At 38.4% G+C, this 109,155-nt stretch overlaps 8 protein-coding genes and 1 non-coding gene across 15 annotated transcripts; 4 read left to right on the top strand and 5 right to left on the bottom strand.

Annotated features, from left to right (window-relative positions):
• Nucleotides 1-2,842: 2,842 nt before the first annotated feature.
• casp20 (caspase 20, apoptosis-related cysteine peptidase) lies at nucleotides 2,843-9,561 on the bottom strand. Its single transcript, XM_059571432.1, has 4 exons — nucleotides 8,844-9,561; nucleotides 4,499-4,604; nucleotides 3,249-3,747; nucleotides 2,843-3,106 (listed from the first exon to the last, which is right to left on the bottom strand). The coding sequence occupies exons 1-4, from the start codon at nucleotides 8,979-8,981 to the stop codon at nucleotides 2,980-2,982; spliced, it is 870 nt and encodes a 289-aa protein (XP_059427415.1). The 5' UTR covers nucleotides 8,982-9,561; the 3' UTR covers nucleotides 2,843-2,979.
• A 284-nt stretch (nucleotides 9,562-9,845) lies between these two features.
• Nucleotides 9,846-15,024, top strand: dytn (dystrotelin). Its single transcript, XM_059571434.1, has 14 exons — nucleotides 9,846-10,219; nucleotides 10,496-10,567; nucleotides 10,681-10,882; nucleotides 10,969-11,054; nucleotides 11,159-11,259; nucleotides 11,339-11,410; nucleotides 11,678-11,841; nucleotides 12,595-12,706; nucleotides 12,915-13,045; nucleotides 13,123-13,261; nucleotides 13,371-13,444; nucleotides 13,541-13,691; nucleotides 14,232-14,721; nucleotides 14,888-15,024. Exons 1-14 carry the CDS (start codon nucleotides 10,201-10,203, stop codon nucleotides 14,989-14,991), a joined length of 1,917 nt encoding a protein of 638 aa, XP_059427417.1. The 5' UTR covers nucleotides 9,846-10,200; the 3' UTR covers nucleotides 14,992-15,024.
• Nucleotides 15,025-16,966: 1,942 nt separating this feature from the next.
• Nucleotides 16,967-40,097, bottom strand: adam23a (ADAM metallopeptidase domain 23a). Of its 5 annotated transcripts, XR_009438150.1 has the most exons (28): nucleotides 39,765-40,097; nucleotides 38,826-39,049; nucleotides 38,226-38,302; nucleotides 36,544-36,607; nucleotides 36,379-36,461; nucleotides 35,973-36,036; nucleotides 35,822-35,894; nucleotides 35,644-35,729; nucleotides 35,462-35,527; nucleotides 35,145-35,213; nucleotides 34,883-35,049; nucleotides 32,011-32,095; nucleotides 31,775-31,862; nucleotides 31,626-31,677; nucleotides 31,405-31,504; nucleotides 29,713-29,784; nucleotides 29,513-29,599; nucleotides 29,312-29,392; nucleotides 28,521-28,571; nucleotides 28,365-28,428; nucleotides 28,088-28,193; nucleotides 25,137-25,256; nucleotides 24,889-25,057; nucleotides 23,751-23,862; nucleotides 23,384-23,474; nucleotides 22,399-22,489; nucleotides 18,139-18,330; nucleotides 16,967-17,532 (listed from the first exon to the last, which is right to left on the bottom strand). XR_009438150.1 is itself a non-coding variant. In XM_059571429.1 (26 exons), exons 1-26 carry the CDS (start codon nucleotides 39,841-39,843, stop codon nucleotides 17,487-17,489), a joined length of 2,376 nt encoding a protein of 791 aa, XP_059427412.1. In that variant the 5' UTR covers nucleotides 39,844-40,097; the 3' UTR covers nucleotides 16,967-17,486. The 5 variants fall into 5 exon arrangements, 3 of the variants coding, with proteins under 3 accessions (XP_059427412.1, XP_059427411.1, XP_059427413.1); XR_009438149.1 differs by lacking the exon at nucleotides 23,384-23,474 and having other exon boundaries at nucleotides 39,765-40,096; XM_059571429.1 differs by lacking the exons at nucleotides 18,139-18,330; nucleotides 22,399-22,489.
• An 841-nt stretch (nucleotides 40,098-40,938) lies between these two features.
• zdbf2 (zinc finger, DBF-type containing 2) lies at nucleotides 40,939-59,664 on the bottom strand. Of its 3 annotated transcripts, none has more exons than XM_059571424.1 (7): nucleotides 59,236-59,664; nucleotides 58,825-58,915; nucleotides 56,125-56,169; nucleotides 54,390-54,417; nucleotides 54,181-54,277; nucleotides 53,550-53,677; nucleotides 40,939-43,809 (listed from the first exon to the last, which is right to left on the bottom strand). In XM_059571424.1, the coding sequence occupies exons 3-7, from the start codon at nucleotides 56,159-56,161 to the stop codon at nucleotides 41,370-41,372; spliced, it is 2,730 nt and encodes a 909-aa protein (XP_059427407.1). In that variant the 5' UTR covers nucleotides 56,162-56,169; nucleotides 58,825-58,915; nucleotides 59,236-59,664; the 3' UTR covers nucleotides 40,939-41,369. The 3 variants fall into 3 exon arrangements, with proteins under 3 accessions (XP_059427407.1, XP_059427408.1, XP_059427409.1); XM_059571425.1 differs by having other exon boundaries at nucleotides 58,829-58,915; XM_059571426.1 differs by lacking the exon at nucleotides 56,125-56,169.
• Nucleotides 59,665-59,904: 240 nt separating this feature from the next.
• On the bottom strand, nucleotides 59,905-62,231 carry eef1b2 (eukaryotic translation elongation factor 1 beta 2). Its single transcript, XM_059571433.1, has 6 exons — nucleotides 62,075-62,231; nucleotides 61,564-61,686; nucleotides 61,241-61,370; nucleotides 60,989-61,052; nucleotides 60,194-60,319; nucleotides 59,905-60,106 (listed from the first exon to the last, which is right to left on the bottom strand). Exons 1-6 carry the CDS (start codon nucleotides 62,152-62,154, stop codon nucleotides 59,952-59,954), a joined length of 678 nt encoding a protein of 225 aa, XP_059427416.1. The 5' UTR covers nucleotides 62,155-62,231; the 3' UTR covers nucleotides 59,905-59,951.
• A 251-nt stretch (nucleotides 62,232-62,482) lies between these two features.
• On the top strand, nucleotides 62,483-70,212 carry ndufs1 (NADH:ubiquinone oxidoreductase core subunit S1). The gene is made up of 20 exons (XM_059571431.1): nucleotides 62,483-62,500; nucleotides 62,636-62,746; nucleotides 63,359-63,441; nucleotides 63,559-63,650; nucleotides 63,738-63,845; nucleotides 63,965-64,041; nucleotides 64,133-64,214; nucleotides 64,347-64,477; nucleotides 65,228-65,413; nucleotides 65,559-65,693; nucleotides 65,791-65,905; nucleotides 65,992-66,137; nucleotides 68,073-68,201; nucleotides 68,302-68,431; nucleotides 68,535-68,692; nucleotides 68,796-68,950; nucleotides 69,119-69,294; nucleotides 69,417-69,551; nucleotides 69,631-69,703; nucleotides 69,825-70,212. Exons 3-20 carry the CDS (start codon nucleotides 63,363-63,365, stop codon nucleotides 69,914-69,916), a joined length of 2,199 nt encoding a protein of 732 aa, XP_059427414.1. The 5' UTR covers nucleotides 62,483-62,500; nucleotides 62,636-62,746; nucleotides 63,359-63,362; the 3' UTR covers nucleotides 69,917-70,212.
• Nucleotides 70,213-70,681: 469 nt separating this feature from the next.
• ino80db (INO80 complex subunit Db) lies at nucleotides 70,682-81,432 on the top strand. The gene is made up of 10 exons (XM_059571427.1): nucleotides 70,682-71,457; nucleotides 73,119-73,365; nucleotides 73,454-74,190; nucleotides 74,277-74,376; nucleotides 75,636-75,848; nucleotides 77,611-77,717; nucleotides 77,927-78,060; nucleotides 78,146-78,378; nucleotides 78,445-78,602; nucleotides 79,357-81,432. Exons 2-10 carry the CDS (start codon nucleotides 73,148-73,150, stop codon nucleotides 80,073-80,075), a joined length of 2,619 nt encoding a protein of 872 aa, XP_059427410.1. The 5' UTR covers nucleotides 70,682-71,457; nucleotides 73,119-73,147; the 3' UTR covers nucleotides 80,076-81,432.
• A 14,026-nt stretch (nucleotides 81,433-95,458) lies between these two features.
• On the top strand, nucleotides 95,459-95,570 carry LOC132091072 (U6 spliceosomal RNA). Its single transcript, XR_009422115.1, has one exon. It is a non-coding gene; the product is annotated as a U6 spliceosomal RNA (small nuclear RNA).
• A 1,203-nt stretch (nucleotides 95,571-96,773) lies between these two features.
• Nucleotides 96,774-105,962, bottom strand: kcnj3b (potassium inwardly rectifying channel subfamily J member 3b). The gene is made up of 3 exons (XM_059571423.1): nucleotides 104,445-105,962; nucleotides 103,825-104,041; nucleotides 96,774-97,656 (listed from the first exon to the last, which is right to left on the bottom strand). Exons 1-3 carry the CDS (start codon nucleotides 105,120-105,122, stop codon nucleotides 96,932-96,934), a joined length of 1,620 nt encoding a protein of 539 aa, XP_059427406.1. The 5' UTR covers nucleotides 105,123-105,962; the 3' UTR covers nucleotides 96,774-96,931.
• Between the last annotated feature and the right edge of the window lie 3,193 nt (nucleotides 105,963-109,155).

The raw sequence follows: 109,155 nt of genomic DNA, 5'->3' as shown, positions 1-109,155 counted from the left end.
AATAAAAATCTTGAATCTTGAGGAGGGGGTTTGTGTATAATAATAGAGGAAGTAAGTTTTTTCCTTAAAGGCAGGGTAGGTAAAAAAAAATTATAAAAAACTTTTTTTCCAAATTTGTTTAAACTTTATTTATATATCAATACATAATTAAAATGTAAGTACTCTGAAAAAGAAAGTATAAAAATCGAGTGACTGTAGACCTCTCACGACTATTTTAAAGACAGCTCATTATTTCCATTCACTCTACCCCCTCCCTTCTGGGCTCCTTCCAAAGCCTCTAACTACGGCTCGCTAAGTAATGTTATGTTAGCTATATTACGCAGCTACGTGTGCTAATGACACATGCTTCATGAAAAAAATATGTATGATCAAAATACAAAAAGAAAGATTTACCTGTCAGTCCAGCAGAAATAAAGGCCCTAGCCCGACCCGTGTCCGACAGCTCATCAGAATTATCAGCCCAAGTCCGACACGAGCCCGTGTTTTTTTTATTACACAGCGGAAGCCTGCCCTATTTGCAACAATTAAAAAAGGGGTCAGTTTTGTGTTATGTTTCTTTTCATTTCTTTATCAACTTAATTTAGAAAAATGTTTGGAGCATTTTTTTTAAATGAAGATTTACGTTAATCAGCCGAGCCGACAGCGAGTAGCCTAAAACATATTTAATCAATTAAGCCTCTCACATTAACGCTATACTTTACTTGGCTACAATAAAATCCATAGATATAAAACACTTCAAGCATATCATACAGACAGTTAGTTTAATATATGTTTATTTATTAAACCACAGTGAGTAAAATAAAAAAAAATTCAAATACTGAGGCAGGCTCGCAACAGCGCTCGCAAACGAAATGAGAAATAGCCTACAATCTAAACAAATTAAATTAATTAAAAACAAACTTGCAGGTTATCTTACCTCAAAAATGCACCACAGAACATGTCCATTCTTTTTCCATTAGTGTCCAACAGTTAAACGAAAATAAAGTCCAGTCAAATGAAAAGTTAGAGCAGTCTCTTACAGAGCATCGTGGAGAAAAAGAAATAGCATCCAGAGTGGAAGGTTTTAACCCAGTCCTCCTCTCTTCTATCACTCTTCCCGCTGCACTGAAGACACGTTCGCTGCTGCTGCTGGCGGGACACTAAACACAGAGCGAGCCAGTCTTGACAGTTGCGGTAGCAGGGTCTCGTGCTGTTTCCACCATAGCAGCACATCTCGTCCATCACCTTGCATGTTGTGATTGAGGCGCATGTATTGTTGTACTTCATCGTCGTCATCCTCGTCCTGCTCCACAATGTTTTCAAACTCCGCCAGCGCTCTCTTCTTTGCTGCGTGGCCCGCAACAACAGGGGCAGACACAGACATGCTCGCCGCTGCATGAATCATCATTTTATAATTATTAGTTGGCCAACTAGGCTATGATTAATACATTAATTTAGAGGCCTATAATAACTACTACTACAATAAGTGGATATAAGTGAAGTATAATCGTGGGTCGCGCTGACGGAAAAGCGTGCGTAAGTGCGTGCGTGAGACTGTCATGTCAGTATGTCAGTATAATTATAACGGGTTGAATTATCAGATTATGAAAGTTATGAGGTTATGAAATGTCTATGTTTGTTTTTCTATCATCGACGTCAACTTCTCTTTTTTTTTTTATTAATGACTAAAAATATAAATAGAAGGATAACCCAAAAAAGGCCCGAGGCCCGGCCCGCATGTGAGCTATAACGTGAAAATTGGCCCGAAGCCCGGCCCAAGGGGCTGAAATGCAGGGCTTTAAATGTCAATAATTGTTCTAGTGGTGTTAATGTTGAAAGCTGTTCTGTGAAAGAGTTGGTTGGTTATCTTGCTTCTGACTTGTGGCACTAGGAATTGATTTACAACATCCTGTTGCCTTTCTGAGGAATTCGGCTCCTCATGTTTCAATGCTCCTGATCGACTCTTTAATTTGTCTGGTTTGGGTCTGATACGCTACAGATCAATTTCACTCAAAAAGAGCAATTCTAGCCAAAGGAGTATTTTACAACTAATTAAAATCTAACATTTGTAGTCACTATAGACATTCCTTTTTAAGATCTAATTAATGCCTGAGAATTACAATTTTAAAAGGTCCTAATATTCATATTTTGGTTATGATAACATCAAAATTGGCATATATATATATATATATATATATATATACATATCCATTTCTGAATGATAAAGCTGTTTTTTTTATGTTACAATTAGTGTGTAATTTCAGTGCTTAGTAGAAAACTGTTCCCTGTGAAATAAGTTTGGATAAAACCAGAAGGGTTTGTGTCTTACTGCAACGTTAAAGCACCATAACAATAGCACACTATGACAAAAAGAAATGGTTAATTTGAATGTTTTATTCTTATATTACTATTTAGCATAAATTAAAAGATTATTATTGCAGTTACAGGAAGAGGAGGATACTGATCTTGAGGAGGAAGTACTGCCACAACAGAATTATTCCAGTTGATGGCACGTCTTAACACATCTACAGTATGTACAGTAGAGAATTTGAATTAGGTTCATGTTATCTTGTTTAATTCATGCATTAGTCACAAACTAGTTTGTAGAAATAACAGCTCTTTTGTTAAATCTACATTTGATAGATACATTTTCTGTTCTCCTACAGTACATTTATGCATATGTGTTGCATTGCAGATGACAGAGTAATATAATATCAAAATGCATTCTATTCTAAATGTATTAAATAACCATATTTAAAGATTATCTAATTGTAAAATACCTGGATCTGTGTATATGAATTGGATACAGATAGAACATTAAAATGACAGTAAAATGACATGCAAAAATGAAGTAATCTTCATCTCAAATGGCTCATGATTCCCTTCAAGTAACCAGTGCCGTTCCTGATTTAAAAACAAACTTTAAGAACATTATAAATGATTCTATAAAACCATAATTCATATCAAGCAATGCCGTATGCTGTAGGATCTTTCAGTGGTTCACGCTGGCAGCAGGACCAGCTTCTTCCTCATGGCGACTTCTTGGACGGGCATCTGTTTGCTCCTGAATCCCTGACTACTAACCTCATTATTCACACGAAGCAGGATGGTCTGGATGTCTATAGCCCTGGAAATATAAAAATGAATAAAAATTACTTTTTTAATAGTACATATAGATTTGGTGCATGTAATCCTTTATCATTTTCTCTAATTTGCCTACTCTAAATGATCATAATGAAAAAAACAACAACTGCATGTTACAAACTTACATTGGACAAAGCTCCTGTAGATTTCGGCAAAGTGACTGAATAAACCAGGAGCCCTCTTTTGGACTTCTATAAGAAAGGTGACCATCAATGGTTGACCTGGCAATAAGGAAATCCGTGTCAGCTGGGATTGTGATATCAAAATTATCACCATCCTCCTCCATCTCTGACTCTCCATCATCTGGAGCATCCGCTTGGACATGCACACGTTGCTGATTTCTTTTCCCACGACATGCTTGTATGAAAAACAGCTTGGGCTTGTTAGCTAGCCTCTGGCAGTTATTGCCAATGAAAGGCTCTCGTATTTCATCGACAGAAATAACAGAACCATCGGTTCCACAGACTCCTTTCTCTATGCCATGGGAGAGGATGCAGCACACAAAGCAGTCTCCATCTACTGTCTTCCCCACGTCCTTGAGGAGATTCTTCATCTCAGCTGCAGTTTTATTTCTGTGCTCCACCACCTCAAACCCCAGCCAGTGGAACACTTCGGCAAGACACTCTGGGGTTTAAAAGAAAGAATAAGAGCAACTCCATCAATCCAGCCGAATAAATCATTCTAAATAAATAACCTTTATTAATTATTACTAATATTATAATTAATAATTGAATAAAAATGTTAATTATTCTTAAAACTACTTCTAAAAGTATAAATAAACTGATAATTAGATTTATTCAAGCAAATACAATTATTTAAAGTTTTCCCCTTACACACAATGACTAAAAGTAAATACGGAATATTTCACCCCAAAAAGAAAATTTGCTGAAATCTACCCACTTTTAGGCCATCCAAGGTGTAGATTAGTTTGTTTTTTTGTATCGGAACAGATTTGGAGAAATTAAAAAAATGGTTTACCAGTGGATGCTCTACAGTGAATGAGTGTCATCAGAAAGAGAGTTGTTGATAAAAAAACAGCTGATAAAAACATAACAATAATCCACACAACTCCAGTCTGTCAATTAACATCTTGTGAAAGCTAAAAGCTGTTTTTAATAAATTATTGTGGTGTTTTTATCATCTGTTCGAACTCTCATTCCAACGGCATCCATTTACTACAAAGGATCCACTGGTGCACAAGTGATGTAATGCTTAATTTCTCCAAATATGTTTCCAAATCAGGAATGAACTCATGAATATCTTAGAATACTTGAGGGTGTGTAAAATATCAGCAAACTTTCATTTGTGGATGAACTACTCCTTTAAAGTATCTTATACTAAATAACTAAATACATCAAAAAAAAAAAAAACTAACTTTGGTCCTCATCTGATCCCCTTCTTTCATCCATGGTTGCAAAATCCACATTATTGATGATTACGCAGATACCACGTGGAATTTGTTCTATTTTGTATTGAGAGACCTGAAATAAAAGCACATATGCACTTCAATGGAACAGAATAAACTTGATTGCCGCATTTACAGTAGGCTGAATATTTGTCAATGTCAATGTCACCTTTATTTATATAGCGCTTTAAACAAAATACATTGCATCAAAGCAACTGAACAACATTCATTAGGAAAACAGTGTCAATAATGCAAAAATGAGAGTTATAGGCAATTCATCATTGGTTTCAGTTATGTCATCTCTGTTCAGTTAATTAGTGTCTGTGCATTTATTTGCAATCAAGTCAACGATATCGCTGTAGATGAAGTGTCCCCAACTAAGCAAGCCAGAGGCGACAGCGGCAAGGAACCGAAACTCCATCGGTGACAGAATGGAGAAAAAAACCTTGGGAGAAACCAGGCTCAGTTGGGGGGCCAGTTCTCCTCTGACCAGACGAAACCAGTAGTTCAATTCCAGGCTGCAGCAAAGTCAGATTGTGCAGAAGAATCATCTGTTTCCTGTGGTCTTGTCCTGGTGGTCCTCTGAGACAAGGTCTTTACAGGGGATCTGTATCTGGGGCTCTAGTTGTCCTGGTCTCCGCTGTCTTTCAGGGATGTAGAGGTCCTTTCTAGGTGCTGATCCACCATCTGGTCTGGATACGTACTGGATCCGGGTGACTGCAGTGACCCTCTGATCTGGACACAGACTGGATCTGGTGGCCACGGTGACCTCGGAACAAGAGAGAAACAGACAAATATTAGCGTAGATGCCATTCTTCTAATGATGTAGCAAGTACATAGGTTGTTATGGGAAGTGTTTCCGGTTCCGGTTTACCTAATTAATGCAGCCTAAAAATCCTTTAACGGATTTGGATAATAAAAGCATATTAGTATGTTATGTGTATGCCAGGTTAAAGAGATGGGTCTTTATTCTAGATTTAAACTGCAAGAGTGTGTCTGCCTCCCGAACAATGTTAGGTAGGTTATTCCAGAGTTTGGGCGCCAAATAGGAAAAGGATCTGCCGCGTGCAGTTGATTTTGATATTCTAGGTATTATCAAATTGCCTGAGTTTTGAGAACGTAGCGGACGTAGAGGATTATAATGTAAAAGGAGCTCATTCAAATACTGAGGTGCTAAACCATTCAGGGCTTTATAAGTAATAAGCAATATTTTAAAATCTATGGGATGCTTGATAGGGAGCCAGTGCAGTGTTGACAGGACCGGGCTAATATGGTCATACTTCCTGGTTCTAGTAAGAACTCTTGCTGCTGCATTTTGGACTAGCTGTAGTTTGTTTACTAAGCGTGCAGAACAACCACCCAATAAAGCATTACAATAATCTAACCTTGAGGTCATAAATGCATGGATTAACATTTCTGCATTTGACATTGAGAGCATAGGCCGTAATTTAGATATATTTTTGAGATGGAAATATGCAGTTTTACAAATGCTAGAAACGTGGCTTTCTAAGGAAAGATTGCGATCAAGTAGCACCCCTAGGTTCCTAACTGATGATGAAGAATTGACAGAGCAACCATCAAGTCTTAGACAGTGTTCCAGGTTATTACAAGCAGAGTTTTTAGGTCCTATAATTAACACCTCTGTTTTTTCAGAATTTAGCAGTAAGAAATTACTCGTCATCCAGTTTTTTATATCGACTATGCAATCCATTAGTTTTTCAAATTGGTATGTTTCACCGGGCTGCGAAGAAATATAGAGCTGAGTATCATCAGCATAACAGTGAAAGCTAACACCATGTTTCCTGATGATATCTCCCAAGGGTAACATATAAAGCGTGAAGAGTAGCGGCCCTAGTACTGAGCCTTGAGGTACTCCATACTGCACTTGTGATCGATAGGATACATCTTCATTCACTGCTACGAACTGATGGTGGTCATATAAGTACGATTTAAACTATGCTAATGCACTTCCACTGATGACAGTATTCAAGTCTATGCAAAAGAATGTTGTGGTCAATTGTGTCAAACGCAGCACTAAGATCCAATAAAACTAATAGAGAGATACACCCACGATCAGATGATAAGAGCAGATCATTTGTAACTCTAAGAAGAGCAGTCTCAGTACTATGATACGGTCTAAATCCTGACTGGAAATCCTCACATATACCATTTTTCTCTAAGAAGGAATATAATTGTGTGGATACCAACTTTTCTAGTATCTTGGACAGAAAAGGGAGATTCGAGATTGGTCTATAATTAACTAGTTCTTTGGGGTCAAGTTGTGGTTTTTTGATGAGAGGCTTAATAACAGCCAGTTTGAAGGTTTTGGGGACATGTCCTAATGACAATGAGGAATTAATAATAGTCAGAAGAGGATCTATGACTTCTGGAAGCACCTCTTTCAGGAGCTTAGATGGTATAGGGTCTAACATACATGTTGTTGGTTTAGATGATTTAACAAGTTTATACAATTCTTCCTCTCCTATAGTAGAGAATGAGTGGAACTGTTCCTCAGGGGATCTATAGTGCACTGTCTGATGTGATACTGTAGCTGACGGCTGAATGGTTGCAATTTTATCTCTAATAGTATTGATTTTAGAAGTAAAGTAGTTCATAAAGTCATTACTGCTGTGGTGTTGGGAAATGTCAACACTTGTTGAGGCTTTATTTTTCGTTAATTTAGCCACTGTATTGAATAAATACCTGGGGTTATGTTTGTTTTCTTCTAAAAGAGAAGAAAAGTAATCGGATCTAGCAGTTTTTAATGCTTTTCTGTAGGATATGTTACTTTCCCGCCAAGCAATACGAAATACCTCTAGTTTTGTTTTCCTCCAGCTGCGCTCCATTTTTCGGGCTGCTCTCTTTAGGGTGCGAGTATGCTCATTATACCATGGTGTCAAACTGTTTTCCTTAACCTTCCTTAAGCGTAAAGGAGCAACTTTATTTAAAGTGCTAGAAAAGAGAGAGTCCATAGTTTCTGTTACATCATCAAGTTGTTCTGAGGTTTTGGATATGCTAAGGAATTTGGATACATCAGGAAGATAACTTAAAAAGCAGTCTTTTGTGTTAGAAGTGATGGTTCTTCCATACTTGTAACAAGAAGTAGAATTTACAATTTTGGCTATATGAATTTTGCAAAGAACTAAATAATGATCTGAGATATCATCACTTGGCTGAATAATTTCAACACCATCAACATCAATTTCATGTGACAGTATTAAATCTAGAGTATGATTTCGACAATGAGTAGGTCCTGAAACGTGTTGTCTAACACCAATAGAGTTCAGGATGTCTATAAATGCTGATCCCAATGCATCGTTTTCATTATCAACATGGATATTAAAATCACCAACTATTAAAACTTTATCTGCAGCCAGAACTAACTCGGATGTAAAATCACCAAACTCTTTAATAAAGTCTGTATGGTGCCCTGGTGGCCTGTATACAGTAGCCAGTACAAACATAACAGGGGATTTATCATTAACATTTGTTTCTTTGGATAATGTTATATGAAGTACCATTACTTCAAATGAGTTATACTTGTAGCCTGCCCTCTGAGAAATCCTGAAAACGTTGTTATAAATTGAAGCAACACCTCCACCTTTGCCTTTTAGACGTGGCTCATGTTTATAACAGTAATCTTGGGGGGTGGACTCATTTAAAATAATGTAATCATCAGGTTTTAGCCAGGTTTCTGTCAAACAGAGTACATCTATATTATGATCAGTGATCATATTATTTACAAAAAGTGTTTTCGTAGAAAGGGATCTGATATTCAATAAGCCAAGCTTTATCATTTGTTTATCCATATTGCTTCTGTTTTTTATTTGTTGAACCTCAATTAAATTGTTAATCTTAACTTGGTTTGGACGTTTTTTGTATTTTCTAGTTCGGGGAACAGACACAGTCTCTATAGTGTGATATCTAGGTGAAAAAGTCTCTATGTGCTGAGAATTAACTGACCTCTGTGACGGGAGGCAGCTAGCAGACGGTCGGTTTAGCCAGTCTGTCTGCTTCCTGACCTGGGCCCCAGTTAGTCAAGTATAAACACTAAGACTATTTGCCATATTTCTAGAGAGAAGAGTGGCGCCACCCCAGGAGGGATGAAGACCATCTCTTTTAAACAGGTCAGGTCTGCCCCAAAAGCTCGTCCAATTGTCTATGAAACCTATGTTATTCTGTGGGCACCACTTAGACATCCAGCCATTGAGTGATGACAATCTGCTATGCATCTCATCACCACGGTAAGCAGGGAGGGGACCAGAGCATATTACAAATTTGAATTTCAAATTTTTATTTCAAATATGAATGTCACCTCCTGCACTGGAGAGCTGTGTGGCATGGCTGGAAGAGCAGTAACGGCATGATCCTTTAATTTTGGACACATTTCCAATATAAAGTCTTGTCTTAAAAGGTCTATGAACTGGTGACAAGTTTCCTCCCCCTTTCCCATGAGTTTGTCAAGTAGTTTGGTGACTTTCTCCTCTCTTTTTTTAATATCTGAGAGGTTCCTGTAGTCACGGAGGGTAATAAGTTTAGCCTCCTGCACATGCTGCTAGATGATATCGGGATCTTCAGATAAAGTCTCCAAGAGGAAAGTTTTATTTTGGAGAATTCTGTTAAATGATTCTTTTTCGCACATAGTTTAAAATCTGCCTGAGGAAAAAAATAAGAAGAGAGAGGTTAGTCTTTGTAAGATAATAATTGTACACAAAGCATCTTCAGTGCAGTAAATTGTTCTTATTCACCTCAAAGCAAAGATGCATGCTATACAATTATATACTAAGCAGTCAATAAACTAATAACCAATAGTAGGCTACTGACATGGACTAAGTGAAACAAAAGCTCTGCTCATACATTATTAACACCAAGTAATACAAACCAGCCAAGTAGCAGCTTGTGCACGCGAGTTTGTAAGTTGCACAAGGCTTGATGTTCACAAAAGAAACATTTCATGTTACAGCGTTCAGGTGAGCCACAAGTTCACTATTATGTTTTAAATCGATTTATTAATAGTTCGACATATTATTGAATGCTTACTTGACAATGTACTATTATGTGTTTATGACTTAAGAATTAAATAGATCGGTTTACGATTCTCTGACGAACCGGATAAAAGAAAATGTAGTTTCTCAACTATTTTTTTGCATTCGCTTAGATTAGTGGTATTAGACCACCTTGTATTGTATTTAACTTATTTTCACTACTTAAATCACAATTATACATATCGAAGACTATCTAATGTACAGTAATAGTAGCATAGACGCTTTTAGATATTTTGTGGTTAATGAAGACTTTGTTACATTTACAATTTTACATGCAAATAACCCACCGTTTTATCAGATGATGTTTTCCCTCGAAAATCGCGTGACCGCGCCTAGATCAATAAGTGTGGGGTTGCCAGATATTCAAGGTTGCCAAGTCTTCTGTTGGCTCGACCGCTGTAAATAGTCAATGAAACAGTAATTGATAATAATTTAACTTAAAAAATACAAATAAAAAATACTTTATTTATAGGAATTGTAAACAGTATTTACAACAAAATGTTAATAAAAGTGTAATAAATATCATTTGGCCTACAATAACTCTAAAATGTAAATTAAAGTGTACTACTTATTTATTTTCCCAGTTGTCTAGAAATAAACTAGTCGCTTAATGAGCAGTGGACTGTTATGGATTTGGATAGCACTGGTAAGTTTGATCCCTCTTTGCATTAATAAAAGACTGAAAATGGCTGCTGGAGAGGATAATAGATAATAAGATATATATTAATTGAGTGTGTGTTCACAATGAAATTAGCACAATTTCAGATCAACGCAACTATATTTTTATTTTATAAATAGCCTACAATTATCAAAATAGATCCCATCAGTTTATTGAAACAAGTTGTGTTTTGCACTGAATGCGAATATTGTTTGTCTTCTCTTTTGGGGTCTTTTCATGTTTCATTTATTTCTCCCATAAAAGGTCCAAATGAAGTTCGTTCCGCAGTGTATCGAGCTGCTCTAAAGCTTCGCACGTTACAAAAACTATGTCAGAGTGAGTTTTTCCATGTTTAATGTGAAATACAGCTGGATGCATTAGTATTATATTATATATCTCACCCACCTGCGATTTTCATCTCATAGTGAGTCTTTCATTTCAACCTCCAGTGCATCTGGTGTCACTGCAGGATTTGCGCCCAGTGCTAAATACTTTAAACAGTTCTGGGGGACCAGTGATTAGTCTTGCTCAAGAAGATGTACAGCAGTATCTAGAAGATCTATTCCAGAGCATTTCACATGAACTTCCTGATGAGATGGTCCCTGAAGCCACAAATCAAACCACCAGGGTTCTCTTTAAACTGTTTGACAGGTGAAAGATAACTCTGTTGATTCGACATTGTATAGTCTGTTTTGGTATTTATGCATGTGCACTTTAAACTTTCTGGTTTCTTTTAGAGAGCAAACTGGTGTTATTCTGCTCAGGTCGGTGGAGGCCGCGCTGATCGCCCTCTGTGGAGACACTCTCTCAGCTAAACAGAGAGGTCTGTTCCACATTCACTTAATCTCCTCTTCAGATTAAATCTATCTTTCAGGATGAAATAATGTTGCTAGGTTGGTAGATTGTCTGTGTTTGTCTCTTTTGCAGCTCTGTTCCGACTGGCTGAGAGCTACGGTGGGAATCAGGAGAGTGACAGGGGCTCTGTCAGTCGAAGTGCACTCAAAATTCTGCTGGAAGACCTCAGCCAGGTGAGAGAAACAATCCAATGAATTAGACCAACCTCTAACAAATACCAGCATATTTCTAACTACAAATGATCTGGTTAAGGTTCCAGCAGTTGTTCAGGAAAACCACGTTTTTGGTCAAGCTGAAGCTGCAGTGTGCTCTTGCTTTAATGGGGTATAGTATATTTTCCCAATAACTAATTACTGTTTTTACTGATGAAAATAAATGCAGCCTTGGCGAGCATAAGATACTTCTTCTAAAACATAAATTAACTCAATTATTCCAACCTTCTAAATGAATTATTAATTAATTATTAATTACCTTCTAAATGATTTATTCATTTTAGAAAGTATGTCACTCACAAGAGGACCATCCTATTTTGTGGAAAAAAACGTTTGAAAATCCCTGATTTAGCAGAATATTTTATTCACTTTCTCTCAGGTGAATAGTGCACGTGTGACTGAAGAGCATTTTATTAGCTGGCTGCAGTCAGAACCCCGGTTGCTGTTATGGCTGTCCACTCTCTACAGGATTTCAGTGAGTGAAGCTGTACAGCACAGAGTCCGCTGCCATGCCTGTAAAGCCTTTCCTATCACTGGCCTCAGGTATGATTTTTCATAGTATTACCATACTTGATAGGGTTTTAATCTGGTCCACTTAAATCGATTTATTAATAGTTCGACATATTATTGAATGCTTACTTGACAATGTACTATTATGTGTTTATGACTTAAGAATTAAATAGATCGGTTTACGATTCTCTGACGAACCGGATAAAAGAAAATGTAGTTTCTCAACTATTTTTTTGCATTCGCTTAGATTAGTGGTATTAGACCACCTTGTATTGTATTTAACTTATTTTCACTACTTAAATCACAATTATACATATCGAAGACTATCTAATGTACAGTAATAGTAGCATAGACGCTTTTAGATATTTTGTGGTTAATGAAGACTTTGTTACATTTACAATTTTACATGCAAATAACCCACCGTTTTATCAGATGATGTTTTCCCTCGAAAATCGCGTGACCGCGCCTAGATCAATAAGTGTGGGGTTGCCAGATATTCAAGGTTGCCAAGTCTTCTGGCCCACAGCTGTGTACACAGTGTTTAGAAAAGTGTTTGTAATATGTATGTTTCGGGGTTATTACTGTTTGCTAAAAACAAAGTTAAAATGGAAACAATGAATAAAAGAAACATAAATGATAAAAAAATAAAATAAAACATAATTACTGAAAATAAATCTAAAATGAAAACATAATATTATAACATAAAATAATACTGTTACTGCATGTATGTATTGGGATTGACATGTATGCTGTCTGGAAGATGATAACGGTATGACCTGTTCATAGGTATCGCTGTTTGAAATGCCTGAACGTACACCTGTGCCAAAGCTGCTTTCTGACTGAGAGACGCAGCAGGAAACACAAGCCCTCTCATCCTGTACTGGAATATTGCACTCAGGTGTGCAAACAAGCATATGATGTTTTAGATATATTAACTAGGGTTTTTAGTTCAACGCCTAAACCTAGTGTTTGTTTGTTTATTCATTTAGAAATAGTATAGAATTTGAAATATTAGACATTCAGCAGCTTTTCATTAGACCAGGAGTTTTAATAACATAAGTACATGTATATATATAATATGGTGATATACATTATTCTATGTTCAGCCATCCTGGAAGGAGTCAATGACATTCCTGGCCTCTAGTGCTCGACACGCTTTGGTACCTCGTCACACTCAGAGAGAAGCAGAGAGGAAGAGAGCCCTGAGAGCAGGCTCTAGTGCAGAGCTGCAATACAGGTACACATTTTACATGTATACCATGTGTTTTTCATTGATGAAATACAGCATATAGGTGATTTCATGTGCCTTTGTAGTGCCCCTTCTCCAGCGCTGCAGTCTATAGCAGGTCCAGACATGCATAACGCTCCTGAAATAAGTCTGACTGCCACCCCTGCTGCGGTTCCAGTAGAGTCTAAAGGCCTGCAAACAGAGGAGACTCATGAGATTCCTCAGGTTACTTACCAGCAATGTTTCATGTTACAGTGTGCAACAAGGGGTTCATAATAAATACATAATAAATTATCCCCCTTGATTTTTTTTTTTTACCTTTATGGTGTTATAGAGAGAAACAGCTATTCTCCAAAAAGACCTCAGTGTTACTCAGAGGGCCATGAGGGATCTGCAGAGAGATAAATGGTGGGCCCCAAAATAAATCTTTTGAGTATTGTGTACCATGTTTTTGTAATTGTATTCTTGTATTGGTCCTCGGTGTGTTTGTGATGTTATGGTAAGGCTCTTGGAGAAAGAGTTTCAAGTGTGGAGAGTTGCAGCCCAGTCAGAACATGATTCACTGGAGGACAAGTGTACTGAGCTGAAGACCATGATGGAGACGATAAACCAACATAACCAGCATCTGGAAGAAGAACTGGACAGAGTCAGACATGTAAGAGGGGTCAGTCCAAAAATATCTGGGCCTAAATCGAAGATATTTGCATCAGATTTAACATGAGCTAAGAAACTAAATGTAATGCATATTTGTAAGTTATACATAAAGAAACAAATGAGAAAGAGGTAAGATTTCTATAACTCTAATAATAAACACGCACAATAACTGGGTTTAATATAAACATTTTCACAAACAATTTTCATCAAAAGGCTAGGCTAACATCCAGTTTGTTTCAATCTCATTTCCCATTTTAACTAATTACAAATTACTTGTTCCACAGCTAGCCATACTTTATGTTAACCATTTTAACTGAATAAATTCATGCACATTTATGCTGAATTTAATATAATTTTGTAATATAAATGTAATTGTAATAATCTTATAAATGTAAATAGGTAATAATAAACTATGCCATGATTGCCAAGTGCATTTAATTTAAATATGACAAATATAACATTATGTTAAAACTGATTCAAGAGATGCCAAGGAACATATAATGGATTCTTTAATAGTTTTTTTTTTCATTGTCACATGCAGATGTTATGTGTGAGGGACAGCGATCAGTTCAGAGGTGACTTTCGTTCCCATTCAGAGCTTCAACCAGAACACGATGACAGCATTAGTGAAAATGACTGGACTCAACCTGGGTGTTTAAAACCTCAAGACAGCTCCAGTGAAGAAGAGCAGGTTCAGGAGGGGAGAGAAGCATACCAGGAAGAAAGAATAGAAGTGGATGAGGAGACTCTTTATGAGGTATCAGAAGACATCTCCACAAATCTGGATGATGAAGACGAGGATGTCCATACAGCTTCAGGGCAGCAAGAGGAAGTTGAGGAGGAGGGGCTACAGGAAGAAGAGGAGGAGCTGCTGCATAACAGACTAGATCTTTCTTTACTTCATCAATCCATGTCTGATTTAGCTCTGGAAGAGCACTCAGAGTCAGGTGACTCTGAGGTGGATGAGGAAGAGGAACTTTGTGAGCTTGTACAGCGACTTCGAAATCAGCTTTCTCTATATAAAGCCACAGGTTTGTGCTGTCATTTTTATAATACTTTGTAGCATTGTCTAGAATAAGTTACATATCCAAAATGCATCAAATTCTTTTAAATATTTTAAATTATTTTAAATATTCAGTAATAATAATATAAAATAAATATATGTTTTTGTGGCCCATTTTTTTTTCTCTCCATCAGGGTCAGTCGGTCTGAAGAAAGAAAAGCTAATGACGGCAGCAGAGGGAGTCAGAGATTCTGTTTCTCATCTCGTCACTTCTGTGAGAACCACCAGTTTGGCATGAGGGCAGCCAAAAGAACTTTCCATAACCTGCAAACAATGCAAGCCCATTTCCATCTCTCATTCCATCACAAGGTTAATCATAACAGCAGATGCTCACAGTGGACTGATGGTCACACTCACAATTTAATGAAATCTAAAAATAAATAGGTTCCAAGATTTATTTCACTATTTATATGAAATGAGACACTGGTTAATATTAGAGGGGCACTGATACTGACATTCAGATGATACAGAAAAGGCAATAATTACATTCTTGTTGCTATGAAAATATTTGAATTGGTCAGTTGTGACATTCAATAGTCAAATTATTTGCTGTTCAGGACAAGAGTGTGTTTGCTTTGATTTGGATCTTTCTGGGTTTAGTTTGAGATAATGACCAGGTGACCCGTATTTATAGCCCATACCAATAACTTACCAATATAAAAGACCATTGCAGCTTTGTCTAAAAATATCAAATGACAGTAAAACTAAGGAAAAAGCCACAACATATAGCAAATAAATAAATAAATAGGCCCAGTGTTTGATTAGATTATTCTTGACAAAAATATAAATACTAAGAGAACAGAACTATAGTCTATGGATTATATGGATAATATTTATATTTAAGAGAGTTTCTGAAACAGAGTTATATAGAATACACATACTACAACTATGAACATTTGTAACCCTGAGATAAGCAGAAAAAAAACAAAAACAAAAAAACATTTCAGCATTTCATATGTGCATCTAAGTTGAAAGACATGGTGTAGGGAAAACTAATATAAGCAGAAGTCAATATTGGACACTGATACCATTACAATTAAATTAAGAAAATCTAATATCGAGTGATAAATGATATCATTCATGCCTAGTTAATGATTTCTATTGGGATATTAGTGATTTTATAGCAAATTTATATGCTTTTTTATAGATTTTTTTTTAAAATTCCAGACATCTCATTATTTTATAACAGTCTGTTGGACAATAAATAAACATTAATATTTTATTATGAGTTCTGAAAAAAATGTGAATATGGAATGTTTTAAAATTTCAGTGTGTATGCAAAGTCTACCAAATAAAAAGGAAAAACTGAAAGTACTAAACGGGAGACTTCTGAACTGATGACATGTTTGATGAAATTTTTTGTCAAGTTCTTTATTATCATTATTTGTAGTTTTGGCAATGTTTCCATGGGAACATGAGATGGCTGTAAAAGGGCTCAGGGTTTAGAAGATGAGTTCAAAAACCTGATGGTGTAGATCAATGATGGTGTAGAAAACACCCTTTCTTTCTGCTCTTATTCCAGTGGCTCCCTCTATTGAAACAGCCCAATTCTATTAATAATATCATTTTAATATCACAAGTGCCTCAATTATACTGTCCCACACAGATGACAATGACATTTTCATTTTCAGAAGCTGAGATTTTCATAGAAACATTCATTTTACCTTATCAGAAGCTTATTATAATGTCAAACATAGATGGCCGAGCATATAAAAGACTGCCTTATTAATAATCAGCTAGCTTGAGATCGATTTCATTGTTAATCTCAGTTGAGAATTCTTTACCAAACCGTAAGGTTTGTGCAATGTTTCCCTTTGCATAGTAAGTAAATGAAAACTGTTTTTCCTTTGACATGCAGATACCTTGAAAAGCGCAGCAGGGTGTGTGGGCTCCGCCCCCAGTGCAGTTACATCATGCAGCTCTCTGATTGGCCAGTGATGACATTCAGGTCAGGGCAGACCTACAAGGCCAAGCCAGATAAAAAATTTTTTTTCTTTTCTTTTTTTTTCAAGGGGAACAGTAATTGACCTCATTAGGCATATATATATATATATATATATATATATATATATATATATATATATATATATATATATATATATATAAAACAGTGGTGATTTCATCATGCAGCAGTATACGCTGCTGGCCAATTGGATTGATTATTTTTTTTGCTTGGGTTTATTTGTTTCATTAATACTACAGAAAATGTCTGCAATTATAACATGCTGAAATAACTAAAAACGTTAAAGTTATGCCTTGAAATGTCATTTAGCCCATTGAAACACATGGATGTGTTACCAACCTACTGGAACTTAAATCATTCTTCTTTTTTTAATTAACAATATGTTTGTCTTGCATTGGTGTCCCTCCTCTGCCATGCGAGGTCCACAGCTGAAGTTGGTCATGCCTGGATCGGAACTGGAGGTCGGGTCGTGTAAACTTAAAGTCATGTCCCGATGAGTGGTACCATCCACTACCAGTTATCAGGGTTGCTAAATGGCCTCAGTGTGGATGCAAAGGAACGGGTGCAGCGCTAGAGAAGCAGTTCTATGTGACTTCAGATGAAAAATGTTCGACTGTTCTGTCCCTTTCTTCTGTTGCTTTCTGTCCTTTTATATTCAAGTAACGCCAACACTGTCGACAGCGGCGTCAGCAGCAGGAGAGGGTACAGTCCGGCGGGTTCTGACTGAACCCAGGGGCACACTAGGCAAGGATGCAGTTCTCTTAGCCTCTTTAGATGGCACTGGCGTTAGGGTCATATCGTCTTTTCTTGACATTTCTTGGTGATGAGGACAAACAGGACAAAACAAACAAGACGGGGTTAGTGCAGGCAATGCCAGAGACATCAACATACAATTCGCTGCCCATCTTACCGCCTTAACCCGCAGCAACCACGTGGTAGTTGTTTCTTTAACTTCTTGATCAATTCAAATTATTTATCTAGCTATCCATAATATTAAGTCGCTGTCGGGTTGCGGCGGGTAAAAACAGCAGTTCTTCGCAGCGACAAGGAGAAACAGTGTAGGGGTGTGGAACAACGAGGGGTGTGGAAAAAGAACATTACCTCCTGGGAGAAAACATGGACATAGACATAGAAAACAGCAAGAAAGAGTGTACAACATCGAGGGTCAGAAAAGGATGTCACATCCACAACATGAACAACGACGATACCACCAGGAACAACAAGAAAGGCAACAAGAACTGCAACAACACCAACAACACCAGGGGTTTGACACAACCTCCCCGTAGCGTGGCTTGATGTGGGGCATCCCAGCAGTTTAACATGCACCTGTCCATAGAGAGGTAAGGTGGGAGACGCCACTATCGCTGTGTAGGGGGGTGACTGGGGTAGCATGCAGGTGCAGTGCAGCGCGTGTGTCTGTACCAGGTCTCTGTGAAGCAGGCAGTAAAGGCAGCGGTGCCGGGCGAGTCCGGGTGGGGGGTGAGGGCTCTTGCTCTGTTCTAGGATTTCAGGGTGGCCCAGGGCCTTCCGGGAGATAAGAGGGTGTGGCAGCCAGCCATGGCACAAAGGCTGCCTACGACACAACCTCCACCCCTCTCCGTTCAAACTCTCACCCTTTCAGACAACGGAGGGGGGATTGAGAGAGAGATCACGGCGAGGAGAGTGGGTCAGAAAGTTGTCATCTCTGATCACCCTGTCCCTCCCAAACAACCCACCCCACTTCTCAAAGCAAGGAAAACAACAAACAAATTCCCTCCCTTCCCTTGAGGTGAGCCCAGCCTTTGTGCGATGCTCTGATAGCACTCCGCTTTAGCTCTGGCTTGGTGCCAGTCCGCATGCAAACTCTAAATGGGCTCAGTCAAGATGCTATGTGCAAACGTGCATGCTGCAGTGAGCTAAGTCCTCTCGGGTGATCTCCATATCTCAAAGCTAACTTTAGAACTTGCTCATAGTTGGGTCTAAGCTGGCCATTAGACAGTTTTTACATGTGCTTAGACAAACAGTTGCTAATCTACATTTAGATACTGTTTTTTAACCAAATGCATCGTCTGTCAACATGTTTGATGTTACAAACATTTACTGGAATCTTTAAAGCTACACTATGTAACTTTCTGCCCTCTAGCTGTTGAAGCAAAACAAAGGTTACTTCTGGTGGACATTTTTTTGGTGAGTTGTGCTTTGGTTCTGCTGTTCTGCACAAATGAAATTGATGGGTTATGGCACTTCCACAAAATAAACCAGAATAAGAAATTTAATAAATATGGATATCTGAAAATACGTCTTATGAGCAGGTAAGTAGCTTATTTGCAAATAGTTGTTTTAAATGGAACCCTGGGTATTAAGACTTGTATGGCTTGATATAACGTAAATAGTGTTTCTTACTGAAATATGTGGTACAAAATCCATTAAAGATTTACATTATTTAAGAAGTCCACATTGTTTTATACACATTTTAGACTGTGGGGAGTACCATTATTTTGATGATGTGAAATTCAACAGAACTAGGAATATAAAATTTGGAAAATAAAATACAGATATGATCAGTGTTTGGAATAACGGCGTTTAAAAGAACGGCGTTAGGTAACAACGTTATTTTTTCAGTAACGGGGTAATCTAGCTAATTACTTTTCCCGTCGTTACAACGCCGTTAACGTTACTGAACGTTAAATGTGGTGCGTTACTATGCATTGATTTAATATGCAATCCGAACGCACCCCTGGCTCACACAGCGAGTGAGCAGGTGGGTTAATAACGAGATAAGCGATTATGATTGGCTAAGGCAGAGTCATGTGTTTCATGGTAGCCAATCAGAGCCAGTGTTTTTACACACACGCGCCAGCGGCGCCAAACACACACAGTCACACACACGCAACAGCTACACAGAGATTCACAGCAGCAGCAGAAATGGCGAGTCAGGAGCAATCCGATGAAAAGTTGGCATTTTCAAGGTGGAGATATAAGCACCACTTCAAATTCATTGTAGTCAAAGGCAAGAACGTGCATGTAATGTGTGACACACGCATCTACAAAGCTAGTGGCCAAAAACACTTTTCTTACAAAGAGTGCAGGATAAAACTCTTGCTGTCTGTTGACGTGCAATACATCTCGAAAGTTATGTACGAACACCTGTCTGTTCTACTTATTTCAACTGCCTTGTGAAAACTGCTAAAAAAAACAAATTCTTTGACATATAGCAACTTTTTTTTTTTTTTTACAGTAACGCAAATAGTTACTTTCCCTGGTAACGAGTTACTTTTATTATAGAGTAATTTAGTTACTAAATCAGTTACTTTTTGGAACAAGTAGTGAGTAACTATAACTAATTACTTTTTTAAAATAACGTTCCCAACAGTGCGGCTTTTCGTTGTAATTTTCAGGGCAACAAGAGAAACAATGTAAGTCTTCAACTGCTTTACTAGTGATAAGAAGAGGAGAAAACAATGGGAAGATGGCTGTGGACAAATAAAACTTCCTAAAGGCCCATGTCTTTGTTTTCTCCAGTGGTCTATTAACAGCATCAAAGGCATCAGAGATAAAGTTTAGAGTACAAAGATACGGCTCTTTATTAAATTTCATTCCTCAAAAGCCATCTTCCTGTTGTCTTAAACTGAAACTTACAACAAAAAGCAGCAACAATGTGGCATTTAACAGCATTTTATTTTCCAAGTTACAACCATTTGACGTCATCGAAGTAACGGCGCCCCCATAGCCCAAAATATGTATAAAATTTAGATTTTTTTAAGTAACCAATCTTGAAATGTTTTTATTTTTATTTTATTACACTTTTTAGTATTTTTTACTACATAAATTATCTGGCTCGGCTCGGTGTTCATCTTCAGTTCTCTCTTCACAGCAGTTCAGTCAGTGTACTGTTTGAGTAAATGAATAACTCCGGGATATTGGTTTGTTTTAACTCAGAGGGAGTGTCAGCCACATTAAAAAAGTTTACAGCTTAAGTCATTTGTGGATTAATGTGTATTGGAGACGTGAAACGTTTAAAACGATTCAGTTCGATTTGGTGAACTAGTTCAAAAAGATCCGGTTACATCGAATGATTCGTTCGCGAACCTGGATATCACAAACTGCTTTGTTTTGAACTCTCACAACAGACAGGGAAGAGAAGACAATGCTGAAAAGTCGTAGTTTTTGCTATTTTTGGACCAAAATGTATTTTCGATGCCTCAAAATATTCTAACTGACCCTCTGATGTCACATGGACTACTTTGATGATGTTTTTCTTACCTTTCTGGACATGGACAGTATACCGTACACACAGTTTCAATGGAGGGACTGAGAGCTCTCGGACTAAATCTAAAATATCTTAAACTGTGTTCCGAAGATAAACGGAGGTCTCACTGGTTTGCAACGACATGAGGGTGAGTTATTAATGACATAATTTTTATTTTTGGGTGAACTATCCCTTTAAGCCATACAAATCTTAATACTTGGGGTTCCCTTTAAACTAAGATTACAAAAAGATTGGTAATGCTGACATTAGACAATAATTGGTATTCAAATCAGATAAGGCAAAACAGTGGCTAGCTGACTAGTATGCTATCTAAAAGATCAAAGTAGTAACTGGTTTAGACCCTGGCATTGTTAGCAACATAAATATTGTTTTGTGAATCTAGTCAATGCACAGTAAATGCGCAAACTAAACCTATATGTGGATTGCTAAGCAAGTGTTGATTTGTTTTTAGTGTGGACACTGTCGCTTTCATTTTTAATCACAAACTCCTTTCAGTACAAGGTTCCTTTGTTGTGGTCTGACCTTTTTTGTTTTATTTATACGGATACAATGTATACACGCACAGATGAATGACTGAATAATACATTTTCCCGTGAAATCTGTCACGACCGTTTACAATACAGTGATTCAAAGTACGGCAAAGTATAGTTTGGAAGATGGATTTATGCTGCAATTGAAAAAAAAAAGTTACATAGTGTAGTTTTAAGCATACAATGATACTTTTTCCAAATGTTCCCACCTTACTACATAAAACTGGTCATGGCATTACTAATATCATAGTCTATATGTTTTAAATGCTAGCATGTAGTTAGCAAAAAAGGCTACACATTATTCTCTTTGAAACTGATGTTAATTCATAACTGTCATTAAACATCTTGCTCAGTATCCATTTTACCATTTTGCTCGCATGCATGTCAAGCGATGGGCCAGACTGCAAGAGGTTCTGCTACAGTCTACAGAGTGCTAAACCAACTGGGTTATATAACTAGACCTAGACTAAATCTGGAATTCTGTGTTTTAGAGATGTTGCCAGATCATATTAGTGGTCAGTTTTTCAACTACTAAACATCTAGCTAGAATGTGCTAATTAGCTAAACTACCATCTGCTGTCGCCTATAAAGAACGAATTAGCATACTTAAGAAAAAGTTACATATAAGAATACAGAAGAAAAAAAAAATACAAATTGCACATATCGTCCCTCAGCATTCTATCATGGGATGTAGCTCAGAATTTGGCACTTTAAATGATGACCTAGTTTTGGAATCTGTTGTCTGTAGCAGAAGCCCAGGCCCTTGTGTATGTGTGAAGGTGAGTGTGCAGTAGTAAGTGTTGTATGCATGTATGCAAATATGTATAAGAGTGTGTATGTTTAAGTGTGAGTGAGCCTGTTCCAGGCTGGCAGGCAATAGGAAGCATGCGGTGCAGCTCTTACTTAAATCCCCATCCCGTCCCCCCCAGCACTATGGCTGCCATCAGGATGGCCCCTGCGATGGAGCCTATGATAAGGTTGGTGGCGCTAGGACCTGTAGAAGGGCATGATGGGAGAGAAACATGATGTAAGCTGCTGGGGCACCTGCACAGCATGCAGGGTTTACACATCAAATGCTGGACTTCACTTATGTTATACACTCTTTCAGTCATGTGTTTACTTAGGATGGGAATCCGTAGGGTAGATTATGCACAACTTACCCTTGATAGCATAGTGTGTGTGTGGGATGTTATTTGACATGGGTGTGGAGAATTCAGGGGCTGTAGATTTTGGCACAGGTGAGTAATCAAAGATGGGTAAATTCTTAAAGCACCAAGGTGTTTTGAGCTACGCTACCTATAGAGGACTTACGGAAAAAAATGTACAGACGAGCGCACACACAACACACAAAGAAACGTTTAACCCACAAACACACTTGCAGTGAACTTTCACCCACTCACATACACATGTCGGGCCTAGTTAGAGTGGAATATTTAGCTCAGCTCAGAAAGTGGGCCAGTTCTGAAGGGATTTTGTGTCCATTAAAAGACACTATGGCATCTTATGTCATTGTCAATCCAAGTCATCTCATGTTTTTCCACCCTCCTCGTCATGTTCTTGATCCTCTTTTCTCGCTTTGAATCTTTTGTTCTGTGTTAATACCCCACATGGACCAGAAAAGGAAGCACCGCAACACTCCATTAACACAGGGTGATAATAAAAATATCCATGATAATAGCAGCCAAGGGAGAGGAGAAAATAAGAGATATACCAATCAATCAGTCCAATTACACAACAAAAATTACAAGGCACCATCACATTCAACACAACGGACAAAGCCACTGGGAAAAGATGTACACACAACCAAACATACACGCGCACACACAGGGGATCACATGATCTCCCTCTTGCTGGGGGAGTGGCATTAAGAGGGTTAAGAGGTGCTTACTCTATTCCCCACCCTGTGCCTCCAAAAATCACCCCCAGGGCCAGAATGGTCCCTGCCACTGCCCCTATCAGCCTGTTTGTGGCCACGCTCACTGTGCAGAGGAAATAGGGGTGATTCAGCAGAGAAAATGTCACTCAAGGCCCCATTAAAAAATAAAAAAAACCTACTAGTGTTTGTAAAAGTCTTGTGGGTGGGAAAAGTCACAATATCAAAATGGACACCTACAAAAAGCAGTGATCTTTGAAAGTGGCTTTGCAGTGGATTGGAGTTAAGGTGTGTATGCATTTGAGGATTAGGCTGTAAGTTCTTGTATATGTCATACATAAGTTTTTTTTTTAGGTTTAAAGACTTAAGAGAGGTCACACACCCTTGGGACCTGGGTCCTCGATGACGGGCGGCTCTTTTGGGGGGTCGTGCATGCTGCAGTCAGTTCCTGCCCATGTAGCATCACAGGTGCAGGTTGCTTCATTATTACACACCTGAAAGAGTTGGAAAAAAACTCATGTGTGATGATGTGAAACACAGTGATGATAAAGGCAAGCCTGTAAGCCTCCGCTTAATATTTACAGAATACCCACTTTAAGTAAAAAAGTTTTTCTAAATTTTATGAGCTGAAAATCATTTTATGATTTATATCTGAATTTAATTCCAAATGTTTCTCTTTAGGTTTTATGAATACAATGATGTTCAATAATATTTTAGAATATCACACTTACAATTTATGATTGATAAGAATTTTTTATAAGAACTCAAGAAACATTTATTATTATTAATGTTGAAAGCAGTTGTGCTTCTTAATACAGTAGTGGAAACTGTGATACTTTTTTCCCTTTTTTTTTAATACATGATTCTAAAGGATGAATAGAAAGTTCAAAACAACACAATTTATTTAATATCTTTGAGAAATATTGTGTAAAACTATTAAAGCCTTTACTGTCACCTTTGATAAATGTTACACACCTTTGCCAAATAAAACTATTAATTTCTTACTGACCCCAAACTTCTGAACATTTGTGTAGCTGTCTTTATATATATATATATATATATATATATATATATATATATATATATATATATATTGAATAGTGTGAAAACCCCATGCAATTTCAGCAGTTTTTCACCAATTTCAATACCCACTCTTCAAAACTCATCTCAAAAAACAACATGCCTGCAAATCACAAAACAGAAAATGGTCCACAGTCAGACAGTGTGTCTGATTGGCTAGTTTACTGACTGACAATGTGTGCTGTCCTTAAAAACAAAAATCGGTCCACTTCTTATGATTATTGGATACCCATGACAATGTGTTATTTTCAATTGCTATGGAATAGATTGTCATTCCTCTGGATATAAATGGAATGCCGGGGAGGAATTCAATCCCTGACGTTAAAAGTCTGAATAAAAAGATTAATGTTGTAAGTGGGTTTTAGTGGGTTGGAAAACAAGACTGACTGTGGTGTGAGATTCATCTAAGCAGCAGAGAGTGTCAGATGGTGCTCACTCACACCGTGAGAAGAGCAGACTCGGCCACCTGGGCCAGAAGGACAGGCTGTGAGGTTCAGTGAGGAGATGGGTAGACATTTCCGTTCAAGGCACATCATCGAGGGGCCACACGGCGTACCATCTTCAACATACCCTAGATCAGTGTCATCATCCAACAGCACATGTCCCCCACTATGGTAAAAGAATAAAATATTTTAAGAGTTTTGTTCAAGTATAATGGGAGAATATTTGCAGAGATCCAGGAACAGACCTGCAATCCACCAGTCGCCCCTGATGGTTAAATGTGGTGGGAGTGACGTCGCCTTTCAGGGTCCCGATCCTTGGGATTCTCCCAATGTTAGAGCACAGCAGGTACCCGCAGAACACATCGCTGTAAACCCACAGGATTTGGAAAGTGTTAGAGATGGTTATGTGATCATGTCTAGACTGTTACCTTCGTTCTGCAAATTCCATGTGGTATTCACATATAGAGTTTTACAGCATTTAGCAAGCATTCATTGGTTCTTCTAAGTTCCTTACACCCACAGAGATCAAGTTGTTTCCAATATTATCTGTAACTTCTGATAAACACATCATGATAGTAGATCATGCCAATAAAACAAGGCTCTTAACACAAATTAATACCCATTCACATCACTGGTAGTGGTAAAGATAGGGTTTATTAACTGGAGGGTTCCAAAATGGGGGTTTGTGAACCCCTGGGGGTTCATACGAGAACTGCAAGAGGTTTGGTTGATATAAAGCTATTAATTAACCTAATCTAATGTTAAATTCAAATAAATGGGGATGCATAATTAATCAAAATATTAATCAATAATAAAACAAGTAGAGACTGTTGTGCTGCATGTTTCAGAGTGAAGACCGGCACTGTGCTTTACCTGCGAAACAACTTTGATATGGGATTTCAGTGTCTCAGAGTTTGCTCAGCTGATAGTGAATGCTAATGCTGCTAAAATTGCCATATTTGGCAAAATATTTTTTGGTGAAGCTTAAAATTTCAGATAAAAAATTTACATCTAAGGGGTTTGATCAACCTAGCAATGGTCAAATCTCATTTGATTGGATCCTGTACCCACTAAATTACTGAAAGAGTTGTTACCTGTAGCCGAAGAACCGATTCTGAATATTATTAACTCGTCGTTATCTTTAGGTCACATCCCAAAACCATTTAAGCTGGTGGATATTAAGACTCTTATTAAAAAACCACAACTAGATCCTAGTGAACTGACAAATTATAGGCCTATTTCAAACCTTCCATTTATGTCTAAAATTTCAGAAAAAGTTGTGTCTGCTCAATTGTGCTCAATCAGTCAGGTTTCAGGCCCCACCATAGCACAGAAACTGCACTTTTTAAAATAACAAATGACTTGCTTCTTGCGTTCGACACCATAGATCATGACATACTCATAGATCGATTACAAAAATATACAGGTATTCAAGGGCAGGCTCTAAGATGGTTTAGATCCTACCTGTCCAAATGCTACCATTTTGTTTATTTAAATGGGGAGTCATCTCATTTATCACCAGTAAAATATGGAGTGCCACAAGGATCTGTCCTAGGTCCTCTTCTATTTTCAATATACTGTACACGTTGCCCCTTGGTAATATTATTAGAAAATACAGGATTAGTTTCCACTGTTATGCTGATGATACTCAGCTATATATATATCTCAACAAGACCAGATGAAACTTCTAAATTATCTAAGCTAACAGAGTGTGTTAAAAATGTAAAAGATTGGATGACCAATAATTTTCTCCTATTAAATTCGGATAAGACAGAGAAATTAATTATTGGACAAAAAAACAGTACACAAAATCTAGTAAACTACAGTTTGCAACTAGACGTATGCACTGTTACTTCCTCTACAGTCAAAAATCTGGGTGTTATATTAGACAGCAACTTGTCTTTTGAAAACCATATTTCCCATGTTACAAAAACTGCATTCTTCCATCTTAGAAACATTGCCAAGTTACGAAACATGTTACCTGTTTCTGATGCAGAAAAGCTAGTTCATGCATTCATGACCTCTAGACTGGACTATAGTTTAGATCCTGCGTACCTAACTAGCCTTAAACCACGTTACAATCCATCACGCTCCCTAAGGTCACAAAACACTGGACTTTTGGTAGTTACTAGGATAGCCAAGTCCACTAAAGGAGGTAGAGCTTTTTCGCATTTGGCTCACAAACTCTGGAATAGCTTTCCTGATAATGTTTGGGGTTCAGACACACTCTCTCTGTTTAAATCTAGATTAAAAACACATCTCTTTCACCAAGCATTCGAATAATGCATTCTTTATCTTTGGTTAAACTAATTAATTTTACTTTGTTGGAACAGCAGCTATGCTAATGATGTCTGTATTTGTTTCTCTGTTTTGCCACGGTGGTAACTAGGATTTACACAAGCTCCAGTTTGGATCCAGAACACCTGAGAAGAGATGATGTCACACCTCAGAGGACCTCAGATGATGCTAACCTTGAATCAACAAACAGAACTAACAAATATTGCTACATGTATGATTGCATCATATAATAATTGCTGTTAATAATGTCCATCGTCTGGTTGACTACGTCTTGTATTATTTTTTCTGAAAAATCCTGTTATATGCACATAAACTGACAGTCACCACTTTTAAGCTACTACTAAATATTGTAGAAACTTAATTTTCTGTAAAATCGCTTTGTAATGATTTGTATCATAAAAAGCGCTATACAAAACTTGAATTGAATTTGCACAAGAACATTCTATGTCTCTATATTTCCTAACAAAAAAATGCACAGGAAATTAAATGTAATAAATGTAAATACCCTTACATTTCACATGTATCTTTTCAATTTCTTGGCATTTAGGTCTGCACAAATGACAGTACTTCCCTTGTTATTTTATTTTACTTGTTGAGCAATGATGAAAGTTAAATTCTTCCATGCAAAGTCTGCAAATGACTGTGATTAGGTTCAGCTTCTAAATTAATATTCAGTTGAGAAACCCTAATTCTAACATTACCTCGTGTACCTACAGAAAACATAAAAGGACACAACGTTTTCCATCATTTTCGACAGTAACAATCACATGCAAAGCTCATGCCCAAGAAATTTGCAAAACAAGAGCTGCAATCTAGACCTGACCTGGTTCTGTACCATATTAATGTTTCATGGTGCTGTATATTCCTGTTTTCCAAATAATTGGGGGAACTGACTCACTGTTTGCTGCAGGGCACCCATTTGTCTCCATCTCTCCCACAGTTCCCTTTTTCTGTCCCCTCTGTGTTTAACTTCTCATAACAGTACTTTTCTGACCCTCCAGCCTCTGAGAGAAGAGAAACAGACAGAAATAATGAAGGGATTTAGACAGAGAAAAGAAAAAGAGGAAACACAAGCAAGCATTTATTGAAAGACAGAGTGAGTGGATTGCAGTTATTTAAGGTGGTTTCTTTGGCAAGAACAGCTGAAGCATTCTGAAGGAATCAGCATCACTCACTTGGACCCCAGATGTATTTGCACTGACTGTCCCGGGTCTTACATTCACCACTGTAACAGCGACCCTGAAATAGTGGTAAACAATTTGTAGAGGGATTGATCAAAAATAGTCTAAATGTTGGTCTTCCATGTATTTAAATATATTTATATCTCTGACCTGATTGAGCTGACAAGAGTAGCCATCTTGCTTATGAAGATTAGGGGGGCACTGTAAGAAAAACAAAGATATTTACAAAGTATTTCTGATTCAATGTTAAAAAAAATCAATTAAATAAAACATTTTTTTTTACTATTTAGATCAGCATTATTTATGTTTCAGTATTTTTTAATGATATTTATTGAGATTTACTTTAGCTACTGGATTGCAGCTGACAACTGGATTTTTGGTATTCAAGTTTTTAGAAGTGTTAAAACTGCAGGCAGGCTGTCATTTAGTGAATAACATGCCTTCTGTTACTGCAGAATTGTCATGTAGAAACTATAGCATCTACTGCATAAATTAATTAGTGGCCTATTGTTTGAAAATGGTGCCAGTTGTGCCCTATTGTTTAGCCATGACTAACTACAAATATTATTTACAGGAAGAATCAGATAATGGACATTTCATCAAATTAACTCTCACTTCAATTTGTGTAATGCAAGGAAAAAAAACAACAACATTCCTTTAATTTGCAATGTTTGTTTTTCAAGGGAATGTCAGAAAATGTGCATATGAATCACCATTAAATTTTAATGGGCTGTAAAATGTGGGATAATTCTACCCAAATTTTGCTTTTGCTGAAGTATACTTTCACTATGTGGTTCTGTGGAAATGCTTTTCTTTCTGTTCAACCATTTATACCGTTAAATTTCCTCTTTAAAAATATTTTAATATTTCTAATGTCACATTTAAATTGCTGATATAAAAAAAGAGAAAAAACTGAATAGAATTGAAAGAAATAGCAAGACCTGTCCCGAATCTCCTGAACAAGTCTCTGATATGTCACAATCATTCACAGCATATCGACAGCTGTATCCGCGTGGGTAGAACTGGAAAAGGTGCAGGGACAGGGATTTAGAGAAACCACTGTTCAGTTCATTATAAGATACTCAGTAGTTGAGGATGGGGGAGGTTATGATGAATAGTGAGGCAAAAGCAAAGTGTCTTACCAGGCATGTGTTGTTGCAGCAGGGGCCGTCACTGCAGTGCGCTCCATTAGACAAAGAACATTTTTTACAGCAGTCTTTATAGCACTCCTGCAGAACCAGATAAAATATGTGCACACAGACCAAAAAAGGTTAGAAAAATATTATGTGTTGCTATTGTCTGTATGGAAATATGATTTATGTAAAAAAAAAAAAGTGCTTACCATTCGGGCCCCACAGTCACACTCCTCTCCCACTTCTACATAACCATTCCCACATTCTGTAGCCTCAAAGAGCTGCCAACACAAAGCACAAGGTTATCCAGGATCATGTATAATATATGATGACTGTAAGTACTTGATTTTTGTTTGATGTCAATGACAGTCAGTCACAATACACGTGAGAACTGGTGACATTTGATGTCACTGACATCAAACCTGCTTCAGTGTTTCAGTCTCAGCTTTCTGTTGAAGACCCTTGTTTTTTTGTGGGTTGCAGGTACATGAACAGAACAATAAGAAAGGCACGTAGATCCAAAAATAGATTAGTTGGAGTGTAAGATCCCAAAATAGCACAAAAACACCCCAAGAGGATCTGGCTGCAAACTTGTAATTGCATTCTCAGACTGGCACTTGATTCCAAGTGACGTTGAAGGTAGCGGAGTGTACAAATGTCGACTGCAAGTGACACTGTAATTTAGTTTATTTTTTCTTGTTTTCATCACCTGGCTACAGTTGTAAAATGTTTATAGAGATAAAAAAAAAATCAATAAATAGAACAAAATAAAAACAAATAAAGACTGCAAGTAACATCACTTGCAGAAACGCATGCCTGAGAGTGCAAGTGCAAGTCTGCAGCCAGACCCTTCTCCAAGAACGTAGCAGACATTAATAAACAGATGTGCACACCAAGAAAGCAGAATTTATAAGAGCAACATTTGCGATAGACGTGATAAACGTGACACGCCCCATTTTGAAACCGATCACCCAAAATTTTACATTTGCTTAAAATGTACTCACCCTCAGGCCCTCCAAGATTTAGACAGATTTGGAGAAATGTAGCATTACATTATTTCCTCACCAATGGATCCTCTGCAGTGAATGGGTGGCGTCAGAATAAGAGTTCAAACAGCAGATGAAAACATCACAATAATCCACAAGAACTCCACACACCTCCAGTCCATCATTTAACATCTTGTGAAATGAAATGCTGCATGTTTGAATAAGAAACAAATCCAACATTTAGAGATTTTAACCATCACTTCTGGCCAAAATGAGTTTATAATCCATAATAAAGTATCTTCCAGTAAAACAAGTCCATGGCCTGTTGTCCTTTAACATCAACATTTACTGATATATTTGTTTAGAACTTTTGTACTGTTTTTGCTTGTCAATGGGGCTTGATTTGTGCATATTTCTCTCCTGTTTCAGGCGAGGCGACTTTTTCAATGGTGAAAGCAATGTTATGGATAGATGGCTCGTTTGATTTTAAAAACATCTTAATGATAGATTTACTACAAACATGCAGCTTTTTGCTTAATTAATGGATTATTGGACTATTGTATGAATTACTTGTAGATTACTTTAATCAGATGTTTGGACTGACGGCACCCATTCACTGCAAAGGCTCTACTGGTGAGCAAGTGATGTAATTCTAAATTTCTCCAAAAATAAGAATAATAAGAAAGAAATTTCGTACATCTTGGATGGCCGGACGGTGAGTAAATTTTCAAGAAAAAACAACAACAAAAAACACTTATTTACATTTGCTTATTTATTAGCTGAAAAAATAGAGGTGGTTTTTGTTAAGCTCCAAAAAGCACATATTTGTGAAAAACATGATGTTGTTATCCACTGCACATGTATGCAGGTGACAATATTGAGTATTTTTTTTTTTTGTCTATTCTTCAAGCCTACCTTGTTGGGTTTGTTAAACAGACATGAAGCACCACCTCTTAGAAGAAAGTTCCTGTAGTCAGTAATGCTGCATTTGGAAAACCTGCGCGGGTGTTGCACTCTGCGGAGAACAGAGAAAAACAAACCTACGCAAATCAAGAGATATGACAGGAAACTAGGAGCTAAAATGCCCGGCAGGTAGTCAGGAGAAGCTATAGAATAATGTGTGTGTTTAACGATACCCAGTGTCTTCCATTATACATCCCACCCATGATTCCATGCAGCCGCACTCCTCTGAGAGAACACAAGAGTGAGTGAGAGAGCCTAAACTCTTAACAGTAAAAAAGTAAGAAATCCAGTAGTTTGACAGCAGGAGGTGAAACAAACTTACTCCTCCTGGTCAGAGGATCCCATTGGATACCCAGATTCTGTGCTAAGCTCTGAGAGAGAGAGGCAGCCATTGTCCATGTGCTACCAAACTGAAAGGCACAGGAACAGAAACAGCAGTGCATCATCACAGCAGAGGTAAGATCACACTTGACTTGTCATTTAGACTGACTGTAAGGTAAGCTTTTAAAGCAAACTGCCTAGTCTGTATACCCAGAATGCTGCTTGTGTAAACCTTACCTCATTAACACCAATTCCTCTTTCTTTGGAACACACACCACCAATATACGCAACACCGCTCCGACCGTAATGAAATGTCACATTCCTGCAAGCAGAAAGAGATCTTTATCATTTTCACTATCTCCCATTTTTTTGTAACTATATTACCAAACAATGGTATTCAGCTTCATTCTTAGGAATCTGTGTCCTCTGCGCCAAAGTGTTCAGGTTTTCTTCTTTATTACTAACCATAGGATTAACACTAATGTGCTTTATTTCTTTTTAACCATGTCACAGTAAGTTAGAAATGTATTTATTTGTCATTTGAATAGGTAAATTCTGGCAGCCTTATAAACCACACACACTGTAATAAAAATATATTGATTAATAAGCTATGAATCATATTTTACTTTAAAAACATGCTTTGCATCAACCGTGTTACAGTTCAAATGTTTTAGATTATAATCACTCACTATGATTTTTCCAAAACAGATGCACTAACGATTGACCCAGTTTAAACTTAAAAAGACTGTAAAAGAAACTCTTGTTTGAATCACACACATTATATATATATAATTTATTTGTTTATTTACAGTGTTGGGGAGTAACTAGTTACATGTAACGGCGTTACGTAATTTAATTACAAAATAAATGTAACAGTAATCAGTTACAGTTACTAAAAGAAAAAGAGTAATTAAATTACAGTTACTTATGAAAATTGTAACGATTACAAAGAGGATTACATTTGAATATTTACACACATCCACATACAGCTTATTTCTTTCCCAAATTGCACTAAGACATATGGCCCATAATCTCCGAGACGCGGAAAACACATTCGTTGAATCCAGTCATAAAAATGGAATTCAGCCTATAACGCGGACGCAATATGCAACATTTTGGACGAATAAATCAAAAGTAGGTCAGTACACTTGAATCAAAACCCGATATGGACTGATGTCTGTGAATATTAAGCCGCAAAAAGACTGAAAATGAATCCTGCACGTTCTGCGTGTCTGTGGAAATCAGGCGCTGACTGGACATCGGGAGAACCGGGACTATTCCCGGTGGCCTGGCAGACGATTTGGCCTTCTACTTTAATATTGTTATTGTATAATTGCAGGCAGAAATATACTAAAGCGATTATTTCCGAATCCGCCATTCGATAATTAAATTTCTAATAAATCATGAATCGGTTAGTCGTGACTGGCAATGGTTGGGCTCGCGCGCTCTCCGCGCCTCCGCCGAACGGTTTGGATCAGACTCCGAGTAATCAATGCGAGAGAGAGAGAGACCGGAGTGAACTGTGGAAGAACACAGCTGGAGCAGAGAAGCGACACTTCTGTTCAGGGTTTCAGGTGCAGGTCAGTTTCATCTATAAATATACTAATGTAGTTTTGTCTTTGTTTACTTAGTCAAGCAGCAGCAGCACATTGCTCGCAAACACTCAAAATACTGTATAAACGACGTCATTATTATCTATTGTAATGTTACAGTAGTAAGTTAGCAGACAAATCATCATATTTTATCATAGGTTTAGGGGGAGCTAGTGGATACAAAAACACAACCCTTAGGAAAATTAATATAGCCTATGGTATGGCACTAACCGTGGTTTAATTATGGAATTTGTAGTAAAAATAAATACAAGTGGTAATTCATTTGCCAAAAAAACAAAATTGCACTTACAAAACATGGTAAAAGTCAAATAAAAATCTTCAGTATTAAAGTCATGAGAGAGATGGGTGGATAATGGAAGTGAAGGTGCAGTTCAGGAGAGAACTCTTAATGACGTTGCAAGTCCCCCAACCTAAGGATTCAAATATTTTTCATGTCAGGTCCAAAAAAAAAATAGGGTTGTCCATGTTTCAGAATGGGTTGTGGGTGTATGAGTGTGAGATTTCCCAGCCTATTTTTTCCCCCAGTCCGCTCCTCATGGAAATTAATCGCTAGAACAGTCACTTCATGAGCATTTTTAACTTATTTTGAGAAACTATCATCATATCATATACAAAGAGACAGCAGTGTTTCAAAAAGACACCAATGTTTCAGGAGTTTAGTACACAAAATAGGACACATGCTTATTAGATAACCGTATTTGAGTTGATGTATATGCTTTTATTTTTTTATTAACTATTTTTCCCCAAACCATTGTTAGATGCAGTTAGATGCCTGTAGTTATGCAAAGATTTGGTTTCAAAAACAGTATCTATAAACTATTTCTTTTGATTTTAAATCTGCTTTGAACTTCAGATCAATCTCTAAGTAAAGTCTGATTGTGGGGTGGATGTGTTCAAATGTGATCATCTTAATTTAAGTGATGAAGGATGGTGAAAGTCTGACAGTATTGAGCACTACTGTAAGGTTAAACCTGCATGGTGTAAAATGGTTGAAGATGATTTACAGTTGCAAAAAACATTCATTAGAAATTTATAAAAGTAATCAAAATGTACTCAATTAGTTACATTACTTTATTAAAGTAATTAAAAAAGTTACACTACTATTACATTTTAAATAGGGTAACTTGTAATCTGTAACCTATTACATTTCCAAAGTAACCTTCCCAACACTGTTTATTTATTTAGATGTAACTCTAATGCTGATGAATAAGGATATGCAAATTGGCTGATATTCCAGTCATAAAAAAAAAAATATTTTTAAAGTTGCATTAAATTGTGCATTATACACTAATCATTGTTAAATGACATACTGTTATGTTAGTCCGGCATTATCTTAGCACACACATTTCCTGAGAATGACCCACACATATTCAGAATTATAAAGTTTCTCAGTTACTCTTCCACATCCACAACTGAACCAAATCTTTTCTGTTCTTGGGTAACATCTTTAACCACCAAGCTACCAGAACTTGTACATTCAAGAGAATGCGACTCACGTGAAGAGGTGCACGGCATCAGCGTTCATGTTAATGTTCTGTTGTCTATACTTTGAAAAATCTCTTAACATTTCCAATGGTTTCACGCTCAGCGGAATCCGGTCCCTGTCAGTCCAAATCTCCACAGCAACTAATACCACACGTGTATTCAGCTGCTCCTTAAAAATCTAAAGAGAATATCGTTTGAATTTTAGATTAAGATGAATGTAAATTGGGCGACTATTAGGGAAATATTATTGCAGCGATAAATTTATGAACTTACAGCATCTACAAAGTTGACAACTGATTTGGCAAAGTTCCTGGTATGCTTTTTACTCTTATGCCTTTTAAACTGCAAAAACAAAAGATGAAAATACAAATAAGTTTCAAGGAGTTTTCTGAACATTTTTGGTTCTGCAGTATGTAAAATATTTAAAAACAATTGTATTCAGTGCCCTCTAGTGGATCATTTCAACAGTTCACTTACAACAATTTCAGTGTTTTATATTCAGAAATGTAAAAGAATGATTAAAAGGCATTTGCAGAATAAGCTAATTTATACAGGAAGCTTGTACAGTAATGTGTTGTGGATGAACCAACCGTTTTGTGGTCAGCGACAATCATTATTTCCAGATACTTCATTTCCTCAAAAATGTTACGCGGCATCTTGGAAAATAATAAAATCTAAATTATACATTTCAGAAAGCATAATGTTTAAGTACGAGGTAGCATTTCTGTTGAAACAACAGAGCACATGGAAAAGGTTGAGAGTCATTTCTTACAGCTCTTTTCCTCCTTCTCTTTAGCCAAGGCATGCTAGCAACAATACGTTTCACCTCTTCTTTTTCCTCAAATGGGTCATCAGCAGCTGAGGAAAACAGACATAAGGTAACCATGGATATAAGGGTGTGAATAAAATATCTCACCATATTTCTATTACCAAGACCTTGGCACACTTACCCCAGTCACCTGGGAGAGAGGTCACATGGAGCGAAGATGTTCGGCGCAAAGTGTGGGGTCGTGCTTCTGTTTCCTAAAAGGTACAAATTTAGTGACATTTGCAGACGAGCTATCAATTCAAAAAGGATAAGCTATAATGATGTAATCTTACCATGGTGTGAGTCTGTTTCAGAGGCTCGATGAGATAGACAAAATCACCATCATCAAACATCCCACTGGAAGAGTGAAGCACAAGAAGGGGGTTGGGAAAAGATAGTCAGGGATGGCAATCGGAAAAAGGATACAGGAACAAGGACAGAAAAAAACGCAATGAGTCGAGTCACTTGTCAAGTGACAAGACAGAAACCACAAGCGTGCTTTACTAACCGAACAAACGCTCTATTCTCTCCCTTGGTTGCTCTCTGTGACACTCAAACACATGCTAACATGATGACATTCAAATCTTTTGATGTGTACCAACTGCCATCTGGCCTCACAGTAGGTCTCCAGGTCAGATTTTCTCTCTTATGCTCTCTTTATCTCGCATATGCACATTTAAACAAAGCAAAGTTTCTTACTGAAGCCCGTCGCAGGTGGATAAAGCTACACGGGAGTCTTCTTTTCCTCTTACGCGGCCATGGTAATAGCAGTGTTCCCCACCCTAAACAAACACACATTCATCACTGCTATGTAGTAGTTATTTTCAGGGGTCTGTTTGATATTTTCTGCTCTTTGTGTCTTACCCTGGAGAGAACGGGCTTGTCTTTCTCATAGTGGATTTCCATATAATCTGAAGAGAGCAGATCACTAAAATCAAAGTGAAAGACAGAATTCAAAGGGGAAATCTTGCATTAATTATCTAACAACACAACAATAAAGCTAAAGCCCTGGATCCCAAGCACCTATGTGCTTAATAAGCATGCATTGGGAGAATACTGTCTTCTGTATCAGCTGTTCTAGTTATGGGACCTCCAGGCTGCTAGTGGATCAGTAATTCTACCACATGGGTTTGTTAAAGCATAGTTAACATACATAAAATGCATTAAATGTGCATTTGAAATAGCAAATTGTGGCTATATGAATGTTGTTTGAGAAATGTATTTACAACAGCATCACTAGCTGAATTCACCATCAAATGTTCCAAAACATTTTTTTGAAGAAAACAGAAAAAGAAAACTCCTTTAATCTCATGATCACACACACGTCTACTGTTACAGATGATCCTATTTTTATAACTGTCACAAGCTGACAATTAATCAACCTAAATGCATTTTACCTTGCAAAAATGGACACATATAATTTGCATATAATTCATCTCACAAAAAGAAAGAAGACAGCAATAATAATTCTTATTTATGACTTAAATGTGTTTAAGTATATCTAAACAACTAAGTGAAATGATATGTACATTAAATGAGATAAAACATTGGACCATCTTGCATTTCATTTTATGGACTAAAAACCCTAAGATATTTAAAAAATATATGTTCTTTTGTGTTCCACAGGAGAGAAAAAAATTATGTATTTAATTCTTTTAAACAGTTAAAATCTCTGGTATTGTCTATTCCTGGTTATATGATGTGGAATCTGATATATATTTGTGTTTATCTGAATTTTGAAAAGAGCAGATGATTTCCGCAAGCACTTAAGCACTTCCACAACCAAAGCACTTACTACAAAAAATACTTTCTCTAGCTTGTTTCCTAGCTTTCTACTAAACCTGTTATTTCATACTGAGAGTATTGTTGGCTATAAGACAAACGGCTTGTAATATTTCTCATTTGAAATTGCTTTGGATAAAAGCATCTGCTAAATAAATATTCGTAACAATGCATTTGCAAGTAATAAAAAAATTACTTTTGAATGTTCTCTGAACCATCTGAAACTAATGAATATTAATGTTTAAAAATAGTTTGACGCACAAACGGTTAAAATGTTTCAGAAAAACGTTCCATTAGCGATGAATAAATAATGTTGCTGTGCTAACATTTTGAGAATATTGTTTAAGACCAGATAACTTTGAACAAATATTATATTAAGGTAACTGGAAGAATGTTTGTTGATAACGTCGAGAACCTTGCCAAAATGTTAGCCAAAGTTGTGAGAATGTTCTCTGTTAGCTGAAATGCCATAGGTTAATGCTGTAAATTAATGCAGCATTGACAGTTTTAACACAGCACAATGTTTAAACCACATGTTCTTTGCTTTTCAACAAATACTTTGAATGTAAAGGTGCTGTCAGGGAGGAGATGACTAAATAGAATAATGAAATTTAGCAAGATTAGAAATCCCCATGCACCTATTAATGCAAAAGAGAAAAATATATATCTATTATCTTTTTTTTTCTTTTTTACTAAACAACAGAGCAAATTCATGTTTTTGGAACCAAATATGTATTTTACTACTAAGACACACAAACACTTACCTGTTCAAAGTAAGGTCCAAAGTGAATGTGGTGCCAAAGGCGTCCAGCTGGATACTTGCTTGGGCCAGGTGGACAACCTGTGGTCAGGGAAACAAACAGGGGCTCATTAACACTTCACAAAACAAACATATGTTACTATATCCAACCTGCCATATCCAAAGCCTGCAAATGTTATTCAAAAAATATTTTTGTGAAAATTTCATTTCTTCAGACACATTAAATCACACTCTCAGCGAACAGATCTCTCTAAGAGCACCTATAGTTAAAACATCTGCTCTAGAGCATAATAAATCACACAGCTGTGCTGTTTTACAGCAAAAATACTGCACTGGCAAAAGTAAAGTGAAAGTGTGTGCACAATGCAATCCCACAACGGCTGTTCAGTACAGAGAGTGGGGGGAGTGAAAACTGCTTCTTTTGCGAAAAGCGTGTTAGATTTGTGAGGGAGGGCCGGTCAACCTGGATCAGCTCTGAGAATTTGAATATACTGCACCATTCCCAGCAGCTCCTAGCGGGTTGAGTGTTGAAGATCTGATTTTGGTGGGGGTTCAAATATGCAGTGCTGTGGATCTATACACTGCAAGACAGCCCATGTCTCACCTGTCCATCACCGGCCTGGTTCCTCGCCCGAGTGTCCAGGTCATGATCCGTGCTCTCCGACTCCTCATTCAAGAAGTAGATGAGCCGGGAGGGATATGTGACGGTGACCTCATAGTCTACGGTTTCTCTTCCCGTGGAATTGCCCGGTGCTGCTGCTGTCGCTTCTCGCCGGGTCTCAGACATGTGCTGACCCCTGAGATCGTCATTATGTACGGGGCTGGAAACTGCAGGACAGGAAGAAGCTGTTTACTGCTTTACAGTCTCCATCTCAGAGAGCGATCCCGTCAATTATATATGAACGTGTGCCAGCAGTTGCAGCCCTGTGATGCTGCAGAGAAGCTGCGCACAGATCTCCCTTATGCAGATCTCAGAGTATCGAACAGAGGCACTACGGCTGATAACCAAATAAAACACTGAAATCTGATTACACATTCAAGACAAGAGGGCGAGACATGATATGAGTAAAGGCAGAAGAGAAATAATAGACACATTGGCAAAACAACCATATCAGTTTATTTTTCTCTCAACTTTATCAGCTGCATCTTTGGACATCTGATATCTGAATTGTAAAAGCTTTAGACACGCATCATGTCAGATAATAATAATAATCTATTGCCATGGTAATCGAATTAAGATTCAGCGCGCCTCACTAAGTCCTTACCATGTTCCCATACGGCACCACACTAATGGGGCTGTCAACCCATACAGAGGCCTTCAAAAGCTTTTACCCCCCTCTGCATAGATTGACACGTATAAACCACCGTAAATCAAATCAAAGCCTACACAGGGAAACTGCGTGTTTAGCTGGGATTTCCTACTGCAACAAAAGGCGCTGGAAAAACCCCTTGCACAAATACCAACATAACGTATAACAAATATCCAATAAAGACGCTGCATTATGTAAATAATAAAGTTACGCAAGATCAACATTGTACTTACCCGTTGAGGCTGAGGCGATAGAAGATGGCACGGAAATAAATATGGTAGCGAGCAGACACAGATGGAATATCAGACGCATGATTCATATTTGAAGTCTAAATAAAATGTCATTAGAGTGTCAATTTACAGCGAGCGTCGCAGTCCATTATTATGAGAGCGATTTTGGTGCGTATCCCGCGGGAAGAGGGGGAAATCCTTCATGCAGCATCGGAGACTGAGGGGTGGGTAGCACGGTTGGGATGCTGAGGGGTGGGGAGGACTGGGAAGACGGCGAAGGGGTGGCAGCTCGGAAGGATGGAAGGCGGAGGCTAAGCAGCTCATATCGTACGGGAAGCTAATGCGATTGCGCAGTGCATCTTCTGCTGTGCTGACGCGTCAACCATCCTCACTTTGTGCACTCGCCAACACACTTATCATAGCTAATTGGAGATTTACCATTTGCTTCTTAATGAGTAAGACAACTAGAATTAGTGTACACTAGCCCACAAGATCTGAAATAAATGCTTTGGTCTTTTAGGTAAAGAAATAAATTGATTACAGCTGATTAAAACTATATCTATGTCAATCCATGGACAGACCGACTAAATATTTGTTACGAAATAATTAAGTTTAAACTTTTTGCTATTTGCATACGTATTATATAGATTTAAAATTCTATATTATATAAGCTCATTGCTGCCTTACATTTAAATTTGGTCTTCTATTGCGTTTATATTTTTCTTTTAAAAAAATGTCCAACTCATACCACTTGAATTTTAAGCTAGGGTTATAAGCTGCTATTTACTGCTGCTTTTCAACATTATTTGTACATCAACCCTAATACTTTTTTTGTGTGTTTTGTTCTCTGTGAAGTGTTTTATTACGTGTTTATTGACATATGAAGTGTTGGCCTTGTAAAATCCTTTTATATTCATGCTTCCACAGTCACTCAAGAAACATATTTGTATGTAATTTCTTCTCCAGCCACATAGGAGGGAAAAGTCAATGAATCAATTTCACTATATTTTTATAAGCAATGTTGTAGCTTCTACCCAATTTAATGGAAGATCGCAAACCTTCACAATGTCTGCTGTTCTTTAGATGCTTAGATCTCAACAACCATAAGACAAAGTGTTAGTGCAATAATATATGCACAAAAAAGATTTAACATTAATCCACATTTAAACTACAGTGGAAAAGGCCTAAAAGGCATTTTTATTGTGTGTTTGTGAGAGAATGAATGGTGGAATCCCAAAGACCACATTAGCTAATTTTGTAGGCTGTGCATTGCTGACTTGAGCAATTTATGCATTTGAAGGTTTGCTATATTTACAGTTTAATTATGCCAAAACCCATTGTGAAAAATGCTCGAATATATCACAATCAAGGACAAAAATATTCATTATAAATTTAATTTACAACCATCAACCTTTGAGAAAATACCCATTATAAACTTAAAAAATATACTCATTACAAGTTAAAAAATGCATATGACAAATAAACAAACATATAGAGACAAAAATGAACTTCAACTAGAAACAGTCAGCCGAAATTCAACTGTGCAAAACTATACAGCATTTGAAGAACAGAAGACAGCTTATGCTCATGGCTGGTGTCTAATAACGCTCATTCTGCTATATGTACAGTGGAAGTCCTCCCCCTCACTCTCTTCTGCTGACTGGCACTGAGCATTGTATTTATTTGTTTAGAAGAGGATGTAATAACCGGCTGAATCGCCAGTTTAGAGGAAGCCGACGATCTAAGTGAGGACCTAGCAGGGCTCTTGTTTCTGGGAGATGTCCTACATTCTGCAGATATACGGGAGCCAACAGTTTGCTGGAGATTGCCTTGTGATTTTGCTTTGCGCTGTGGCTTGGGTGACTTCCTTTTGGACTTGTAAGGGGGCACTGGTGGTCTCTTGGCTGGAGTCAGAGGTCCAGCCCTCCGTGAGCTACGTCTGATTGGTGTTTGGTCAACTGCCGCTTGTTGGCGGCGATTATCTTGTTCCAGTCCTCCAACCTTATAGGAACTGCCCGCACAAGAGTGAGAAAGTGCTTTGGAAGAATCATCCACATGGGTAGATGCCGTGAGGTGTCCTAGGAGGAAACAACTGCTACTTGAGATAGAGGAGCGGGTGAATAAGGCTTTTCGGCTGCTAGACAAAGAAGAACCAGGTTCTGAGGGGCCACCGCTGTCCAGAATGGAGTCTGAGGTGGAGGTACATAGATCAACCATGCTGCTCCTACCACGGGCCTTCCGAGAATCTCCTGATGACTGCCCCTGCCCCAAGCCCTGCCTCTCCTTATTAATATCCGGACTAAGGCTACGGAATAGCTGTCGGACGTGTGAAAGAGACTTGGAATTAGAGGGTGAAGACATGCCTTTTGGTGGACTCTTTAAGATCCTATTGGTCAAAGGGTCATAGAACTTAAGAGGTGTCTTTTTGTATTTGTACTTCAGGCCAACATCGCTATCACATGACTTCCGTTTTCTACCTGCTTTCTTAATAGGGGTAGGCTTGGAGATTCCTTGACCCCCGTCTGGGGAAGAAAGCACATAGACAACAGTTTTGGGCTGTAGAGGACTCATTATCTTGAAGTAAGAAGCTGGAAGCTTCAAAGCACATAGTCTGGTCTTCATGTCAGGGGTCCTTTCAGGGCTGGGGCACTGCTGGGGCTCTTCACTGTGTGTTGAGGGGAATGTTTCTTGTGACGATTTTCGCCGCACCACAGGGCAGCTAAGAGGGATGGTCTGTGTGCTGTGGCTTACCTTTACAACTTGGCAACGTGATGCAAGTCTGTAAATTCTTTGCCTAGACTTCTTCAAAATAGCAGATTGTTTGGGGTCTTCTTCATTGTGATCCATGAATGGCAAGATGTCTGTAGGCTCCCACCCAGCGTTATCTGCCTCCTCTTTATTGTCCTGCTTCTTTTTCTTTCTCCTTTTTTTACTGTGCTTCCCAAACCTAGCTAATGATTCGCTGTCAAAATAGCAACGGAACTGGCCTTGTTGGAATTCTTTTACTATGGAGTCTATCTTCACGTCATCTTCAAACATCACCTGTGTCAATGTTTTGCCAACAAAAGACTGTGGTATGTGGGGAAGATCAGGAAACACCTTCTCAGCAGAACTCTCCTTGTTTTCCTCAGGCATTCCCACAGTGTTCAGGGCTGTGTCCAGCTGAGTCTGGTATCCTTGGTCTTCAAGATTTATATGCACTTCCAGTAACTCTGCTAAATTTTTTTCTTCAGCCCTTGTCTTTCCCAACGCCATCTGTATTGCATTGTCCCATTCTTCACTGCCTTTGGATTGACTCATAGACTGAGGACTCAGAACGAAGCTACCATCCTCCTGCTGATCGACATTGAGACTGTGGCCATAACAGTATTTTTCAATAACGTCCTCTATCACATCTCGAATCTCATCAGATAGATGACTGAATGTCTGTTCCCTATGGGGGCCTTTCCAAGGTGGCAGTGCTGAAGTCCACATTGTGGACTCTTCAGCCACTAATCGAAAGGTTGAAGGCTGGTCCTTCGAGGTAATGCACTTTGCAGCTGGTGGGGCACGGGAAGCTGTAATGGAGTCGCTCCCCTCTTTATCCCTATTGGTCTTCTTGTGCGCTTTCCTGTGTTCAACAGCTCCAGTCTTGGTGACTCGTGGACCATCTGAAGCACAGGGATGTCCAGGGGGGTTTGTTTGTAAAATCTGTCTCTGAACAGTTAGTGTCAATTGTGATGTATTGGGGTGGTCATTGGCAGAGCTGCTACTAGTCCTGTGCAAAAAACCCTGTGTGGGAGAGTACTTTTCAGGGGGAGGTGGTTCAGGCACCATTTTTCCTTTTTGGGAAGGGGCTTGTACATGTGTAGATGCAGTAAGGTCAGTTATCACTGCTCGAGTTGAGGCTGCAATTTGCAGCATTTCACAAGACTCTTCATCAGAGGTAGGCATCTCCTCACGTGTCCCAATAGAGACACAATCATCATCTGATCCACAGTACACCTCTGAGAGCACCTCCTTTGGGATGAGTGGGGTGGTTAGCAAAGGTAGATCAGCATGGGTAGGCCTACAGAGAAAAAGAGGTGTCAAAAACAGCAAGAGAATGCCGTTTTTTTTTTTTATTCACTAGAGATGTAACAATGAACCGTGAGCCGGTTGAAAATCGATTAAAATGTATGACAATTCAAAATAGTTTAGATGCCAAACAAATCATGATACAATTGAAGTAGAAGTTTATATTAATGTATCTCTGATGGGAACTGACTCTGTTTAGAAAAATGTACGTGGTATTTTCTTTTTATCTTGCCTCTGAACAATGCATATTAAAGTAGTGTTCATGCAGCTCTACATTGTTTACATCAGCAACCCAGGAAACACTATATCATTGCTGTTCATAAGTACCACCTGCTGGCAGAAAGTGAATTTGTGTCTCATTCAGCTCATCTGTTGTTTTGTTCAGATTTGTTTTATGAAATATAGATTCACAAAACTTAAGTCATACCATTCAGTTCCCTTTCAAGGGAACTTTGAACTGCGTCCTCTAGGGGTCGCTATGGGGAACACTTCGGTAAGAGAGATCTATCTCTATCAATCATGGTGACTACTAGCAAAGCGTTAAGACAGTGTGTGCATCCGTGTCATCATTATTTGACACCCGATGACACACACAATCTTTATGTTGTTTGTTTGGGTGAAGAGCACGCACGCAATGTCCTTGAGGGAGCAATCTGCGTGCACTGTAAGCGTTTTTCAATGAAAAAGCTCCGCTCTTGTTTGTCTCTCTTTTCAAGGAAAGCGGGGCAGCCATCTGCTTCCCGCGGTTCAGGACCGGCCACTGCTGAGGCATGGAGGAGAATGAGCTCTTGGGGATCACAGGTGGATCTGGCTGAGAAGTTTAGAAAAGGACTTTCCCTTTCGCACTTGTCGGCTGTGGATGAGAGAGAGCCTCTGCAGGAATACAAAGGCTAGTACTCCAGGAAGAGCAGGAGATGTCCTAGGATTACGAAGAAGCTGAGGCTGGACCTTCTCAATACTCCTGCCCTGCATATGTAGAGCTGTTTTAGGTTATGGATCGTGCCACGGCAAAGTTGGACTTGCCATTGAAGTGCACTAGCAAGGTGACGCCACAAGGTTGTCTTGACGAGCGTTATCTTTTTGACCACAGCCCTTCAGCTCAGGTGAGCCTTCCATTTATCCATTTCTGATCTCCATACAGAGATCGAAAAGGAATGGAATAGACTGTTTTCTTCTCGCATTCCATCGGTTTCAGCATACGAGTTATGCCAACATTTAGGTGATGCGCGAAAGTGGCTATGAGAGATTAGAGGTCGACCAATATTGATGTTGCCGATGCCGTTAGCTAGGTTGGACCACACTGGCAACACAGATTAATTAACCGATAGTTTCTTAAATGGATACTGAACAAAAACGAAAATAGTGCTTTAAAAAAAAAATAAAACACAGTACTGAATCATACTAGTAGTAGTAATTATAATAATAAAAGTAATAATAATAGTAATAGTAAATGTTGAAATTACCACAAAATCCTTTTTATTTTTTCCTAAATTCGATTCTATTTTTTTTTTCTCCACTCTGTTTTAATAGTTAAAGTTTATTTATCAAAAAGCAAGTCTAATTTATTAAAATGTATATATTTTTACACGATTTAATAAAAGTTTAACAAAAATTACATGTTTAGGGCCCTATGAAATGTTTTATTTTTTCTCACCATATTTTTTATTGTTACCGGGAACTTTCACTTTTTTGCTAATCGGCAAAACAGATACATCGTTCAACATCTAGAAGCGACACTGACTAGCAATCTCTCTGTGGGGGAGATGTCCTATCTGTGTTTTAGCATGTCTAATTATTTGAATCCATAAAACAACTTAATTTATTCATTTTTTTCATATAGCAGCCTTATGATTTTTTTCCCCTCAAAAATTCTGTGTTGTGTATAAAAAATTTCCTGGTTATCACATGAAGGCATGAAAGATTAATTTCATTTATCTTTTAATTACTGAAAATTAAGCAAACTTTTTTTTGGCAAACAAAGGGGTTTTACTATTAAAATTAGAACAAGGAAGAAATATAGTGTGAATATTCCTTTAAAAATAATATTTGTTTCATTTTAGTTGTAGGCTATGTACATTCTACTGAAAAAACAGACATTATTTTGACAGGTAGCCGTGAATACCTTTACAGTTCTGTTTATGTGATATGAGGCTAGTTTTACTCAAATCTAACGGTCAGATGCTCATGAATACTCTCTCAGAGCATTTCTGAAGATGTTGTTCATGTGTTTATGTTTGTGTTTATGTATGGCAGACGCTGAAATCACTGCAAGCGTCACGCGCGCTTCAGTTTTAAATCAACTTTCACGGCTTAATAGTTACAGATACTAGTCCATATCATGATATGATTTAAGTGTAATGACCTACTTTTGATTAATTAATTGAAAATTTGACCAATTCCGTGATATTCTGCATTAAAATGTGAATTCTGTTTTTATAAATGGATTCCACGATTCCGTCCGTGTTTTCTGCATCACCAAATCACAGGGTCCTACATTTATACCAGCACAATGTATACTCTCACACTTTACCTGCTTCTATTCTTGAACACTTAATGATTATCTAATCAAAATGAAAGAGCAGCGCTGAGTCTAGGTGAACTCACACACACACCCCGGACGCACCGCATAGAACTCAAGCAGTGGTCTAAAACTGTTTATTTATTCACCAAACGGACACAAGTTTACTTCAAGAATGAACAAATAAGGCATAGATAAGTTTGAAGTAAAAAAACGGTGCAAACAGAAAGAGCGATCTATATTATAGCTCTATAAATTAAGCATACAGACTTTATTGGAGCCACAGAAAGACAAACGTTTTGATGAAAATGCTCAATATACAATTCATTATGTACAGTCTTGGCCAAAAGTTTTGAGAATTACATAAATATTAGTTTTCAAAAAGTTTGCTGCTAAACTGCTTTTAGATCTTTGTATCAGTGGTTTCTGTGATGTACTGAAATATAATTACAAGCACTTCATACGTTTCAAAGGCTTTTATCGACAATTACATGACATTTATGCAAAGAGTCAGTATTTGCAGTGTTGGCCCTTCTTTTCCAGGACCTCTGCAATTCGACTGGGCATGCTCTCAATCAACTTCTGGGCCAAATCCTGACTGATATCAACCCATTCTTTCATAATCACTTCTTGGAGTTTGTCAGAATTAGTGGGTTTTTGTTTGTCCACCCGCCTCTTGAGGATTGACCACAAGTTCTCAATGGGTTTAAGATCTGGGGAGTTTCCAGGCCATGGACCCAAAATTTCCCCGAGCCACTTAGTTATCACTTTTGCCTTATGGCACGGTGCTCCATCGTGCTGGAAAATGCATTGTTCTTCACCAAACTGTTGTTGGATTGTTGGAAGAAGTTGCTGTTGGAGGGTGTTTTGGTACCATTCTTTATTCATGGCTGTGTTTTTGGGCAGAATTGTGAGTGAGCCCACTCCCTTGGATGAGAAGCAACCCCACACATGAATGGTGTCAGGATGCTTTACTGTTGGCATGACACAGGACTGATGGTAGCGCTCAACTTTTCTCCTCCGAACAAGCTTTTTTCCAGATGCCCCAAACAATCGGAAAGGGGCTTCATCGGAGAATATGACTTTGCCCCAGTCCTCAGCAGTCCATTCACTGTACTTTCTGCAGAAGATCAATCTGTCCATGATGTTTTTTTTTTGAGAGAAGTGGCTTCTTTGCTGCCCTTCTTGACACCAGGCCATCTTCCAAAAGTCTTCGCCTCACTGTGCGTGCAGATGCGCTCACACCTGCCTGCTGCCATTCCTGAGCAAGCTCTGCACTGGTGGCACTCCGATCCCGCAGCTGAATCCTCTTTAGGAGACGATCCTGGCGCTTGCTGGACTTTCTTGGACGCCCTGAAGCCTTCTTTACAAGAATTGAACCTCTTTCCTTGAAGTTCTTGATGATCCTATAAATTGTTGATTTAGGTGCAATCTTAGTAGCCACAATATCCTTGCCTGTGAAGCCATTTTTATGCAACGCAATGATGTCTGCACGTGTTTCTTTGCAGGTCACCATGGTTAACAATGGAAGAACAATGATTTCAAGCATCACCCTCCTTTTAACATGTCAAGTCTGCCATTCTAACCCAATCAGCCTGACATAATGATCTCCAGCCTTGTGCTCGTCAACATTCTCACCTGAGTTAACAAGACGATTACTGAAATGATCTCAGCAGGTACTTTAATGACAGCAATGAAATGCAGTGGAAAGGTTTTTTTGGGATTGAGTTAATTTTCATGGCAAAGAAGGACTATGCAATTCATCTGATCACTCTTCATAACATTCTGGAGTATATGCAAATTGCTATAATAAAAAATTAAGCAGCAACTTTTCCAATTTCCAATATTTATGTAATTCTCAAAACTTTTGGCCACGAGTGTACATTAACAAAGATTTGAGGCAAATATAATGTAATTTAATGGAAAACTATGTGAATGGCGCTCTGAGGCATGGCAGGATTTTCTGTCAGTTGCATTCAGGTTTGAAGTTTGAAGAACCGATTGTTCCAGCAATAAACTATCGGTGCCGATTAATTGGCAAAACAGATACATCAGTCAACATCTAGAAGAGACGCTGGCTAGCTATCTCTCTGTGGGGGAGATGTCCTATCTTAAAGCTCCCTCCTTGCCATCTAAGCCCCTTCAGGATACATATGACTTAAATGGCAAGTCATACGCAGCAGCAGGTCAGGCTGTGGCTTCATTGCACACAATGGCGGTGCTTCAACAGTATCAGGCTGATCTGCTGAAAGAAAGGCAAGGGCCTTTCCCCTGATCAGGTAGCTGAGCTGCGCCGCACCACGAAAGTCCACTTCTGAGCCAGAACAACATAGGAGTCCTGGTCCATCTCGGTCTGAGGCAACACCTAAGGGATGTTATCCAGATGAGGCATCAGCATTTTCGTCTGAATCAGAGCGATACTTGAGTATCTACTCATTCCCTTTGGGGGTCTTTACATCTGCCCTTATCTTCCCCCTCCTAATTCCCCTGTAACCACCAGCTCTCCACCTGACCGAGGTTAGGTGGGAACTTCTTGCATAACAGTCTCCTATGCTGGACCTATGGTGTTTTTGGTTGGTTCTATGGTTCATAGTAACCCCCTTACTGATGGTCCAGACTAGTGCTGCAACTATGCGTCGACGTCATCGATTACGTCGACTACAAAAATACGTTGACGTGCGTGAAATGCGTCGACGCGTCACAGAGTTTACATTCCGCGTAATGGCGGCTTCTTGCTCCTGGGAATGGAGAAAGTTGCATTCTATCACAAAAACAGAGACCACGGTTATCAAAAGTATGGGAATACTTTAAACAGAGGCCAAATAAAATGGTCCTTTGTTCCATTTGCAAAACCGATATGGTGCACAACGGCAGCACAACTGCGATGCACGAGCACCTCAGGAGAAAACATTCTGGCGCTCTCCGGTGTTACGGTTTAAGTGGTTACCGTGTTATCTGTGACCAACTTCCTGGTTCAGGTCTCCGTTGCAGATGTGATGGAACGACCGCAGCAGATTCAGCTATTCTAAAAGCACAAACTGATGTGATATTATTAAGTGTCTAATAAATGCAGACTTGCTCATTGCATGATTCTGATATTCTTGTAAAGATTAAAAGTTATTGGTATGATCACCCGTATCGGCTGAAGGAAGTAGGATAAACAAAAAAATAAAAAATAAAGTACGTCTCTGTTGGCGCGGGTTTCGAACATGCGCCGCAAGACAACAGTCTCGAACCACCGAGCTACCGAACTAGCTCCAGATCTCTGGATTCAAGACGGGACTCTCGGCGGCACATCTTGCAGCTGTTTAATCAAGGAAATGTGATCGTGTTAACTTGTAACCTGTGTTTACCTATAAAAAAAATAAACCACAGCAGAACCCTGACTACATTTTATGGTTTGTGACCATTTTTATGGTTTGTGAACATTTCATGACATCTCAGACAACTGTAAATTTGTGGCTACTGTGGTTTAATTATAAACGCTATTGTTAACTCATATTTACCATAGTAAAATAATTTTCTTTGCCTCTTTATTTTTGTATACTGTAAAAACTTCAACCACATTGAAGTATTTTTGGGAAAAAATATATATTATATTAGAAGTTGTACTTATATTTTTTTTTAAAGTTATCCAAAGGATTAATTAGCTAATCAAAAAAAGAACATTAGATTAATAATTTATTTTAATAAAAATAATCGTTAGAGTAGTCGACTAATCGAAAAAATAATCGTTAAATTAGTCGACAGAAAAAATAATCGTTAGTTGCAGCTCTAGTCCAGACTAAAGGGAGTTGCCCCTTGAGTGGAATTCAAGTAAAGGATCCAGGGTGGGTTAGTATGATCTGTTCTATATACACATACCGTAATTCCTCAAATAAAAGCCAGGGTCTTTATTCACCTGAACTGCAGAAGATAACAGGCTTTTATTTGAAGCAGGCTTTTATTAGAGGCAGGCCTTTATTTCTAATTCCATCTGTTTGATAAGTAGTTGTTTTAAATAACCTGTTTTAAATTAAAAGCGATAGTTCCAGTGGACAGAGATCATAACATTAGCACAGAATCAGTTCAGAATCAATCATCAAAACAAAAAACAGTTTGCAATGCAACCGGTGCAACCGGTTCTTGACTTGAGAATGAGAAACGTTCTGGCAGTGGGTGTGTATGTTTGTTATCTAGCTCTACTGCACAAATCCCCCCCCGCCTTTATTTAAAACCGGCCTTTATTTGTCCGTGTTGACCATGCCCCTGGCCACTATAAGAGGCCCGGCGTTTATTTGACTACCGGTTTTTATTTGAGGAATTACGGTATATAGGTATTAAATTGCTGGTGGTTATGTGTGTATTAATCCTCTGTGAGTTTTCATTGCAGTGCTCAATCGAAGTGTTTACTAAACACTCGTCGATATTATGTCCAGCCAGTATGATAGCCCTGATTCCGGCTTCATGCGGCCAAGTCACAGGTTTCTGCGGGAGCCTTCTTGATCATCAGGCCCGGCACTGCAAAAAAATTCCTGGATGTCCGGCCAGGTCACCCTGAGGGGTTTCCTGCTAGTGATGTGTCGTTCATGAACGAATCGTTCTTTTTGAACGAATCTTTTAGGTGAACGAATCGTTCTCAATCACTCAAACCACTGACTCATATTTCTCGTTCACTGAAGTTCCTCCCTCCACAGCAGCGCGGCGCTATTAGCAGCGCATTCGCAGCTCGGTGAACCGGGTAACAACCATTTCATGATTTCATCCTGTCAAAGAATTACTCAACCTTGAGCCAATAGCCTTCAAGTATGAGATGTGATAGAGCATGTAATTTGTTGAATGTAGTGAACGGTCCGTGAACTAATACGCCCTTCAATGAACGAGTTTCATATGAGTCTGAACGAGATCTAGAGATCTTATCGTTCGTGAATGAAATGACTGAACTGGTACCCATGTCGTTCGTGAATGAGTTGAATGATTTAGTACATCTTGTTCGAGAATGAAATGACTGAACTGGCACACATGTCGTTCGTGAATGAGTTGAATTAACGGATACGTCTTTCGTGAATGAAATGAACTGGTATAGCTTATCTCGTTCGTGAGCGAAATGAATGAGAGTAAACCGGGTTAGTCTGCCATTTAGCATGTCAGTCTTGCAAAATGCAAAGCACAGTTAGGGGTACTGTGCACACACGCTTGTTTTGATATTTAGCATACAGAATTCCACGTTTAATCCCTGATTTATGAATGTGAATATATAATATACAACCTATCTGACCAAACAATTAAAATGCTAATTAGGCAAGAAAACCTCGTGCTCTGTTCATCTGAACAAGTTAATTAGACTTTATATATTGAATGCGATTATGCACACATTTTAATAAACCCAGATCAGTTTTTGTAACAAGTGAATACGTTTGTTGACTTAAGACATAACACATAATACACTCTCTTTTGCCACCTGCTGGCATATTTTGTGTAATACAAAGAAATGAAAACTGAACGAATCAATGAACGATTCTGAACGAATCATTTTGGTGAACGAACTGAAAATGAACAAATCTCTTGAAAGAATCATAATTTCCACCACTATTTCCTGCTCACCTGGATATCCCTTCTTGCTGACAAATCAAGCAGGAAGTAGAGCTGGCATTTGCAAGAATCTTCTTGTATATGCTGTGTCAAGTAATGCTCCCCTCATCAGAGGTTTGTAAATTTGAACTTGCCTCTCCTGTGCAGTTCAGCACCTCTGCGATGCTTAGGACACTTTAAGTACACATGCTAAGCTCTGTGTACTTTCTGAAATCCATATGGTAGTGAGTGTGCATGCAGGACTCTGTGCACTGTCTGAAATCCTGTACGGTAAGGGTTACCCACTCAGCTTCATTCCCTTTCTTTGAGTTGGTTAGACCTTAGTTCCTTAGGCTCTTCTCAGCCAGTGTGTCTTTATAGCATTTAAAATCAATGTTATGGTAAGTGTGCATGTGAAGTTTTTGCGTACTTTCTGAAATCCACACTGTGGTAAGTTTGCATGCTAGTGCTCTGCTGTCTTTCTAAAATCCTATATGGTGAGGTCTTCGCACGGTTGCTTCGTGCCCTTTCTTGAGTTGGTAAAAGCCCCGTTGTGACAGGCAAGATTTACTAAAAAAAAATGCTAGGCTCTTTGCCGTATCCCTTTAAAGGAATCTTTCTTGATTCCAAGCCTTGAGCTCTACCTTGGGTGGAGGCCATTAAAGGTAAGTGGGGTATGTAGGCCTTTGGCCGTATGGGATAATGTCACTGACAGCCATCTAACGTCACAGGGGCAACTCCTATGTAAATGGTAGAATTGGTACTTAGTGCTAGTCATGATTCTGGTATGCACTCCCCTCAGCATGGCAGCATGGGTATACTGTTCCCCATAGCGACCCCTAGAAGACGCAGTTCGAAGTTCCCTTGAAAGGGAACATCTCAGGTAAGGAATGTAACCATGGTTCCCTGAGTAGGGAACAAGACAATGCGTCCTCTAGCTTCCTGCCATGCTTCGGAAGCAAGCTTCAGACGAAGAAGCGAATTACATGTTCTCCCGGCGCATATTTATCTATAGTCGCACCGGTAGTGACATCAGGGGCTGTCGCCGGCCAACTTGTAGGTGTTTACACGGGTCACGACAAGGTGTTCCCCATAGTGACCCCTAGAGGACGCAGTGTCTCGTTCCCTACTCAAGGAACCATGGTTACATTAGTAACCAGAGACGTTTTTGAAATTTCAAATTTCTAAAATATACAGTTCAATTTAGATTAAAAACTGCTCATGCTGCATGTATGCTGCATCTTTGTTTGGATCGTGATACTGAAATACAGTAGTGCCTCAAATTTTAAATGGAAAGAGCACAGACAAAGCCTTAGTTTGCCTATATGAAGATATTTATTTTATTTGTGTAACTTGCTTATTTGATTTGGGGGTTGTTTTAAAATTTCAATTTAGTTTTGTTATATTTCAATGTCACAAAGAAACATGCAGCAATAACCTTAATAAAAGGACAACTTTTAATTTACTGTATAATGTCTTTAAATTCATTTTCTAAAAAAATAAATTGCGAGAAAATCGAATCTTGAAATCAAAATCGTGAATCCAGTTGAATCATGAGTTCAGTGAATTGTTTCATCCCTACAATTCACAAAACTCAAACTATGCATTGTTTTAGGGGAACATGTCAGCAAAGCTAAATAAGAAATCTGATGTGAATACCATACCGTGTATCACTATAGCAATGAGGATGATACTGAAGCACGTCCTGGAGGAATCTCTCTAACAAACCTCCAGAAGATACATTAGCTCTAGCAGCTCGTACCACTTCTCTATGTTGGGAACTCAAGATGTGCTGCAGAATTAAAGAAGTTGTTCACAAAAAAGGCATAAAAACTCAATGTCATAATATTAATAATTATAATCAGGTCTGATTATCATAAATACATGACATTAAAATTTTTAAAACCCAATATAAATACTGAGAAAATGGCCTTTGAAGTTGTCCAAATGAATTCTAAGCAATGCATATTACTAATCAAAAATTACATTTTGATGTATTTATGGTAGGAAACTGACAAAACATCGGCATGGAACATGATCTTTACTCACTATCCTAATGATTTTTGGAATAAAAGAATAATGAATAATTTTGACCCATACAATGTTTTTTTGGTTATTGCTAAAAATATACCCAAGCGACTTAAGACTGGTTTTGTGGTCCAGGGTCTCATATTTGGTAGTGGTTCACATTAAATTGTTAAAATGGAACTATTAACCCAAACTTAACAAATACTTTGATCAATATCTTGACCACAACAGTATTTCTAAAGGGAGGGATGATGAAGAGTTACATACCTGTTCCACACTATTGTAAAGAACTTGACAGCAGCTGCAGTAACCCTGTCGTTGGGAGCTGGAAGGACCAGCAACGGGCTCTTCTCCTCTACTAGTCCTTCAGATTGGGTAAATAATAGGTTTTGATATGTATTTATTTTCAATTTGTAATATAAACACATAATGGGATGGATAATGGACTGCTGCAAATTTATTTTCAGACAACTCACCTGCCGGACATGTCACGTCTCTCTGCTTCTACAACACATGACAAAACATTGACAAAACACAACATCTGTAAACATCTCTAAATCAGTGCTTCTCAACAAGTTTAGCTTCAGGACACAATGTTACATTGGACATCAGTGGTGACCCAAGACAATACCAAATATAAGGATCTTTCAAATGTTAAAAATACCTTCAACGCATTTAAATTGTTCTTATTTATTAGATATCTTCAGGCAAAGATTCCTCATGAACAATGTTCATCTACATCATTTACCCATATTTATTTTTGTCTAGGTACTCTCTAGCTCAGTGGTTCCCAAACTTTTCCATTCCACGACCCACCTAGACAAGTGTAATATATTTCACGACCCACCAAAATATTAAAAAAAAAAAAAAAACAACGAGTGAAATTACTTTAAACCTAATCTTACTTAAAATTTTTATGACAGAAATTAAGTATTTAAGAAAAATAACCATTTTATTTTAGAGTACAACTGAAAATTTCACTACAAATTTACAAGTTTTAATTTTTGTTTACTGGCGTTAAAATATGTAGTGTCCATAAAAACGTGAAGCAGGCTCACTCCAGTGAAGTGTGATCTGCGCTGCTGTGTTTTGTTGCATTCATGATCCTTCCGTGTGTGTCGGCGAGAACGGAGCACAATCCAACACTTTTTTAGAAAAGCATAAGAAGCAAAGCAGAACTATCTAAAACAGTTTGGAGATTAAAATAATTGTGAAATAGGTAAAAAAAGACCGATTGAACCTTTTAATGACATTGCTCTGAGACCTTCAAAACACGCAACGCACACGGACTTAATTGCAATTTGAAAATCACACTAAGGATATTGCAGTTCATTATTAATGTTGGTGGGCTATATCGTTGTGATGAGTGGGTTCCCAGTTCCCGCCTCCTTCTTCCTGTGATTGTGAAGATTTTAATGTTTTACACTGGTGCCGAAGCCAGGGAGGAAGGAGGGGCGCGCTGCCGAAGATCCTTCGCCGCTGGGGTGAATCCGCAGTGCCATCGAGCAGGGCGAAGGAGTCTGCCGCCGAGGGTGCTCGATGTGGTGGGCTGGAGTGAGTTGCCGGGGGGGGGGGGGGGGGCGAACTCACTCCAGCCCACCGCCTCGATGACTCCTTCGTGGAAAGAGGTGGGAACCGGCGGACAATCAAACAAAGTTTTAATAACCAAATAAACACAAAACAGCGCGACAGCCCCTCTCGGATGACTGCCGTGCACAAATAAAAAACAAACACAAAATAAAACCCAGGCCTGGTCCTCTCTCGTCCTTCACTGTCATCGCTCCTCTTTTGTATCTTTCCGATCTCCTCCGTGGTTCTTGAGACCGGTGAGTGTTGCTCATTTCCCAATCACTCCACCGGCCTAGCTCTGTTCCCATGGCACTAGGCCCCGCCCCACTCGTCACATTCGTGCAGCCCTAGACTGAACTGTGTTAGTGTCTGTGTGTCATTGAAACGCAAAATTAGCTGCAGCCAAGTGACTTTGTGCGACCCACCTTGTTCCATTCCGTGACCCACGAGTGGGTCGCGACCCACAGTTTGAAAACCCCTGCTCTAGCTATTTCTCTTTCTCTCTCTTTTCTTTTTTTTGTGTTGTTCATACTTTTTTGAAGATAAGAATATGTTTAATAGTCCCTCCAGGATCTCCAGTGCTCAGTGAAGAAGGGAGAAGAGGGAAAAAAAAAAAAACCTGCTTAATAAAAACTGCCTCACTTTTAGCAGAGGACTGTGCTCCCTCCTCCAAGGGCATGGTGATGTCTATAAACAATTACACAGACACAGAGTAAGATAGAGTTGTGTGGTGTATGATTGTAGTGTTGGACATTCAGAACTATTTCACTGTTAACATTTTTAATATACATGTACAGTGTTATCTTGCAAATCCAGTAATTTTTCCAATATATGTGATCTTTCTTGATCTGGGCACCGCAGAAACATATATTCACTGCTATGCAATAATTGAGTAATGCTGTATTGTTGAGAATTTTATAAATAAATTTTAGCAATAGACTTTAAGATTTTTTTTTTTGATGAACAGGCATACTAGGGGGGGCGCGGCACGGCTACGGATTCCCGGGTTAGTTACAATGCTAGCATAACAGCATGAACAAGTTTGTGACAGCGCTCCCAGCTAAACGCAAACCAGATGATGAATCTTCACCAAATGTAGCAACTTCAAAAGCAAAGACAAGAAAATATGACGAGGCATATCTCGCACTCGGCTTCACCAGCACAACAGTGGGTAAGGAGGAAAGACCACAGTGTGTTGTGTGTCTAAAAATACTAGCTTGCGACAGTCTGAAGCCGAACAAATTAAAACGCCACTTGGAGACAACACATCCCGAGCACAAAGACAAGCCGGTGGAGTTCTTCAGAAAAAAACTCACACAGTGTCATGCACAGCAGAGTCGCTTTACTAAAGCAGCATCCCTGCCTGCAAATGCTCAACTCGCATCCTACAAAGTTGCCTACAGAGTTGCTCAGTGTAAAAAGCCACACACTATAGCCGAGGAATTAATACTTCCCTCTGCGATCGACATGGTCTCAACTATGATCGACGAAGCCACTGCCAGCAAGCTAAAGGCCATTCCTCTCTCAAACAATACTATCTCAAGGCGTATTTATGATATGTCAAAAGACATAGAAGAGCAGCTAAATGACAAGATACGGGACCGACGCTTTGCTCTGCAGATGGATGAGGCGACTGACAGTAATAAAGACTGCTTATTGATAACATACGTCAGATTCATTGATGCCGATGATTTGAGGGAGGATTTGCTTTTCTGCAAACAAGTGACGAGCAGAGCCACTGCAGACGAACTGTTTAAAATAATTGACACTTACTTGAGAGAGGCCGATCTGAAATGGGAGGACTGTGTGGGGATCTGCACAGACGGGGCTCAGGCCATGGCTGGGAGAAGAGGGGGGCTGCAAGCGCTCATCAAGCGCATCTCCCCTAACGTGCAGTGGACACACTGTATGATACACTGAGAGGCGCTGGCGTCTAAACAGCTGAGTCCCGACCTGCACGATGTTATGACGGATGTCATCACTACAGTGAACTACATTAAAACACGACCTGTCAAAGCACGTATTTTCTCTGCACTGTGTGAGGAAATGGGCTCCGACCACACAGCTGTTCTGTTTCACAGGGAGTCCCGATGGCTGTCACGTGGGAAGGTTTTATCCAGGGTCTTTGAACTGCGGGATGAGATCCGCATCTTTTTGGAGGAGGAGGAAAATAAACTTGCCCACAAGTTTAACAACAACAAGTTCCTCATGAAACTTGCATACCTCAGTGACATGTTTCAAAAACTCAATGAGCTACATCTGCAGATGCAGGGCAGCAACACACACCTTCCACATCTGGCAGATAAAATCACATCATTCACAAGAAAGCTTGAGATGTGGGAGCAGCGAGTTACAGAGGGAAATATAGACTCGTTTGAGAACCTGAAGTCATTCATTGAGGTCAACAAGCTGCAGAACACAGTGATCCCATGCATGAAAGCTCACATCTCTGCCCTCCAAAAGCATTTCCAGAGGTACTTCCCAGTGCAGGATCCTACACAATATGACTGGATCCGAGACCCCTTCAGTGCAACACCACCTGCCGAATTCAGCACTACAGAAAATGAACAGTTCATTGATGTCACCTCTGATTCAACAATGAGGCTTGAGTTTAAGTCTAAGACACTAGCTGCATTTTGGATTGGAGTGGAGAAAGATTTCCCACTGCTAGGTAAAAGAGCTCTGGCCACACTCCTTCCATTTGCCACGTCTTACCTATGTGAGATAGGTTTTTCTGCTGTGGCCTCCATCAAGACTAAATACAGATCAAAGCTGGACATTGAAAATGAACTAAGAGTAGCAGTCTCACAGCTGCAACCCCGATTTGAGAAGATCTGCAGCATGACGCAAGCCCACACCAGTCACTGAAAAGATGTGGACATTAAGGTGCAGTTTTTGCAGAGTTAAATGTTCAGGATTTTGTTATTTTCTTCAGAGAGCTGGTAAAGTGTAAAAGGCCACTTTCATGCAGGAATGGAGTTTATAAGAAGATGTGTTGAAAGCCATGAACACCATTACATGGTAAAATTTTATGATACATGATGCAGTGTCACTTTTAATAATTGTGAAGGTGATTTGTCTTTTTTTTTTTTTTAGTTTTGTTCAGGAAGAAGTTGCCATTTTGTATGACTTACAATGTTAAGTAAAGTCCAGTGGAGTTTAGAAACAAAGGATTTGTATGTTTGTGTCAGTGTGGGGGGGGGGGCTCGAAAATATTCTTATCTTCAGAAAGGGGGGCCCTGCAGAAAAAGTTTGGGAACCACTGCTAAATAGAGATAGTCTCTCTCTATATGTATATAAAACACTCTCTATATATACATACACACACACACACACACTCACCTACGTGGAGGAGAGAGGATGAGAGGAATGTTTCCGTGTCACATCACTGCGTAGAGGTGTACAGCCACGTTTGGTAAGTTAAAAGCCGCATCTAAAGATATAGGATACATTGAGCAGAATTAGAAAACACTTACGTTTCTTGCAAGTTTACTTATTATACGAACTAATACATTAAGAACGAAAGATACATTAATAAAGCACTATTTGTATCTTAAATCAAGTTTGATACTTTAGAACATGTACATAATTAACTTGTCATTAATTTGAAGTGTTTTCACGGTCCAGCTTTAACTAAATTAACTTACTCAAATATGTACTGGCCTGCACACATAAACGTGCCCATTTAAACAGCACGCCCAAATATCCCCACATAAAAACACTTTAACGTAAAATGTATTTGAAAATGCTTACATTTTTACATGGTTTCAGAATATCCACATTGTTTGGGAACACACAAACTGTAGTTTAAGCTAGCCAGCTATGCTAGTTCACTTAGCAAGCTAGTCACACTTAGCATGACAACGTGGACAGCGGGATCTATATTAAGTAAATTTTCACTTATGATCTACAAAATACATTAACATAATGTGGCTGCAGTCTTCATCGTGCGGTCAACGGATTAAAGACGTTATTCCACTTAGATCCCATCGGTATCCGTATTTAGCTTAGGTCTGCTCGTGGCGTGGCGTTGACGTAAGAGTAAAGCGCGGGAATCCGCCCACTAGAAAAGTCTGAAGCTTTATTAATCAATGGGCTGCAAACTCAACGATACAAAATAACCTTTATAGAAAAATCTGACTACATGCATTGATGGTAACATTATTAGTGTAGTAAACTATTAATTTGTGCAATAACAAATAAACTGTCCTACAAATTACATTAAAATCAAAAGTTAAATTGGTTACAATTTGATACAGTATTAGAAATTTCTCAGTGCATTTAAACATTTTTTTTAAATATATGGAAGAGACAGAAACTGTACTAAGTTCATAAAAAAGACAGCACATTCATGACAAATATTTAACATTTTCAATTCAAAGCCACAAGGAGGACAACTTAAAAATAAACCACATACAAAAGTGCATTTGAAGTGCTTTTATTGTATTAATGCTTTGTTCTGTGGGGTTTCAGATCTTGTTGAAGGCTGCTACATCCATGGACTGCACATAGTCCTCAAAGGCTGTGATCAGTTCCTCCAGCTGGTCTGTTCCAACTTTATCATCTTCAACAACACAGGCAATCTGAAGCTTCTTGATGCCATAGCCGACAGGCAACAGCTTAGCTGTACAAGAGAAGTCAGGAGACAATTAGTCTATTGAAATACAAAAATATGCAGCAAACTTTTGACTTGCACTGTATTTTGACTTACATTGTCCCCAGACTAAACCATCCAACTGAATGCTTCGGACACACTCTTCAAGTTTGGCCATGTCAGTTTCATCATCCCAGGGCTTGACATCCAACAAGATGGAAGACTTGGCAATAAGTGCAGGCTCTGCTCAGACATTAAAATGACAAAGTCAATGGTAAAGCAAACACAGGAATCCGATAATAAAAATGACTAGTGGATATCAGGCAAAAAAAAAAACAAAAAAAAAAGGCAAGTCACATCATTCAGCCAAAAGATGGTAATATGGGGAAAAAAAAAAAAACTATCACAATGTCAGAAGTTTGTAACAATTAGGATTTAAGTCGTTGAAAGATGTCTGTTCTCAGCATGGCTGATTTGGATAAAAACACTAACATTACTACACCGTATTCAATTTTAACATTTAAAAAAAAAAATTATTTTGTATCAATTAGTCTAGCCTTCTGTGTCACATCATGATCCTTCAGAAATCATTCTAATATGCAGATTTGGTGTTAAGGAAACACTTCTTAAAATGTAAAAACTGTTTTTGCTGCTTATGTGGAAATCATGATACATCACATTTAAAAGTTCTGGGTAAGACTTACATTTTTACACATTTAATGGTTTCCACAAATATATTTAGGCAGCAAAAACTGTTTTCAACATTGATGAGAAACATTGATAAGAGAGTGCCAAATCAGCACACTAGAATGACTTATGATTTCCTTGGTGAGCATAAAAGTAAAACCCTAAATCTAAATTATTGCAAACTTTTGACCAGTAGTGTGCATTTAAGAGGCAGTTAATACGTACTCTTTGCCTTCTTTGCATTGTATGCTGCAAGCCTCTCTTCCTTGATCTTTATGGTTTCCTCATCCTGTAAAGAAAAAGATCCATGACTAGGGGTGCACAAACTTACAGCAACTGCATGGTCATTTTTTCCTAACTGGTTTTCAGGAAGAAAAAGTTGTACATCACAACATCAGCCGAAAGATGGTGAGAAAAATCATCATTTGACCAGGCAATTCTGTCACAACACGCCATCCCTTCTGCTACTGAACTCGCCTCTTCCTCATCGGAACCGAACAGATCGATGTCATCGTCATCTTCATCAGCCGCTGCAGGAGCTGCTACAGTAGTGTCCTCCACACCAGCAGGGCCATACTGACCGAGAGGCTTCTTCACACCTGGAAGACTAAAGGGAAGGAAAGGAGAGTGAATCCTTGTGACTGCACAAGAGCACCTGACAGTCTGAGAACTCCCAACCAAATCAGAATTTGAAAGATTGTGCATCAGTCACTCAGGCGAAAGATGGTGATAGGATAATCATCATCTATTGGTGGAAGTACCTGCAAAACATTAAATATTACAAACAAGCTACACATTACCTGCCCTTTTCCTTTTGGTAAGACTTGATGTGGTTGTACCAACGCAAAGCATGACAGAGGTCTGCAGAGGGGGCTCCAGACAGAGCATCGAACACTGCAATATCAGCCTGAGAGGGCACATACCTGGCAAGAAAATGAGTATTTGAGCAATCCAATGTGTAGTGAGAGGTGTAGAGTTTTCTCAATGAGCAATAAGATGAATTTATGAATGGATTAAGTTATATAATTGCATAATTTATTTACAAAGGATCCACAGTACAGCAATTTAAATATGACACCTGGCACTTGGCTGAGGGGGAATTACTACAAATACAGATCCTACCTAAAATGTTTGATTGGACATTCACATAATTCATGGCTACAAAAATGTATAAAAGTCAAAGGTTAGGTTACAAAGGTTATAACTGCATCCAAATTATTTTAGTATTACAGCATAAGAAAAAGAGGGCAATCACAAGTTGTTGCAAGCAAACTAGGAAGACTTGATAAACATATTCTTAAAATAGCTTACCCTTCGATGTAACTTTTGTCTGCCAGAAACTCATTAAGAACCTTGAGTCCAGCGGGTGTTTTAAGATCACCGAATCCCATTGTTAGAAGTTACCGGGGAGACCTCGTGTACAGACGTGGAACCCTGAGTCTGGAGGAAGAGCGAAGGAACGAGAAAAGAACTGGGGAGGGTCTTTATACCGCTGACGACATAACTCCGCCCACACTTGATATATTTAGCAAAAACATAAGAAAATAGAAGATTTTTGACAGCAATTTGCTCTAGGTATGTAAAGCATAACTTTTATAGACAATAAAGACGGCATGATAACCATCTTACTGTATTTTTTTTTACAGATACCGACAACCGTGTTGACTGGTTGGCTTTTAATGTGAAATAAGAGAAGGAAATGACTGCTTTTATAAGCGGAAATGACGACGGATAAATGTAAAAGAACGACAAACGTTAGATTAATCGTATAAAATGTATTTAATATTTTAATGTATTTTAACATACGTGTATGCATTTTCTATATTTTAGAATAATCTGAATTAATAAAATGTTTTTGTCTTTTTTTCACAGATTAATGTGCATCGGCTTTCCCCGTCATCTCCGAAATCACCCGAGTACACATTCACAACTGAACCTACGGCTGTAACGCTGTTCTGGTCTAGAAGGCCAAATAGCGTCAAGGTAACAATTTAAGATGGTCTTTTGTGTAGATTAAAGTGTAAAGGGAATATTGTCTGGATATTTACTTTGTATATAACGGCCGGAATTATAAAGCATGCGAAGCATGGGTAATTTACAGTAACGTTCTCCCTGTCCTTGAGTAATCTGCAGTGCTAGCCTGCTAACCAGTGTGTGAATAGATGGAAATGTCAACAACATTAGATTTACACTTTAAGTGTTTGAGCTACTTTCCCTTTACGGTGCAATGGCCATAAACATTTAAAATTGTTTATTTCATAAATATTGTACCTTCGTGCCTTTTTAAGTGCAGTAACGTGTTGTATTTTGGGTGTTATAAAATCTTAGGTTTTGTAATCCTTGACAAAGGATTTGTTGTGCTGACTGTTTGCGCTATGCATACATTTGAATAAATAAAGAATTTATGATTAATACTGTCAATTGCATGTCTAGGGTCTGATCAGTATGATTTTATTGTGCCTATGTCTTTACAGTGTCCTTGTGTTTCAAAGTAGAGCGGCATATTTATCCATTGTTAACCTAGATACTATTCATTAAATACTGGCGATCAACATGTTGCGTGTGATTCTAATCACCTGGCATTTTCTTCTACAGAGACATGCTGCGTTTACCAGCAGTAAGTCGGGCTTTGGCAGGTGCTGCCCATTCCAAGGGTTCCATAGCCACCACTAACAATGGTAATTTGCATTATTTTTTCATCTTTGAAAATTAAGTGTAATGCCCTTCTTTAAGAATGCAAAGCAACTTTACTGAATTGTCCATCATTTTCTAACACTGGCGTGTTTTTACAACAGTGTGGACTTCAGTCCGGGCCTCAAGCAATATGGTTGAAGTGTTTGTAGATGGAAAACCTATCACAGTGGAGCCAGGGACCACTGTTCTACAGGTGATAATGCAGTGACCATTTCCTTTTACTAATTCCATGTAAAGTTGTACATTCCATGTAGTATGTTGACATGCCTAATGTGTTTAGGCTTGTGAGAAAGTAGGTGTGCAGATTCCTCGTTTCTGCTATCATGATCGTCTCTCAGTGGCCGGTAACTGCCGCATGTGTCTGGTGGAAATCGAGAAAGCACCAAAGGTAACATATTGACATGCACTATGATTATAACATTATTGTTATCACATGTTATCGATCAAAATACATGTCTTTTTCGATGCACTTTTTTTTTTTTTCTTAAATCTGTACTTCATCAACAGCCTGTTGCAGCATGTGCAATGCCTGTCATGAAAGGGTGGAACATTTTGACTAACTCAGAGAAAACACGGAAAGCCAGGTTTGAGTAGTTTCTTGCTTTACAAATAATGTTCACACATCACATTACATAGAGTGCATTTATTAATTTGTATTTCTTGTATCTTTGATAGAGAGGGAGTCATGGAATTTCTGCTTTCCAACCACCCTCTTGACTGTCCAATCTGTGATCAGGGAGGAGAGTGCGATCTTCAGGTATTAATAAAAAAAATAGTTTACTGTAATTTAATGTCACTTGACTGTGAACTTGAGTATGCACTCAAGAATGGAAATGGAATTATCCCTAATGCAGTTTTTACCCATCTTGATGTTGTGCTGGATATATAGGACCAATCGATGATGTTTGGTGCTGACAGAAGCCGTTTTACAGAAGAGAAGAGAGCAGTTGAAGATAAGAACATCGGCCCGCTTATTAAAACAATCATGACCCGTTGTATACATTGCACACGTTGTGTTCGGTAAGGTCAAGTCCCCTTTATTTATATAGCGCTTGAAACAAAACAGATTGTGTCAAAGCAGCCGAACAACATTCATTAGGAAAACAGTGTGTCAATAATGCAAAATGACAGTTAAAGGCAGTTCATCATTGAATTCAGTGATGTCATCATCTCAGTTCAGTTTAAATAGTATCTGTGTGCAATCATTTGGAATCAAGTCAACGATATCGCTGTAAATGAAGTGTCCCCAACTAAGCAAGCCAGAAGCAACAGCGGCAAGGAACCAAAACTCCATAGCTGACAGAATGGAGAAAAAACCTTGGGAGAAACCAGGCTCAGTCGGGGGGCCAGTTCTCCTCTGGCCAAACGAAACCAGCTGTTTTTTCTGATGACCTGATTGGATTAGTAGTTTATCTGCTGGCTCTGTAGGTTCCACCACCAAAAACAACTTGTTTTTATGTGCCATGAAAACACTGAATTATTAATTGAATATAAATTGTTAGTAATTATTAATTTATAGATATTTTATTTTAGGTTTTACCTTTATAATAAAAGCAGGATCTAAGAAATTTAATCTAACGCTGCTCTATCATAGCTACTGTATAAAGTCAGGTACACCTTTGCTGTAAAACAATGGCATATGGTGCAGAGCATGACTGATTTTTTTTTTTTGGTACTCATTCCTGTTACATACATACAGCTTTTTTATTAAGAAATTGCTCTGGTGATTCATCAAATATACTATTACTATAATATTTTTTGTAACTTCAGTTTTGCCAGTGAGGTTGCTGGTGTGGAGGACCTGGGAACAACAGGACGCGGTAACACCATGCAGATTGGTACCTACGTAGAGAAGATGTTCATGTCTGAATTGTCTGGTAACGTGATTGACTTGTGTCCTGTCGGAGCACTGACATCCAAACCTTATGCCTTCACTGCACGACCCTGGGAGACCAGGTACAATCCTGAGAGATTATTTGTTCTTCTGTGTACACTTTAATCCTAATATATATATTTCATTATGTTGCCGTTTAATAGTGGATTACTTGGTGAATGTGTGTCCTCTTTGCTTTTTGAACATGCTTTGCTGATATGTCTACAGAAAGACTGAATCTATTGATGTGCTGGATGCTGTTGGCTCCAACATTGTGGTGAGTACCAGGGGTGGTGAGGTCATGAGAATTCTGCCCCGTCTGAATGAGGATGTCAATGAAGAATGGATATCCGACAAGACCAGGTAAGCACATAAGCTTTAATATATGAAAACATTCTCTTTCCATTTACACACACTCATGTGTAGTCCACTGTCCTGTTTCTGGCTCACCTTCTCTAAGGTTTGCATATGATGGACTGAAGAGGCAGCGCCTGATCCAGCCAATGGTGAAGGATGCCAGTGGACAGCTGGTAGCCACCACCTGGGAGGATGTTCTTACACGTGTGGCTGGAGCAGTGAGTGATTGCATATAAACCAGAGTCAACCAGCTTTTGTCATTTGAAATCAACAGATTTCAGTGGTTGTGATTTTGTGTTTTCAGCTCCAGGGAGTTCAAGGTTCGGAGGTAGGAGCTATTGCTGGTGGGATGGTAGATGCTGAGGCACTGGTAGCCCTGAAGGACCTACTGAACAGACTGGACAGTGACACCCTCTGCACTGAGGAGATCTTCCCAATGGCAGGTGCCGGGTGAGTACTAGAGACTGAAATGAGATTGATGTCTGTCTTGATTCAGTCATATCTTTACATAGTGATGTTTGGAGTAGGGCTGCACGATGTGTCGTTTAAGCATCGATATCGCGATGTACGAATCCACGATAGTCCCATCACAGGATGTGCGATGTAGGCTGTCGTAGTTGATCTGTTATTCATTTACCGTATGGGCCAGCTGCTCCCCGGCCCTTGACAAATGTGATTCGCGGATTAATTGCACAGCTTAACCATCATAGAGTAAAAGTTTATCATTTGCATGTGTTTTTAGGTCCTGTCAGTTTAACAGGGCGCATATAAGAACGAGCAGAGAGAGAGAGAGAGAGCACGAGAGAGAGAGCGTGGGACAGAGCCCCGGCCGCGCACACACGCTCACCTTCACCATCTTCAAACAACACGAGCGCTGTCTTGCTCTCTCTCCCTCGCGCATATTAATCAAAAATCAATTGACACGATGGTGTCGAAAAAAAACAAAACAACTATCCAGTGATGAAATGTTTTCTGTGTTGTCAAATCTTGTGCGATATCCTAAACTGCAGAGATAATTACACAACGCATGCTGTACACGTCTGTTTCGCGAACTAATGATTCCTTTGAACCGATTCAATTTAATGAATGGTTTAAACAACTGATCTGTCCAACACTGAACTCATGAGACGTCTGAATTGGTGTATAAAAAAATCTGTAACACTTTACAATAATGTTCTATTTATTAAACTATTTAACTACATTATTTAACATTTATTATTACTAAACTGCACTTCTACAACATTGTTAATTTCAACATTTAGGCTATAGTCTTATAGTTGAAATCAAAAGTTGTACAGTATTTGTTAACATAGTTAATGCACTGTGAAGTAACATTACCAAACAATGAACAGCTGTGTTTTTATAAACTAAGATAAACAAAGATTAATAAATATAGTAACAAAAGTATTGCTGGTGGTAAGTTCATTTTAGTTAATATGTTAACAATTCAAACCATATCCTAAAGTTACAAACAAATAATTTACTCTAATTTAAATAATACTCTGATGTTTAAATCATTTAAAATGAGAATGTAAGTGTGCTCAGCCCATTTTTGTTTGTAAGAAAAGATTTGATTAGATTTCATATCGCAATATATATAGCAGAAAAATAAAATATCGCAATGTCATTCTTTCCCAATATCATGCAGCCCTAGTTTGGAGAACCACAACTATTACTAACTACAAATAATTACTTGAAAACCAGTGTCATTGCTCATATCATGAGGTAAATAGCTTACCTTGAGGATATAACTTGTGTAAGCAAGTATCAGCCTAGTGACCATATTTCAGCAACTACTTTGCAATGTAAGCAATTTTCTTTATTCAAAATGCAACTTATGATCAGATCATGTTATTATCAGTCTTGATGTTTGAAGTACTGATTAGCTTAAATTGACATTTTTACCCAGAAATGAAAATTGTCATTATTTACTCACCCTTATTTTGTTAAAAAAATTAATTCAAGCTTCTAAAAGTTAATAAAACTGTTAATAAAAGTTCATAAAACATATCCATATAAATCAAGATGTTTAATCCAGATACTGGCATGGGTTTCTAGATGAGCAGATTTAATTCGGGCTTTTATTCACGTTAACATTCATCAACACATACATGGAGCACTTTAAATACAGTCAAGTGCAGCTAATTTATATTTGATTGAGAACAAACCTCATTGGTTCTAGTAGACACTCAAACATGCTTGTGTGACATGCAAGAATGAAACTGATTCCTCAAGCAAGACCTGGATTATTTTCATGATATCTCTAAAAGACTTAAATGAAAAAGGTTTCAACTTTTAGCTGGGGTTTGATGACAGTTTTTGTTTGTACTAACCTTTAAATCTTACTACTATTAGGGATTACATTTTTTGGCCTTGTCTCCTTAGAACCGACCTGCGCTCCAATTACCTCTTGAACAGCCGTATCACTGGCATTGAGGAGAGTGACCTTCTGCTTTTGGTTGGAACAAACCCACGTTATGAGGCTCCTCTCTTCAATGCACGTGTCCGGAAGAGGTATAAACACTGTACAATCTATTTGCAACATTTGAAAAAAGTTGACCTGGTGTCATTTTACTCCACCTCACTGTTTTCTTTTTTTATCTTCATCTTTCAGTTGGCTGCATAATGAGCTCCAGGTGGCCATGGTGGGTCATAAGGTGGACCTGAGCTACTCTTACAACCATTTGGGTGAAACCACACAAGTTCTGCAGGAGATCGCTGCTGGAACACACCCGTTCTGCAAGGTAGCATTTAACATCAGTGTTGGTGTTTATTTGGAGCTTTAAATCCTATGTTGTCTGTAAGCATGATGTCAGAATTTGGTTAAATTTTGTTTTTGTATTTCAGGACCTTGCTCAGGCCAAAAAACCTGTCGTAGTGGTGGGTAGCTCTGCTCTCCAGAGGGAGGATGGGGCAGCCATCTTTAAGGCTGTGTCCACAATTGCTCAAAATTCTCTGGCCAGCAGTGGTGTTGAGGGATGGAAGGTGCTCAATGTGCTACACAGGTCAGCTACTGCCATAAGTGTGTTCATTTTTTTTAATGTTCTCTGTGATTTTAAAGAATTGTGTCTAGTACTTACCTTGTCATATACATGCTTGTGACCTCAGGGTGGCCAGTCAAGTGGCAGCTCTGGACTTGGGTTACAAACCTGGTGTTGATGCCATCCGAAAGAACCCTCCCAAAGTACTGTTTCTCCTGGGAGCCGATGCTGGTTGCATCACCAGAGCAGATCTTCCCAAAGATAGCTTAATCATCTACCAGGGTCAGTAAGCACACTTCTATGTGACATAATATGGAACAAAAAATCAGGCCAAAACTTTGCTTCTAAGCAAAGAACAACAAACAACTTTGAGTATACTGGGGCGTTTATGGTAAGCGGCCTGCATCCAAATATATTCTTTAGGGTTTAATGTCACTACATGCTTATCAGGTCACCACGGAGATGTAGGTGCGGTCATGGCTGATGTCATCTTGCCTGGTGCTGCATACACCGAAAAGAATGGCACATACGTCAACACAGAGGGCCGTGCCCAGCAGACCAGAGTGGCAGTCACTGCTCCTGGTATGGCACGTGAGGACTGGAAGATTTTGCGTGCTATTTCTGAGGTACACTCTTAAAACCTGGTCTTTAACAATGTATAATATTGTTCATATAACTTTCCTGAGCTCTGTATTTAGAATAGAATTCAGATTGGTCAGTAGAGAATCTCATGTTTTTGTTTGCCCAGCTGGCGGGAGTCACACTGCCTTATGACACAGTGGATGAGGTGAGAAGGCGGCTGGAAGAGGTCTCTCCTAACCTGGTGAGATATGATGATGTAGAGGAATCCAATTACTTCAAACAGGCCCATGAGCTTTCAAAGGTTAGTGTTCTTTTTTTAAAATTTCAGTTTATGTCTGCACTACTAAAACAGTTCAGTAATGTCCTCCTGTTCTCCGTAGGCTGTGAATCAGTCTTTGCTCGCAGCTCCTCTTGTCCCTCCTCAGCTCACAGTGAAGGATTTCTACATGACAGGTATAGTAACAAATATATTTGGTTTGTTTTATAAGTTCTTATTTGTTAATAGAATGCTGTGACCAATTGTGTGTCTTCGAACCTGTAGTGAACCCTTGCCTTCAATTGTCTTCCTCTACAGACCCCATCAGCAGAGCCTCTCAGACAATGGCCAAGTGTGTGAAGGCTGTGACAGAAGGAGCAGCAGCAGTTGATGAGCCCTCAATTTGTTAAAATTCTTTCAGGCATACCAGTCTATCCATAATATGAACAAAAGTAGTCATCGTCAAGTACATGTACAAACACATACCTGGATTTCAGCATACTTTGCTGTTTGTCCCTCGTCTCTTGCATAGTCAGACTTCACCAGAGCAGTAAAAAAAAAAAAAAATGTGTGAAATTAATCTTGCTCCTATTTAATAGGCTTTGAAGGGTGTTGTAAAGTTTTCATTCCCATGATTTGGCTGAATGAGGTCTGCTTTGTTTTGGAAAGCTCTTATGATAAATAAAAATGTATTCTATCAATATAATATTGTCACCGTTCACACTGCTGGTATAAATTATTAAAAGCAAGGGCACAGTAGAAAAAAAATCAGTTTTGGTTCATTTAGAATTTAAGATGAAAGTGTAAGGAGAAAATGCTTTCTAAAAAATGATCTCAATTGTTTTTTTTTTCTTTTTAATAATGATATTGGATTAAGTGCAACAAAGCTCGTTTTGCTCTAAAAATATATATTTAATTGGACAAAACTATAATTTAGTTCATTTTAAATTTGATTCATTATAGTATCTGAAAATACATTAAATAGCAAAGTAATTGATTATCCTAAGTTCCAGTTTATTGATACAACTTTTCACATGTTCTAATGTCTGTAACACGTTTATATACATTTTTACAACTATGCCTGGATCATTCTGACATCACTGAAGAATCATTGGTATGGGGCAACCATAGTCACTTCAAAATCTCTTCACTTCCACTAACACCTGTTTCAGGGTTTATATCACAAACCCTGTTGCCTTTATAACATTTATTGACAGCAGCAGGGAAGGGAAAATATGACTGACAAGAATGTTATCATCGCACGTGAAACTACACTGAATTTGAAGTCGGTGATGTCATTCCAGGCATGGATGAGACGCGTGAGAGGAGGCTGTCGGAAAAGACTTTGGGGGAGATGCCTCAAACTTAAAATCAATGACTGCGGCTTAAATAAAACTTGACGCTGGTCTGAACACTTCTGACAGCAGGGCACTCAAAAGTTCAATCTATATTCTGTGTTTGCGAGATCTGTCATCTTTCTAAAAGTCGACAATGAACATACAAAGTTGAATTCCAAAATGGTTGCAGAGGTTGTTGTTGCACTGTTGGCTGTTGTCATGTCCCCCCAGTGCCTGTAGTTGTGCTGTAAGAAGCCTCGCATCCGATGACTAAACCAACACCCCTTTCTCCTTGTGTACGGCTAGTTTTATTTCAATAATCGTCAAAGATGTCCCAGTAGGATTCGTATAAAATTATATCCACGCGTTAAAAAACTAAATCTGCTAGCGTAACGCGTTAAGGTAGAGGCGGAAAATCCCCGTTGAAAGTAATAGCCGTCGACCGTATGAAAATTTCAGCGTAGCTTGTTTAGCACAGGCCGCAGCGACCGGGGATTGAGCGGCTGCCGGGAAGCAACGGACTCAAGCAAAGGCGGAAGCCCGCTTATCACGCACTGCAAGGCGGGGGCTTCGTTACTCGACTCGGGGGATTCGGGAGGTTTCACAGGCCAACGGTAACTACGAATTGCGCAAAAATAAAGGAATACTTGCCATCAAAATGTGTTTCGGATATCTGTTTTTCTTGCAATATTATTACAACTTAAACCCGTGAAACTAATCTAAATGTACCTGATAAATAATATCCCTAAATTTACAAATATATCCAGTCGTCGACAACGCGTTTCTTCGTTTGACATGTATTTTGCTTATTATCGGTCCCGAGTCTCTCTCGCGTTTAAACAAATATTCCGACGACAGTTACAAAGTTTCACAATACGTTCGAAATATTTGAACGACGCAACAAAGAAATATATTCTGCCTCGGTGATTTTGGCCGTATCTTCCGTAAAAAGAATTAAATTGTTACTTCAGGCGCTACACCCAACTTGCTCAATCCTTGCCTCAAAAGTAACTGATAGTGCTGCCCAAGTACATGATAGAGTAGTAGGCGGGTTGTCCACCGTCCCCTTGCGTTTTCAAAGTTGCTTTGCATGTCAAACGTATTGTACTCTGCCCAAACACTTTTATGAGCCCAAACATCGTTTTACGATATAATGCTTCACCTGCTAAAAGCTCTGCTTACACCAGCTGTTTTTTTTAATGTGTCATTGATCGCTTACAACGGGCTACTTTTCCTGCTTCCTGTCACTTTAATATTTAATTTGAGTTGTTTATGCTGAACGTCCTAAATACTTTGATGAGTGCTTTGATATGCAGAGTTCAGATTTGTTCGATGTTAGAGGTGACTGCAACATATTGAACGCTACTTAAATTCAGTGACTTGACCTGCAGATAAGCATGCTTGTCATATATCCATGCTTTTATTATAGCTGTTTTAAAGTTTCAGTATAGATACATAACCTTTGTAATATCATATACATTGGTTCGTATACACCAGGAAGGAGCACGATAATAGTGGAAGAGCTGAGAGCTTTGATTTCTGTTCTCTTCAAATGTCAACTATCATTATGTCTCTGCAGGCTATATGGTTTAGGGCAGCTGCAGGGTCAACAGTAGCAGTCTACAATTGAAATTAATAAAGTGAATATTACAGGAAATGCTGGAATACACTACAAGACATTAAATCTGAACATATTTTAAAATACTAGATATCATACACTTGCCGACTTTGTAGGTTACATAGAAAAGGTTAGCACTGTATGCTAAACCACTGAGGATCACCCTATACCACAGAACACAACAAACCCACCCAGAAAAATGTGCCTCGTTGCTTCGAGATGCATGGCAAATCAAAACAGTTTGTGTTGTAAAATCATCTTAAAATATCAAGCATGTTGGATAAAATTATAATCTCCAACAGATACCATTCCATCATAGACAATGCGATTTGCTGGGAAATCTGTCAATGCCGACTGCCCAATATCTGCAGACTGGCTCTGATAAGAGTCAGCTTGTCCAGAATGCAAATTGGGGCAAAAATTTGGGAAGAAGTTGTGTAGTGTATTCTAACCCATTTTATACAATAGATTCATTTTTAAATATAATTTTTTTAAAATTCATGCATAACATTTATATTGAATTATAACATTTATTGAATTAGAATTGTAAATGTGACGTGAGTAAAACATGTTTTATCGAACAGTTCGAACAGCTCCAAAAGAAGAAGAATTGAATTCATATTTCTGTCTCATTCACACACCATTTTCTTTCATCAGCTGATGTTCCGGAGAGTTCCAGCCCTGGGATGTATGAAGGCAAACACATCCACTTCTCGGAGGTGGACCACAAGCCTCTGTGTTCATATAGTCCAAAGCTTTGCAAGCAACGGAGACTCAACGGTTATGCTTTCTGCATCCGTCATGTGCTTGAGGACCGGACCGCTCCTTTCAGGCAGTGCGAATATGTAGCAAAGTACAATAGCCAACGCTGCACCAATCCCATACCCAAGGCTCATGAACGAAAGTAGGTTTTTTTTTAAATTAACAAATGTTTAAAGAAAAGATTGTGAATGTTTAAAGAACAGTGAAAAAAGAACCTGTTTGTCTTTTAGGTATTGTAACAGTCACCTTCAGGTAATGGGTGTCCTCCCCAAGAAGGAGCGAAAGAAGAAACAAGATACAATAGAGTCTTTAGCCTTCAACATTACTGTTCCATCCCTGGCTCTGAAGACCCACAATGGGCTTGAGCTTTTAACTCCATCCCCACCACCCTCCCTGGCTTGTCTCCTCCCCTCAGATCCCTTCGCCTTTTGCAGGGGGGAAAAAATGTTCAAATCAAGTGGCACATTCCTAAAGAAGCACCGAGAAACCCAAGCTCTGAACCATAAGCAGAAACCGCAAGATTGCAGTGTGGATGCAGCCTTCCCAAACCATCTTAAAACCTCTTCTCTGTCTTCAACTCTTCCACGTCCTTGCCTCCCTCCTCCCCAGACTGGAAGAACCCCACAAACACCCAAAGTTCCCTCCTCCCCTTGTGCAGCAATCTCACAATCCCCTGCAGTTTGTTCAGGTTCGTTATTCAAAACCTCATCAGCCCTTCAGGACAGCCATCAGGGCTCAATAGAAACAGCTCCAGCTGATAACAAGATTAAACTGGACTTAAATCATGCATTTGACAAAAAGGTTGTCCCTGCTGCTTCAGGGACAGCACCAAGCCGTGATGACATACATATATGTTTAATAAAAATGCACTCAGTTTCCATGCAACAACAAGCTCAATGTTTTCAGAAGTTCCATAGATTGATGGACCAACACAGGGAAAGGAACCAAGACCTAAACCCACATTTAGGTAGGTAGTTGTGACCTGGGATTTTGACAGTTAAAGCTTGTTTGAGTTTTAGTTTGATTTCATGACAGACACAACTTGTGTTCTAGGGCTTGACTGGTCAGAAGACAGTGAAGAGGAAGATGTAGACATGGGGAAACTTATGTCATATCAGTGCAAGAGACTACAAGAGAAGCACTTTGAGGAAAGGTACAGTCATTCATTAGTCTGACAAACATCCATCCACCAAACACAAAGATTGCTTAACTGCAATTTGCTTTACTACATGGCTTCTTTCTCATATATTAGAATAATCTAATCTCAAATCAGTATTTATGTCCTCCATTCTCACAGATGGGACAAACATTGAACGGACCTTAAATGAAAGCTTAAATTGATTCACTAATCTTTCAAGGTAATGTTTGGAAGATCAGATCTAGAGCAGTGGTTCTCAATCTTTTTGACCCCCTCCCATTGTCTGGAACAATATTTGAAAACCTGCCATCCCTAGGTCAGTAAAAAAAATGGCAGGTTTCCAGAAGTTTGAGGAGCTGAATGTTCTTCAGGGTTCTCAGTAATTTTAACCATTGAAATTGTATTACTTTTTCAGTTGCTCATAATTTACTGGATAATTATTAAAGCTACACTATGTAACTTTTGGCCCTTTAGCAAAAAAAACAAAAATAAAACTGCATGCTTCTTGCAGAAGAACATTGTTTTGGTTGTGTTTGGCTCTGTTCCCCTGCAGAGATGAATGTGGTTTGAGACACCAGTGCACACATGGACACAGCAGGACATCTAATCAGAATGGTCAAACAAATAAATAAAATTTTTTGTTGTTACTTATTTACAACCAGTACTTTTCAGTGTTGAATAATTTTTTCTTGTTTGTTGAGTGAATCCATCCCGACAGCTCTAAAATATAAATCATTATAGATTTATAAACATGTATTTGGGAAAAGACATGGTTTAGAAGATTTTTTTGGCACTCCCTCATTAATAATGTTTTGTTATTTTTAGTAAAGTTAATATAGAGTTAAATAGTGTTGCTGCAAGGATAATGATTTTTATTAACATTTTTCATTCACAATTTCTACAATGTGTTAGAGCTTAAAAGAGTTGTTTCATTATAAATTGAGATGGAGTTTTAAGGTTTTATTAACTTTTTCGGTTTTGGTAACAAATTTTTGGTTTTTTAGCTCATTTTAATGCTTGTTTTGTCTTACTTTACATCATTTTAAGTTGTGGTTTATGTTTTTTTCTTCAATTCAAGAAAAACATTTCTTGATCTTTGACATACATAATCTAAATACAAGTTATGACAACCAACAAACAAGTTTTTTGAACTTGAAAAGTTCTGTTTTTATATTTCTGGCAATGCATGAATGCTTACACTGTGACCCAGCAGTGGATTGCAAACCACAGTTTGAAAACTGCTGATCTAGAGAATTCGGTTTCATATCTCACAGTGCCAGCAGTTCCCGCACTGAGCGTTTGGCAGGCTTCTGCTCATACCTGAGACAAAAACACACGCACCTTTGCAGAGAGCAGAGGGGCTTCATGAGGGAGAGGAGATCCAAGCATGCCCTTCGTAAAGCCCTGCTGCAGGCAGCAAGAGAGGGACCTCACCACACTGCACAGCTTTTTCAGGAACAATATAAAAAGACCTCCACAACCTCCAGGTAAAACTGCGCACATGTGCATTAAGGGTATAAATAAACAATACATCGATATAATCGATAAAATGTTTAACAATTAGTGCTGTCAAATGATTAATCGCATCCAAAATAAAAGTATTTGTTTACATCATACATGTTTGTATACTGTGTATATATAAATAAACACACATACAGTATATATTTTGAAAATATTTCTGTGTATTTCCATGCATATATTTAAATTCTTGATATTATATATATTTTAAATTTATAAACTCAACATATTTTTCTTAAATATATACATGCATGTGTGTATTTATACATACATAGGCTAATAAATATACACAGTACACATATATATTAAGTAAACAAACTTTTATTTTGGATGCGATTAATCGATTGACAGCACTACTTAAAATATGATGCACATATATACTATATTTTTTTGAATGATTAAAAACCTAAAATGTATTTGTAGTTGTAAATTTTGAGATACAAGATTTGCCGTTTTAAATGAGTTCAATTAATTATTCATATTTTGGCTTCTTTTGTGAGTTGTTAAAAATGTAACAGGCTGTGTAAAATATGACGGAATATCTTAATATAGATATGTTGGTTGCAGGCCTCTGAGTCTTGAGAAATCGTAATTGTATAGCGAAAATATTTTAGTGAGAAATACTGTTTTATGATCAAGTGTCAGATCATTTTGTGATGAAACACTTATATCACTGCAAAAGCCAATAATGAGCTTTTATCAGACAACTGATGATCTCATTTTTCCTTTAAGATTTTGTTTACATAATATGTGTGGATACTGTGTATATTTATTTTGTATGAATACATGCAAACACATTGTATATATTTAAGAAATAATATGAAATATAAGAATATAAATATTTAAATGTGTATATACATGTAAATGTTAAAGAAATATATACTGTATGTATGTGTATATATACATAATAAATACACACATTACACATACAATTAGAATGTAAACAAACATTTTTACTTTGCGATTAATCGTTTGGCAGCACTTATATTTTGATTACATTTTGAGCTAATAAAATACAACTGGTTATGTATAATAAACACATATCTTAATATTGCTGACTAAGATGTGCATGACAAAGCATTCAGTACTTTTCATTCCAATTCAATATTATTTGTATTACGCTTTTCACAATGTAAATTGTTGCAAACCAGCTTTACAGAAAATATAATTTCTACATTATATTTAGTAATAGCTTATCAGTGGTGAATATCTCGAGTTGATGTCCATATGGCAGGAATGTACAGTAAAAATCAAGTTGTTAGTTAATGTCATGTAATGCAAAATTTGTTAGTTTTGTATATTGTATGAGAGTTGGCAACATCTGAGGTACTCTGGGGGTGGGTGTGTGGTTGGGTGGGGCATCATCTCTTCTCAGGTGTTCGGTCATCTCAGGTCTTTGTTAGGACTCGATCCAAACTGAAGCTTGTGTAACTCCCTAGTTTCTTCCCATGGCAGAAATGAATGAAGAATGAAAATGTGCATTTGATCAGATGTAACTGAAGAACAAGGTTATGAGAGGCATTATGTGAATGCTTGGCTTAAAGAGATATGTCTATAATCTCGATTTTAACAGACAGAGTGTGTCTGAAACCCGAAAGTTATCAGGAAGACTATTCCAGAGTTTGGGAGCCAAATGCTAAAAAGCTCTAAGTACTTGACCCAAATGATTTAGCATTCTACTTTATAAGATTTATGTTGCATTTTGTTTTCTTACTTGTCTTGATTCCACAGCACTGCAGTACCTTTGGCTGGAGATGACTCAGGGTTGTGTTCGGCTGTCGTGAAAGGTGAAGATTGCAGAAATTCAGCCTTACCGTTCACCAGGCACTGCTTTCAGCGTATCCTTTCAAAGTTCTTATTCTTTGAATTAGTCCGAACTAAACTCAGATGTACTCGTAAAAATAAAAGCAAACTGCTTTTGGTTGTTCATCTGCATTTCTGAACAGTTTGCCCTGTGACTTGTCAACAAAACATCTGCTTTGGCGACTGACTAAAGTTTTATGACTGTCTACATTCCCTTTATTGTGTCCTTAATGGCACTCTGTAGATATCCTTCAGAACCGTTCTCAGCAGCTGTTCTCAAGCTGCACCGCTCGCTTTGCAGATGGAGCTCAGTGTTCCATCCCTGTCTTTGACATCACGCACCAGACGCCACTTTGTGACGAGCATGCCAAGAAAATGGTGAGAAACAGAAGACTATTTGATTGGGTAAAATTTTTTTGCTAGTACCTAATTTAACCATGTGTGCGCTAATGGTACTTTACAGGACAATTTCCTTCGAGGTGATATCAGCCGGAGAATGTACCACCACCACCAGCAGATTCAGCGGCACAGACCACTGAAGAAAGCCAAGCCTCCAGCACTTACTAAGAAGCATAAGAAGAAAGGAAAAAGAGGAGCACCAAGACGACCTCAGAAACCCATTCCTCCTGCGCAGCCTCAGGGTAACCTGGGAATGCCTTCCATCTTGTGCCTGCCCACTCAGCCCTCTGGCATAAGGTGAGAGCCAAGTGTGTTTGAATGTGTGTGTCTGTAATCGTGCGCTTATCGGCTTTGTTTTTGCAGGAGCCCTTTAACTCCTGATTTAAGTGCAGATGAATTTCCAGATGACATCACCAATGAGATCAGCGACATTCCACATGACCTGGAGCTGAATCAGGAGGATTTCTCAGATGTTCTTCCTCGACTCCCTGATGACCTGCAGGACTTTGATCTTTTTGAAGGTAATATAACTTTTTTTTTTTACGGTAAAAAAATAGGTCTCTTATGATTAACAAGGGTTCATTTATTTGATCAACAATACAGTAAAAAAAATTAATATTGTGGAATATTATTAGAAATTGAAGTATATGTTTTCTATTTTACATTTTTTGGAAATTGAATTTTTTCATGTGATGTCAAAAATTAATTTTTACGAGCCATTACTGCATCACACAATCGATCGTTCAGAAATCATTGTAATATGCTGATTTGATGCTCAAGAAATTTCTTATTATAATCAGTGTTGAAAACAGCTTAATTTTGTGGAAACCAAGAAAGTTTTTTCAGGATTTTTTTTGAAAAGTTTAACAGAACAGCATTTATTTGAATTTGAAATGGAAATGTTTGGTAGCATTAGAAAAGTCTTTATCGACACTTTTGATCAGATTAATATGTCCTTTCTGGATAAAAGGCTTCTATTATATCATTTTTTTACTACATGATTCAAATAAAGACTTGTTATTTGTCATTATTTTATTGTTTGATTGCAGACTGAATAAATATGATCGCTCTTTCTGTGGGGCTGTAGAAAACACTGGCATAAAGTAAAAGTTTAATGATGGAATTTTAAGAATTGATATCTAATCAGAAAATTTTAATTTTTGCCTATTTTTCTATGTCTTTTTCTAGTAATTTCTATCTACTTTCTTTCCCTGCTTCGTTTGTCTGTTTGTAGTCATTTGCTATTCTATAATTCATGTTTATTTGTCATAACAGGCAAGAATAGTGAGCTGTTGCCCACCTCCGAGGAAGCCGAAGAATTGGTTCGTGTTCTGCAGGCCATGGGCTCATACCCAGAATCCCTTGCATGTCTAAGTGGAATGGCTGAGCTTGGTCCTGTAGAAGCTGTGGATTGTCGAAGCATGCCTGGGGGAGTCGTGGAACTACTGAGTGGACGGCTATCTGCTGAGGCTCTCTCCAGCCTGGAGCTGGACCCAAATCTGCTCCCCACCTCCGAAGATGCTTTCCCCCCATCACCTCCATCACCACAACCTCCTCTCACTCCTCCTTCCTCTGTGGGGCATCTCCCAGACAGCGCATACTCACATCTACTAGCGAAGATGGATAACTCCAAAGCAGATCTGAGTGAACTGGCACTTGGAAAGGACGAGGACATCTCTCACGGCTCCTGGGGTGTTCTCGCCCTCCCCCTCAACGATTCCTCACAGTTTCACAGCCTTATTGCCTCGGATGGCCTGCTGATGTCTACAGCCCTCTCAACTCCAATGACCCCCGTGCCCTCGGCTCCCTGTCAGCCCAGTTTGGCCCTCTCCACTTTGCCTCAGACTGTGCCCATCACTTGCTCCACATCCTCACCCTCGTCACCAACATCCCAAACCAAGCACCTTCTACCCCCACTCTTTAACCACTGTGGGATTCCAGCAGACTTGCAGCCGCACCATAGTACACCGGCGCCACCTATGGACCAAGCCTGAACTGCAGGCAGAACCAATTTGCTACAGTCAACAGTTTTCAGGGAACATGTTGCAGATGATTTCCCATAAACACCCCCCCCCCCCCCCAAATGTCAGTGTCATTCTATTCGTCTTCTCAGTCCTCTGCATCTTTTTCCCTCACCAAGAAAGAACATCAAGCAATAATTTCCTTGTCAGCTTAAAATAGTTGCTCTTTTCGAAAAGCAAACATAGATGGATTTTAGCCATTAATATCACTTGTATCCTTAAATGCATATTTAATATATTTATAGAGTAGCAGACTGCACAATTAGAGTGAAAACGTTTGGTAACTGGTGAAAATGTGCTTCTTGTTTAGAGGTAATGGGTAAGTTTGTCAGTGGCAAACACGAGGGGAAAGGTGTCATGGTTGTATCACTATTTTGTGTCCCGTGTGTTGATTAAAAAGCATATTGTTTTGGCAGATGGTGTTTATGTGCTTTTAGTAGCCGTTAAACTATGGGGTCTTGCTCTAAGTGTAAGTGCCTGCCATAAAAGCTGTGTAACACCTTTATAATCAGTCTGTTGCAAATCAACAAAATACAGATTTGTCACTGGGTAAAAAGTTTTTAAACAAGTGACATTTATTCCCTGTTTTTGACAAGTAATTACCTTCTCACATTACCATAAAGTTACTTGAGGGTGTTAAACTTCGATTCTGAGTGTTCGATGTGCTCCTGTGTAAGGCCTTTAGCTGAAGTGATAGCAGTTGTGGGAAATAAATGCTATAAAGCTATAATCCGTTATCTCATTATGGCTTTTTAAGAGAGTAATTATGATACCTTTACCCCCATGTCATGCCAAGTCGACATGTGCATTTTCCCATTTAACTTATTTGTAGATGCTTTCTTACCAAAGTGGCTTACAAGAAAGCCTCTTTTTATGTCCACATCAAAAAATATATATATCAGTATATCTGACCAATATAATGAAATCGTTTTTTGGGCAGTTAAGCTTTTAAAGAGAACAGTGATGTTTAACCTTAATTCGATATCTTTATAAACGCATAATGATATAAAATTGTGGTTTGGTAGACTTGCCGTTGTACCAGATTATGCTGCTTTTACCAACAACAGGCATACTGACAGATAGCCTTGCACACCAAGGGTCGTCTCATATACTTTTTATACTTATTCACTGAATGTATCAAGTCAACAAAAAAGTTTAATTATAACCTATTAAAATGTTATGGTCCTCTTCTTTGTTCAAGGTATTTTTATGTATTGACATGTTTACTTTTGTTACTTAAGTGCTTGGATGTGGGCGTGCGTGTAGACAATGTGTAAGAGAAATTCTATTTGTTTTATTTGAAATGTGTGAATTAAAACTGCTATGACCATGTCATTATTTTCAGTGTCCTGTCAATGGCCATTTGCAAGTTTTGTGTTGCAAAGAAGACACTGATAGCACTACAAGATTACAAATATCTGTATTGTGATAAACATAAAGTCTGTAAGTCATTCTTTGGGCAAACTAAAAAGTACCAGGGACAGATATGATTCATAACATATAGGACCTTTGGCTGGCTTTCTAAACGGATTGTAATTGCAAACTAAGAGCTGTTCTAATCTGTCGACGAGAATATTACTTGAAAAAACGGCAGAGGGCGCCAAATGAATTATAATGTGATCCAGTCTTTTGCAGTGAGAATATTAGTGATAGATTTATCCCAATGACTCGAATCTTTTGAATCCGTTAACCAAATATATATATATATATATTTTTTTTAAATGTAGATTTTATTATATCATAATATCAAATAAACACAAGAGTCTTTTGTTTGTTTAAGGATTTCCTCGACCAATACGCTAAAATGTGGACCGTCTTTCTAACCTATGTTAAAATATGCACATTACAATAAATCAAGGCTGAAGGGCGTTGTTTGGCACGATGAAGCCCTTCAGGGGTTAGTTCACCCAAAAATGAAAATTAGTCCATTAATTACTGACCTTGAAGTCATCCTAGGTGTATATGACTTTTTTCCTTCATATGAATCCAGTCATTTAAAGTTATTTAACTGAGTTATTTAAAAAATTGTCTTTGATGTCTCAAGCTGTTTGATGCCACTCAGCGGGTGTTGTACTGCGCATCGGTTCATGAGAAGTTTAATAAAAAGTGCATCCATTAAAAAAAGTGTCTTACACAGCTCTGGGGTGAACAGTTGTCTTCTGTAGCGAAACGATGCGTTTTTGTAGAAAAAAAAAATCCATATTCAAAAGATAATAATAATCACTTTAATCTAGCTTGCACACTGTTGTAAAACGGACGCAGTTCCAGGGAATGACTTATGAGGTTAAAGTTGCGCATGCGCAGGTGAGCCTCGTGAAAAGCAACGTTTGTTAATAGGAGCAAAGGAAGCAAAGTTTCCCTACTTTAGCAAATGAAAACCAATTTCCTCTTGACTTATATTGAAATCCTCCGACATTCTTCTTTAAGAATTCTCGTTTCGCAGTTCTAATTAGTGACCTTTGTTTTGATCTCTCCGCTGTTTCCATGTGCGTCACTTATTTGCGCATGCGCAAAGCTGACCTCATACGTCACTCCCCCGAACTGCTTCGCTTACAACTGTGAGCGGAAACTAGATTAAAGTGTTTATTACGTTTGGAATATAGATATTTTTCTTACAAAATTCGCTACAGAAGGCGAATCGTTTTTAATGGATGCTTTTTATTAAACTTCTCATGAACCAATGCAGTACAACACCCGCTGAGTGGCATCAAACAGCTTGAGACATCAAAGACAATTTTTTAAATAACTCCAACTGAATTTGTCTAAAATAAGAAAGTCATGTACACATAGGATGTCTTCAGGGTGAGTAATTTATGGCTTAATTTTCATTTTTGAATGAACAAACCCTTTCAGACATGATTTACAGCACGGCCTTGGGTACCTTATTTCTTTTATTTAACGTTACATTACATTTAAAATTACATTTAATCATTATGCAGATGCTTTTATCCAAAGCGACTTACAAGTGAGGGCAATAGAAGCAATCAGACCAACAAGAGAACAAAAACAGTATAACCTACAAGTGCAATGACAAGGTTTTTTTTATATATAAAGAATAGAATAGAAAAGAAAAGGTAAGTGCTAGTATAGTTGGTCAAGTGTTGGCAAAAAGATCGTTAGATGTCTTTAGATGTTTTTTGAAAATGACTGTTCGAATCAAGATTGGGAGGTCATTCCACCAGCTGGGCACAGTCCAGGAAAAGGTCAGTGAGAGTAATTTTGAACATCTTTGGGATGGCACCACAAGGCGCCGTTCACCTGCAGAACGCAAGCTTCTGGAGGGCGCATAAGTTTGTACTGAGTTTAGGTATATTGGTGCAGTGCCAGTCCACCAGTTTTAGAAACAGTTACCACACAATAAAAATATTTAAATAAAAAATGTATGCATTTGAAATGTTACTTTTTTAAAGCAAATTTAAATGCTTTCCTTATGCTAAAAGTAGTTCAGCAACAGTAAACATTAATAAAATGTTCCGAACATGTCTAAAAAGGAGCATAAAAAGAGCACAGGAACTCTTCTTATCTGCTGTCTTAAAAAAAAACATATATGATATTTTCTCTCACACATACATCTGCTCATAAGGGTGGTACACAGAACCATTTGGTGAAGCATGCTGTATCGTAAATAAAACACAGCTGCTGACCAATCAGAATCGAGGAATGGAACTAACCGTTTTATAAATAGGCCTAATACCTGTTTAGAATCAGAACTAAATGTCGGTGTGGTGACAAATCGGTTCCCCACTCGAAATCCGGTATCCATTAGGGCCCCAAGCGATCCCATTGGCTCAAATTACTTTTAATAGGTAGGTACTCTCCTTAGCTCCTGATTCACAATGCCAACAAAATCATTTTATGATAAATGCTGTTTTAACTTCGTTATAATGACACCGGTCTTGAATAAATCACTCGTTTAATCAAATCGATTCAGTTTGATTCATTCGGGTAGTTCACTCAAGCAATCATTCGCAGCTTCTCACGCGTATCAAGAAAAAAAACAGACTACATAATGATAAAAGTACAATCAAAGTAGGCTATATTTAAAATATATATGGGGAGCCGTTTTTGACCGACAGTGAGGCAGTAGCCTGGACTCGTTCAAGAAGGAAACTCTGCTAGTACAAATGGCCAACTGGAGTGAAATGGACGATTCTGTGTGCTACAACAGAGAGCGAGCGAAATACCAAACGAGGCATTTTGTGTAGCCTATCTTCTCCCACCTCTCGAAATTAGTCTGCACATGTATCATGAAACAAGCGTTTAAGGATGACGATGATACAGCTCATAATGACAGAGCTGATGCAAATCTATTTTCCTTCAACGCACTGCTAAGAGTGGCGAGAGGATGCTCCTCCGCGCGAGCCCGGGGCTCTGGTGTTACCTAGCAACGGCTCCCATACTGTACTCCCGCTCCAAGAGCCTGGCTGCCTTCAACTCTGGCGCTGTTTCTATTTCTGTTGTAGCGTTGCAGTCGCCGTCTGCTAAAACATTCACAGCACAGTCCTCTTAGCATGTGGCTTGTGATGTAATGTTTCAGTTAGAAGCACAACCCTACCCAATGCGCCGCAGAGTAATACTGACCACTAGCGTAGCCAGGAACCACAATGTGGGTGGGCCCAAACAAAATTGGGTGGGCCTAGCATAAACTGCGTCTGTTATCAAAACAGACCAACACAAATACACCTGCTTGAATACACACCACCGTTTAAACAGAACCAGCTTTTGTGCCATTAAGCAGTGTTAAGATCATAACGATAAGAGCAGCATTAGCATGGTGGCCACACACCTGACAGACTCACCGCGACACCATCATCAAATAAGCATGAAAGGAGTGGATAGTACAGTACAGTAGCAAACAGTATGTAAAAACAATACATATAAACCATATGGATAAACAGTGACAACTACAGTAGGAAAATGTAGTAAAACAAACACCTCATGTTCAGTATCCTCAACAGCTATAAAGTCTTTTCACCGAAGATGTTAGGCTGAGGCAAGCAAGCAGCGTTACCTCTCATTAACCCATACATGTCAGCCTTAAAACGGGTGTTCAGTTCTATGATCTGCTTGTCTAATATAGCCTATCATTCAACAGTTGTTTCAGGTCAGAGTTGCCCTTGACAAGGACAGTGTCTCCCACTGTTGATTCGATAAGCGTGTGGCCCAACTTCACAACTTCCTCTTTCGGGTCCCAGTGATATCCCAACTCACAATGTCATGCCTTTTCAAATCCTCTTTCAAAGCCATTACTTTATCAAGGCCATTTTCTTCATTCCTGAATGTAGTATAGATCTCCTTGATTATATCAATGTAATCTGTTACAGATATAGTGGCGTACTGCAAGCCCTTAGTGGCAATGTTTCAAATTGTTGAATGTTACAAGTAGAAACATTTATTTTTTATTTTTTGTATTTGATGCAGTAGTGAGTCAGCCTCAAGTTTTGTATGGCCTGAGCTTTCGGAAAATTCAACAAGAGTCTCCAATGCAGGACACAAAAGTGTCAGCACTTTACTCACTACACTTGACCATGAGCTCCATCGGACATCACAGGACCTCTCTAGCTCCAAAATCGGTTTCCTTGGTCGCAGCTGTTGCTGGATTTGAACCTAGCATGTCTATGTGATTTCGTCATATACAAGTCGTAAATGATATAAAAAAATGTTGATATGCAAGGGGACACCTTTGATGCTGTGCACAGGACAGGGTTAAGGTGGTGGAAATGAGGCTACAATGCACATAGCCTACTGCATGAGGAAATGTTTTCTTTAAAATCACATGCACCCCTCCTTTATTGCTGGACATAACCAACGCCCCATCAAACCAAAATCAATCGCACAAATTTGGGTACAGCTGCAGTGGCTCCAAAATGTCTGAGATCTTTGCTTATGTAGCACTTGCACTCATGTCCCTTCTCTATGGCCACAGCCCTTTCCTTCCACTGGCCTTTATGTATGTATTGGACACATACTACCACAAGCTCTTTTTTTTTTTTGATGAGTCAATACATTCGTCTGCTAAAATTGAATAGTATGTTTCTGACTCATAGTGCAAATCCTTTTTTATTTTGTGAATAATTAATGATGCTGCAATTTCCTGTAGCCTATTTTATTTTGGATAGGCTATTAGGGCTAGTGTGTTAAGCATTTCTAGGCAGTCCGTCCAGTCGTTTTTATTATTTCTGGATGATAGCTGGAGATCAGTTGAAATAATTCTAAGAAGTTGCCTCTGCATTTTCACAGTGCACATGCAAGGGAATGTCTTGTTTTGCACAGAATAAAATGAGGTCTATTACGACTTTAATGTGTTTTCTATTCCTTTCCACAAACAAACTGTTGGCAGCATCTTTGTGCTGCTGGTTAATTGTATTTCCTCTTTCTGGTTTGTGGCTTGCTTTGTATCCTTCAGACCTGCCCAGCGCTGTAGCGTGTGGCCTGTTTAACACAACACCAATCTCTAAAGCCATTTTTTATGAATCTGCTTTAAGTGGCTGCTTCAGGGAAATGGCGACATGGCTTACGAAACACAGCATCTCTCAAAGTACTGTACTCTAGCCATGGGAACTTTTCATACCACCGGACATTACAACTTTTTTCTTTGCCTGCTATAGTGGTGACTGGAAATGAACTGAGTTTGGGCTGGGTATAGGGTAATCAATAGTGGAAAAGCCCTATAGACCTAGCAGAGTCAAAAACAAAAAACAAAGACGCTGGAGAATGGAGCGCTGCTGGTGATGGAGTAATAAGTGAATGAACACTAGCAAAGCCGTTCAGCTAATTACTGTACTACTCAACATTGATGGCTCCTGAACTTTGGAAGTATCTTCCTCCTGCGGCTGCACACAACTTCTTTTTAAAACAAACTCAGTAAGCGGCTCTTTTTCGTTTTATTTTAGTTTAACGTACAACTAAACTTTGGTTACTCACTGTGTGAAAAATGTGCTCAGTGTGAATGGGGGGTGGGGGGGGGGGTGACACAGAAGTAAAGGGTGCCAGGAAAAACTAATATGGGCAAAGAAAAGTATAAAGGCATCCGACGATCGCTGTAGTCAAAGCAATCTCTGCTGTAGCCAGTAATGACTGGGTGAGCCTTACTGAGAGGTGCCCACGCATCCGCTTGTTAAGTCTGACGTCACGCACTTAAATGTTTAATATGAATAAACAGTGATCATAAACGGCTGCTGAGGTAGTATTCTCAGGTGAAGCCAGTTGAGGCTTGGACCCGGAAACAGCGCTTCTTACGTCACCACTAACCAAATAGCTTCGCAACTGATACTGACAAATGACACGTCAAATGATGGGTGATAGACCAGTAAATCATGGGCTGCCGTGTTGTCCAGGGACACGCTGATTGAGTCTGATGTAATGGCAGTTGCATAAACTGTCAACAGCAGAGCCGGCACTATAGCTATAGGCAGAATAGGCAATTGCTAGGGCCTCTGGCTTTGAGGATGGGCCTCCATAACCGTAGCATCCCCTATATGCTAGTCCACCAGTCAAGACGAGCAGCAAATTTGAGCCTCATTGTTCACTGGATATACAACCCGAATTACGGAAAAGTTGGGTCGTTTTTTAAATTTTAATAAAATGAAAACTAAAAGACTTTCAAATCACATGAGCCAATATTTTATTCACAATAGAACATAGATAACATAGCAAATGTTTATACTGAGAAAGTTTACAATTTTATGCACAAAATGAGCTCATTTCAATTTTGATTTCTGCTACAGGTCTCAAAATAGTTGGGACGGGGCATGTTTACCATGGTGTAGCATCTCCTTTTCTTTTCAAAACAGTTTGAAGACGTCTGGGCATTGAGGCTATGAGTTGCTGGAGTTTTGCTGTTGGAATTTGGTCCCATTCTTGCCTTATATAGATTTCCAGCTGCTGAAGAGTTCGTGGTCGTCTTTGACGTATTTTTCGTTTAATGATGCGCCAAATGTTCTCTATAGGTGAAAGATCTGGACTGCAGGCAGGCCAGGTTAGCACCCGGACTCTTCTACGACGAAGCCATGCTGTTGTTATAGCTGCAGTATGTGGTTTTGCATTGTCCTGCTGAAATAAACAAGGCCTTCCCTGAAATAGACGTTGTTTGGAGGGAAGCATATGTTGCTCTAAAACCTTTATATACCTTTCAGCATTCACAGAGCCTTCCAAAACATGCAAGCTGCCCATACCGTATGCACTTATGCACCCCCATACCATCAGAGATGCTGGCTTTTGAACTGAACGCTGATAACATGCTGGAAGGTCTCCCTCCTCTTTAGCCCGGAGGACACGGCGTCCGTGATTTCCAACAAGAATGTCAAATTTGGACTCGTCTGACCATAAAACACTATTCCACTTTGAAATAGTCCATTTTAAATGAGCCTTGGCCCACAGGACACGACGGCGCTTCTGGACCATGTTCACATATGGCTTCCTTTTTGCATGATAGAGCTTTAGTTGGCATCTGCTGATGGCACGGCGGATTGTGTTTACCGACAGTGGTTTCTGAAAGTATTCCTGGGCCCATTTAGTAATGTCATTGACACAATCATGCCGATGAGTGATGCAGTGTCGTCTGAGAGCCCGAAGACCACGGGCATCCAATAAAGGTCTCCGGCCTTGTCCCTTACGCACAGAGATTTCTCCAGTTTCTCTGAATCTTTTGATGATGTTATGCACTGTAGATGATGAGATTTGCAAAGCCTTTGCAATTTGACGTTGAGGAACATTGTTTTTAAAGTTTCCCACAATTTTTTTACGCAGTCTTTCACAGATTGGAGAGCCTCTGCCCATCTTTACTTCTGAGAGACTCTGCTTCTCTAAGACAAAGCTTTTGATATCAATTAACTTAATTAATCACTAGATGTTCTCCCAGCTGAATCTTTTCAAAACTGCTTGCTTTTTTAGCCATTTGTTGCCCCCGTGCCAACTTTTTTGAGACCTGTAGCAGGCATTAAATTTTAAATGAGCTAATTAAGTGGATAAAAGTGTAAAATTTCTCAGTTTAAACATTTGCTACGTTATCTATGTTCTATTGTGAATAAAATATTGGCTCATGTGATTTGAAATTCCTTTAGTTTTCATTTTATTAAAACTTAAAAAACGTCCCAACTTTTCCGGAATTCGGGTTGTAGTTGAATTGTCACTCATCTGCAATTAATCCAATTAATGTTGTAGTTTCAGAGTGGGTTCCACCTTTTGAATGTCTGTGTAACGATTCCATCAGGTGCAGAAAATTAACTGTGCAATGCAAACAGCTAAATAGGCAAGCGAACAAGTACAGCTCCTCCTCTCACGTGATTTTCCCTCATTCATTCTCAATTCCCCCTCACGAAACCCACAGCATGCTAAAAGAGGTCTCTGTTGTAAGTCCATGGGCCGAAGGTAGGCAAGCCTCTGCAAGTATTTTACCAGTGGATGTTGCTGTTGGACAGTATTACTTTATAAAAACGAGTGCCTTTTATACTTTTAATGTCATATTTAGTAGTAATATTTGCGTGGTTTCATTTTTGTAATATGTATTATTTTAAAGGTCTTTTGGGTTTGGAAAGACATGAGGGGGAGTAATTCATGACAGAATTGTCATTTTTGGATGAATTGTCCTTTGAAAGATTCTTTGTGGGATCATATAGCTGCCAATAAATAACCTTTACTTTTAAGAGTGAATGAAATCATGCATTCATGAACAAATTCTTTTTAATTTTTATTTTCTTCTGTAATTTTATTTTATTTTTTTATTTTATTTTTGTAGTGACGCTACTGCCTACAATTGCTTAAAACATTCTCTGGTAATGATATCTGTTACACAGAGAATTATTTTTTCATCTTCACTGATTCCAAACCCTGGCAGCACTAGATCTATTAGCTATGTAATCTTTTATCGGTCTTTTTATTAAATATTGTCTTTAAAAAGGCATTTCTATATATCTAATCATCCCTTTTCTATACTTCTACAGAACAATCAAGTGGAAAATCTGCCACAAACTGTATGAAGTGCATCAACCCGGATACACCAAGCTGGTAAGTGGCACACTGCCTCTGAAACGAACCTCAGAACAGACAGCACGTTGTCCTTGTCTCTGCAGGGAACATCCACAGGAATAGAGCGTTCTGTTCCTACAATTTGATGCTGCCCTAACGTCTATCCAGCCCTTAAGCCATTATTTATCTGTGGCAAATGCCATCCTGTGCCAACCTCAAGAGTTACACAAGGAAAGTGGCCTTGGACAGGACCCTTTTTGGCTTGTGTTAAGTTGCTGTTGAAGAATTAAGATGTATGCAAACCAGTAAACACAAACAATTGACCCAGACATCTGGATTTTTTAACCGCCTTTAAAACAGCAAAGATTTGACCGGGAGGTTGTTAACAAAGGATCTGCCTTTAATGAGTAAGAGCCTTTCTCCATCTACTCTGTCATCAAAGTGGTTAATTTTAAATTAAAGTCATTTAATTTTCACCATCGTAGAGCAGAAACAATTTAGGAACTCATTAATGGTTATTTGAAAGTACATAATCTCATATAGGATGGGATAAGATCACTAAGTATGGAACTGATAAAATGAAATGAGGAGCGTTTGACATCAGGCTGCAGGGGAAAATACATTAAAAGGGATGGCAGGTTCTGAGAGCTCTCTGAAGAGATGAGCAGGTCACAGAATTAATGCTCTTTAAGCAGAGCATGTTGACCTTCACAAGCCCCTTCTTTTCATCTGAATCGGACATTTAGTGACAAGATAATATCTCATTTGAATTTCACCAGCTCCTGTTCAAACACACACAGATACACGCATTTTTATAATTAGCTTCCTACCAACAGAAGTTCAGGATATTGGTCCCCTGTGGATAGGTAATGTGTTAATGTTTCTTAAGGAAGTCGTAAATAAGGGATTCATTTCATCACACGATAACTAATTCAGTTGGCCCAATTTTCCAAACCATTCATACAGTTCTCGAAACAAAAACACGTTTCTCAAAACACTCAAAAAACTGTACTTTCACTTTTTTTTTTCAATTTTACTTAATCCGTTCATGTTGTGATTACTTAAAAAAAATTAATTTAACAATGTGAACTTAATTTAGTCTAGTTCATTCAACAAAAAAGTGTGTATTGTCAGCTTTACTTAAAAATTATTTGTTCAGCCGACATAACATTGTTGCATAAAAGTAACTGATTAATGAAACCCAATACAGACTTGAATCTCATTGGCTGAGGATTTTGCAGTGTATTATGGGTAATTGTTGTTCTGTCACCCTCTTGCAGTAGTGTAGCACCTTTAGATAGGTACGTGAGTAATAAAAAAAATCATGTTTGATTTACTGAACTTGTTCTGATATATTTTAGAACAAAACATACAAACAAATGGTTGGAAGTGCAACATTGTGTTTCAAATATGTTTGTGATCTGTTTGATGAACTGTAATTAAGAGATGGTTTATACCTTGAGTTGTGTTGAACAGCTGCACTCTTATTTATTGATTCAGTGTTATGGACTTATTAAATCCTAATTAAAGGGGGTGGTGTTTCTGAAGTGGCATTATTAAAAAATTGTGTCATCATTAATTACAATTTTCATGTACAATTAACTCTGTTGTTTATTGACTCTACTAAGGCTACTTCACACTGCAGGCTGAAACGACCCAATTCCGATTTTTTTTGCCCCTATGCGACCTGTATCTGATCTTTTCATGACAGTCTGAACGACACAGATCCGATCTTTTCAAATGCGACCCAGGCCACTTGGGTATGTGGTCCTAAATCCGATACGTATCCGATCTTTTGAAATGCGACCTCTGTCTGAATGGCCAGGTCACATGTATCCGACCTGTACGTCATTGATACGCTACAAACATCATAATTCTGTGTTGAAGTAGGCGGGAATGAGAAGATAAACAACAACCATGGCGGACGATGCTGCTTAAATAACTTTTAATATTGCTAAACGAGCTCCGCTGTTGACTACACTGTTGTTGACATCCAGGTTTAGCTACTTCCGCAAACAACGAGTGACGTCGTTGGCCGTTGAGTACTCTTCTGCGCATGCGGATCACTTCTGGGTCATTTCACGTTCACACAGGAGATCACAAAAGGTCGCATTTAATTGGAAATGTGAACGGCCTTGCAAGAAAATCTAATTTTTAAAAAAAATCGGAAATTGAGCATTAAGCCCTGCAGTGTAAACGTAGCCTAAGGTTTGTTAAGTTAAGTTTACTTAAACTTCTTTTGTAAAATGAACTAAATTATTGTTTGTTGAGATTACTTAAACAAATTGTGTGGAACCTGACATAATATTTTTAATTAAACCCAACATTTCATTTGAGTGAACTTTTAACACACTTCACCTGTTTGCACACGTTCCAATTTGCTCAGTGTTTCCTACAAAACTCTTCACAAAATGCCATAATTTTGCACAGGTTTAACCATGTTCTCATTCAGAAAACACTAACACACTATACTGTAATTAACGCAAGAATCAAAAAATGAACCCAAACAGCACACATTTATCTGTGTGTGTGAACATTAGGGAAGTTGGCCTACAGGCTCATCTAAAAGGTTTCAATACTACTTACTAAATACACATACATTATAATTACAATACAGATGAAAGAACTTTCATTATTCTGTGTACAGTAAATACTGTAGCACATGTTGTACAACCCCAAACTCATTACTATTGAATTTATTTGTAACCAAGTAGTCCTTACATGTATACTCTATTTTTGCAGAAGGCTGAAAAGTCTTTTGTCAGAAGATTAAGAAACTGCTATAACAAATAAGGATACTACCAATACTGTAATGCAATTTGGCAGAGGATGCTGAAGGAACTGACAGTATATTCCAGTGTATGTTTATTGTATGTTCATTTGTTTGGTTTTTGAACTTTTCTCTTCTAGTGCTTTACAGTCATGTAATGGAAGTACATTTTTCTTACAGTTTAAAGCTGAATTTAACTGTGTCTGCATCCCTCTATTTATGTTGTACAACCCGAATTCCGGAAAAGTTGGGACGTTTTTTAAATTTTAATAAAATGAAAACTAAAAGACTTTCAAATCACATGAGCCAATATTTTATTCACAATAGAACATAGATAACATAGCAAATTTTAAACTGAGAAAGTTTACAATTTTATGCACAAAATGAGCTCATTTCAATTTTGATTTCTGCTACAGGTCTCAAAATAGTTGGGACGGGGCATGTTTACCATGGTGTAGCATCTCCTTTTCTTTTCAAAACAGTTTGAAGACGTCTGGGCATTGAGGCTATGAGTTGCTGGAGTTTTGCTGTTGGAATTTGGTCCCATTCTTGCCTTATATAGATTTCCAGCTGCTGAAGAGTTCGTGGTCGTCTTTGACGTATTTTTCGTTTAATGATGCGCCAAATGTTCTCTATAGGTGAAAGATCTGGACTGCAGGCAGGCCAGGTTAGCACCCGGACTCTTCTACAACGAAGCCATGCTGTTGTTATAGCTGCAGTATGTGGTTTTGCATTGTCCTGCTGAAATAAACAAGGCCTTCCCTGAAATAGACGTTGTTTGGAGGGAAGCATATGTTGCTCTAAAACCTTTATATACCTTTCAGCATTCAGCGTCCGTGATTTCCAACAAGAATGTCAAATTTGGACTCGTCTGACCATAAAACACTATTCCACTTTGAAATAGTCCATTTTAAATGAGCCTTGGCCCACAGGACACGACGGCGCTTCTGGACCATGTTCACATATGGCTTCCTTTTTGCATGATAGAGCTTTAGTGAAGTGAAGTGAAATTCAGCCAAGTATAGTGACCCATACTCAGAATTTGTGCTCTGCATTTAACCCATCCGAAATGCACACACACACAGAGCAGTGAACACACACACACACACTGTGAGCATACACCCGGAGCAGTGGGCAGCCATTTATGCTGCGGCGCCCGGGGAGCAGTTGGGGGTTCGATGCCTTGCTCAAGGGCACCTAAGTCGTGGTATTGAAGGTGGAGAGAGAACTGTACATGCACTCCCCCCACCCACAATTCCTGCCGGCCCGGGACTCGAACTCACAACCTTTCGATTGGGAGTCCGACTCTCTAACCATTAGGCCACGACTTCCCCTTAAATTTAGTTGGCATCTGCTGATGGCACGGCGGATTGTGTTTACCGACAGTGGTTTCTGAAAGTATTCCTGGGCCCATCAAAACTGCTTGCTTTTTTAGCCGTTTGTTGCCCCCGTGCCAACTTTTTTGAGACCTGTAGCAGGCATTAAATTTTAAATGAGCTAATTAAGTGGATAAAAGTGTAAAATTTCTCAGTTTAAACATTTGCTACGTTATCTATGTTCTATTGTGAATAAAATATTGGCTCATGTGATTTGAAATTCCTTTAGTTTTCATTTTATTAAAATTTAAAAAACGTCCCAACTTTTCCGGAATTCGGGTTGTATAATGTAACAGACATTGACTAGCAAAAGGATTCCTATTTCCCAAAAGGTATTTTTTTAATTTTTTTTTTTTTTGGTAACAGTGATTTGAATCGATCTCACTAGTGTTCTCTAGGCAGAAAAATATGTTTTATTTCTGTCTTATTTGACAGGTTTGTGTATCATGAGGCCAAGAGTCTGACAAAAGAGGCTAAACTATTGGAGTTTGACCTGGAAGTTTGAAGTTTGCACAAGTTGTTGTATACCTTCAAGACTGTGTTTAAAGTTGTGAGAAAATGGTGAATTGTTTCATGAATTACGTGTTAGCAATTGAGACAAACTGTAACTGTGAACTGCGTGGAGCCCCTGCAGCTTGTATATCTAACGTAACTCTCACGCATTGTCTCTTTCACACTTCACACCCCCATTTAATTTTGTTCACTTCTGCAGTTATGACTCAGGAAGGGCTTTACGGTATGTTTTGCATAGTCACTGGGGTACATGGAAAGGACAAACCTGCCCATTTGTTACAGAAAAAAGCTTTATTATTCAATTTAAGCCATATAAATAATAAACCATGATAAATAAAAGCTCACGTGACCTTTTACTAGGCAGATGTGGAGTCGGTTTTTTAAAAATTCAGTTGATTTTTTTGAATTGTTATTACAAGCCACAATGACAATTAAAAAGCAGGCAAACCTTTTTTTTCTTCTAAATTTAGAAAAATTTATCCGCACAGAAAATCTATGTTCTTTCATTGAAATAGAATAGAAATCTCAAGGCAGTTGAACACTTCCAAAGAGCAGCATCAGGCAGCAAGTGGCCAGTCATCCATACAGCTGGGTCAAACCAGATCAAACTGCTTTAGTTGTGGGGAAGACCTCTGCCAATACCAATGAGCTTATATGCGTCAAACATGGGCAAGTCCACCCCTAGCTTTGATTCATTTCGGACTTATTTTATGATGATGGATCAGGTGGAGGTACATTTCAGTAGTTTGAGGCACATATACTAAAATTGGATCGATACAGAGTAGATTAGCATGGCCCCTGCGAAAGGATGACACGCAAATCCGTGAAGCGCTCCATCTTTTTGGGGGTGGTGCTGGCGCAGTGGATAAGACACATGCCTTAGGTGTGAGAGACCCGGGTTTGAATCCACTGTGAGAAACCAATGTGTCCCTGAGCAAGACACTTAACCCCTAGTGGCTCCAGAGGCGTGCGACCTCTGACATATATAGCAATTGTAAGTCATTTTGGATAAAAGCATCAGCTAAATGAATAAATGTAAATGTAGTAGTTTCATTTTATAATAGACTTGTTACACATCACAAAACATTTATTACAGTATTATAAACCCCTCCAACTGCCGTTCTAATATTCGTCAGAAGTAGAATAGAATGTATTGAGGGAAACACAATTAGAAAACTGAAAACCATTGAACGCGAACATAACATATGGTACAAGATTTTTCCAGTCAAAAGTTCCACTGCAATTTATAATCTTATTGCTTCGTTTTTCAAACACAAGAGTTAAACAAAGCCATAACAATGTTGACAATGTCTTATCTATAAAACCCACTGCGAGACTCAAGTCATTCAGGTCAGGAAAATATTTGAACATTTCAAATAAGTTTAAACTTTTAAACGGAGAACAGCAGGAAACAATCATTGACAAAACATCATATATAAAGTAAGAGCCAAATGTGAAATACTGTGGTGGAAACATATTCCACCACAAACAGATCATAAAAGCTTTAAAAAGTGTCAACATTTTTAAAAGCTTTTGCGATGGTTGGTATTTTACATTTGGCTCCTTATATTTAAGGCTTATTCTTTGACGCGAGATAATCCGGCTTGATTATGAAATGATAGATCATGCAATAGATAAAAAAAAAGAACAAAACCTGAGTCGGTTCATAAAAAAAAAAAAAAAAAGGTTCATTACCATAAATGCACAGCGCCCATTTCTTGAAGTCTAAAGACCACAGCATCTAATCTCTCAATGTGTTATTGTGTACCACAATAACCGATGCACTGATGAAAAAAAACAAAAACAAATGGCTAACTCAGGTTATAGCCACTGGCTTCTTTAGAAACATTAGTTACCATGGATTATCAGTGAACACTGACATTGCATTCTGATAATTAGATTGATAATCTATTTTAAGATATACATAATATAGGCAAGCCCTCAAAACAAGTTTGGCTATTAGGCTAATATAAAAGAGATATACTGAATAGTCATTAAATAGTGTTGTTATATTGTCTGCATTTAGATGTTGAAAATGAATTCTCCTTTCATGCGGTTTGTGGTAAAACATGCCAGATTGTGCAGAGGATTAGCATTAATCTAATATTTTATCCATATATAAATTGCTATAAATTTTCCCTTTTATTTAATTTCAATTTCAGAGGAGGTAAATGGCCAAAACATGTATACATATAGAAGTCAGTTCATTTTAAACTCAAGCCTGTGAACCTCTCTGAATGCATTTTTCTCAGTTTGGGAGGCAGATGACCATCCATTCGTCCTCCGATTCCGACTCCACCCACCCCGACCCCTCCTGCCAACCTTTGCAGTTTGGGTGGCAGATCTGTCACCGATTGGCTGATGGGTTCAGCCCCGCCCACCAAGCCCAGCTTGGTAGCCAGTCTGTCCTCATTGGGGCTCAGCACAGCACTGATTGGCTGAAGCCTCTCTTCTGCCACGCCTGGAGCTGAGCTGATTCGCTGGAGTTTGAAGGGCAGGTCACCCAGGTTGTAGGATATCTCTGAACTCATGCGCAGAAGCTTGCGGGGCATTCCGTCCCGAATGGGGGCCTCCCGGCCCGTAAGCTTCTGAAGTTTGGCAGGCATTTTGGTAGTTGGCATGGGGGTTGCTATATTGATGGAGCCAGTTTCTGCATCGCTCTGAAGTTCCAGACCTTCAAGAGTTCCGCTGCCCTCCGTCACCCCACCTGTGCTGTGGCACAGAGAGGGCGCTGTCAGAGGTGATGACAGGAGCAAACTCTCCTCTTGTTCTTTAACGCTGTGCGGAGGTGTGGGAACCTCAAAAGTGCCATGAAACTGCGAATAGTCGACTTTGAAGAAACCCTCCTCCAGGGAAATTACCGGGAAGAATCGGTGACCCCACAGAACCTCGTCCTCCGTGTACGAAGTACGAGCTTGGCATGTCATACCTAGGATAAGACAAGAAACAAATGAGTTTAATGAATTTAATGAAGGCGATGTTGTAACGTATTAATAATAATCTACATCAAGTTCTGTGCAACAACAAATCTGTTTCAGAGGAGTGTACTGTGCAACAATGGTTGGGTGACTAAAACTAATAGATGCATTACTGACAGGGTGTGCGTACACACACACACACACACACACACACACACACACACACACGAGCGCATTTACTGTTGAGCAACACCCACGGGAATGTCTGTTCACGGTCCATTTGGTTGCATGAAAACAAGAGCTTTATCTGTGGGAAATTCATTAGATCTGTGTATCACCCACACCAGCGAACATCCCTCCTTAATTAAAGCATGCAAAGCCTTCACTATAAAGAGCTCATTTTTATGAACCCCCTAACAACACGGCGTTCTACATCAGTCAATAGCAAAGGAATCTAAGAAAAGAAAAGAAAAGCAAGAGTACTCTTGATGACACAAGAAGGTTGCATTTTTCTTCCAACTGTAATTCCAAAGACAGTCCCTTGAAAACCAGCATCCGTATCTCCATGTAGGAGCGTGGTTCTTTGTCTGCTCTGCGCTTCAGTGCAGTAGGGGCCAGAGGAGAGGAGATTTGAGATGTTTGCAGGAGACATACTGCTGAGGACTTTATTCTATACAGGGATTTGAGCAGCTGGATGACAGTACAAAGAAAGCATTGGGACGGCCGTGCCGTTCTCCTGACAGAAAGAAACAGATGCGGTCTAAAAAGAGACAGTTGCACATTATAATAAACCTCAGACCTAAATATAAAAACCCAGCAAGACAAAACATACATTATACATTTTTTAAACTCAAGATCATTCTTTTTTTCACACGTCGCCGCCTACGACCATCGCACACCTACACACTCTCACACACACAAGCATCCTCTCTTACTACAGTAAAAAAATCCCAGCTTTTCCGAGCTGACAAATCCTGGGCTTAGCAGTATAACACTATTATTCATCTTATGAAATATTTAACAGGCTTTCTGCTGTTTACTGGGAGAGAGGAAGGTAAGGTATTTGCTGGAGTTGAAATCCGGTCTGGTTCGCCGCGATTTCAGCTTACGTAATCATTCCATATTCTTCCATTATGACAAATTTCATTTCTGCGTTTGGGAGGAACGTTTGCGCACATTAGCTAACACCATTTTTTTTAAAAAAGGTACCGCTACACTCCAACATCTGACAGTTATGAGAATAATTTATATTTCCAAGAGGGATAATCTGTTTCTATGGTGACCGTCATCAAGTGTTCAGTTCCATTGCCACAGAGGTGCTCTGCCTGACCTGTTTCTGTCATCTCTGTCTTTCTCTCATTCACTCGCTTCCTCTCCGTCATTTTCCCCTACTCGCTCCACGTTCCCTCCTGTCCATTTTAGTGTGTCTTCCTAACACACCTATAGCACTAACCATCATTATCATCACGACTCCCTCTAAGTCCCTATCTCACACTCTCCCTTTCTCTCTTGTTGTCTCTCTCTCTGTGGTGTGAGATAACAGTAAACTCTACTATCGGGCTGCTCTGAACAGTAATTGACCATGCAGCTGGGGCCAATTTTCTCCTGTATCTCGCTGACACTCAGTGTGTGGTCCTGAAGGGATGAAGCAGTGGCTCCCTTTTAATTTGTTGAGGCCCCTTGGGATGGTTGTGCAGAGCTGTCCTGTTTACTCACACTGCTGAAAGCACAAGAAATAAAACCACAGAAAGCACAATTCTCAAACCACGAGCCAAGAACTAAAAATAAAAAGTGATAAATGAATAATGCCAGTAAATTTTTCCTCCAAGCATAAATGGTTAATATTCAGTGCTACTCAGTATGTACTAAGACATCTGTCTCAGCATTATTTGAGACACTGTTATATATATAATTTGAATTAGTTTTTATTTTTATATGATTAGTTTTCATTTGAATTTAGTTAACGTTTTGGTCAATTTGTTATGTGTTTTTGTAATTTGTATTATTTATTTATTTAAAGTACGTCTTTATAGTTATAGTTATACATTTTTTTGGTTTTATTCATTTTAGTACATAAATTTAAACTAAATGAAAATGAGTTTCTTGGGTTTGAGTTTTTTTAAATATATATTACATTTTATTTCAGTTAATGTAAGTGTACATTTTATTTGAAGGAACACAAATGGCTTTAGATTTAAATAATTATAATAACCCTAATTTGGCCATTTTACAGCAGGCAGGTGTAACCACCATATTATTATTTTGACCTGGACAATTTAGTGACAATAACTGCCTCATCAGAGATCTGATAAACTGTGAAAAAAAAACAGTCACAGATGCTACAATAATTCAATAAACAATACTCTTAAAAAGGCACATATCTCAGATGTTTTATCTTATTTACATCATATTAAAAGTACAACTGCTCTGTCACTCCAAGGCTTGCAGAGAAGTGTACAGACTGCATTTAATCAAAATTATTTGACACCACAATCTTAGCATCAGGGCAAATCCGAGACATGCTCTTTAGTCAAGACACATCAAAACAATCTAGAATCTCATTACATTTTTATTTTTTGGTGTAGATATGTTGAAAATCCATGAAGTTTGAAATTGAAAATAAGAGAAAGAACACTTTAAGATGTAAATTTGCATGACAGGAAACAGGGTTTGGAAGCTCTCCACACTTCTTTTTTTGACCAAAGATACCCTTAAAACAAAGATTTTTTTGAGAACTCAAATTTGTGTAAGGAGTTCAGACTTCAGGGAATGTATTTTGAATATATTTTACTAAGATAAATAACCCTGATCTATAAGTAATATTTTAACATTCCACAAATGAGTTTTAGACATGAGTTTTTTCAAACAGTGCTAGTTATTCGGACAGAACATTCGTGATTTAGGAAATTTGTAAAAATGGTTCAATTGCTTTAGAAACATACTCTTCACATAATGCCACTCTTGAAACAAGCATATAATTAAAAAAATTGTAAAGCCAAGATTAAAAAATGCTAATGGGGTGAATAAATAACGTGTTGAGAATTCTTGAAACTAAATATGTAGCCACTAAAACAATTAATGGATCATAATATTGAAACACTTGACAGAAATACTTAATTAGGCGGAATGCAGTCTTATGTTGTGGCCTTACCAATCTAGTTATTCATTCTTAATTCACCATGTATTACCAGCATTTCTGCAGCTCATCTGGTTATGACTGTTGTTACATGTATACTATATATACTATTAATAATGTTAAGGTCAAAAGTTTGATGTCAACTGATAAAATGTGTCTATTAAATGCATTTTAGGTTGAATTAGTCAATATCATTTAATTGGTTTTAAAATGTCAAGGGTTAGACCAAACTACAAGTTTGCAACTTTACAAGTTGTTTATTTATTCAAGATTATATATCTTAAAGAATTTACATTTCTAAGTTATTACATCTTCTGAATATGCAAACGATTGAAGAACAAACACTATAATTTAATGCAGTCTTTACTAAAATTGCTTAATATTCATAATCCATTAATATTTCTTATGGCTAGATTTATGTTAGTAAGTTTTTTCTTAACACATTCAGTTTTTGTTTAATATCGGGAAAATGTTTGCTATATTTAAGAGACGTATTTTTGCAGTGTAATGTGAAAGGCTGTAAATAATTTGACAGCTGTGAATGCTGGCACAGCTGTCATGTTTATCTCTGAGGGCAATAGATGGCTGTGGGCTGTTCCTCTGAGACTTCTTGGCCTTGAAGTCGCTGCCTCTCTGTTTGAAGTAAATTAATGTCTAAATCTCTAAATCTGCCTCCTGCCACATTGAGAGAATCATACAGAGAAGACTGGGATGAGTGGTCACATTTTTTCACAAGTCCGTTTCTGTAGAGGAACACACACCTTACATTTTCAGCTACATAAAAGCTATTTCCTGTAGGTTCACTGTAGTAGTGTAATTGCATATTTTACTACTCGTATGCAACTTTTAGGGGTAGACAAGTTACAGAGTTGTCCTTTTAAGTGACAAGCTGTTGTACCTCTTAAGGTACCATTTTTGTAAAAAAAAAACTGACAATGTTGGTTATCACAATTTGTACCTGCCATTTAAAAGCCTATCACTGTATATTTAATGGCTCTTCAGCTAAATTTAAAAAGTACAACAATTCGTGAAACATCAAAAATATAAAAGGTAACACCATTTAAATGATCATGCCATTGTTTTTGCCAGCATATTCATGTTGTTTCCTTTTACAGAAATGTGAAATGTGATAATTTTATTACAAAAAATTACTCCAATTTAAAGGAATAGTTCACCCAAAAATAAATAAATGTACTAACTATCAGGCCATCCATAATGTACATTATTTTGTTTCTTCATTGGAACAGATATGGAGAAATTTAGCATTACATCACTTGTGCACCAATAGATACTCTGCAGTGAATGGGTGCCATCAGAAAGAGTCCACAAACAGCTGATAAAACACCACAATAATCCACAAATAATCCACACAACGCAAATCAATCAATTATTACCTTGTGAAGTAAAAAGTTGTTTGTAAAAAAAAATGATTGCATTATTCATAAAAGTGCTTACTCCAGTAATAATAAAAAAAAAAAAAAAAAAAAAACAGTATTCCCACATAATCCACCAACATATTTGTTTAGAACTGTTTTCACTCATAAACAGTGCTCAATCAGTGCATATTTCTCTTCTGATTCAGACAAGATAGTCTCACTGGAGAAAGCAATATTATGAATAGAGGACTTGCAGCATTTTACGTCACAAGATGTTAATTGATGGACTGGAGTCATATGGATTATGGCGATGTTTGGACTCTCATTCTGAAGGCACCCATTCTCTATACAGGATCTATTAGTGATTAAGTGATGTAATGCTAAATTTCTCCATATCTGTTTCATTGAAGAAACTAATTCATCAATTTATCAAACCAACATAAAAAAAAAATTGATTGCTGAGATGTAGCCCTTCTGACAACTAGCCCTGGTGTCCGCTATTTGAAATGTGAGCTTTCATATACAGAGACGTGTTCAAAGACTTTAATCCTGAAGAGATTAGAACTACTGGACACAAGAACACTCACACACATACACACATGCAGAATGTATTTGTGCTGTATTCCCACATGCACATGACATAAACCTTGCCATAATTACAGGACATAATTAAAAATGTCTAATGAATTATTTGATAAGTAGTAATTAGTATTTGATTTGTGAGGCTGATAAACTCAAGTTCCGTCTCCATACTTCATACAGCCGGTGAGACTTTACTGTATGGAGACCGCTTAAGAAGGGGCCGATTTAGTTGCTATGGAAACTGATTCACAATAGGGAGAACAGAGTGCTGACTAACTGTACATAATTCTGCTTTTTTTTCCTTTTCTTTTTTTACCCACAAATCCCTTTCACTTTCTGTAGGTGGAATATTCAGATGTGTCATCAATAAAGAAGGCCGGACGGCATACATGATTTTCTTCAGTATGTTAATTAAATCAAGCCATAGAAGCATGTGATTCTGAATCTAATTGAATATGTACATATACAACATGTATCCTGCAGAGATTTTCTGCTGTTGCTTGATCGAATGTGGTTTCTTACTGTAAGTGTGTACTGTCTTGTATATGTATGGATCGATGTGTTTGACGCTGCAGGCTGAGAAAGTAAAGGTAAGCTGTGATTTGATTGACAGGTGACTTAATCTCGTAGCATGCCAGACTACGGAACCATGAGGCGAAGAGCAAAATGAAAGACTAACTTTGTATATCATCTTACATAACACGTCTCTCTCTCTCTCTCTCTCTCTCTCTCGTTTTCCATCTTTGCTGCAGTAGACACCAACATTTATTCTTTTATATCATAAAAACCTGATTTTCACCAGCAAACTAGCTTCTGCAGACTGACTCCAACACACACACTGAACCTCACATCTGTAGCACATCACTCAAACACCTTCACCCTGTTATTTAAAAATAATAATAATAAAAAAAACACATAAGAAAACCATTAAATAGGGATTTTGGAAACTTGGCTTCATGCACTGGTTTGTAAATAATGTGTACGATTCAATCAAAAGTAACATTTATTAAAGATGTATAGTGTGGAATAAAATTTCAGCATTCAGATTCGATTTTTTGAAATCTGAGCATATTATTAAAACTCACCGGTGGTCTCCACGATCCCCTCTAAGATAACCACAATCTCAAATTGCTCTGTTTGCATGGACCTGAGCGAGAGGTCATAGAATGGGCTCTTGGAGTCGATCACATGGCAGATCGTCAGAGGGGACACTAAGAAAAGCTGGTCGGCTCCAGTACTGAAACCAACATCCAGCTCCAGTTGATCCAGAGGCAAAAACTCACCTTCAGGAGTCTGGCGGGACTGCAGAGACAGGTAGAAAAAGAGAACTACTTAGGACAAAAATAGGGAGATGATGGAGTGTGAGCAAGAGAGAAAGTCTGGGTCTAATGCATCTAAAGTGATCTAAAAATGACTGCTGCATCCAAGTCGCATAGTGCGGATCAATAGTCTACTTTTTCCACTGTAGGTGAACAAATCAATTTACAGGTCTTTCTCATTTGTCTCAGCTTGAGGTATTGTTTGTATTAGGTTAAAGAATGAACCTTAGCTTGAAACCTTCAAATATCTAGTGATATGCATTTCTTCCATATTTAGCTACACGTTTAGACAGAAATTCATCAATGCAGATTTCTAACCTGCACATAACGGGCTATATCTTCCCTTTTCTCTCTCTCTTTTGAATTGGTTCCAGTCTTATACTCACTTTGAGTAGTTTGCAGCGTATTTGCGCGGAGACCATGTGGCTGTTCCGCAGGTTCCCCACTCGGAACATCAGGGTCAGTTTGCCGTCACGCATGGAAATAGCCGCGTGCTCGCTGAACATCAGCGTCTCTGCGCGTTTCTTCGGCTGGGACATCTTGATGAACATGCAACCGATCAGAAAAGCGTCCACTATAGAGCCTAGGATCGACTGGAAGAGGAAGAGAATGATACCTTCTGGACACTTGTCTGTAATGTAGCGGTAACCGTATCCGATAGTGGCCTCAGTTTCGATGAAGAACAGAAAAGCGGAGGGAAAGTTGTGGACGTTGGCCACGCACGGTGTGTACTTGTCATCGTGGACCTGATTCAGGTCTCCACGTATAAAGGCAATGACCCACCACATAGAAGCCATGAAGAGCCACGCCACCGTGTAGGTAAGGATGAAGATGAATAGATTCCAGCGCCATTTGAGGTCCACGAGCGTGGTGAACAGGTCCGACAGGTACCGGCTGGTCTCTCCTCCCAGGTTCCCGTGCTGGACGTTACAGCGGCCGTTCTTGTCCACAAAGCGCTGACGTTTCTTTTTCTTCTCGGGGGCCGCCTGGTTGAACGCACCGCCGCTGGACGAAGTGGTCACCACTTGATAATCATCCCCAAATTTTTTCCGCAACGCTGACATCCTTCACGGTTAAAGTTGTCCCAGATGATAGGCTGCGAGAATGCTTTGAGAGCTTGTTCTTGACGAACTGCTTTCGTGTGTTTTTTTTACACTTCAGATAGACCAGTCTCCCGCATTTCTGGGCGGATGATTCCAAAAAAGTTATTTTTAGGGCTTACCGCAGGAGTTTGTCAATAGCAGCGCGCTGCTCTTGGGATGGAGCGATACAGATCTCCTTGTATTCTCCAAATCCGCATATCTAAAAAAAGACTCACTCAGTAAAATGTGGAGAAAAATGGATGCGAGTAATTTGTAATCTCAGATTGGCTTGGCGCAGTCTAGCACTTGTGCGTTGGCACCCTCCTCCTCCTCTACCTTCATCAACTCCTCCTGTTTCCCCAGGTGTATCGCACCAATTTGATAAGATGGTAGTTGGAAGACGCCCTAAGGATCCTGTCCAAGTTTTAACTCACCGCCTCTGCTGTTCTTCGCAGCTGGCAAGCTTTGTTATCTGATTCAGTTCGTCTTCTCACTGTTCTCGGTTCCTGCGCACTCTGCGCCTGCTGCTCTCCAACCATCTCCAGCCCAGACAAATAAGAGAAACTTCTCCGAGAGGGTGGTGGTGGAGATGGGAGGTGGGGGAGAGATGAACACGTGTTGGATACATCTTTTTTTTGCTGCGCTTGTAATATGCTTATCTGAACAGTGCTGCATGTAACGTAATCCCTGCAAGATCTGTTTGTTTAGGCAATATGCAGGATGCGAATTAGAGGGGGGCAGTGGTGGAAAGAGTACTGAAAATTTGTACTTAAGTACAAGTACTGTGACATTGGTGAAAAAATACTCAATTACAAGTAAAAGTACTGCTGTCAAAAGAGTACTTAAGTAAAAGTAAAAAGTACTAAGAGTACAAGTGTTACTAGTTACTTTTTGGCTGGCGATATTTAGTTACCAAACAATATTCATGTCAAAGATCTATGTGCATGGATAATAGCAACTTTGAACAAAACCCACTTTTATCTTATTGACAAAGTATGTTAATTAGTGGTCATGATACAGGGATTTCTAACTTCAATATCTGGTTGGATAGGAGTGGTCAAAGGGGTCCTATTGTGCTCTTTTACAATGTCTTGAATTTGTTTTGGGGGTGTACTAGAACATGCTCTCATGCTTGGTGGTTCGAAAAACACATAATTTTACACAATTTACAATACCTTTCTCCCCTGCTTGGCACAAATGTCTCAATTAGTTTTGGGTTTGATGAAGACCTGCCTTCCAAAAAACAAAATGTGTTGTGATTGGTTAGCTGTCACAGTGTGTTGTGATTGGTGAATAGCTCAGACGGTGTTTCAGTACTGTTCATCCCTTGCCAAAGCAGCAAGTTCAATGATAAGAATGGCATCAATATTGCCATATCAATTTGATATTGTTTTGGAAAACAACGCTGTATAGTCCAAACAAGCTGTTTATTGTAGTTCTTGAAAAGGGATTTAAAAAAAATATATCTCCCTTTGGAGTGGACCTTTGAGATTTGTAACTTTGTAGATCTTTGTTATGCTCAAACATACACACTACACACCAACTAAAATTCAAAAAATGAAAAAGCATAATAGGATCCCATTAAGAATATCTGCTTGTTACATCTGAGATCATCCTTCACCACTTCTTGGAACTTAAGGCTCTGCCAGACGTCCCCCAAAAACAACAAACTGATTCAGCTAAAATATTAGTGTCTGAAACACTGTGAGCACGGAGACTGTAGTCTGCAACATGACATGACAGAAACATGACAACCCAAGAATAACAGTGTTAATTTGGGATTTGAAATGAATTTGAAAACATAAACAGGCATAGGCCTATGCACATTAAACGAGCCATCAGTTGTAAAAGAGTTACATCCATTGTGAAATAGTAATAACCATAGGTTACTGTTTACAGATTATTTAGTTTTATGGTTGAATCTACTTTCTAATAATAACACAGTTTTAAGTAAGCTATATTTCAGACAGAAATGTTTGTTAACAGTTCCATCCTAAAGGTCATCTAATATTTCGCAACCATGTACAATTTATCAGAAAATAATTCATTTCCAGCCTTTAATATATTTCTCCCTTTATGTGTCAAAATGATGGATGAAGATACAGGTGATGAATATAGTGTCACATCAGTGTCAGATAGAGAAGAGGGAACAAGCTTTCTTTAACAAAACAAATTCTTCATTTGATAAAGCTTCTAAAGCAACCTGTTATGACCACGGCTTATTTATGACCCAGCCATATAGGTGCTTCTCCATAAATAAGAATTTCATGGAAAACTTCATTTATTTCAGTAATTCAACTCAAATTGTGAAACTTTTGTATTAAACAAATTCAATGCACACAGACTGAAATAGTTTAGGTCTTTGGTACTTTTAATTGTGATGATTTTGGCTCACATTTAACAAAACCCCACCAATTCATTATCTCAACAAATTAGAATACTTCATAAGACCAATAAAAAAAAAATAAAAAAAAAATAAAACATTTTTTGTGAACTGTTGGCCGTCTGGAAAGTATGTTCATTTAGTGTACATGTACTCAATACTTGGTAGGGGCTCTGTTTTCTTTAATGGCATGGAGGTGATCAGTTTGTGGCACTGCTGAGGTGGCATGGAAGCCCAGGTTTCTTTGACAGTGGCCTTCAGCTCATCTGCATTTTTTGGTCTCTTGTTTCTCATTTTCCTCTTGACAAGATTTTCTATGGGGTTCATGTCTGGTGAGTTTGCTGGCCAGTCAAGGACACCAACACCATGGTCATTTAACCAACTTTTGGTGCTTTTGGCAGTGTGTGCAGGTGCCAAATCTTGCTGGAAAATGAAATCCGCATCTTCAAAAAGCTGGTCAGCAGAAGGAAGCATGAAGTGCTCCAAAATTTCTTGGTAAACGGGTGCAGTGACTTTGGTTTTCAAAAAACACAGTGCACCAACACCAGCAGATGACATTGCACCCCAAATCATCACAGACTGTGGAAACGAAACACTGGAATACAAGCAACATGGGCTATGAGCTTCTCCACCCTTCCTCCAGACTCTAGAACCTTGATTTCCAAATGAAATACAAAACTTGCTCTCATCTGAAAAGAGGACTTTGGACCACTGGGCAACAGTCCAGTTCTTCTTCTCCTTATCCCAGGTAAAACACCTCTGACGTCTGTTGTTCAGCAAATTCCTTGACATGTCTACTTCAGTCTCTGTGCATTGAATTTATTTAATACCTGCGTTTCACAATTTGAGTTGAATTACTGAAATAAATGAACTTTTCCATGACATTTTAATTTATTGTGAAGCACCTGTACATGTCATTTTCTGACACTACCTTAAAGAAAAATGCTCACTGTACTTCTCCCTGAAACTGAATATTTGACATCTGTATGTCCTTTTCCAACTCTGAGATTTTTCATCTCTTCCCATTTCAAGCCAGGCGGGGTGCTGAAAGATAAGGACACAATTAGTGTGTTATTTTGGAGTCATGCAAATGACTCTCAGTCTATAATGGACTGACTGGAAGTGTCAGCACTATGCACAACAGAAGACTGTGACAGAACGTCATCAGCTGCACTATTAAAATGGGGATGGTGTTTTCACAGTGATGCCATACACGCTTAAATAAAGGTTCCTTAAGGGGTTTTTCACAGCAATGCCACAGAAGACCCATTTTGGGTTCTTTAAAGAACCTATTAATGAACATTATTTAGTAGAACCATTTTATTCTTAGTACAAAGAATATTTTCAAAATCTTTTTCCACTACGAAGAACCTTTTGCATAATGGAAAATTTTAGGGAACCATCAAAGCCAAAAAATATCCTTTATATTAAGAGTGTCGAAGAACAAGTTTGGGTTCTCCAAAGAACCTTTTAGTGAACAGTATTTCGAAAAATCATTTTTTTCTTAGCGCAACAAAAAAAAAAAAAAAATATATATATATATAAATAAATCAAAAACACTTTTTTTCCACTGTGAAGAACCTTTTGCATAATGAAAAATATTCTAAGGAACCCTCAAAGCCAATTAAGAAC

Source organism: Carassius carassius, chromosome 17 (assembly GCF_963082965.1).
Source record: "Carassius carassius chromosome 17, fCarCar2.1, whole genome shotgun sequence".
NCBI classification, from domain to species: Eukaryota; Metazoa; Chordata; class Actinopteri; order Cypriniformes; family Cyprinidae; genus Carassius; species Carassius carassius.
This window is presented reverse-complemented; position numbering and strand designations above follow the sequence as displayed.

Coding starts and splice junctions, on each gene's coding strand:
- adam23a (XM_059571429.1), bottom strand. CDS start 39,843: ATGCGTCTGATATTCCATCTGTGTCTGCTCGCTACCATATTTATTTCC. Junction 31,863..32,010: donor GAGGAATTGGTGTTAATGAG/GTAAGGTTTACA, acceptor TGTGCCTTTCAG/TTTGGTAGCACATGGACAAT. Junction 28,572..29,311: donor GTTCAGGAGATTCGGGACAG/GTCTTGCTATTT, acceptor TTTTTCTTACAG/TGCCCCCCTAATCTTCATAA.
- ino80db (XM_059571427.1), top strand. CDS start 73,148: ATGTATGAAGGCAAACACATCCACTTCTCGGAGGTGGACCACAAGCCT. Junction 73,366..73,453: donor CCCAAGGCTCATGAACGAAA/GTAGGTTTTTTT, acceptor TTTGTCTTTTAG/GTATTGTAACAGTCACCTTC. Junction 74,191..74,276: donor AGACCTAAACCCACATTTAG/GTAGGTAGTTGT, acceptor CTTGTGTTCTAG/GGCTTGACTGGTCAGAAGAC.
- ndufs1 (XM_059571431.1), top strand. CDS start 63,363: ATGCTGCGTTTACCAGCAGTAAGTCGGGCTTTGGCAGGTGCTGCCCAT. Junction 64,215..64,346: donor GAGGAGAGTGCGATCTTCAG/GTATTAATAAAA, acceptor CTGGATATATAG/GACCAATCGATGATGTTTGG. Junction 69,704..69,824: donor GAAGGATTTCTACATGACAG/GTATAGTAACAA, acceptor CTTCCTCTACAG/ACCCCATCAGCAGAGCCTCT.
- kcnj3b (XM_059571423.1), bottom strand. CDS start 105,122: ATGTCAGCGTTGCGGAAAAAATTTGGGGATGATTATCAAGTGGTGACC. Junction 104,042..104,444: donor TACGCTGCAAACTACTCAAA/GTGAGTATAAGA, acceptor CTGTCTCTGCAG/TCCCGCCAGACTCCTGAAGG. Junction 97,657..103,824: donor GGGGATCGTGGAGACCACCG/GTGAGTTTTAAT, acceptor GTCTTATCCTAG/GTATGACATGCCAAGCTCGT.
- eef1b2 (XM_059571433.1), bottom strand. CDS start 62,154: ATGGGATTCGGTGATCTTAAAACACCCGCTGGACTCAAGGTTCTTAAT. Junction 60,320..60,988: donor CAATGCAAAGAAGGCAAAGA/GTACGTATTAAC, acceptor ATGTCTGAGCAG/AGCCTGCACTTATTGCCAAG. Junction 60,107..60,193: donor TGGTTTAGTCTGGGGACAAT/GTAAGTCAAAAT, acceptor TCTCTTGTACAG/CTAAGCTGTTGCCTGTCGGC.
- casp20 (XM_059571432.1), bottom strand. CDS start 8,981: ATGGGAAAGGGGGAGGAAACTTGTCACCAGTTCATAGACCTTTTAAGA. Junction 4,605..8,843: donor ACAGCTCTCCAGTGCAGGAG/GTGACATTCATA, acceptor CTTTTATTTCAG/GTCTCTCAATACAAAATAGA. Junction 3,748..4,498: donor GGGATCAGATGAGGACCAAA/GTTAGTTTTTTT, acceptor TTTAAACCCCAG/AGTGTCTTGCCGAAGTGTTC.
- dytn (XM_059571434.1), top strand. Junction 10,568..10,680: donor GTTACAAAAACTATGTCAGA/GTGAGTTTTTCC, acceptor TTCAACCTCCAG/TGCATCTGGTGTCACTGCAG. Junction 11,411..11,677: donor TGTGCTCTTGCTTTAATGGG/GTATAGTATATT, acceptor ACTTTCTCTCAG/GTGAATAGTGCACGTGTGAC.
- zdbf2 (XM_059571424.1), bottom strand. CDS start 56,161: ATGCCCTTGGAGGAGGGAGCACAGTCCTCTGCTAAAA. Junction 54,278..54,389: donor AGACGTGACATGTCCGGCAG/GTGAGTTGTCTG, acceptor CCCAATCTGAAG/GACTAGTAGAGGAGAAGAGC. Junction 43,810..53,549: donor CATTGCTATAGTGATACACG/GTATGGTATTCA, acceptor TTTTCTCTGTAG/GCCTACCCATGCTGATCTAC.